The sequence below is a fragment of the Saccopteryx leptura genome, chromosome 2 (genome assembly GCF_036850995.1).
Source record: "Saccopteryx leptura isolate mSacLep1 chromosome 2, mSacLep1_pri_phased_curated, whole genome shotgun sequence".
Lineage (NCBI taxonomy): Eukaryota > Metazoa > Chordata > Mammalia > Chiroptera > Emballonuridae > Saccopteryx > Saccopteryx leptura.
Genome location: NC_089504.1, coordinates 283999856 through 284144034, shown reverse-complemented (window position 1 = coordinate 284144034; position 144179 = coordinate 283999856). Strand labels below are relative to the sequence as shown.

The 144179-nt window shown below is 41.1% G+C and overlaps 2 protein-coding genes across 6 annotated transcripts; both read left to right on the top strand.

Annotated features, from left to right (window-relative positions):
* The first annotated feature begins 29345 nt into the window (after positions 1-29345).
* LOC136390943 (uncharacterized) lies at positions 29346-111095 on the top strand. 5 transcript variants are annotated; one of them, XM_066362107.1, is made up of 4 exons: positions 99786-99988; positions 103487-103618; positions 106453-106541; positions 110859-111095. In XM_066362107.1, the coding sequence occupies exon 4, from the start codon at positions 110871-110873 to the stop codon at positions 111093-111095; it is 225 nt and encodes a 74-aa protein (XP_066218204.1). In that variant the 5' UTR covers positions 99786-99988; positions 103487-103618; positions 106453-106541; positions 110859-110870. The 5 variants fall into 5 exon arrangements, with proteins under 5 accessions (XP_066218203.1, XP_066218206.1, XP_066218204.1 ...); XM_066362106.1 differs by lacking the exons at positions 99786-99988; positions 103487-103618 and adding an exon at positions 29346-29616; XM_066362109.1 differs by lacking the exons at positions 99786-99988; positions 103487-103618 and adding an exon at positions 80278-80300.
* On the top strand, positions 111035-126364 carry BCL9 (BCL9 transcription coactivator). The gene is made up of 7 exons (XM_066362104.1): positions 111035-111171; positions 112129-112445; positions 113662-113851; positions 115109-115208; positions 119038-121279; positions 122502-122762; positions 124036-126364. Exons 1-7 carry the CDS (start codon positions 111119-111121, stop codon positions 125151-125153), a joined length of 4281 nt encoding a protein of 1426 aa, XP_066218201.1. The 5' UTR covers positions 111035-111118; the 3' UTR covers positions 125154-126364.
* The last annotated feature ends 17815 nt before the right edge of the window (positions 126365-144179 follow it).

Here is a 144179-nt window from a genome sequence, read left to right as displayed (position 1 = left end):
CTCTCATTCAGTGCTCACAAAGCTACTGACTTATCCGAGTTTCCTAGAATCAAAGGTTTCTAGCTCACCAGACTTATTCACCTCTGTTCCCCATCTCCTTCCTTCTCCCTGCATGAACTCTGCACAAACTCACTTCTCACTCAGCACTCCACCATCTTGGCTGCTTCTCCTGGCCTCCTCCATGTGGCCTTTCTCTGCTCTCTTCTCTAATGCTAATCTCAGGAACTGAGAGAGAGAGAGAGCAAGCTCCTGGTCTGCCCCACTTTGTAGTGTAGAAACCAAAACCTTTAATCCAATATACAAACAAGGAAGTCTCTGATACAAAGTCACTTATCTGAGGCATAATGGGATTCCTCATGAGAGTGCACCACCCCACATCAAAAAGGGTGGGAAAAGCTTAGTCCCAAAACCAAGCCCCAGGCTACAAGGATCCTGCCTGCCCACAGCTTGCCCCCAACACACATTAATATAATCACACCCATCCCAAGCAAGAAGGGCAACTAATATCATCACCTGCACGATGGGCTTCCACATGGGCAGTGCCATCTTTAACAAAGTGAGCATAATATATTTTATCTGCCCAACAGGAAATAAGGTAGTTAGGTAGAAATCAGATCATGAAGGCAGAGAGGATAGTCTGTGACTTTGAGCTTTATTCAAAAGACTGGGTAATTAATGCAAGGTTTCAGGGAAATGACATACCAAATTTGCATTTGGGAAAGATAATAATAGCAATGTCTTAGTTATTATGATTTAGGGCCAGCTGTGGTTTATAAAGCTCTAACTCACAATTACCTTTATTGCCCATGGTCATCCAAGTAGTAAGGAGTAAAATAAGAATCTTCTGTTTTGAAGGCCAAACCCTTAACCCCTACATTTTGCTATCTCTCTGAACTTGTGGGAAGTATGGGAAGGATAAAAAAAGATATGTCAAGGGAACAAGCAGAACTTTAGTCATAACTAAAGTGGTTAGGGATGTATAAGGAAACAGTTGTGTTAGGTTTTCTGGCTATAAGCACTTTACACGATTAGTACATGAGTATGTGGTGGAAAGCCACATGTGTGTCTTTATGAAAAACTATGGGTACTCGGCAGGCAGATAAGATATATTTTGCTCACCCTGTTAAAGATGGCCTCTGCCCACGTGGGGTGCCTGAATGCCCTTCTTGCTTGGAAGGGGTGTGGTTATGCTAATGTGTGTTGAGGGAGGTCTTTCATGCCAAAAGGTCTTAAAAGGAGGATCTGGGAGGCCATTTTAAGAGAGTGGCTAGTTCTTGTAGGGAGAAGGAGCCCAGGCTGGAGCAGGGTAGGGAAGCCACGTGGAGGAGGCAGCCAAAATGGTGGAATAGGGGAAAGAAAAGCCAGATCGTGGAAGAGAAGGAGATGGGGAACAGAGGTGAATAAGACTGGAGAGGTGGAAGCCTTTGATTCTAGGAAACTCGGATGAGTCAGTGGCTTTGGGAGCCCTGAATGCAAAGGGAATTGTTTCCCGCTGTGTGTATATTCTCTCCCACTGGGTGCGAGCTAGGATTAAAGGAAAATGGAACGCCAGTTTTCGGCTCAATTGTTTCTTTACGATCTATCCAAATCAAACCTGAACCTGCGTTCGCCAGGCGGCTTTGATGGCGGCCACGGTTACTGGCCGTACAGTGCTTTTCCTCAGCGGTGATTCTCCCAGATCACTCTCCTGCCACAGCAAGATGCAGTTTCCTGATCCCCTCAGCCACCACTGCCACCATGAGGGGTGGTGTAATGCTGGCGGTTGAGGCCAGGCAGGTTCAGGTTGAATTCAGACAGACAGTAGAGGAACCTTAGAGCCAAAACGCATCAGAACATACCCAATTATTGGGGGGCTTGCAGAGGCAGGCAGGCAAATAAATAAGGGGAAACCTGCTTTTCACAGCGGAGGGCAAGGGATCAGGAATAATGCCCCTCATGGTGGCTGATGCTATGGTCATTCATTTTGCCTTAATTAGTGTCTTGATACCTTAATTGAGTGTGTATATCCTGCCTCCCAGATAAAACTGTGAACAATTCAAAGGTAGTGATGTGGAAAGTACTTGACTATATCCTCCACAGTACCTCCTGGCATACTGAAAGCAGGTACTCAATCCCAATATAATTTATTAATTGATGTGAAGGGTTAAGATTGATTTTAGGTAAAATTATAAAATAGGCAGTTTGCTCACAGGAACTTCCTACTTTCCCTTTTCCCTTGACCAATATCTGTGCCACTTGCTCTTTCTCTTCCAGTCTAAACCAAGCCTCACAAAAACATATGCTTTCCCTAAAAACCCAGAGTTCTTTCCTCTGCCCCTTGGAATTGATAGGCAATTCTCAAAAAGAAGTTTGGTTGAAAAGGAGAGAAGTGAAACAAGGTAGTAGCTAGAGATGGGTAGGAAGTCCGAGAAGCTTTCTATTTTATTTTTTAAGATGAGCAAGACTTGAGTTTATTAAATACTGAAGGAAAGAAGCTAGCCAAGGAGGAGAAGTGATGGTATAAAGTGAAAAGATATAATATTTATATATACGGGGGCTGGGAGGTGTCTATTAGAAAGAGGATGGGTTGGATTCAGAGTGCAAGGAGAAGAATTAGCTTAGACAGGAATAGGGACACTTCTCCCACTGTAAATCAAAAAAGGAAAGAATTGGTTTAGATGCAGAAACAATAAGGTTTTAGATTCTAGGTGACTCCTAGCTCTAACATCTTATGATTCCATGAAATTAAATTGCCACAGTGTCAGTAATTTAATATGTCACCTCTCCTTGGCAAAGCTCTAACCCAAAGAAATAAATCTTTCATGAGAGACAGTCAGGCTATGGGAGGCCTGCCAGTGGGGTACTGGGGCCTTCCTAGTGACTTGGAACACCTACCATCTTGCTATACAAGGTAGAATTGGAAAAACAGGACAAATATATCCAACTGTGACAATATAAGGTCTGGAGCAAGGTCACAGAGCTAATAACTAAGTGCTAGAACCAGATTTAGAACCATTCTTCACCTCACACCAGTAGCCACCTAATCCGCCCATCTCATTCATTCTCCAACCACCTAAAATTGCAAGTAAGGGAAGTATTAAGAACAGCTTCTTCCTAGCCCTGGGAATGAAGACTTGGGATGCCATGTCCATCCCAGACCAATGCAGCCCTTTCCCATCTCTGGGGCTCTGGAAAACACATGATGGCAATAGAAATAATAACAGCAATAATAAGTTATCAAATGCCTCTTTGATTAAATTAACATGCAAAGTGTCTGGTACATTATACAAGAACCTGGGTCATAGGAGAAGGTCAATAAATATAAGTTGCCTGACCTGTGGTGGCGCAGTGAAAAAAGCATCAACCTGAAATGTTGAGGTTGCCAGTTCAAAACCCTGGGCTTGCCCAGCCAAGGCACATACAGGAAGCAACTACTAAGAGTTGATACTTCCCACATCTGTCCCGCCCCAAAATCAAAAAATAAAACCTAAAAAAATGAAAATAAAAAAATAAATGTAAGTTGTCATTAGCATCCCCAACTTCCTCCTCCTAGTATCATCATCACCATCATCACTATGTGCCCAGGCACCAATCTATGCATATTTATTTATTTTTAAAGTACTATACATGTTTTTCCTAATTTCAAAAGTAATAGATGGTTAGTATTTAAAAAAAAAATTCTAGCCCTGGCTGGTTGGCCCAGCAGTAGAGCATTGGCTTGGTATGTGGAAGTCCTGGGTTCAGAGGTAGATTTAACGGTGGGTGCACCAGCCATGCACCCTGGACCCCGACTTCTGAAGGGCCCTGCAAAACGTCAACTTTATACTTTTTTTCTAATGACCCCAAGTTTGGTTTCATATGTGCAATTTTAACATTAATAGTACATAATGTTTTTATTTATTTAAAAATATAATTGACATGTATTTTTATTTTCCCCATCTCTATCTTTTTTTTAAGGGGCCCAATATTTTATTCTGCATCTGGAGTCTCAACCAACCTTAATCCCAGTCAGGGCACACAGGAGAAGCTACTATCTGCTTCTCTACCCTTCCCCCTTTACACCCCACAGCCATGGCTCAAATGAACAAGTTGGCTCAGGTGCTGAGGAAAGCTCCATGGCCTCGTCTCAGGCGCTGAGCAGTGGAGCAGTGGTCCCCGATGGGCACTGAACATCAGCTTCAGACAGGGGTTGCCGGGGTGAATCCTAGGCAGGGTGCATGCAAGAGTCTGTCCCTCCACCTCCCTGCCTCTCACTTGATTAAAGAAAAAAAAAAAGTTCTAACAGGAAAAGCATAACAAATCCTGAACAGATGGCTCCATTGGTTGGAACAACATTCCGACACACAAAGATTGCCAGTTTGATCCCCTCTTGGGGCACATACAGAAACAGATTAATGTTTCTTCCCCTCTCTCTCTCTCCCATTCCTCTCTCTAAAATCAATAAATTTTTTTTTAAGTTTTTTTAAGCATAACAAGATTCCAAGATAGTAGAGTGACACTCACCTGTTTCTGGCACCAAACTGGATTTACAGCTAAATTATAGAGCAATCAACCTGAGTAACCAACAGAAGGCTAAATGAACTGAAATACTATAACTAAGATTTACAGAGGAAGACACATAATGACTGGTAAGAGGGGAGGAGACAAGAAAAGGGCTGGTCCCTGCACCCACGTACAGTGGGTGAGAAGCTAGAAAGCTATCTCAACTGCAAAACTCCCTCAGCCCAGGAACGAGAGATCTCAACCTCTTGCAAGAATCCCCAAACCAGAGCAACAACAAAGGGAAGAGGAACTGGCATAGCATCTGGTGGTGAAAATCAGTAGGAATTCAGTCCACCTGGAAGAAAAGGGAGTCTATTTGCAACCCAGACACCACCTTCCCAGGGCCAAGCATTCGTTCCAGCACCACTGTGGGAAGTGCACTGCTCAGTCTCTCAACTACTAGCAACACCACTCTGCTGTGTTCAGGTCCTGCATGCAGTAGAGAAGTTTGGGGTGCTTTTTCTTTTTTTGGAGAAGATTTTGGTGGAGATTCAGACAGTAATTGAACTGTGTAGCTTTGGAAATGGGACCGTTCTTTTCCACCTCTAGTACCCTGCTTGTGTGATACATTCTACCCACCAATAGAATCACTGGGCCTGCCCTGCCGCTCTCGCCCCAATCCTGCTGAGTTCAGTCACACAGGGGAGTCAGAGTGCCACACAAGCCTGAAACTTTTTGGAGTGGCTCCTGGGGAGGTTTTTGTCTGGGAATGAGACAAGAGGCACTGGGTTCTGTGACTACATCATGTAGCGTGGGAGGGTCCCACTCCTATCTCCCCAGCTAACTCAGCCCACACTAACTTAAGAAGGGAAAGAAGTGCCTGCACTTCTCCTACAGGCTTGCTGGCAACACTCCTAAAGGGTAATTTCTTGGATCAGGTTTCCCAAGTCCCAGTTGCCTCACTGAGCTGAGCTCAGTTCCACAGGTGGGACAGGTGTGCTGCTGGAAGCTGGGACATTCAAAGTGTGTCTCCCTCAAAGACTGTTGTCTGGGTCTGGGAAAAAGTGCTTGGCCACCTCTTGTGGGCTCAGCTGGCACCACACCCAATCTAGTCTCTTTAGATTTATCCTCCAGAGCCCTGGTAGTTCCACCTTATTGAGCTTGCTCCTATAGAAGGGGTGGCTGGCTGCACTCATCCTGAACCTGCAGCATCCTCTTCCTAGGGGAGCTATAATTGGAGAATCTGGCAAAGACTGAGGGGTCACTTTTCCCTCAATGAGTGCCTGATCATGTGGCCCCCAAGTAGGGGATCCACTTGCCTCATCCTCCCAACCCCTGTTATCCTGCCCTACTGAGCTTGTGACCTATATGAGAGACTGTACATGTACACCATGGCCAGCCTGGGCTCAGTCCACAGTCTTTCTTCAGAAGGTTCTGGAGGTAGACCAGGCAACCTCTGGGGGAGATGGAGTAGCTGACAAGTGGAGGAGGACCTCAAGAAGCCTCAAACCTTTTATAGATCTTCCGCCAGCTCTAAGCTGAAGGAAGCTGACCCTATACACAGATCATTCCCTCCCATGCACACCCAGGCCCAACAGACACCACCAAAAACAGTGAATAGTGTGATAGCTCCAGACAGGTAGCCCAAGGCCAGTTATACATAATGTCAGACATTGACTGGTACCTGAACCCCACCCAAGTGGACCCAGAACCAACAAAACCAGTGGTGAGCTTCAGACCACACCAGAACTCAACACAGCTAGTCACATAAGGGCGATTCCAGCAGACACCAGACTGCTGGGAACAACTCCTCCTCAGGGGTGTGGGGGACAGCCTCTGCACAGCAAATCATACACAGTGATTGAGGCTTATCCTTGTGGTTAGTAAGTCTGAAAGGTTAACTCCATCTAAAAAAAGGGCCAACAGCATTTAAAACACAACTACAATAGGAGGGTGCTTATATTCCAGGAGCACCAAGCTCAGGTGATCTGGAAGATAGTTCCACTGAGATCAACAAGACATCTACATCATAAATCCACCATATCAAGTTTGGGAGTCATAGCAGATCTACCTAATACACAGAGACAAAATGGGGACATAAAGAAATATGTCCCAAATGAAAGAAAAAGAGAAATCTACAGAAAAAAAAATTAAATTAAATGGAAACAACCAAGATACCAGACACAGAATTTAAAACAATGGTTATACTGATGCTCAAGGATTATAGGAAAAAAATGAGTAATCTAATTGAGAACTTAAACAAAGAGATATTAAACATTAAAAAAGGGCATAGACCATCAATAGATGACTGGATAAAGAAGATGTGGCACATATACACTATGGAATACTACTCAGCCATAAGAAATGATGACATCGGAACATTTACAGCAAAATGGTGGGATCTTGATAACATGATACGAAGCGAAATAAGTAAATCGGAAAAAACCAGGAACTGTATTATTCCATACGTAGGTGGGACATAATAGTGAAACTAAGAGACATTGATAAGAGTGTGGTGGTTACGGGGGGGAGGGGGAAATGGGAGAGGGAAAGGGGGTGGGGAGGGGCACAAAGAAAACAAGATAGAAGGTGACAGAGGACAATCTGACTTTGGGTGGTGGGAATGCAACATAATTGAACGACAAGATAACCTGGACTTGTTATCTTTGAATATATGTATCCTGATTTATTGATGTCACCCCATTAAAAAAATAAAATTAAAAAAAAAAAAAAAAAAAAGGGCATAGAAACCATAAAACAAAACCAGTCAGAAATAAAGAAACCAGTATCTCAAAATTAACATACAGAAGTCCATAGCCTTTCTCTATGCCAACAATGAAATATTAGAAAACGAACTCAAAAAAATAATACCCTTCACGATTGCAACAAAAAAAAATAAAATACCTAGGAATAAACATAACAAAGAATGTAAAGGACCTATATAATGAAAATTACAAAGCATTGTTAAGGGAAATCGAAAAAGATACAATGAGATGGAAAAATATTCCTTGTTCTTGGATAGGAAGAATAAATATAATCAAAATGGCCATATTACCCAAAGCAATATACAAATTTAATGCAATTCCCATCAAAATCCCTATGAGATTTTTTAAAGAAATGGAACAAAAAATCATCAGATTTATATGGAACTATAAAAAACCCCGAATAGCCAAAACAATCCTAAGGAAAAAAAATGAAGCTGGGGGCATTACAATACCTGACTTTAAACTATATTATAGGGCCACGATAATCAAAACAGCATGGTATTGGCAGAAAAATAGACACTCAGACCAATGGAACAGAATAGAAAGCCCAGAAATAAAACCACATATATATGGTCAAATAATCTTTGATAAAGGGGCCAACAACACACAATGGAGAAAAGAAAGCCTCTTCAACAAATGGTGTTGGGAAAACTGGAAAGCCACATGCAAAAGAATGAAACTCGACTACAGCCTGTCCCCGTGTACTAAAATTAATTCAAAATGGATCAAAGACCTAAATATAAGACCTGAAACAATAAAGTACATAGAAGAAGACATAGGTACTAAACTCATGGACCTGGGTTTTAAAGAACATTTTATGAACTTGACTCCAATGGCAAGAGAAGTGAAGGCAAAGATAAATGAATGGGACTACATCAGAATAAAAAGTTTTTGCTCAGCAAGAGAAACTGATATAAAAATAAACAGACAGCCAACTAAATGGGAAATGATATTTTCAAACAACAGCTCAGATAAGGGCCTAATTTCCAAAATTTACAAAGAACTCATAAAACTCAACAACAAACAAACAAACAATCCAATAAAAAAATGGGAAGAGGACATGAATAGACACTTCTCCCAGGAAGAGATACAAATGGCCAACAGATATATGAAAAGATGCTCAGCTTCATTAGTTATTAGGGAAATGCAAATCAAAACTACAATGAGATACCACCTCACCCCTGTTAGATTAGCTATTATCAACAAGACGGGTAATAGCAAATGTTGGAGAGGCTGTGGAGAAAAAGGAACCCTCATTCACTGTTGGTGGGACTGTAAAGTAGTACAACCATTATGGAAGAAAGTATGGTGGTTCCTCAAAAAACTGCAAATAGAACTACCTTATGACTCAGCAATCCCTCTACTGGGTATATACCCCAAAACCTCAGAAACATTGATACGTGAAGACACATGTAGCCCCATGTTCATTGCAGCACTGTTCACAGTGGCCAAGACATGGAAACAACCAAAAAGCCCTTCAATAGAAGACTGGATAAAGAAGATGTGGCACATATACACTATGGAATACTACTCAGCCATAAGAAATGATGACATCAGATCATTTACAGCAAAATAGTGGGATCTTGATAACATTATAAGGAGTGAAATAAGTAAATCAGAAAAAAACAAGAACTACATGATTCCATACATTGGTGGAACATAAAAATGAGACTAAGAGACATGGACAAGAGTGTGGTGGTTACCAGGGGTGGGGGGAGGGAGGACAGGGGGAGAGTTAGGGGGAGGGGGAGGGGCACAGAGAACTAGATAGAGGGTGGCGAAGGACAATCTGACTTTGGGCGAGGGGTATGCAACATAATTTAATGACAAAATAACCTAGACATGTTTTCTTTGAATATATGTACCCTGATTTATTAATGTCATCCCATTACCATTAATAAAAATTTATTTAAAAAAAAAAAAAAAAAAGAAACCAGTATCTGAATACAAAAAGACTTTGCATGAGGTACAGGGCGGGGAGCAGGATGTAGTGTGTAGATGGGTGTTGTATTGAATGGGACACTTGAAACCATGTCAACACAATACATTTGATTTTTTAAAATTTTTTAATTAAAAAATTTTTTAAATTAAAGATCAGTTAAATATTTCACACATAATACAATAGAAAGAATCAACAGCAGGTTAGATAAAGCAGAGGACTGAATCAGAGATTAAGAGAACAAGATAACAGTAAGCATCAAAAAGAAAAAAGAAATTTAAAAAATGAGGGAAGTCCAAGGGACCTCTGAGGCAACATCAAACATAACAACATCCTCATTATAGGAGTACCAGAAGAAAAAGGGAGTAAATAAAGGACAGAAAACCTATTTGAAAAAATAATGGCTGACTGACCTGAGGTGGCACAGTGGATAAAGCATCAACCTGGAATACTAAGGTTCTGGGCTTGCCCAGTCATGGCACACTTGACAACCAACTGATGAACAGCTAAAGTGAAGCAACTATAAGATGGTACTTATTGCTCCCCACTCCCTGTAAAATCAATAAATAAAATATTTTTTAAAAGTGAAAGATAAAGGAAGAAAGAAAGAGAGAGAGAGAAGGAAAGAAAGGAAGAAAGGAAGGAAGGAAGGAAGGAAGGAAGGAAGGAAGGAAGGAAGGAAGGAAGGAAGGAAGGAAGGAAGGAAGGAAGGAAGGAAGGAAGGGAGAAAGAGAGAGAGAGAGAGAGAGAGAGAGAGAGAGAAAGAAAGAAAGAAAGAAAGAAAGAAAGAAAGAAAGAAAGAAAGAAAGAAAGAAAGAAAGAAAGAAAGAAAAGCTGAAAACTTTCCTAACCTGGTGAAGGAAAAAGTTACACAAGTTTAAGGAGCACAGAGAGTCCCAATCAAGATGAACCCAAAGAGACCCACACCAAGACACATCATAATTAAAATGGCAGAGGTTAAAGACAAAGGGAGAATCTTAAAGGCAGCAAGAGAGAGACAGTTAATTACAGACAAGGGAGTTCCCACAAGACTGTCAGCTGATTTCTCAACATTAAGGTGGCCAATCGTCCTCCTTTAGGGAGGACAATCCTTCTTTTGTAAGTTCTGTCCTCCCTCGAAAAGTGTCCTCCTACATGTCCTCCTTTTTGATATTGGAAGACTAATCTGTAAATGTCCATATTCAATCGATGCAGAGTCGATCCATTGCATGTGATGTGACGTATTTGTATCTAAATGAGTACTTTTTCTTACAATTATTATTAAAAGCTAATAGGCATGTAAGCATAGTTACAATATAAAATATTACAGATGTTCTTATTATGTATTTGTTATATTATAGGGTATTATTGTTGCAATGAATAAAATGTTTTTTTATTTATTATATTGCTTTCTTCAATTTATTTTTGTCTTCCTTTTCCTTGTAAAAAAGTTGGTCACCTTACTCAATAGAAACACTTAAGGCCAAAAGAAATTAGTATGAAATATTCAGAGTGATGAAAAACAAGAAACTACAACCAAGACTACTTTATTTAGCAAGATTATCATTGAAAATTGAAGGCAAAGTAAAGATCTTCTTAGACAAAGAAAAAAAAAGCTAAGAGTTCATTACTACCAAACTAGTGTTGCAAGAATTCTTAAAGAGGCTGCCTTAGAAGAAGATGAAGAAGAAAGAAAGTGAGTGAGAGAGAGAGAGAATTATAGGTATAAAGAATAAAATGGGAGTAAATAAGTACCCTCTTGCAGCCAGTGGCTCAGTTGGTTTAATTTTTGGCCCCAGGTGCTGAGAATAGCCTGGTTAGCCGAAGTGCATCAGCCTCAGGTGCTAAGAATAGCTTAGTTGATTTATTGGCCCAAGATGGGGGTTGCTGGGTGGATCCTGGTCAGGCACATGTGGGAGTCTGTCTCACTATCTCCCCTCCACTCACTTAAAAAAAAAATCTGACCCTACACCTCAAAGAATAAGAAAAAGAACAACAGACAAAGTCAAAATTAAGTAGAAGGAAGAAAAGAATAAAGATTAGAGCAGAAATAAATACAAAACAATACAAAAGATCAATGAAACCAAGAGCTGGTTCATTGAAAAGGTAAACAAGATTGAAAAATCTTTAAGCAGACTAATTACGGGAAGAAAAAGCCCTAGCCAAATAACTTCGTTGGATGGAGCATCATCCTGATGTTACCCTGAGTCAAATTGCTGGCTTGAGCCTAAAGGTCACTTGGCTTGTGCCCAAGGTCACTGGCTTGAGCAAGAGGTTCACCACTAGCTCAGCTTGAGCTCCCCCCCATCCCCAGTCAAGGCACATATGAGAAGCAATCAATGAACAATTAAAGAAAAGCAAGTATAAGTTGATGCTTCTCATCTCTCTCTCTCTTCACTCTAGCCTCCTTCCTGTCTCTTTATCCCTCTTTCTCTCTCTCTTGCTCTTTCAGAGAGAGCGAGAGAGAGAGAAAGAGAGAGAGGACCCATTTAAATAAAATCAGAAATAAAAGAGAAGTAACAACTGACACCTCAAAAATACAAAGAATTGTATAAGAAAATGTTACAGACAGCTATAGGCCAATAAATTGGACAACCTGGGAGAAATAGATAAATCTCTAGAAACCTACTATCTTCCAAAACTGAATCAAGAAGAATCAGAAAATCTGAATAGACCAATTACAACTAATGATATCAAAGCAGTAAGCAAAAAAACTCCGAGCAAACAAAAGTCCTGTACCAGATGGCTTCACAGAAAATTTCATCAAACATATAAGGAAGAACTAATACCATCTTTTTTAAAAGTATTTCAAAAAATTCAAGAGGAGGGAAAACTTCCAAGCTCTTTTATATAAAGTCAACATTATTCTAATTTCAAAATCAGATAAAGATACTACAAAGAAAGAAAATTATAGATCAATATCCCTGATGAACATAAGTGCTAAAATCCTCAACAAAATATTAGCAAACCATATCCAGCAATACATTAAATAGATCATACACCATGATCAATGGAGATTTATTCTGGGGATGAAAGGTTGGTACAGTATTCACAAATCAATAAACACAATATGTCAAATAAAGGACAAAAATCACATGATTAAATCAATAGATGCAGACAAAACATTTGATAAAATCCAGCACCAATTTATGATAAAAACTCTCAGCAAAGTGAAAATAGAGGGAACATAGCTCAACATAATAAAGACCATCTATGAGCCTGACCAGGTGGTCTGGGACGCAGAGAACCCAGGTTCAAAACCCCGAGGTTGCCAGCTTGAGCATGGGCTCATTCGACTTGGGCACGGGCTCACTGGCTTGACCCAAAGATCACTAGCTTGAACCAGGGGTCACTTGCTCTGCTAGAGCCTCCCGGTCAAGGAACATATAGGAAAGCAATTGATGAACAACTAAGGTGTCACAATGAAGAATTGATGTTTCTCATCTCTCTCCTTTCCTGCCTGTCTCTCTCTCTGTCTCTCTCTGTCACTCTTGCTAAAAAACAAACAAACAAAGAAACAAAAAACAAAATAAAGGCTATATATGATAAAACCACAGCCAACATCATACTTAATGGGCAAAAACTACAAATGTTTCCCCTAAGATCAGGAACAAGACAGGGATATCTGCTTTCACTACTCTTATTCAACATAGTCCTGAAAGTCCTTGACATAACAATCAGATAAGATGAAGAAACAAAAGGCATCGAAATTGGAAAGAAGAAAGTAAAACTGTCATTGTTTTCAGATGACATGACACTGCATATAGAAGACCCTAAAGACTCCACCAAAAAACTCCTAGATGTAATAAATGAATTCAGCAAAGTAGCAAGATATAATATTAATATTCAGAAATTGGTGGCATTTTTATACACCAATAATGAACTATCAGAAAGAGAAATGAAGACAACAATCTCATTTGTTACTGCAACAACAACTACAACAACAAAAATACAGTACCTAGGAATAAATTTCACCAAGAATGTAAAAATCCTGTACTCAGAAAATTAAAAGCTTCTGAAGAAAAAAATTGAGGAAGATACAAACAAGTGGAAGTATATACTGTGTACATGGACAGGAAGAATTAACATCATTAAAATGTCTGTACTACCCAAAGCAATCTATAGATTCAATGCAGTTCTTATTAAAATACCAATAATGTATCCCATAGATCTAGAACAAATATTCCAAAAATGTTTATGGACCCACAAAAGACCCTGAATAGCCTTAGCAATCTTATAAAAAAAAAACACAAAGTTGGAGGTATCACACTACTTGATGTCAAACTATACTATAAGGCCATAGTAATCAAAACAGCATAATTTTAGTACAAGAACAGGCAGATACATCAATGGACTAGAATAGAAAGAACAGAAACAAATCTATGCCATTATGGTCAATTAATACAGTAGGTCCATAAAGTCATGGTGCACTTTTGACTGGTCACAGGAAAGCAACAAAAGACGATAGAAATGTGAAATCCGCACCAAATAAAAGGAAAACTCCCAGTTTCATACCTATTCAGTGCAGTTCGATATGGGCTCATGCACAGATTTTTTAGGGCTCCTTAGGTAGCTATCCCATATAGCCTCTACAGACTCATCACTGACTGATGGCCTACCAGAACGTGGTTTCTCCACCAAACTGCCGGTTTCCTTCAACTGCTTATCCCACTGAGTAATGTTATTCGTATGTGGTGGTGCTTCATTATAAATGCGCCAACATTCACGTTACACTTTGGTCACGGATTCAAATTTAGCAAGCCACAGAACACACTGAACTTTCCTCTGTACCGTCCACATCTCAACTGGCATGGCCGTGGGCTGCTCCGCTGTATACACAGTGTTATGTCATCATCTGCACATGCACACATGCTGCCACATCATCCTACAGAAACTGGGAGGGTTTTCTTCTTATTTTGTGCAGATTTCACATTTCTATCGTCTTTTATTGCTTTCCTGTGACCGGTCAAAAGTGCACCATGACTTTACGGACACACTGTATTTGACAAAGGAGGCAAGAACATGCAATAGGTTAAAGACAGTGTCTTCAATAAATGGTGTTGGGAGAACTAGACAGATACATGGGAAAAAAATGAAACTAGACCACCAACTTACACTGTACATAGAAAAAGACTCAAAATGGATTAAAGACTTAAATGTAAGTTGCAAAACCATATAAATCTTAGAGGAAATTAAAGGCATTAAAATTTCAGACATTTCTTGTAGCAGTATTTTTGTTGATATATCTCATTGGGCAAGGGAAATAAAGGAAAAAATTTTAAAATGGGACTATGTCAAACTAAAAAGCTTTTGTACAACAGAAGAAACCAGCAACAAAATGAAAAGAGAACCCACTGAATGAAAGAACATATTTGCTAATGATACATCTGATAAGGGGTTATACTACTCAACACCAAAAACACAAACAACCCAATCTAAAAGTGAGAAAGGACCTGAATAGACACTTCTCCAAAGAAGACATACAGATAACCAATAGAATATGAAAAATTGCTCAACATCAGCAATCATCAGAGAAATGCAAATTAAAACCACAATGAGATATTACCTTTCACCTGTCAGAATGCTATCATCAGTAAATCAACAAACAACGACTGGTGAGATTGTGGAGAAATGGGAACCTGTGCACTGTTGGTGGGAATGCAGACTGGTGTAGTCACTGTGGACTATAATATGGAGTTACCTCAAAAGATTAAATATGACACTGCTTTTTGACTTAGAGACCCCACTTCTGGGAATATATTTGAAGAAACTCAAAACACTGATTTGAAAGAATACATGCATCCTTCTGTTTATTGCAGCATTATTTGCAACAGCTAATATCTGGAAAAAGCCCAAGGGCCTATCAGTAGATGAGTGGATAAAAAAGTTGTGGTATACAGTATTTATACAATGGAATACTACTTGACCATAAAAGAAGGAAACCTTACTTTTTACGGTAGCATGTTTGGACCTGGAGATTATTATGCTAAGTGAAATAAGCCAGTCAGAGTAAGATAAATACCATATGATTTCACTTACATGTAAAATCTAATGAACAAAATAAACTGACAAACAAAATAGAGACAGAGGCATGGATACATGGAACAGACTGACAGTTGTCAGAGGGAAGGGGTGTTGAGTGGCTGGATGAAAGAAGATAAAGGGATTAGCTAAAAACATATGTATATAACACATAGACAACAGTGTAGAATAGCCAGAGGGAATGGAGGCTAGGATGGGTAATAGGCAGACGTGGGCAAAGGAGGGGAAACGAGAATGGAAAGAGACTTTGATTAGGGCAGTGGTTGTATGATGCAGTGTTCGGATGCTGTTTTGTTCATGTGTACACCTGAAACCTGTGTGATCTCGTGAACCAATGTAATCCCAATAAAGTCATTTTTTTTTTAAAAGTATAACATAAAAATTTTAAATGTGGTGTGCTGGCAAGACAGTAATCTCTGGATAAAGATTGCTTGTGTTTACATTATGTCTCTACTAGTACTAACTGTGATCTTGGACATGTAACTCTTCTGTTTTCTCTTTTATTAAGTAGTAATAATTCTTATATCACAGATTTCTTTGGAAATTTAATAAAATGATAAATAGCCTGATGAGCTGGTGGCGCAGTGAATAGAGCATTGGACTGGGACACAGAGGGCCCAGGTTCAAAACCTCAAAGTCCCCGGCTTGAGCCTGAGCTCATCTGTTGAGCGATGGCTCAACAGCTTGAGTGGGGGGTGCTGGCTTGAGCATGGGATCATAGGCATGACCCCATGGTCGCTGGCTTGAGCCCAAAAGGTCGCTGGCTTGAAGGCCAAAGTTGCTGACTTGAGCAAAGAGTCACTCACTCTGCTGTAGCCCCCAGGTCAAGACACATATGAGAAAACAATCAATGAACAACAAAGGTGCCACAACGAAGATTGATGTTTCTCATCTCTCTCCCTGCCTGCCTGTCTGTCTGTCTCTCTGTCACAAAAAATAAAATGATAAATAAATAAAGCATTGAGCACAGTGCTTGGCACATAGTAAGCAGTTGATATAAAGTGGTTATTATTGATACTGTTGCCATCTTATAAATAAAGTTCTCTATAATTCACATCTTAGGTATATTCAGTATTGATAGCTCTTTGCATATTTTTTCAGTTTTTTTCTATTTATATTTATATCTCTATATCTATATATAATACAGGATCCAAAGAATATATACTATTTCACAATTCTTTGTTTACTTCACAAATATTATGGATGATTCTCAAAACAACACTACAAAGTACATAATAATATACCATTTCATCTATAAATGGATATTAGATCTTCATATACCAAATGTTCAAAGGAAATCTCTGGAGGCTGAAGTATAGGGCATGGGTCAGCAACCTTTTTCTGCAAAAGGCCAGATGGAAATAGCCTAGGCCCTAGGCTGTGGAGCTCATATGGTTTCTTTTGTAACTATTTAACTCTGCAGTTGCAGTTTGAAAGCAACTACAGACAATATGTGAAGGAATGATGTGTTCCAATAAAAGTTTATTTATGGAGAACAAAATGTGAATTTTATATATATATAATTTTCACATATCATGAAATATGATTCTTCTTTTGATTTTTTTCAACCATTATTTAAAACTGTAAAAACCATTCTTAGATTGCAGGTTGTAGTATACAAAACAGCAACAGGCTAGATTTGGCCTGTGGGTCAAAGAGAACAACTAGATTGCCATTCTGAGCCTGGTTGAAAATTAGAGATATACCCTCACTGGTTGGTTCAGTGGATAGAGCGTCAGCCTGGTGTGTGGATGTCCTGGGTTCAGTCCCTGGTCAGGGCACACATGAGAAGTGACCATATGCTTCTCTTCCCCTCCCTCTTCCCCTTCTCTCTCTCTTCCCCCTTCTTAGCCAGTGACTCGATTAGTCTGAGCATTGGCCTCAGGCACTGAGGATAGCTCTGGTCTGAGTGACAGTCCCAGGTGAGGGTTGCCACGTGGATCTCAGTCTGGGTGCATGTGAGAGTCTGTCTCTCTGTCTCCCCTACTCTCACTTAAAAAAAGAAAGAAAGAAAGAAAATTAGAGATGCAGTGAAGTGTAGCAGTAATATCTTAATACAAATTTCCTGCCTTCCTAGTTGAAAGTACCTTCTTATTTGCATTATCTCACCAAATCTGTTTAAATCTTACTCAAGGTCTAGATCACATGCCACATCCTTTGGGAAGCCTTCCCAAAATTCTCCTGAAGAAATAAAAGCTGTTTCCTCCTCAAAGTCTCATGGCACTTCTTTTGTAGTACTATATACTGTACTGTTTTCACCTACCAAACTCACTACTGGGCTTCAATATCTAGAAATCAATTTATTTGATGTGCTTGGCAACTGAGGTTCCCTATCACTCTACTGGCTGCAAGAAAAAGAAGTCCACTAGAACTAGTCTAAGGGGAATATTAGGAATCAGGAAGATCTAAGGGACTTAATTCAGGAAGCCTCTACCTAGGCTAGAGTCATGGTTTGGAAAGATAACAACCAAGATCTACCTATCATCTATCTATCTATCTATCATCTATCTATCTATCTATCTATCTATCTATCTATCTATCTATCTATCTATCTATCTATCTATCATCTATCATCATCATCTATCTATCTACTATCTATTTATCTATCTTTCCTTTTCTCTCTCTCTCTCTCTCTCTCTCTCGCTCTCTGGGCACATGGACTTTCATCTTTACTTCTCTGAATTGCTTTTTTTTTCCCCTCTCAGCAGTCCGCTCAATTCAAAAATTAATAGAAATCAACTAGCTTCTGTGAATCTTAATTTTAAATTTCTGGAAGAGAGAATCTTAATGACCAGGAGAACTGGTTGTATGGTATAAAATGCATGCTGGAGCTTATTTGAGTGGGTAGTACGGGGATTATTCTCTAAGAATGGAGGGAATGCATTGAGCATATACCTCAAAATGCGTGTAATACTTGCTGGCCTCAATTATCTCATGATGGCTTGTACTGTGGTTACTTGTGGAAGCTCCCACTTTCCCACTGTCTAAACAATGTGCTTCTTTAGAACAGGGACAGAGTCTTACTCATTTCGGTGTCCCCAGTCCTATCAGTGTTTTTCACACAGAAGGTAATAGCAAATGCTTATTGAATTGTATTGAAAACACCACCTTCTATTCAGTCTCTAATGCATCTTTCATCTTTTAAAAAAGTATACATTCCATTACTAGACAAAGGCATGTGGCATGAAAGACAAATTTTTTTTTCCTGGCTTTAATTTCTTTTTTATTCAATTGTTCTTAACTCAGATAATTGCAATATTTCCATTCCAGGTTTTCAGAGGTCAAACAACCTCAGGTCCAGATGTACTATGAAGGCAACATTGATAGATTCAGATCAATTATCTCCTTCCAGCTTTGCAGGGCAGAAAAACTCAAGCTCTGGAGCCAGACTAGTAAGAAATCTTTTTATAAGTACATCTCTCAGTGTCATCCCAAAGTGAACTAAAGACCCATTTGAGCAGAGAATTCCTTAGCTGTGGCTAGTACCCTTGGTAGCTGCTGCGTATGTTGGCTTCTAAGCAGGCCTGGGAGCAGCTGAGTGCCCCAGTTCACACCTGAACCTCTGCCCATAAACCAAGGCTGGGGTAGCTCAACCACTGCAGCCACCAAGGTCAATCAAGAGAGACAGTCCTTTCCTGGCTGGCTCAGTAACTGCTGGAGAGTTTCTCTCCATTATTGATTACATCTACTCTGATCTGCTTTCTTAGAAGAGGAGTTGACTCATTGTTTACCAAAACCAATTGCTCCCACCAGTGGCACTGCCACCTCTTTCTGCTCTGATAAGCTGTAAAATTCACGGAAAAGCAGATTTCAGGGAAGGAGATACAGATACAGCCATGGCAAATGCACTGTGTTTTACTTTGTGTCTTTCTTGTCTTGGCTAACATTGATTCTAAGGTCTTTCTCAAGGTCTTCTAAACTCCCTTCCACATCCTGATTGGAAGAGAGGGGACACAACACAAAATGGCTTTTCTGTCCCACTAAAATACCAGTTGTGTGTGTGTATATATATATTGCTCATAATAGATAAATACCTTAAGACTTTCTTAGTTGGGATACTTAATAATGTAGATCAAGCTGATCTTTCTTCCAAGAGGGTTCCATGCATGAGTGTTCAATAAAGAGGTGCCATGCCTTCTCACAAAATGCATAGAATTCCAATGTATCATTAGTTAACCCATTTAAATAGCAATTATAAATATGAGTCAAATACATATGAACTCAAGCAAATCTCTGATTATCCTTTATCCAGCTGCTTTAAAAACATTCATAGGTCTTTCACAACAATTAGAGCTTTTTCAGAAAGTTACCTGGAAAAATAAAAATAAAATAAATATGGTTTAAAAATATGGTATGTTGTATATGGATGTCCTGGATTCGATTCCAGGTCAGGGCACACAGGAGAAGTTACCATCTGCTTCTCCACCCTTCCTTCTCCTCCTCCTCCTCCTCCTCCTCCTCCTCCTCCTCCTCCTCCTTCTTTTCTCTCCCTCTCTCTCTCTCTCTCTCTCTCTACTCCTCCTGCAGCCATGGGTCGCATCTGACTGGTCACTGAGGAAGGCTCCGTAGAGCTTCTACCTCAGGAGCTAAAAATAGCTTGGTTGGGAACATGGCCCCAGATGGGCAGAGCATCCACCCAGATGGGGGTCACCAGGTGGATCCCAGTGGGGGCACATGTGGGAATCTATTTATGTCCCCTCTTCTCACTTGGAAAAAGAAGAAAAAATGGTATGTTAATACCTTGAGCCATTCAATCTGTTGACTACTTCTAGAATAGTTAGTACTTCAGCCAACCCATATGAGCCCATTCTTCTGATTTATTAAGATGACCAACTTTTTTACAATGAAAAGGAAGACAAAAATAAATTGAAGAAAACAAATCGTAAATAAAAGAAACACTTTATTCATTGCAACAATAATACACTATAATATGATAAATGCATAATAAAAACATTTGTAATATTTTATATTGTAATTATGCTTACATGCCTATTAACTTTTAATAATAATTGTAAGAAAAAAGTACTCATTTAGATACAAATACGTCACATCACATACAATGGATGGACTCTGCATCGATCAAATATGGACATTTACAGATTAGTCTTCCAATATCAAAAAGGAGGACATGTAGGAGGATACTTTTCGAGGGAGGACAGAACTTACAAAAGAAGGACTATCCTCTCTAAAGAAGGATGATTGGTCACCTTAGATTTATAGTAGTTTAAGGAAAATGAAGAAGCTGTATTCATTTATCTTGAAGGAGGGGGATTTCTATTTCTCACTATAATAATGGTCTATTTTTACCTGTCACCTCTCACCAGAGTTCACTAATGTGAATCTCTTATCAATACATTTTTTAAAAAGTCAGGTATGGCCTTGGCCAGTCAGTTGAGTGGGTAGAGCATCAGCAGGCATATGGACATTCCAGGTTTGATTCCCAGTCAGGGCACACAAGAAAAGCAATCATCTGCTTCTCTCCCCCTCCATCTTCCCCTTCTGTCCCACTTCCCCACCCACAGCCAGTGGCTCAATTGGTTCGAGCTTTGGCCCAGGCACTGAGGATGGCTCTGTTGGTCCCAGCACATCAGCCTCAAGAGCTAAAATTATCTTGGTGGATTCAAACATCAGCCCCAGACAGGGTTGTGGGTTGAATCCTGGCAGGGGGCACTTGCATGAGTTTATCTCACTATTACCCCTCTACTCACTTAAAAAAAAATAAGTCAGGTATGTTTCCTTAAACTTTTTTGGAAGCAGGGGCTGTAAAACTGTAGTTCTCAATTTTCTACCCATCTCTTAAAGCTTTGGGGTAGAAGTATATTACAGTTTGTGGATTACTAGATGCCTCTGTCTTCTTTCTCTTTTACTGTAGCTTTTGGCCACTTTATTTACTGACCTGAAGCTTCTCTGGGAAGAGAAGAAGATGAAATTTAAATTAACAATTTTTAAGCTCTAAAACATGAGTTTATTATGTTCTGAGTAATTTGAACTCTACTCCGGATTATTTTGAGGGGATTCTTTCATGGAGTATTTTCAAATAACGACATCATTTCTCCTAAGATGTTCTGCATGGAAAATATTTTCCTTGAGTGGTTATGATTACAGTCTGACAACAGTTCAACTGAAACCTAATAAAGGTAAAACAAATGATAATGCAATTAGTACATCCTTTAATTATCTGTGGTTCAGAAAAATCAATGGCAAGATAGATAATATGAAAGCAATAAAGAGCAGGGGCTCTGCATCAAACAGAACCAGGTCTGAGACCCTTATATTTATGAGCTGTGTGGCCTTGGGCAAAGCATTTAATATCACCAAGTCTAAAACGAGAACAAATATGACATCTAACATTTGTTACTTTTTATGTGCTGGGCACTGTGCTAATTATGTTACATGCATCCATTATCTTATTTTTTCCTCACAATCATCCCATGAAAAGGGTACTATCAATATCCTCACTTTACTAATGAAGAAATTGAAACTCAGAAAGGTTGAGAAATTTGTCCAAAATCACAGAGCCACAGAACCTGAAACGCAACGCCATGTTTGCTTGGCTCTAGAAACCAAGTTATATTACCAGCTAAAGTTCTGTATAGCACTTTACTATTTATAAAGCTCATTGACATAGCAACTCAATACTTCATGATTTCATAGAAATATCAGAAAAGTATGGCTCAGAAAAGTTAAAAGACTTGGTTAAGGTCATTTAGCTTACAAGCACACCAGTATCAAAATTCAGATCTTTTAATTCCAGAATCCAGTAACTGCATCTTGCCTTTTAATCATTGAGGGGTGGCTGTATTTTCATATAATTTATTTATTATTAGAAGAGGGGGCTATTTTAAGATTAGGTAAATACTAATCTTGCCTGCCTCTAAATTGCTGCTTTATCTGGGTAAATCTTAAAACTGGTTTTTCGATTTTCTTCTTGATTCTCTCTTTTATGTCAGACTATTTACCTTCCAGAATTGCAGAGAAGCCTCTTTTGTCTGACTCCTACATTTTCTTCCACACTTAAATGTGTATGGGCAGAAAGATTTCAAATTATAAATGGGCTGGGTCTTTTCACTTTAACTTTTAAGTTGGATGTTTGGAAAGCTGAGCGGCTTTCCTTCATTAAAAAAAAAAAGTGAGCGTCGGCCTGGCGTGCAGAGGTCCCAGGTTCGATTCCCGACAGGGCACATAGGAGAAGCGCCCATCTGCTTCTCCACCTCTCCCCCTCTCCTTCCTTTCTATCTCTCTCTTCCCCTCCCACAGCGAGGCTCCATTGGAGCAAAGATGGCCCGGGCGCTGGGGATGGCTCCTTGGCCTCTGCCCCAGGCGCTAGAGTGGCGCTGGTCGCAGCAAAGCGACCCCCCAGAGGGGCAGAGCATCGCCCCCTGGTGGGTGTGCCAGGTGGATCCCGGTTGGGTGCATGCGGGAGTCTGTCTGACTGTCTCTCCCCGTTTCCAGCTTCAGAAAAATACAAAAAAACAAACAAACAAAACTGTTTTAAATGGAACTTGAGCTCCAAAGACCCTGTAGGAACCTATCAAGAGCATGTGCTAGATGCAAGGAACAGGGGACAGTGTGTGGAAGAAGAAGAAGCCAGAGACTTCTTCCTTTAATTCTAGGCTTACCCCAGATACAATTTTATTTTTAGGAATAAAGAGAAGCATCACTCATTGTTCCACTTAGTTGGGTAGTGATTGGTTGCTTCTCATATGTGCCCTGACCAGGGTTCATCCAGTGACCTCAGGATGGAGCCAGTGACCTTGGCACTTCATGAGGATGCTCTATCCACTATGCCACTGGCCAGAGCATCCCAGATAAAATTTAGAAGCAGACTATTTGCCTCTAGTAGCTCCTCAACCTCTCATAGCTTATGCTATCTCTCAGTGCCCTTTCTCTTTCTCTTATTCTTATCAATACCCAGGTCAGGCCTACCTTACACCAAAAAGTCTTCTAAGTTCTAAAATCATCTACCTGCTTCCCCTTGTCTTTCCACTTTATCTTCTACTCTAAATGACTGTTTGGTATGAACGAGGTGAGGAAGGTAGCCTAATGAAGTAATTCACACTAAAGTCTGGGAGACCAATTTTCTTTATCCTCTCCAGAGGTGTTTTCATTTAAAATGATTATTACTGATGCAAGTGAATTTGTTATTGGTGGGAATTCTAGCAGGAAAACAAAATAAAGTGAAAAATGGCTGTTATGTAGAATTCTTTGGAAGAGAAGTGCCATAATATGGGTATACCAGCTTAATGGGGGGTGGGATGGGTCTTTCTTGCTCTATCTCGTTATGCTACCACTGTCTCCAGAACACATATCATCTTCTACCTTAGCTTTTAATCTTTTCATCATCAACTGAACAATTATTAGAATGATAACATTTTGGTGCTGGAGAGGGTTCTAGAGCTAATGTAATTAGTTCATTTTATAATTAAGGAAACCAGACTCAGACAGCAGGGCCCAGTTCACACACTGGTAAGTGCGAGAACTGACTCTAGAATCAACAATTCCTGGCTGAGGGAAGTTAGCACATTACTGAGCCTCTATGCCTCAGCTTCTTCATCTAGAAAATGGGAGCAATAATAGTTTATACCTTATGGGGTTGTTTAATATATATATATATATATGCTTAATAAATGTTATCTGTTGTCAACATCATTATCATCAACACGTTGTGGGTGGATTTAGTTTGCTTTTTAAATATTTTAAGGAAGGAAAGTCTTCAAGGCCCTGGCCGGTTGGCTCAGCGGTAGAGCGTCGGCCTAGCATGCGGAGGACCCGGGTTTGATTCCCGGCCAGGGCACACAGGAGAAGCGCCCATTTGCTTCTCCACCCCTCCGCCACGCTTTCCTCTCTGTCTCTCTCTTCCCCTCCCGCAGCCAAGGCTCCATTGGAGCAAAGATGGCCCGGGCGCTGGGGATGGCTCTGTGGCCTCTGCCTCAGGCGCTAGAGTGGCTCTGGTCGCAACATGGCGACGCCCAGGATGGGCAGAGCATCGCCCCCTGGTGGGCAGAGCGTCGCCCCTGGTGGGCGTGCCGGGTGGATCCCGGTCGGGCGCATGCGGGAGTCTGTCTGACTGTCTCTCCCCATTTCCAGCTTCAGAAAAATGAAAGAAAAAAAAAAAAGAAAGTCTTCTAGGTCTTTGTAATCCATTGCCTGGAAATCTGTAAATTGTGCAGTCATTACAGGTTAAGTCGACCCTTTATGCATTCTTGCCTAGAAGATTTTATTGCAGGGGTTGGGAATCTTTTTGGCTGAGAGAGCCATGAACACCAAATATTTTAAAATGTAATCCCGTGAGAGCCATACAATATGTTTAACACTAAATACAAGTAAATGTGTGCATTTTATGTAATACCAACACTTTTTTTTTAATTTTTATTTATTTTTTACAGAGACAGAGAGTGAGTCAGAGAGAGGGATAGACAGGGACAGACAGACAGGAACAGAGAGAGGTGAGAAGCATCAATCATTAGTTTTTCATTGCGCGTTGCAACACCTTAGTTGTTCATTGATTGCTTTCTCATATGTGCCTTGACTGCGGGCCTTCAGCAGACCGAATAAACCCTTGCTGGAGCCAGCGACCTTGGGTTCAAGCTGGTGGGCTTTTCCTCAAACCAGATGAGCCCGCACTCAAGCTGGCAAGCTCAGGGTCTTGAACCTGTGTCCTCTGCATCCCAGTCCGACACTCTATCCACTGCGCCACCGCCTGGTCAGGCAAGACCAACACTTTTAAAGTACAATAAGTCTCTGAATTCTTTTTAATAACTTTGTTATGCTGTTGCTAACCAATGATGAATAAAGTACTTTTTACCATTAATGCGACTTCTGGTGCTGCATGGTTTTGCTGATGGCTTTGTAGTCTGGTGATACATGGTGAGGTTAAGCTTCATGCAGGCGTTGAGACTTCCATCCGTTAAAAGTGATCATAGGTTGGTCTGAACGTTCTTTAGATGTGAGAAAGACTGCTCACATGCATACTTAGAGCCAAACATTGTCAGTACAGCAATACTCACACGCTGCAGTGTGTGGTATGTGATGGGAAGCGCATTCCAAGTTTTGACAATTAGCTGGTCCGTGGGTTGAAGTTTTTTCATTTCTCCCCACTTGTGTTTGCTCGCCAACTCTGCTTGCTGTCATGCAAGTCTTTCCAAATCTTCATTCAGTGACTTGAACTTATTCACCCATATGTCTGAGGGCTTCAGGTCAGCAGCTTGTAGCTCAAAATCTCTGATGGAGACACTGGGGATGTAACTTAGGTTGGCGCTGTCCACTGCACACTTGTGTGGATGAGTGATGAACTTAAAAAGACGAGTGCGCTCACAAAATTCTCCAAAGCATGCTTTGAATGACTGCAGTAGATTAGATGTGAAGCCCGCTAGCTGCTGGAGATCAACATGTTGAGCAGGGTCACTTGCTGTGCATGCATCTTTAAACTCTCCCAGTTTTTCAAAGTGTAGTAAACGACCTGTTTCAATGTTGGCGATGAAGAGTTCCAGTTTGTTTTCAAATGCAAACGCTGCTTGTCGAAGGGTAAGACTGTATTTCCAACACCTTGTATTTTCACATTGAGCTGGTTCAGATGTTCAGTCATGTCCATGAGATAATAGAACTTCAGGAGCCACTCAGTGTTAGCTAACTCAGGATGCTCAGCATATTTCATTTCAAGAAAAGTCCGGATTTCGCTCAGACAAGCCGTGAAATGGCTGAGCACCTTCCCTTTTGACAACCAACACACACTGCTGTGCAGAAGCAGACCAGGATAATTATTCCCAACTTCATCCAGCAGTGTTTTAAACTGGCGATCATTGAAAGCTCGGGCAACAATAAAGTTGTCGCTGTCGAATGTCCAGCGACATCACCTCACTAAGCTGCTCATCACATATCTGAGCACAAAGCGCCTCCTGATGTAGGATGCAGTGAAAACTTAGGAAGGGTCTCTTTTCATGTTCAGGAAGAAGCGCTACGAATCCTCTGTTTTTCCCCACCATGCATGGAGCACCATCAGTACACACCGAAATAAGTTTATCCATCGGTAGATATTTTTCTTTAGTGAACTCAATGAAAGACTTGAATAAATCCTCCCCTCTTGTTGTCTCTTTCATAAGCAAAACAGCAAGACTTTCCTCACATAGTGTGTCACTGACAGCATACCTTGCAATCACGCTGAACTGGGATAAATGGGTTACGTCTGTTGACTCATCCAAAGCGAGAGAATAGGATGGTGCTGCATTTATGTCCTTCACTGTGTTGCCTCAATTTGATTTGCCATCATGATGATATGATCATGAACAGTTCTTGCCGACAGAGGCATGTCTTTTATTTGTTTGATTAAATTGTCTTTATCCTAAAAGTCGTCAAAAAGTTCATTGGCAACATCAAGCATGAATGTTTTGGCATACTCCTCATCTGTGAATGGCTTTCCGTTTCTCACAATTGCTAAAGCACCAGCAAAGCTAGCCGAATTCCAGTCACCTTGTTGAGTCCAAACGGAGTTGCTGCTGACTAGCTTGCACTCTGCACAGTAGCTCTTGACATGCTTTCTTCTTGCTGTCCCCACTGGATATTTCGATGCAAATGTAGTATGGCGTGTGTCGAAGTGCCGCTTTATATTTGACCGTTTCATCGATGCAATTTTATCATTGCATATTAGACACACTGCAAAACCTGCTCTTTCCACAAAGGCTAATTCCTCTGTCCATTCCTGCTGAAAAGTACAATAATCCTCATCTTTTTTTCTTTTAGCCATCTTCTTCGTCAAAAGGATTTCTGCAATTAGCTAGCTGACTACTTGATTAAAAGGAGGAAGTTTACTTCCTGACCTCAGAACGACCATGTACATTATGCATTATCCAATAAAAATTTGGTGTTGTCCTGGAGGACAGCTATGATTGGCTCCAGCCATCTGCAACCCTGAACATGAGCAGTAGGAAATGAATAGATTGTAATAATGAGAATTTTTATATTTTTAACGTTATTATTTTTTTATTAAAGATTTGTCTGCAAGCCAGATGCAGCCATCAAAAAAGCCACATCTGGCTCGCTAGCCATAGGTTCCCGACCCCTGCTTCATTATGTATAATGAATCACCACTCTTTAGAAGAGGACACTGAGTCTGTTGTCTGTTAAGGGGTTGTCAGAAGCTCCCCTCGCTCAGTGAGAGAATCCAAACCCAGCACTGGGGTGCAGAAAGAAAGAGTGTGCTTTTATGGCTAACTGTACTGGGGTGCCATGGAGAAGCTGGGTTACTCAAGACAAAAGGCATAAAGAGATGAGTAAATGCTGGGGCGTGTGAACTGCAAAAACTGAGTCTGATTTCAGCTTCACTTCTACCTTTCTGTGTGATCTCAGGCAACTTATTTAACCCTCTTGGTACCTCATGTTTTTTATCATTTCTGAATGGAGATGGTTTTAATAGAAATAACCTCCTGGTATAGCTGCTTGGGAAAATGCTGAGAATCAAGTAAATATTCAATCAAAAGTAGTTGTGATTACCATTATCACCACCACCATCATCATGAATGGGAATCATCAGGACACACAGTTCTAGGGATCAGCCATGATGAAGAAGCACACTAAGGAGAAAAAGAAGCAGGAACAAGGATGTTTCTTGGATGTGGTGAGTTTTAGGTAGTGACAAGCCATTTCATTAGTATTAAATGTAAAAAGTCACAATGTATTCCCTGTTGCAGCCCTGCCAAGGAATGAGTGATGTGTGTTCACATAATTTGCATTTTGAAGAGAAAGATTCCGAAGTATTTATTATAAGCCACCTTCATGCAAAAATACAAAACTGGTTTAGCTCCAATTAGTTGCTGAGCTTCCATTCAGATCCTGCCCCTAAAGGGGTAACCATCCTGGTCTGGGCAGGAGACCTTGTCAGTTCTGTGATTCGACAACATGCTAAAATTATGAATGTCACATAATCATGCTGTCGTTCATCTTGATCTTAACTGGCCCTCCTAATTTCATGCCATCTGCAAATGTGCACATCCTTTGTGTTGCTTTTTGCTCACATTTTATACCTTCCTCTGCCATCTCATTTACTACGCATGTTTCAATTTCTGGGCTTCCATTTTTCTTCTTCCTTTTTAATGCAGTGTTTTTTATTCCTCTCCACCACTCTTTAGACCCCCACCTTCCTCCTCCCTCTACACCAATCAAATTCCTGCTTGCTTCTTGTATTCATTATCCTACTTCATTCCCAACCCCCCCCCATTCCTAGAAAACAGTTCACAGAAACTCCCCCTCCCCCCTTCAACTCGCAATGCCCACCCTCCATAAATTCCAGCAGCCTGGCAATCAGTAACTTTAGCATTACACTTCACAGCTCTCAGAGTTTACACTACTTGTTACTACTCTCCTTGCTCTCTAGGATTTCTGCTTTTAAAAAAATTTAAAGATCCACTTTAAAAATAAGTTTACTCACACATTTACACATGAAATAGATTTATTTTAACTAGTAGTTCAGGTCTTTGCTCAGCTATGCAGTGAAGAAAGGCTAGATCCTTGGGGAACACATTTTTCCTTACTATAATGAAGAAAACCACCTAAACATTCAGCAGCAACCCCGGTACTGGGTCCGCCCACTCTCTTATCTCCCCACCCTCTCACCCCCCAATCTCAAGCTGATGGGACATTGCTTTTTCCTTTGTGGAGTCATTTTCTGCTCTTCGTGGAGCTTAGACTGCCTCCCAGTGTGTGTATGTGAGCACATATGTGTGGCCACCGCTGTTTCTCCAAAGGGCTCACCTCTCTTCTGCCATTTTACCAGGACCCAGGAGGTGGCTCTCCCGCTCTCCCTCTGCCTCTGCTTTCCTGCTCCCAACTCAGCTTGGGCTTTTCACTGTCTCATAACTCCACCAGTGCAGTCTGCAACTAGCTTAACTGCGTGTGTGTGTGTGTGTGTGTGTGTGTGTGTGTGTGTGTGTGTGTGAGGGGGGGCGGGGGGGCGGAGAGAGAAACGGCACATACAGCTAGGCCAAGCCTGTGAGCCTGCCGGTCACTGGAGAGTTTTACTTTGCATTCAGAAGAAAGGAGGAGGGGAGACAGGGGTGGGGGTGGGGGGGCGAGGAGGAGGAGGAAAAGGTGGAGAGGAGAGGAGTGGGGGGGGGGGGCTCAGAGAAAGGAGGGAGAATGTCTTGTTTGTGGCTTGTCAGCAATTGCTTGAGACAAGCTTCCATGTGTGAAAGCTACTTGGCATGAATGCCTGGGCCGTACCAAGTGTCACCGCAGCAAGAGGGGGAGTCAAAAGAAAAACAGATCAGACCAGAGCAGACAATAGGCCCCTAAAGTGTTCCCCCTAAGTTGCTTTGATGTTGTCCTAGTGTCTTGATACCAGAAGGCCAAGGATTGCAGGAAAAGGGTCTTTTTTGTCTTCATTCACTTTCCCCCCTCAGTTTCTGAAATGATTCTCCAGAATTTCTCCTCATAAAAAAGGTAAGAGCCCTAACAATTCCTTCTTCTGTGGCAGGGTTGTCTGCCCATGCCTGGAAGTGGGGGTCTCATTCCTGCGCTGCTCAGGAGCCCTGGGGTCCTGCGATGGGAGCTCCTGCCTTGCCCCTGGAAGTCTTGCAAGGCGCTCTGGGCTGGGGGTGGCCCCTCTTTCTAGGGAACCCCAGTAACACGATCTGTGCCTCTGGGTTGGAGAAGGAAAAGGGGTGGATGAAGAGGAGTGGGAGGATGGTAGGAGAGTGGAGGGTGTGAGGGGAAAAAAGAAGAGAAGCCTGAGAGGGAGGAAGAGGAGGGCAGAGCCCTCGTTCAGATCAGCCCCAACGAGAGCCCAAGGCCTTGCGAGCTGGAGTTGTGCGTCCTCAGGCTGAGCAAGGGCCACCCGGGGCTGTGCTGAGTGCCGGCGGAGGATGCATGGAGCTTTGTGTGTGCGAGTGTGCCCGTGGGTCTGTGCGTGTTTGCGTGTGTATGGACTTCCCACACACTGCTCCGGCGTGCCCCATTGTAAAGGGGAGGTACCCCAAATCTCATCCCGAGCCCAGATTCACCGAGGCAGAGCGGCAGAGCGGCATAGCAGGCAAGAAAAGAGAGCAAGAGAACTCTGCCACAAGACAATCCAGAAACTTTTCCAGTCTCGGGGATTTCTCTGGGGGTGGATACAGTAAAGGAGCTGAAGGGTGCCCCGTGCCTTAGTTTCTCCATCTGTAAAATCCAGAGAGCTTACTGGAGATGCTGGCTATCTCCCTGGGATTTGGCAAAAGAGGACAGATCATTCTGTCTAAAACGAGAAGAGAAATCTTCCAGCTAGAAGTGTTGGACATCATAAAGGCAGAGGGGTTATCATTATTCTTGATCATCACCATCATGATAATAAAACCATCATTAAAGACACCCTGAGACAAATAGATCAGGGACACAGATCAAGTGTTGGAGCATTTCTAAGAAAACAAAAAGCCTTTTTCCACCTGTTGGCTTCTGTCCTTTTCTCTTGTGTCTTTTTGTTAGATCTATTGGCCGATTTGTTCAGAGAATGGGGTGGGAGGGGTCGGGTTTTCCCCTTTCCTCCTCCCTTGTACATATTTTTTTAAAAAGAAGGTCAACTGAGATGCTTGGGAGAGAAAATGTGCCTCCTGTTCTAGTAGTTTATCCAAGACCTGTGTTTCCTGGCATTGGCAGGGCATGTAGACACATCTGTAAACTCTGCCTTGGAGGTTAACATTTTTTATTGTAGCTTTTACAGTTAAAATGAGATTTATTTACAATTGCTGTTTATCAGAGAGTATGTATCTTACTGTGTGTAAGAAGGTGAAAATGTGAAGGCTGTTTACTCTCTGGCGGTTTTGTGGATAAAAACCTTTCGCTTTTTAAAGTGACATCTTGAATGATGGGAGCAGAGGTCTAAAATCAGTGCGTGATACTCAATTTTAAAATTTTTTTGAAGAAAAAAAATGTATGCTTATTTTCTTAAATTGTGGCTTTTCTTTCTCCTGTTATCTCACAGTGGCTGCTTCCAGGCTCCCAGTTGTAGCTCTCTTTGAATTCTCTCAGGGAATTTTGTTTTCTTACCTAATTCTGGATTTTCTGTGACTCTACTAATTGTCCAGAAAAACCTGTAAAAGTCTGGAGATCATGTCTCCTTCCATTCTAACTACAAATCAGACTGATTCCCTGTGATAGCTAGAGATTGAAGCAAAGAGCCAGTTCCGGTCGAAAATATTTATATTTACATCCTTCCTGTAGAGGCCTGGACAACCTGACTTTTCTGGATTTGAGGAAGGATGAAGGCAAGATATTAATTGGTCTGGATCTGGCAAGAAGCCCTTCTCCCCCTCTGACCTCCATATAATGTTTTATTTGAAAGAACTGAACTTCATATTTTAAAACTTAATTGTTTTCTACTTTGTAAGCAGAAGATCATACCATGGTTTATCTCTGGCAAGATTTCAGGGTGCAGAAATCTTCCAAAAATGTTCAAATTTCAGAACTGCAAGGGAAAAGAAAGGTGATTCATGGAATTTTTAATGAGGACCAAGCCTGACCAGGGAGGTGGCAGAGTGAATAGAGCATCAGCCTGGGATGCTGAGGACCTGGGTTCGAAATCCTTAGGTTGCTGGCTTGAGCGTAGGCTCACCAGCTTGAGCACAAGGTTGTTGGCTTGAGTATGGGGTCATAGACATGACCCCATGGTTTCTGGCTTGAGCCCGAATGTTGCTAGCTTGAAGCCCAAGGTTACTGGCTTGAGCTCAAGGTTGTTGGCTTAAGCAAGGGGTAACTCACTCTGCTGTAGCTCCCCCTCATCAAGGCATATATGAGAAAGCAATCAATGAATAACCAAGGTGCTACAACTATGACTTGATGCTTCTCATCTCTTTGCCATCGGTCTGTACGTCTCTCTCTCTCTCAAGTAAATCAGTAAATAAGTGACTAAAGCCCAGGAAAGTTCAGCAATGATCTCAAGGGGCTCAGTAAAGCTGAACACCACAGGGTTCAGAGTATTCTGAGGGTCCTTATGCTAGCTACCCTTTCCCTGGCCTCTACACTTGATCTTGCACACCTAGCACTTGGTTCACCCAAAGATTGACAACCTTTTGGAGTTCTGCTTGCTATGCTAGATTATAGCAGCACACTCAGCCCTGCTCATGGCACAACACGCATACATGGCACATATGCATCACAGCATGAATTTTCATGGATTAATTCATATATTCATTTGTTTATTCAACTCCTTTCTTAGGGGCATTTACTATGCACTAAGCATTTTACTGGGCATGAGGACGTAGGAAAGATTAGATTAAAGCCAATGTGCCCTGTTCTTAGGGAGCTTGCTATCTTGGTATAATCAATATTAACTAGACAGTTAAACAAATTATAATAACACTGATAGCCTGACCAGGTAGTGGTGCAGTGGATGGAGTGTCAGACTGGGATACAGAGGATCCAGGTTCAAAACCCCAAGGTTGCCGGCTTAAGTGTGGGCTCACCAGCTTAAGCATGGGGTCGCTGGCTTGAGCATGGGATCATAGACATGACACCATGGTTGCTGGCTGGAGCCCAAAGGTTGCTGGCTTGAAGCCCAAGGTTGCTGACTTGAGCAAGGGGTCACTTGTTCTGCTGTAGCCCCCCCCCAAGTCAAGGCACATATGAGAAAGCAGTCAATGAAGAACTAAGGTGCCACAGTGAAGAGTTGATGTTTCTCATCTCTCTCCCTTCCTGTTTGTCTGTCCCTATATGTCCCACTGTCTGATTCTCTCTCTGTCTCTATCAAAAAAATAATTATAACACTGATAATATACATTAGATGGCATGCAGATACTATAACGCAGGGCATAAAGTTGTATAAATAAATGACCTAAAGTTTGTAACTAGATACAGCTAACTGTTCTTTTCCTTTTGTGGCTAGTTCTTCTTGCCCTTGCATTTTCAAAGACACTAGAAAATTTCCTCTCCTTTTCCCTGACCCTTATCTCTCTACACAATACAACAGAAACAGAAGTAATATCTGCTAACCCTTTACACTTGTATCATTAAAGAATTTCACACTCATGAGCTGACCTCATGAGATTCATAAAGTGAATCTGGTTGATTCACTTTAGTTATAGCCCTGTGTGCTGTGAAACCCTAACGAGCATTGGAGGAGACGTATAATCCCTGAGGCTCTCCTCATTTTACTTAGTCTATAGTTCTTTCAGTTCATGCTAAAGGTTTAGCTGCAGGAAATGCCACCATTATCACTGTCATCTTGGAATTCCAAAAACAATAGAGTAATGAAATGATTTTTCCCATGTCACCCAACAAATACATATATCTATAAAGGGAAAAGTTTTTAGAAATCTCTTTAATGGGTCTCCTTTTGGTAGAGTTATTAAAATCTTACTGGTTTCCTGAAGTAAAAAGGTAGGAACACCTTCCCTTCCCAAACTCCTCGCCCCCAGTTTGTGGTCTGGAGAGAATGTAAGGTTGCTGCCAGTCACTTCCTTGGAGGCAGATATGTGTTAATGTTTGTATCACAGGTTTCAACATTTTCCCTAGCACTTAGAGGTGTTGTCTTCATTGTTATCAACCTATTTTTTTAGGTTAATTTAGCAGTTTAAAAGGAAGAGAGCCATGTCCACCCACACATAAATCATAGGTTTGGTGCCTGTACCTTGGGAACCCATACAGGTTGTGTAATTAAATCTTTTGATGAACAAAATAAGAGTCACTTCTGTGCACCTAACATTATTAGGCAGTGAAGAAGTAGTTGGCCCACATTGTACATAACTTGCCACCATCTGCATTTGGAACCTGTGGCCATTGCCTTCTCCTATGAGCACTATGACTTCATTTGCAAGTCTTTGATCACTTCTGGACCCCTACCCTCCCTGCGGGGGAGGCTTCTGAATCTCCTCGGAAGTGTAATCCAAAGAGAGGAGTAATCTGAGTGGAGAGTTGCAAAGTGAATAATAAAACAAGAATCTAGTTGAGGGGAAGATTTAACAGAACCGGGGGAGCCAGACAGCAATGATCCAGGTCACCCTTAACTCTGGGGAATAAAAATGAAGACTGATGACATTTTTAAAAGGTGCAATATGTGGATACTGTGTATAAATAAAAGTGTTAAAGCCACTAGTACTACTGAAGGTAAAATCAACACAATGTGTAGGACATCCCCAAAATTCCTAGGTTACAAATACCACTTTTGCATGTAGCTTTATTGAAGGAATTTTTGTTTGTTTGTTTTTCCTTCCCAGAGATATAAAAATAAGGTGTAAAATGGAACTTTTCTCTATTTCTTTTAAGCCTGGACATGTTAATACACTCTAAAATAATATCTGCTTAGCCCTGACCAGGTGGTGGTGCAGTGGTTAGAGCATCGGACTGGGATGCAGAGGACCCAGGTTCAAAACCCTAAGGTCACTGGCTTGAGTGCAGACTCATGCAGCTTGAGTAGGGGCTCACTAGCTTAAGTGTAGGATCATAGACATGACCCCATGGTCTCTGGCTTGAGCCCAAAAGGTTGCTAGCTTGAAGCCCAAAGTTGCTGGCTTAAGCCAAAGATCACTGGCTTGAGCAAGGGTTCCCTCACTCCGCTGTACCCCCTCTCGTGAAGGCACAAACGAGAAAGCAATCAATGAATAACTAAGGTGCCGCAATGAAGAATTGATGCTTCTCATCTCTCCTGTCTGTCTCGCCTCCCTTCCTGTCTGTCCTTATCTGTCCCTCTCTTTGTCTCTCTGTCACAAAATAATAATAATAATAATAACAATAATAATATCTGCTTAGCCCTCTTTTATAATAGTCCTGTCAAATAAGTAATATTACTATTCTTATGTTATATTTGAGTAAGGTTATGTGACTCACTCAAGGACACATAAGAAAATAAGGGATTAATAATGAAACAATCATCATCATATTCAGGTTAAAGATATTGTGTTGACATGGCATTTAAATAATTGCCTTAGTTTATCTCCATTATTTAAAAACTAAGATTTAGAGTATTGATCAAAAAAAAGAGGGATTTTCCCAATTTTAATTTAATAATTACATGTTTTTTACAAAGTATATTGGAGAGTTTCTGGTTTGGGGTTGCTAGTTTGTAACCCAGGACTTTCCATTCTACTTCTCTGAATTCAGGATGGAGGGATTGAACCAAATCATCTCTAAGTTTTCTTCTGGCTCTGTTATTCAGTATTTTTCTGATTCTATGAATAGAATCTTTTATGCCTCTGGTCTTTTGGTCACCTTATACAGGGCCCAATTAAAGAACTGCAGTTTCCAAAGTGGAAATGTAAGTTTTGTGGATATATGGGACTCATTCCTATACATCCAAACTATGCTGACATTTTGAAATGAGAAGTACAATAGAAAAAAGTGAGATTTTAATTTATGGATTTTAATTTTTATTTATTTTTTAATTTTTTTATTGATTTGACAGAAGGAGAGAGAGAGACATCGATTTGTTGTTCCACTTATTTATGCATTCATTGGCTGATTCTTATATGTGCCCTGACCAGGTATCAAATCTGCAACCTTAGCATATCGGGATAACAGTCTAACCAATTAAGATACCTGTCCAGGGCTAATTTATAGATGGTTAAAAAATTTGGCAGTTAGCAGGCAGGCACATGTGCAAGGAGATTTAAGAACCATTTTCAAAAGAATAGGCTGATATGGATGCATGCCTTCCTGTATAATAATATGAGTTTAAAATGGATGGGCACTGAATACGTCTCTTAGCCCCACCATTCTTACTGATTTTTCACGGACATCTTACTATCCTTTTGGATTTTTTTTCCTATTATGCTTACTATTATATTGTTTTGAGGATGCAAGGGAACATTTTAAGCAACTGTACTGCTGATGCTCCATGCTGTGTGTTTTATACTATGCTTTTGGGGATGGCAGGACTCTTGACAATCTTTACAATATGCAGCTCCTGAAGAATATTGTTGAAGACTTGCTGATACGATGATATATCTATTACATGTACCTTCAGGATGTGAGTAATAAACTGCTTCTGAAATGTGGCCAAGAGTGGGACAGAGAGGGTAGAGAGTGAATGATGTTTTCATTAATCATGTTTCCTATGAGTAATTCTAAACACTATTCATTTGAAATTGGTTAGAGCTTTAAATGAATATATTTTAAAATTTCATGTGGTGGCTATTAGTGCAATTTTTAGATCCTCAGAATAAGTTCTTCTACCATGTTTTAGAAATATCTTGCTATGGCAAGGGAAACCAGTTCAAGGCTGCTTTAACAATTAGTAAATCAGTGACCCTTTGAGTTGGTTACCTCTATCTGAAATGAAAATAAAAGTATGTAAGTTATAATTACTTTCTAATTGGGAAAGGGAACTTAAGTCTTTTGATATCTTTAATTTTTAAACATTTTTCTGTTTGGTTAAACCTGATTGCAAACTTGAAAATAAATGTTAGGAAACTTTGCAGTACACATGCCTATATGCATTTCTTTTTCTGTAAGTATAGTAATAGAAGTTTCTTTTCCTGTTATTTATATTATTAAAGATAATGTAGGTCAAATATATATAAAATATAAAAATATAAAATAATTTTGACTAATTTTATTCCTTTATTCTTGGTTGCTTAAAATTCTTTTTTTTAATATTTTTAAGATTTTATATATTGATTTTAGAGAAGGAGGAAGGAGTAGAAAGCATCAACTCATAGTAGTTGCTTCTCATATATACCTTGACTGGACAAGCCCAGGGTTTTGAACCTCAGCATTCCAAGTCGATGCTTTATCCACTGTACCACCACAGGTCAGGCTTAAAATTCTTAACGTTGGATATCTTGCTTAACTTCATAACAATCCTGGAAAGTAGATACATAATATAAATGTATTATTAACTGTAAAGATTGGAAATAGATTTGTGAAATGGTATACCAACAAATTTTTTAGAATGTAAGAACATACTCTGTAGAAATATGTGACATGTTTGGTTATCAATGAATGCTAAGTTATGAAGGGAAAGAAAAGCAGGTTATATACATTATTACCAATTTAATTCTTAATGGTTTAAGTAATTATCAAAAGTATTTTTATGCTATTCACTTAAAGATTCAAAATGCCTCTAATATAAAGTGTTGGAGAGTTTTAGTAATTTCCGTAAAGACCATAATCACTCTTTTTCTTGAAAAATAAATACACAAACTGAAAATTAACAGTAATGACAGTAGAAAAAGACCAAACCATCATTTGCTCAGGAGAGAAACTGGTGAACCTTGAGGGTTTTTTTTTTTTTTTTGGTCTAATACTAGATATATTGGATTTTCTATCCTTGGGGCTTGTGTAGTTAGTATATGTTTGAGGGGAAAAAATTGCTAAGGGTCTGTGGACAAGAGGCTTTTTAAATGTGAGTCAAAGGCATACTTGCTCTAAGGATGCCTGAATTGGTGAATTATTGTGTAAAAATCTGTGACATACTAGGGTGTTTAAGGCAACAATCATCTAAAGAATGCAGGATTTTAGCTCCTATACCAGTGCTGAGGCAGCTATCTCTGCCTGAAACTTCCTTCTGCCTCATCTTTTCCAAGACAACTCCCAGAGCTGCTTCAAGACTTATCCTGAGCATTTCTTCTGAGATGCTTCTCAGACCCAATCCACCCTATCGCTGCTCCACTGCTCCTGGACTGGGCCTGCACGTATACAGCCCTATTATACTGTCCTGAACCCATCTGCTTCCTGCTCTGGGCTGTGGCTTCCTCAGGGTTTAGGACTGTCTTTAGTTTTTGTACCCTCAATGCTAACACAGGGCAAAACAGATTAGATTAATAAATGTTAAATGAATAAATAGTTCACACAGAAATATGTTATTAATAAATTTAACTGAATATAAAAAGAATAATAGCTAAAAATTTGAAATTTTACAACCTTATATACCATATCAGAAAAAAAAGGAATTTTTTTATATTGTGGTATTCACTCATCTCCCCCCTTGCAAAGTATAAATTGCACATTCATAACAAAGTACTGTGTATATCCCTGAATCCTTACTTTTCTTATGCCTAGCTTTTCTACTCTAAAGTTTGTCATGTTTTCCATTCTTGGGCCTTGTGGTTCTCTACTTAAGAGTTTATTTTTTATGTCAAAGAACCATAGATGATAAATGAGTTGGTGAAGTTTGTCTTAACATTTAGATAGTAGCTAAAAAGAAGTAGAAGTTTCTTCTATCTTAGAAACTGGAAAATAAAGAGATCTTTGAGGAAGTCTGGACAATAAGAGCATAGTCAGATAAATGACTGACTTCCAGGAATCTGCAATTGTGACTCATCTGAAACAGAGATGGGGCCATACAATTTAACTTTCATCTTCTAAAAAGGTTTTACATTCTGAACCTTCTAGAAAAAAATGCCTTCTGGTTGCAAAGAATTGGCTCACTAAAATTTCCTCCAGGAAAGGGGCATTGGTTATGAGGATGCTCTCAGAGGGAACCTGAAATCAGAACTGGAAATATTTCAGATTTTTTAAAATTTATTCATTTTAGAGAGAGGGAGAGAGAAAACGAAAAAGAGAAAAGTGGGGGGAGGAGTAGGAACCATCAACTCCCATATGTACCTTGACCAGGCAAGCCTAGGGTTTTGAACCGATGCCTTTAGCATTCCAGCTCTACGCTTTATCTACTGCACCACTGCAGGTCAGGCTGGAAATGTTTCAGATGCTGACACAGCTCTAGAGACAACCACCTCTCTCATCAACCTTGTTCTCTCACTATGTGTTTGCTTTACCTGGCCTCCATTTGCTTTCTGCTGTTTTTGGGTCTTCAAGATTTATTCTGAGTAACATCTCTCAATCTCATAGCTTTTGCTTAACCCAAGTGTTCCTTTTTTGTCTTGCCAAGACCCCCATATCTAGAACTGTACACTCTCCACCTTACTCCCTTCATGGCTTTTTTTCTTATATTTTTTCATTTGTATTTCCCCCTGATAATTGCTTTATTCTCTCAGAATTTCCTAATTCAGATTCCCAAGAAAAAATCAAATTAATTCACCTCATCTTTTCATTGCCTTGTCTTATAGGTTCCTAACCAGCTTATGGTTGGTATTGCTCAAGGGTCAGAAACACACCTCTTGTCAAATTTGCTATGGTGCCTGGCCAGGCAGCGGCACAGTGGGTAGAGCATTGGACTGGGACCCCAGAGGACCCAGGTTTGAAACCCTGAGGTTACCGGCTTGAGCGTGGACTCATCTGGTTTAAGCAAGGCTCACCAACTTGAGCCCAAGGTCGCTGGCTTGAGCAAGGAGTTACTCGGTCTGCAATAGCTCCCCAGTCAAGGCACATATGATGAGAAAGCAATCAATGAACAACTAAGGTGCCACAATGAAGAATCGATGCTTCTCATCTCTCTCCCTTCCTTTCTGTCTGTTCCTCTCTCTGTCTATCTGTCTCTGTCACCAAAAAAAAATTGCTATGGCAAAGGGAGGTGGGTCAGGGTAGGGTGATTGTCACTTGGTATAAAACTGGATTTCCTTTCAGTAGGAACTATAGAAGAGCTATCTTCCCTTCTATGTAGCTGGCAACAAATGTATTTGACATATCTAATATAAGTCTATTGGGGAAGTCTAAAAAATTAAGAATAACTAGATTATTAAGAATTAAAATGTTTCATGGATGCCAGGCCTGTGGTGGCACAGTGATTAGAATGTCAACATGGAACGCTGAGGTCACCAGTTCAAAGGCATATATGTAGTTGCCGGGTCAAGGCGCATACAACAAATAAGCAATGAACAACTAAAGTGAAGAAACTATGGGTTGATACTTCTAGCTCCCCACCTCCGCTCTCTGTAAAATCAATAAATAAAATCTTTTTCTTTCTTTCTTTTTTTTTTTTTTTTTTTTTTTACAGAGACAGAGAGAGAGTCAGAGAGAGGGATAGATAGGGACAGACGGGACGGACAGGAACAGAGAGAGATGAGAAGCATCAATCATCAGTTTTTTATTGCGACACCTTAGTTGTTCATTGATTGCTTTCTCATATGTGCCTTGACCGCAGGGGCTACAGCAGACCGAGTAACCCCTTGCTCAAGCCAGCGACCTTAGGTCCAAGCTGGTGAGCTTTTTGCTCAAACCAGATGATCCCATGCTCAAGCTGGCGACCTTGGGGTCTCTAACCTGGGTCCTCCACATCCCAGTCCAACATTCTATCCACTGCGCCACCGCCTGGTCAGGCAACAAATAAAATCTTTAAAAACAAAATGTTTCATGAATGATGATTAGTATAGCTGAGAGACCATGGGAACAAATATCAAATTTATAACCAGGAAAGAAATTGGAAGAGGGAAGTGTATTAGCGTTAGTTTTAGAAGAGTTACATCATTTCATGCATTTATTTAAAAAGCAAGAGTAGGTAAATAGTGAAAGTGAGAATATATTGACATGGATCACAGAGCTAGTTTAAAAAGCAAGCATAATCTGGAATCCTTAGTATTTCTATTAATTAAGTTAACCTAATTAATAGAAATACTAAGCTTCTTAGGGAGTTTCTGCCTATATTTTCTTCCTCTACTTTCGTATTTTCTCAATCCTTCTTACCTTTAATTTCTGGAATAATCTGTCACCAACTAGTGATGTGACCTTGGACTGATTATTTATTCTCTCTGAAATTCAATTTATTCATCTATATAATAGGAATAATGATTATTATTTCAATAGCTTTTTATAAGACTTCAATTTTATGGCATGCTATATTTAAAGTGACTGGCACTCTTTACCCAGTACAGGTGCTCAGTCAATTGTAGCAATTATTCTAGCACATAGGAATGAAGGAAACTTTAAACAATGTGCTGGGAAAATTTTGTTTGTTATATTGTTTACTCCTTATAACAACCTTTAAAGACAAAACTATTATTTCTATTTTATGAATAGAATGCAATAATAATATTTAATTTGTATTTTCTGTGTGCAAACCACTGAGCTAAACCCTATATGTGTTGCATTATTTATTTTTTATTTTATTTTTAATTTATTGATATTTAGAGAGAGGAGAAAGAAAGAGGAGGAAAAAGCGAGAAGCAGTAGTGGTTGCTTTCTGCATGTGCCTTGACCAGGCAAGCCCAGGATTTCTAACTGGTGACCTCAGTGTTCCAGGTCAACGCTTTATCCGCTGCGCCACCACAGGTCAGACTGTGTTGTATTATTTAACCCAAGATAGGTGCTATTAATGTTCTCATCACATAATTGAGGAAACTGAGGACTAGAGAGTTTAACTTGCCTGAAGTCATACAACTAGTAAGTGACCATTGGAGTTTGTGTATAAATTTACCTAAATTTTGGTCAGTCTGACTCCAGAGTTTTCCAAAGTTATATTTGATGAAAATTCATGTGATTGAGTCAAGACTCAGGTCTTGTTTAGTGCAGTACTTCTGCAATTCACTACCAGAAATAGGTGCTGATTCAATAAAGGTTGTGGTGCTTCTGAATCTGGGTGCCATGATTAGACAGACAAGGGCAAATTTGGGAAAGAGTACAAAGGAAAAATTGTTTTACATAACTAAAATATGTCAAAATAAGGTCTCTCAGACCCAATCAAACACTTTGACAAATGTGTTGAATGTCTATTGTGTGTCAGGCAATGAAAAATGAGCTTGGCATTGTATGAATGCAAGATGACTAAGGCACCTGTAAGGTGCTTTCATTCTGGTAGAGAGAGATATTCATACAACTAATTATCAAGTATATAGCAATGGATCAAGGAATGGTGGTAGGGCCTGACCTGTGATGGCACAGTGGATAAAGCATCAACCTGGAACACTGAGGTTGCCAGTTTGAAACCCCAGGCTTGCCAGGTCCAGGCTCATATGGGGGTTAAATGTTTCCTGCTCCTTTCCCCTTCTCTCCTTTTATTTATTCTCTAAAATGAATAAATAAAATCTCTGTAAAAAGGAAGGAAGGAAGGAAGGAAGGAAGGAAGGAAGGAAGGAAGGAAGGAAGGAAGGAAGGAAGGAAGGAAGGAAGAAAGAAAGGAAGGAAGGAAGGAAAAGAAAAAGAAAGAAAGAAACGGTAGTAGTTAAGAAAGAACAATTTAGTGTTGAAAGTAATGGTGGAGGAAGGGATAGGGGAAAGCTTCACCTAGAAGATGACATTTGCAATGGTCTTTGAGGGGATGAATCTAGAAGGACTAGAAGTCCTCCATAGTTTCCCTTTTCTTCACATAAATGGTTTTATAACAGGTATTATAAAGTAGCTAATTACTAAGGTAATATGTTAATAGTGTTTTCAAAGCTTAGGTTCTTTGACTGAAAATGAAATATCTACTCTTATTAATCATAAGAATATATTGGCATTAATTTATATTTCTATTCAAAAAATAAGAAAATAGAATTCTCTGTTCTGGGCATCATAGGTCTGGGATTTATAGTTGTCTGGCAATTCAACAAGAGCCTTCAAATCCCTCTGGTGGCCCAATGGTATACCATTACCAGTTTTTGTCTGTATTGTGTGGCAGTAGTACTAAGATGCTGGAAGGTAGTTCATTTATCCATCTACACTTTGGTTGAGATTGTACTCTGAAATTGTGAACTACCAGTTTCCTTACATGCAGTACCGGATTTCTTGATTTTTATTTTTGAGACAGTCTTAATTTAAAACATTCTGTCTTGTCTACATAAGCATATTCATGATTGGTAGTTCATTTATTTTAATTGTTATTTCAGGTTTCTAATTAGAGTTTCTACAGTTTAATCCTGTTTAAAGACATCTTCTGCATATAGACTTTATCCACCTGCACTAAGAATGTACATATCTTTATGCTGTAAGGTAAAAACCCAGCTGAGATCTTTTGTTTGGTTTGATTTGGTTCTTTGCTCAAATCCTCTTTTCTTAGTCTCTGTCAATGGACATTATGCTCACTCTTTCTTCAAGGCTCAAAAGTTACTTTCCTCACAAGTCTTTCTCAATTCCTAGATCCAGCCCCATAATTTAGCATGGACTATTTATATAATTATAAAACATTTTAATAATATACATTGATGTTATAACTTCACTTAAAAAATCAGAACTTGGCATTGGGTTCTTCCATTTCAAAGAAAACAAATGTTTTCTTGTACTTTTTTTGGAATGATCATAATAGCTATATGTGTTCACTATCAGAAATACCTTAATGGGTGATAAACAACACAAGGGCAGGGCTTCAGGTTCTCTGCACCTGTCTCTCAAATCACCCAGCAGGGTTTCTGCCTTACAAGTGACTGGTTCTCAGAGATGTTAATTGAACTAAATTGAATTCTTAGCTTTGTTGTATTGGCTTTGGGTATGGTAACATTGCTGTCTGAGCCACAATTCCCTTTTGGAAAAGAGACATTACTTAAAATAAAATCTTAACTGATTTTAGGATGAAATCACATAACATAAACAGTAGTTGTAATTATTATCAATAAACATCATTAATATAGCATGAACTGATAGAATTACTTCCTCTGCATGCTTTTGCTGGCAGAGTGGGCAGTCTTTATATCCCTGATATCTGTGATTCTTTGAAATTTTATGTAGACAAGTGCAAGCTAATGTACACTGGAAGGAACAATTGAAACAGCTCATACTCACTGATGGTCTCTGAATTACTCTACTTATACGTGCTCAGGAAAAAGATCTCGAATTCATTGTAGATTGCTCAATGGAGACAGACATCTGCTCGCTGTGCAGCGGCAGTCAAAAGAATGAATGAGGTATAATAGGCTGTATTAACTTTGAGAATGAGATAAAAAATAATGCATAAAATAATATGGTGCCCACCATTTGGCATTGACTGTTTCTATAATTACAATGAAACATTTTAATGATACACATTGATGTTATGACTTCACCTTAAAATCAGAATTCGGTGTTGGGCCCTTTCATCTCAAAGAAAACAAAGCAGAAATACAAAAAAATCCAGAGAAAAACAACAGAACTCTAAGACATACAAGGGATTTGCCTGTAATGAGAAACTGAAAAGACAAGGACATTTTAATTTGGGTAAAGAGGGGGAAATTACATTGTATGAATTTACTTAAAACTAATAAAAATTTCAGAAAATTGCTAGAGCTAGCTTCTGATTATCCTTGGTAATGGAGGTCAGAGATAGGCAGGATAATTGAAATCCCTGATAATCTCCAACCCTCATTTTAGCTATTATTTGCAGAATCCTGTTCTCTGAAAAGTTTTAACAGATGAACAAATGCAAGACACCATGGCCCAGGGTTTGTGTACTAAATGGCCCATGAGAAAGACAGCCTGGGGTATTGGGAAGCACACTGAATTTGGAATAAGCTGACCAGAGTTTTAGAACCTGTTCTCTATCATGTTCTCTATCTTATGTGTCCAGTCTTGAGTGATAAGTTTATCTTCTGTGAGACCTAGTTCCCTCATCTGCAAAATGGAGATGATAGTACTAGTTATTTTATGGGTTTGTTGGGAGAACTAAATGAGCTCATTGGAATTAGCTGGTGAGCTGTGATGTATAATGTTGAGAACTGGTTCTTAAGAGCCTGCTTCAAATTTGCCTTGCTCATCTCAAGAGTAGGCATGGCTCCCAGCACCTGGGTGCTTACACCAGGCCTTCCCTTCTTTTGCATCTTGTACTACTTATATTTACAGCAGGAGATTTTTAGAATATGTATGCAACATTTTCTTTATCTCCAGAATCATCCTCACTGTGCCTATTCCCTTGCTTCCAGGAAGGTTTAAGATAATTTTACATGTTTTTACTAATGCACGATTATTTAAAGATCATATCTCATGATTTTTACAATAGCCCTTTGAGATACATACTGCAATTATACTCATCTTCCAGATTCAGACATTGAAATACAGACAGTTTTCTTTAACGACACATAGTAACAACAGAATAAAGAGTTAAGCCTATGTTAACTTGATTTACAAAGTCTAGAAAACTGACTTATGTGACTGTACTGATCCCTCCCCTGGGGAGTGACTGGCCTTTCCTTATATTTCCCCAGGAACTCCTATTCTGTCTGGCATACGATTCACCGTGGTGCATGTCCTAAGCCCTCTCTTTCCCTGGAAGAAGTCGTTTGTCTGCCTTAGCACCCTGTATTGTAGCTCTTAACAAATTATTATGTTAACAATAGTAGAATTCCTCATACCCTATTCAATTAATGTTGGTGATTTAGCTGAATAATTTAATTAGAGCAAGAATCATACAATATGATGGAATCATTTCTTAAACCTTTATTTCAACTTACAACATCCCTTGAGTTTTTTTTTTAATTTAAAAAATTTATTGATTTATTTTAGAGAGAGATAGAGAAAGATTGACTTGTTGATCCACCCACCCATCCACACATTTATTGGTTGACTTTCTTTTTTTAAGTGAGAGGAAGGGAGATTGATTCTGTATGCTCCCTGACTGGGATCCACCCAGCAACCTCGACTGAGTGTCTGGGGGTGATGGTCGAATCAACTGAGCTATTTTTAGCACCTGAGGCTGATATGCTGCGACCAACTGAGCTATCCTCAGCTTTCCAGCCAATGCTCAAACCAATCGAGTCACTGGCTATGGGAAGGGAAGAGGGTGAGAAGGGGTAGGCAGAGGTGGGGAGAGAAGCAGATGGTTGCTTCTCCTGTGTTCCCTGACTGGGAATCCAACCTAGAATATCCATACGCTGGTATATTGTATCCACTGAGCAAATTGGCCAGGGCATTGGTTGATTCTTGTATGTGTCCTGACCAGAGATTGAATCTGCAACCTTGGTGCATTGGGACAACACCAAGCAACTGAGCTACCCGGCCAGGACTCAAGTTTTTGATATAGGGCCAAAGCCTCATTATTTGAGTATGGGGCTTCCAATAAAGCTTTGTGTCTTATTTATTGTATAAGCTGTATCTCTAAAGTTTTCATAGTGTTTTAGTTTTGGTTTCTTTAAAGTGGAGCAGGATCTTAAAGACATTTTGTGAAGCAATAAAATTTTTCCAGATTTAATGATGTTTTACAGTTGGCTCTCCCAATGCCTAAGTTAACAGCACTTTTTTTTACTAACTCACCTTTAATGTGTCTTTTCCAAACATTCAGCCTAGATCTTGTAGATACAGCTGATCCCTTTTGCACTCATATTTCATTACTGTAAGTAAGTTTAATTAAATTGTGTAATTATAGAACTAGCACAAATAGGTTTGGGAACAAACATACTGGCTTCTGATGAGCAGACAGCTCTACTGGTGAGAGTAGTGGAGGCTAGGCATCCTAGATTAGCCTACTACTAGCTGTGATCAGTCAGCATGTCATGGACATCATTTCTTCACATTTACTGAGGGAATGGAGACCACAAATTAATCAGTAAGTGTTGGTCACTTAAGAGATCTCCTGCTCAGTGTGGCTTCTGCTGTTTCATGTCTGGCTTAGAAGATAAATGCCTTAAGGTCTAGCTTTTATCTTTCTTGCTAGTCCCAGAACCTAGTACAGTGAAAGGTATATAATGGGCCCTCAATAAACATTGACTGACTAGCTAACTGACCATACCAACAAAAACAAAATTCAGGTTTGCCACTGCACATCTTCTGGTGGGGTTTCTTAGCAACAAATAAGCCACTGTCCAGAAGAGTTGGATTAGGGAGAGAGTCAAAGAGCTAGCAAATGAATTTCTAATATTGCTGTAAAATAAGATATAAATACTTAATGCAAGGCAGCCTTAAAGAAGTGTATTTGGTGCAATAGGTAATTAACCTGCGTAACTCACTAACATAAAATAACAATGAGACAACACTCTTGATACAATTTTATAAAGAATTAGAGATGTTCTTATATGAGAAAAAAACCCACACTTACAAATGCAATATCTGACTTCAAAAAGCCTCTGTCATGATTATGTTTAGGGTCAGTCAGGTCAAGAAAAAATTTTCCTAACTGATAATATCCTTGCAGCATTGAGTTTATCATATGCTTCTTGCAACGAAGTAAAACAGCTTGAATTGGCACCAGAAGAGGGAAGAAGTCAGATCTGAAGGTTATTAAACTTGACAAAGACATTCTGTGGTGGGTGATTGGTTTGGGAGACGGAGGTAAAGTGTTGGTGAAGGCAGGGATATCTTCTTTCCTAAGATAAAGCAAGCAAAAACATTTAGCCTTGTACTCAATAAATGTTTTGACTAAATATACTGAACAAGCAGAGATGGAAAATTGCAGAAAGTTTACATGACCACAGGAAATGGAATGAGAGAGCAAGAGAGAGAGAGAGAGAGGGAGCGCACAAGGTGTGTGTGTGTGTGTGTGTGTGTGTGTGTGTGTGAATAGGAATAATCCTCCATAGGTTCTGGTGTGAACCTTCTCATTAATTTTTCATATTGAGAATCTGTAGGCCAGTTACAATTAATAATTCTTGAGGACCTCCCTATTCCTTAAGAAGTTATGAAGCCATTGTCTGAAAGAGAAAGAATGAAATTAACATTGTGTTGAGAACCTGTGTGTACTTATGCTGTGTTTAATACATGTTAGTGTATTCATTTGAATATAAATTGCTGTTAATTTTTGTAAGATCCACATTAGTTTATATGCCACTGTGAAAGGAAAAGAACACTCCCAATTAAACTATGGCACAACATTAATGTTAAAATTCACCTTTATTTCAGAACTATTAAAATGTGAAAAATATGGATCTTGAAATCAATGAGACATGGGATGTCACTTAATCCTTCCAACAATCCTTAAACTAACTATTAATATTTCCAGATGAATAAAATGAGGCTCAGAGAAATCAAGTCATTTGTCTAAATTCAAATAGCAGGCAATTGTCAGAGCTGGAGTTTGATCCAAATTGGTCTGTCTCCAAATCCACTGCCCTTTCCTAAATATCATGCTGTTGATTGAAAGCAGTGCTTGACCAGGACTCAGATATTATTTAAAAATAAGTAATAAAAATGTTGTATTCTACTAAGAGTATTTACCTTTGGACTTCTCTCAGAGACATTGTCTTGGGTGGGATGTGGGGAGGCGTATAATTGACACCAGAGTCAACAATAACTATGAATTATTAAGGGCAGATGGAAAACTTGAGTTCCTGTGATCCAGTCTCTGATGCTTAAACCCCTGATGATAACTCTCCCCTATGGAGTCATGCAGCCTCTGAGTAGCACCAGCAGAACAGGGTTACTCAGGCAGCTCTGTGTGCCTCTTGTGAGCTTTGCTCACTCATTGGTCCTAGTTTTGTTTGTGGAGACATGTAGAGTTTGTCTCACTGTATCAACACCACATCATTCTTCCCATACTTGTAAACAACTATTAGAGTCCCTCTAAGACTTTTTTCCTTCCAAGTTGAGTTTTGAGTTCCTTATTGAACATGGTATAGAAATATCTCTCTCTGGCCTCTGTATGGAATACACTTCAGTTGCCTATATTATTTTAAAAGAGAGGCATTTAGAATTGATCGTTTTGCTCTATACAGAATAGACAGCTATCACCTCTCTTGCTTTAGGTGCCATACTTCTCTTGGTACAGCCTTTGAGTACATTTGATTTTCCAGCATCTTACACAGAAGTGTAATCTCCTTCTTCCCCTGTTCCTTCTCCTTTACTCTTCTGTTCCTTACTTTTCGTTCTTTCTTTTTTAAAAAAACACATGTTGCTATGTAGGCAACTTGGACTTAAAAAATTTTATTTTGTTAGAATTTACATGTTGAGGATTTTTTACTTTGGACCCCCCCCCCCCCATTTAACGGTCATCTCTTCTAATTTTGTAACAGACACAAATGAGATTTAAAATTTTTTTTCTATAGCTTTAATTAAATTATTGGTATACAAATTAAGCAGGACAGGACCAAAGAGCTCTTTGGGAAGTCAAAGGAAATCTTTTAGTTGTTTATGCAGTTACCAATCCATTACATTCTTCTGTCATGCCCCCTGTTTCTCTACCTTGTTTATAAGAATATCAGAGCTTTACATGCCATTCCATTTAACTTGGGCAAAACCTCCACATACCAGATATTATTATTCTCATTTTACAGTTAGGCAAACTGGGCCTCAGGCAGGTGAAGTAGCTTGTCCAGGAGTACCTGTTGGAAGCAGAACCAGGTTTGTACCCCAGTTTTCATGTTCCTTCTCCTCTACAATGGCCATACCCATTGGGATTTACTTTGCTGAAACCCAGAGATGGAATTTTTACCTCCTTTTTCTGAGCTACCGAAGAGCATTGCTGACCTCAAACAGCAGGAAAGTGAACACCACACTCCTTGCTAAGGATGGGACTCACACCCCTACCCTCCCATTCACCTATCTAGAAACAGACAAAAATAGTGTTCAAAAAAGAAGATTCTTTCCTGGACCTCTGAGCAGTTGAACATTAGTTGGTCCTGCAGTCCAAGCCCTAAGTCCAGAGAAAACAGATTTTAAGAAGCCAGTGAAAGCTAGTTACCTAACTCTTTGTACTAAAGTCCCTCTCTCACTCTCTCTCTCTCTTTTTCTCCCCCCCTCCATCCTGCTTTCTCTCTCTCTCTCTCTCTTTCCCACTCTCTCTCTCGAAACCAGAGTTAGAAAGCCTTGTTTTCACTTCTTTCCTTAAGACATGCTATGAAGACTTCCTATTTCATCATATATTACTATTATAAAGTGAAAAGAGAAAGAAAAAAAAACCCCATAAATGTTATGAGAACCACCCAGGCTACCCAGACCACAACCGGTATGCAGCTTGTTGGTAGGCAAGGAGGCATGGGTGGGATTCGTGAGGGGCTGTAGTACAGGGCCAGGTAAGCCACATACTAAGGAAGTGTTCATGGTCACATTTTCACATTTCTCTTTTGCTGTGGGGCTAATCTTTGGAGGATCCCTTACTGTTTCAGGAAGAGTCCTTTTAGCTATTAAGACATAGTACAAATGAGGCACTATTACTTGGGCATTTTATGATTCTCAGACATAACTAATAACAGATGGTTTGGAACTAAACAATACGAACAATATGGATAATTTAATAACAGGCTCATCTAGTTATCCTCTTTCATAAAGAGAGTCAAGGTCAGTTCATGAAGCAAAAGATAATGAGTGAGGCAAGTTTGCCTTGTTTCCCAGGTGAATGTTGTACCCATTTTTTACATAAATAGAAACCTTTGCTCCATGATGTTCATTAAGTACCTTTCTTCTAAAGCAAAGTCACTTAAGATAAATGAATTCACCAACACAATTGATTGAGGCAAACCCCAGCACACTAATACAGTCTTTTGGACTGCTAATACAGTACAGTGAAGAATTAGGGAATTAACTGGAACTTTTTTCTTTTTTCTGAAAAGAAACTGCTCAATTCAAAATTAATTGCTAAGGGAAATGGTTCTACATTATTCCCCATAACCTACCTTGGGAATTGCAGGATTGTGAGTAGTGGGGAGCCACAGACACGGAATCTATGTCCTAAGGCAATGTTAACACAGTATGTGATTTTCAGCGACTCCCAAATGATTTTTTCTGACATACATTCCATGTAAAACAATAGAAACCTATTTCCATGCTTATTTGTGTTTCCCAGGAGCCCTTAAATGCCATGGTGAAGATTAAAGGACTAGACCCTGCTTAGCCCCTCTTATGATTATTCATAATTATCTAAAATCATCTTATTGAGCAATGCAACCTAAAGATGAATTTTAGGTTTAATTATCTATGTGTTCATTTATTCATTCAACAAATACTTATTCAACACCTTCTACACACTGTGTTCTCTGCTAGGGACTAGCAAGCATAAAAAAATGAGTAAGATTTAGTCATTATCATCAAGGAGCTAATAATTTAGTAGAAAATAAGATAGGTACACAGATAACTGAATACAAAGAACAATATAATAGAATAAATGCCTCAAACAGATTCAGACAAAGTCCTGACCTGTGGTGGCGCAGTGGATAGAGCGTCTACCTGGAATGCTGAGGTCACTGGTTTAAAATTCTGGGCTTGCCTGGTCAAGGCACATATGGAAAGCAACTATGGGTTGATGCTTCCTGCTCCTCCCTCCCAGTCCACCCCTTTCTCTCTCTCTAAAATTAATAAATAAAAACTTTTAAAAAAGTTAAGACAAAATCCCATGGGAAGTTTACATGTAGTCAGAGGAGCAAAGAAAGCATGATGGAGGTGATTTTATTTAACTTTGGGGATTGAACAGTATAGGATCTCAGAAGATGTAATTGGAAGAAGGATCAGTTGAGGCCTAGCAAACAACAAAAATAAAAGTAGGGCATGTTCTGAGAAAAGCAAGGAGACCATTTAGCAAAAGCATAGGATGGATGTAGGTAAATATGAAGATAATAGCAGTTCAGTATACATGAAGGATCTTAAACACTGGTTAGAAAACTACAATTTAGTTTCTTGTGCAGTGAGAGGCATTGAAAGTTCTTGAGTAGGAAAGTGACATAAGCAGAACTTTACTTTTAGGAGATTTATGTGGCAGTGGCAGTGGTGAGATTCAGTCAATTCACACTGGTTAGGCAGAACCAATACCTAATTTTATGTTGAGTTCAGCAAACCCGTTGTTAAAATGGCACTTGTAATCAGGGTTCTCTCTAAGGTGGGGGCTTGGGAAGCCACCCAATGTGGAAATCACAAATTTACATTTCTTACTCTTTTTTAACCTTCATCTATGCAACAGCGTACTCTAAGCACCTGTAGTAATGTTCATTCCGTCCATAGGTGAAAAAAATTTGACAAAACTATGTTTGTGATATTTATTTATTCATTCCATAAAACTTATTATACCTTTGATGAAATACATTTTAATTCCCTCACGTTTGTTACTTCAGTAAACAAACATATAACGTAAAGAGAAAAGGTGCCAAACAATCAGAGGAGACAACTTGTATTGTTCTTTTGTCAGGTATTATTTAATATTTTATTATTACTAGTTTAAAACTCATTCTTATAACATAATCTAGTTTTGTGTACCTCTTTTATTCTTCTTATTTAGGTATCCGATGCATGAAATAATAAACTACTTTTTGGTATATCATTTTTTTATACTTAAAGTGGTCATTAGGGCCGAGGACCGGTTGTCACATTATTTGAATCCCACCACTGGGCAGTGGTACATGGAGGGTCAGACAAGTAAGAGAGCTTTGGGACGACTCCCGGTGAGAAGTGCTGAAGACTTGAATTAGGGTGATGGCAGTGTAAATACAAAGGAGGGGCTGCGCTTCAGAAACACTACATAGAGGCAGACTTGATAGGATTTGGCAACGAATCAAAGGGGGTTGAGCAGAGACTCACACGTGACAGATAACTGGCAAAATGATGATGCTCTTAAGAGAAACTGAGTGCATGCACTTGTGTACTCCCACTTATGTGTTTGGGCAAGGGGATACCAGGATTAGGAATAATCTTTTTAAAAGGCAAATCAGATTTCATTGCTCCCCTGCTTAATAATATCTAAATGCCAATCCACTGCATTTAGAATAAAATTCAAACTGTTTACCATGGCCTGATATAAGCCTTACTTGATCTGGCCCCTGATCCACTCTAACTACATCTCTGCACTCTCCAGTGCTTCAGCTTTAGCCATACTGGCCTTTCAGTCTCTCAAATGTACCAACTTCATTTCTACCTCAGCACATTTGCATTGCTATACTCTCTACCCAGAACACTCTGCCCTGAAATGACTGGCCCTTCTTGTCAGTCAGGTCTCAGTTTAAGTGTCATCCTCTCAGAGAGACCTTTCCTAATCAATCAGTTACCATACCCTTAGCATACAGCCACTCTTTAGCCATTGTCCCACGTTTTACTCTTTAGAGCATTTACATATAATCTGAAATTCTTATGTATTTGTTTACTTTGTGCCTGTTTCCCTCTATCAAAAGTAAGCTTTTAGAGTGTGTCTTGGCCCTGGCCAGTTGGCTCAGTGGTAGAATGTCAGCCCTGTGTGTGGAAGTCCCTGGTTTGATTCCCGGCCAAGGCACACAGAAGAAGCACCCATCTGCTTCTCCCCTTTCCCCCTCTCCTTTCTCTCTATCTCTCTCTTCCCCTCCCACAGCCTAGGCTCCATTGAAGCAAAGTTGGTCTGGGCACTGAGGATAGCTCCATGGCCTCTACCCCAGGCACTAAAATGGCTCCAACTGCAGCGGAGCAATGCCCCAGAAGGGCTGAGCATCATCCCATGGTGGGCGTGCCCAGTGGATCCCCATTGGGTGCATGCAGGAGTCTGTCTGCCTGCCTCCCCCTTGCTTCTCACTTTGGGGGGGAAAAAAGAGTGTGTCTTGTTCATCATAGTTTATTAGAACCAAACCTACTACATACCAGGTGTTTTATAAATAGTTGTTGAATGAATGAATGAATGGGTTATCTTTAGAGAATGTTGGCTTTTTATGTAGGTATCACATTCATATAGAGACAGGCAACACAGCAACAAGGACTTAGAGTTGAAGAGAGGGCCAGGAAGTTTCTTTCTTGCAAGAGATGAGAAGGCAGGGCAAGTATTTCAGCTCCTGGGCTTTTTTGAGCAAAGGCATCACTTCACTGCTTCTGCCTCAGTCACCAATCCTAAATAAATCCTCTCCAACTTCACCAGTATGTCCAAGTGAGTATCTTTTGTCCTCCAGAGATTGTGTACTTGGTAGACTTTCGCAAAAATTCTACCTTGTCTGAATAGTTTACAGATTCCTATTTTAGAATTGCCCACAGAATCTTCATTGCCTTAATAATAATGTGAAATATTAATAACTACTATTTGCGGCCCTGTACTAAGAATTTTCATAAAAACAGTATTTCATTTAATCTACCTCAAAACCTTGTAAAGCAGTCAAGGAAACTGAGACTCAGAAACATTAGATTCCTTGAACAAGGTTAGAACTGAAGTTCAAATTCAGTCTGACTTCAAAGCCTTCATTCTTTCTTTTTTAAGATATTATTTATTGATTTTAGAGAGAGAGGGAGCAAGAAGCATCAACTCATAGATGTTTCACTTTAGTTTTTTATTGATTGCTTCTCATATGTTCCTTGACTGGGTAAGTCTAGGGTTTTGAACTAGTGACTTCAGCACTCCAGGTCAATGCTCTATCTAGTGCACCACCACAGATCAAGCCAAAGCCTGCCTTCTTTTTTTCCCTTAGTATTAGAGAGAGCAAGAGATGGACAGACAGACAGACAGGGAGAGATGCAACTCGTAGTTGCAGCACATTGATCCTGCCTTGACCATGCCTTGATGGGGGTGGGGGGGTTCCAGCAGAGCCAGTGACCCCTTGCTCAAGGGGACAGGTGGTTGTGGGAGGGTGGGAAGTGGGTGGGAATCTTTCTCTTTCTTTAAACACAAATGTGATTTTGAAAACAGCCAGAAACTGTAGAACAGAATCTATCTTTGGTTGTACCTTGATAGGTATGTAATCTCAGAGTAGTAACTTTCTCAATAATAAAATGCTGCTGAGAATGCCGTCTCATAGAATTGGTCTGTCAAGTACAATCTGTAACACACCTGGCTCATAGTGGGACTTAATTTTTCACTCCTTTCTTTTTCTCAAAGAGTCACAATAAAGTTTTGATTCTTTCAGGGTTTATCTAATTGGTGGATTATTGAACCCCTTGCTTTTCCTCTTCTTTTATATTCTTATCATATTTAGGAATATTATATCATTTGTTACCATTTCCATGATAAAGTTAGGCAAGAGGAAGAATCAGAGTTTGTACTGTGTGTGAAAGGAACTAGAGAAATGAAGCCTGAAGTGATTGAGTTAAATTACTACTTCATTACTGCTTTAAGTCAGAAAGCTTGGGAAAGCATGCAGGTCTCAATTTCCTCACTTGTCTTCTATATCACATGGTTGTTGTGAAGATCAAATTGTAGCCATGGAGAGCATAAAGTCATATACAATTGTAAAGTAGTATTATCTCATTGTCATTACTACAAAATAAGAGTCTATCCTTTCTAGAAAGTATAAAACAGTAAATATACTCTGTTTGTAATTGATAAGATCAAAACCATGCCTCCCTTTATTCTTATATTGAAACAATTCTCAAACCACACCCTTATTCTTTTATCTTTATACTTAATTTCTGGCTTAAATGAAGTTGATATCTGCCCTACCCAATATGGTAGCAAATAACCACATGTGGTCATTTACATTTAAAATAATTATAACTAAATAAAATTAAAAGTTTCGTTCTTCAGTCACACTAGTCTCATTTCAAGTACTCGATAGCCACATGTAGCAAATGGCCAGAATATTATACCATGTACCAGATAGAGAATATTTTCATCTTTGCAGGAAGTTCTGTTGGACAGCATTACCACTGATTTTCTTGAGTTCCATATTTTCATGTTTCTCATAATCCTTCCGCCACAATAAGGCCACATTAGTTGTTCTTTAGACGAGGAAATTGAGACCCAGTGTATTGTACTTGCCAGTAACTATATGATAGGCTATCAAGAAATGAAAGAATGTTAGCCATTGTCTATTTCAACTTCCTAATTTCATAAGTGAGAGAATTTAAGGCCAAAGAAATGAAGTCATTTACTTGAGCCCATACAACTCTTCAATGGATTTCCACTGTTCTTTTCACAGTATAACTATGAGCATGTGAGTAATAGAGTAGGCTTATATTCCTCTGGCAGGGGTACTAACACCATCCATCTCAAAGCAAATGTGCCTGATACAACTCAACAACAAAAAAACAATCCAATTAAAAAATGGGCTAAGGACCTGAATAGACACTTCTCCAAAGAGAATATAAGCATAACCAATAGAAAAGATACTCAATGTCACTAATCATCGGAGCAATGCAAATTAAAACTACAATGAAATTACCTCACACCTGTCAGAATGGCTATTATGAATAAATTAAAAAATAACAAGTGTTAGGGAGGAGGAAAAAGGGAACCCTAGGGCACTATTCGTGGAAATGCAGATTCATGCAGCTACCATGGAAAACTATATAGAGTTTCTTCAAAAAATTAAAAATGGAAATGTCTTATGACCCATTGATTCCACTTCTGGGAATATATCCAAAGAAACTTGAAACACTGATTTGAAAGAATATATGCACCCCTATAGTCATTGCAATGTTATTTACAATAGCCAACATTATTTACAATAGACACTGGATACAGCCCAAGTTTCTATCAGTAAATGAGTGGATAAACAAGCTGTGGTACATTTACACAATGAACTACCACTTGGTCATATAAAAGGAAATCTTACCTTTTGCAACAGCATGGATGAACCTGGACAGTATTATGCTAAGTGAAATAAACCAATCAGTCAAATAAAGATAAGTGATTTCACTTATATGTGGAATCTAATGAACAAAATAAACAAAATAGAAACAGACTCATAGATACAGAGAACAGACTAACAGCTGTTAGAGGGGAGGAGGGTTGGAGGGCTGAGTGAAAAGCATGAAGGGATTAAGCACAACAGAAAACAAAACTCATAGACACAGACAACAGTATGGTGATGACCAGGGGAGCAGGGGGATGGGGCAGGTAGAAGAGGGTAAAGGGGGAGTAAATGGTGACAGAGAAGGAGATTTCACTTTGGGTGGTGAACACACAGTACAATATACAGGTGACATATTATAGAATTGTATACCTGAAACCTGAATAATTTTATGAACCAGTACTACCCCAGTATATTCAATAAAAGTTTATTTAAAAAAGAGAAAAAATATGCCTAAGACAGATTATAAAAGTTGCTTGCTGTTGTTACTTGGCATCCTTCTCCTGCCTAGCGGGTGCTGCTGGGGAGCCCTCACTGTATGTCAACAGTAAAAATATGTGGAAATCCAGATTGCGTGCCCTTTCAATGGCTGCTTCTATTAAGTTGTTTCTATTAAGTGCCTTAGAAGACTTGATAGATAGAGTATTCTGTGATTCACAATTTGAATACATTCCCCAGACCAGCTCAAATTCCATGAGTTTGGCTTCACTTCCTCTTTACACTAATTTAAATCATGAAATATTGGATTTTAAGCAAACTGCCAAGGGATTTAGAATGGGGATTGTTGTTCTGCATGTTTATATACAATATTAATGTAAAATACTAAACAGTTCTTGGTACACAGTAGTTGCCCAGTGGATGTTTAATTCCCATCCTTCCAGCTCAACCCACTTCCACACTAGCTGTCAGCCCTTTCCTAGATAGACAAGACAACACTTACATTTCCCAAGTTTAGCAATGTGGAATTGTCTCAAACTACTGTTTTTAATTAAAAATTCTTATTCCTTTGATTAATCCTCATTGAGAGCCTATAATCAAGGGCCAGTTTATTAACAGTGGTGAAGTTAAAGGAGGGACATATTTCAAAGTTTATCATCAAGACAAAGAATCTAGGTGGTATGAAAGCATTTCTGGAGACAATAGGATACATTTCAAGTAGGAAGTGTGCCAGAAAGTCTCCCCCTGTGTGGTTGCTCTATCCCACCACATATATGTGTGGACTGAGTAAGCGTGGGGGTCCGTTCTTCAGGTGAATTGCCTGTTGGGGTCTTACTGGGAAAAGCATTAGCTGGGTACTTGAGAACAAAATGTGTACAGTACAGGCAGAGAGATAGGCCCAGGTTTTGTGGAGCTCAAAGCTTACTCAATCTGTGGGAACTTCCTGAAGAAAATGATACTCAGAATTACAAAAGTACAGGACCCTGGAAGTGGCTGTGAAAGTGAGGGACCCAAAAGCTAAAGCTTCTTTGTCTTTTGTCTTTGGGGAGGGGTTTACACCTGTGTGTGTGTTTATGTTTAAGATGTCCCACATGGGAGGTGTAAGGGAGATGTGCTAGGTGGAAGCTAGTCGTTGAATGATTCTAGATACATGAGGTAATTGCATCAGGAGTCATATTAATTAATCTTGTATAGAAGTTGGGAGTGGGGGGTTGAATTAGACCCTGTAGAAAATAGAGTCTAAGAGTCGGGATAAGGATCTCTTCTAACGAGGGGGAGGGACTGCTGCTCCAATACTAATGTTATCTGTTCGCAGTTTTTTTTGACTCGATGTGATTTTTTTTTTTACTTGATGAAGTGTATTTTTGTTTAACTTAATGAAGTGTATATTTTCCCTTCTCTTGTTTTCTAAAGAAAACAATTCCTTCTCAACCCTCCCTTTTCACACACACACACACACACACACACACACACACACACACAGATTTTACAAATCCATTGGCTTTGATAATGATTTCTTGTAATGCCAGTGACTGAAGCCAGGCAGGTTTACATTGGATTTGGTTAGACAGTAGAAGAATTGCGGAGCTGGAAAGCTTTGGGCCAATTCCCTTTTAATAGAATTTCCCAACGTTGGATGAGCAAACAGGGGAAAACCTCTTCTCGTGGCAGCAGGTGAACGAACAGCAAAACGGCCCTTCACAGTGGTGGGCTAGTGATCCGCCATAACTACCTCGAGGACAAGCACCCCTAGCCTTACATAGACTATACACACATGGAGCTGCCCTGCTCTCATGCGCCAGTCAGGCAAAGTGCCAGTGAGCAAGCCCAACACACCTGTTTTCCCTACACTTGTAAAAGTGAATTTATGGACTATACAGAAGCTAAGAAATCAAGCTAAGTTTTTCAGAAAAATCTTAAGATTCTTTTAAATCTCCTTAACATGATGATATTACAATAGCAATATCATCAATAAGTTTAGAAAAAGAATTCTACTCTGGCTTGCTTTTCACAATCACAGATAACTTATTTCCAAAATATTCTAATTGAGTTGACATTTCTTACATATTTGGTATCTGCCTAAGGGAAATTTAGGGGGGAACCTCAAAATGGAACCCATTTATTTATTTTTGAGTCAAGTAGAAGTCAGGAGAAAATACTTCATTTAAAAAGAAAACAGATATGTTCAACTATTAATGTTACAAAAATCGATATATTTTTAAAGCATCAAACTTGGTATGTAACTGACCTTCATCAGGGAATAATGCCTAACTCTGATGAAAGAACACATGTGAAGATATAATGAGACCATAAGAAGCAAAAGCAAGTAGTGTTCCTGAATAATGAAGCCTAAATCTATTCTTGTCCTAGGCACCCCCACCAATCTCAGGAACCAATCTCTCTCTCCTTCAGAGATTCCCTTATCTACTTTGAAGGTGGCATTGCTAGTGACCCAGCAGGTCTACTGCCTTTCCACACAACTGCTGGCTATCTATTTCAAGTTTTATGTTCCTTTTCAGCTTTAATAATCGCACTTTCAAATGCAGCCAACCCGTTCTGCAATTTACTTTCATACACAAACTCAAGCAAGCCCCTTACACTCTCTTTGACAAAGCATGATGTCTCCTTTCTTTCTTTTTTTTTTTTTATAAACTGGTTTTTTTACATTATTTATTTATTTATTTATTTATTTATTTATTTATTTATTTTTAGAGAGAGGAGTGGAGAGAGGGGTGGGGTGGGGAGGAGTTGGAAGCATTAACTCGTAGTATAGTAGTTGCTTCTCGTATGTGCCTTGACCGGGCAAGCCCGGGGTTTCAAACCAGCAACCTCAGCATTCTAGGTCGGTGCTTTATCCACTGCGCTGCCACAGGTCAGGCTGTGTCTCCTTTCTTTTGGAGTCTCTTGCATAGAGAAGACTCAAGCTTCAGATGTGCTTGCTCACCTACCTCTGTAGCCAACATCTTATCTTTTTAGATGTTCAAGCTACCCAGTCATCCCAAGAAAGTTCTAATCATATTACTTCTTCCAATAAGGTTCTGTCATAAGATTGAAGTGCTTTAGGGAAGATCTGTGGTCAAATTATTTCATAAGAGATATGTTCTCCAGCCTTGAGGGGATTGAACACTTAATAGAGCAAATTCTTCCTAACAAATGCCTTGTTGACTAATGTACTAATTCTGGGCTTCATGGAATCACGAAAGTTCAGAGTTGTAAGAAATCACAATTTAGTCCACCTTCTAACTAAATGCTTAAGTCCCATCTTTCATTGAATTTCATACCTGGGCAATGCTGAACCAGAAAGGTTGTTGGGAAAAAAAGCAAAAAGGAAAGTAAATTAAATAAATAAATAAACAAACCCACTCTCCAGTTTCTTAGTCATTTCACTTGCATTTAATCTGAATAAAAATTTTATTTTTATTTTTTAAAATTTTATTTTTAATTCAGTGAGAGGAGAGGAGGCAGAGACAGACTCCTGCATGGGCCCAACCAGCATCCACCTGGCAAGCTCACTAGGGGGCAATGGTTTGCCCATCTGGGGCATTGCTTTGTTGCTCAGCAACTGAGCTCTTAGCGCCTAAGGTGGAGGCCATGGAGATTTCTCAGTGCCCTGGGCTGACTCACTCCAATCAAGCCATGGTTGCAGGAGAGAAAAGAGAGAGAGAGAGTAAGAGAGAGATAAGCAAGAGGGGGGGGGTGGAGAAGCAGATGGGTGACTTCTGTGTGTCCTGACCGGGGATTGAACTCAGGCCATCCACATGCCAGACCGATGCTCTACCGTTGAACCAACTGACCAGGGCCTGGGTAAAAATAAATAGCTTGTGATTTCTATACACCTACCCAGTGGGAAACCTTTCGCTTTTTTTAATATAGAAAGGGATCATGTGAAATAGGAAGACAAATTCAAAAAAGATTACTAGTAATCACATACCTGTTACCCTCTTTCCCACAGATCTTCCTAAAAGACATAGGAAATGAAATAATTAGATTTGAGGACACCTTTGAAGAAAAGCCACCTTTTGTCTAAGCCCTAGCAGAGGGCATTCCAAGAGAAGATGTATTTCTTTATATGCATTGTTGTTGTATATGTGCTTACATTTTTCCCATGGCTTTTTTTTTAATATGTCTGTCCTGCTTTCTCACCATTGTCATTCATGCATTTATTTATTCAGTTATTCCTGAGTACCTACCACTTTGCCAGGTGCTAGGAATCCCTAGATAAATGTCTTCCCTTCAGGGTAACAATGAATAAACAGTCCAATATAAAGTGGTAAAAATTATTAATAGAAATCTAGAGGAGGGAAGGTGACCACAGGACAGCTGAGGGAAGCAGGGAAGGAGAAAACTCTTAGAACTTTATAGGTCTAGAGGAGTCCTCTGGGTAACAAATGGGGAAGGGTGGCAAGTGGAGGAAAGGCACCCAGTAAGAAGGAACAGACTGTGTGAGGTCACGGAGCCATTTGAGAACAAACCTTCTTAGTAAATAATTATTTTCTTGAAGATTACTTTTGGGAAGAGTAGAAACAAACGAGCAAGAGTCCAGAAAAGGAAGAAACTGTCCTGTGATAAGGAATTTGAACTTTATCCTGTAAGATTCTGACTGTACTTTGGAATAGGGCATGACTGTATTCAAAGATAATTAGGAGAGATGGTAAGGGCCATTGGCAGTGAGAACAAAGAAGAAGGGGTATATTTAAAGCATTTTGGAGGGAGAATCTTTAAGATGATGTGGGAATGAGGGAGTGGAAAGAGTCTAGGGCAGTGGTTCTCAAATGTTGTGAAGTCGGGGCACATTTAAAATCCTACAAATAATTGTAGGCGCACTATATACAAATTTCTGAGAAATATGTTATAATAATTAAGTCAAATATTAAAGAAAAAATATATAATGTCCAAGCACACTTTTATGGTAATTAAATGAAATAAATACAACAAAATTAAATTTATTCTGACATTAAAAAACATTTTTATGTTATATTTTCTGAGTTATGCTTTTTAGAATTCATAAAAAAGAGAGGTTAAAAAATTTAAAAATGACAAAAAAGTTATCTTTTTATACAGGGGTCCCCAAACTACAGCCTGCAGGCAGCATGCAGCCCCCTGAGGCCATTTATTCAGCCCCGCTGCACTTCCGGAAGGGGCATCTCTTTCATTGGCGGTCAGTGAGAGGAGCACATTGACCATCTCATTAGCCAAAAGCAGGCCCATAGTTCCCATTGAAATACTGGTCAGTTTGTTGATTTAAATTTACTTGTTCTTTATTTTAAATATTGTATTTGTTCCCATTTTGGTTTTTTTACTTTAAAATAAGATATGTGCAGTGTGCATAGGGACTTGTTCATAGTTTTTTTATAGTCCAGCCCTCCAATGGTCTGAGGGACAGTGAACTGGCCCCCTGTGTAAAAAGTTTGGGGACTCCTGTTTTTATATATATATAGATACATTCTTAGTAAGATTTAATAAATTTGGCAGGTCTGGCACAAATGTGTTAAGTTTTTTCATTCTTGTGTTTATGAGAAACATGAGCCTGATGTGTCCTAGTAATTTCTTTAATGTTTGGGCATATATTTGAAAGGCAAATTCACATTTTCTCATCAATACATTGAAGAATTCTTCTCTTTTTACTCTTAATTATGTTGAATGCAGAAAACCACCACCATACAGATCATCTTAACTTGACACCAAACAACGGATAGAAGAAACTTGCGTTCAGTCTTTCCAGGGAACATGGGGGGTAGTGTAAACAATCCAGCACCACAGCTTAACAGCCTTTTGCAACTTAATTAGGCAAGTAAGGTGGGGGGTTGGGCAGACTGTCAGCTTATAGCCAATTCTCCACACCTCTGTCCCCCAAAAATCTAAACTCCAAAAACCCTGTTGATTTTTTAGTCCCCAACAGGCACATATTTCTCTGGAATACCATAGGGCAGGGGTTGGGAATCTTTTTGGTTGAGAGAGCCATGAACGTCACATATTTTAAAATGTAATTCCGTGAGAGCTATACAATGACCCATGTACATTACGCATTATTCAATAAATATTTGGTGTTGTCCCGGAGGACAGCTGTGATTGGCTCCAGCCACCCGCAACCATGAACATGAGCAAGTAGGAAATGAATGGATTATAATACATGAGAATGTTTTATATTTTTAACTTTTTTTTTATTAAAGATTTGTCTGCAAGCCAGATGCAGCCATCAAAAGAGCCGCATCTGGCTCACAAGCCATAGGTTCCAGACCCCTGCCATAGGGCACACCTGGAAATCTTCTAGGGTGTACCAGTGCACCCTGGTGCACACTTTGAGAAACACTGGTCTAGGGTGACTGGTTTCTGGAAAAGGTGCCATTTTCTGAATGAAATAAAAAGTAGGGGTGATAAAAGGCAGATCAGCTGCAGGAGAATATTTGCTCTGTTTATGTTGAGTTTAAAGACTGTGGGACATCCTGATGGTAATGTCTACTGGAGCTTGTGGTTGGAAAATCTTCCTAGAGCTCAGTATGGTTCAGCCAACAAACAGTTATTGTCTACTTTCTATATGCCAACTATTGTGTTCAATAGGATGTCTGGATTAGGGATATTGGTTGAAGAGCCATCTGTTTGTAAGTAGTAATTGAAACTATAGAAAATCATCCAGTGAGAGCATGTTGAATGAAAAGAGAAGGTTTGGAGTGGAGCTCTGGTGATCTCGATACTTAATGAAAAGGCAGAAGAAAGCTGAGAAAAAGTGAGAAGGAGTAGAAAGGTGTTATCACAGAAGCCTCATTGGAAAGAGATCTGCAAGAAGCATTGAGGAGTCAACTGTACAAATCCCACGAAGTCATTTGTGAACTGGTTGAAGACAGTTTCTACCAAGTGGGGCAGGTGGGAGCATTGCATTGTCATCTTCTTTAGAGGACTATGTTTCCCAGTTCTTATATATTTATACTCTCTACCTTTCACTTCTCTTCCTCATCCTATCCCTTTGCCTACCCTACAGCCACTCTCCCTGATACATTGTTGACTGATTTTTATCTCCTGAATTCCAGGCACATTTTTAACTACTCATAGACCCCTCAACCTTGATCTTTGTTGGCACCTTGAACAAAACAAAACACATTTACTTTGATGTTAAAAAAAAATTGAATCTCCTCCTGTCTTCCCTTTCTTAGTTTTAAGACCAAACTTTTATCTAGTCCCCTAAACTAGAAACCTGTACTCATTGAATTCTCTTTCTCTCTTACTTTCTACATCCAAATTGTCATGAGGATCTGTTGTTCATCTTAAAAATGTCTCCAAATTCATCATTTTCTTTCTCTATCTAGCATTGTGAACATACTTCTTTTAGGACTTACTTTATTTTGTCATAATTTTATATGTGTTCATATTTTCCCCTCTAAATCCTAAAGAGTAAGGTTATTCCCTTATTTAATCTTATAACCCTGTCCTTAGTATAGTGCCTCATACCTGGCAGATTGTCAACACATATTTGTTGAATGAATGAACCAGATCTTTTCATAATTGACATTTGCTTCACTGTCTAGAAGCTTATGAAACACTTTTCTTTTTGTGGTTCTGTCCTTTTTATTCTCTGATTTGCCTGTCAACTTACTGTCTCACTTTAGCTATGTTTGGATAACATGTGACCTTTGCCTAAAGAAAATCAGCTGCATTAAACCAACAAATTATGATTATTCCCTTCCACCCCTCCAATAGAGGAAAACATTTCTCAAATAAGAAGAGTGATAGATAATCTAATCGTCAGGGTTTAAAGATGTGGGTAATTATTGAAGAGTAATTACTTCTTCATTGCAGGGACACTATCTTCCCAAAGTTACCCTAATGTGTGGCTTAGAATAGGAACCTAGCAAGTGCCAGGTGAACAAATGAATAAATTAATGAACAAAAGCTTAAATGCAGAAAATAATGTGCATCAGACTTCTAGCTTCAAAGAAGAATCACTTTTATACCACCAGGGAAGATTAGGTTTAAGAACTTTTTAGATGGACCCATTTTAAGGTTGGGCCTTTAGGAGAGGTTCTTACCAGGGAGAGTCTAAGCCTTCAGTCCCCAAACTACGTGGTCATATTACTTTTAACTGATACTTGAGATAACAATTTTAGGAACAGGCATATTCTTTAAAGGGGACTGGATAGATATACACAGTCCTGAAGAAATCAGCCACATTTGGCTAAATGAGGGAAGAAGAATAGGCAGGACACGGACTCCTTGACACATCTGCCTCAGGCAACTTACTGGTACTATTGTCATTTGTAGATGTCAGTCTCAGATTGCTCAGAGTTCCATATTCATTGGGCCATTTCTCTGACACCTTTAAATGGGAGGTCTTAATTCTTTGGCAACTTCATTGACATTTTTCCCCCTAAAGCTACAAATCTAAAACATTTTTTTATTTTACTTTGCCTCAGATGAGGAAAGCAGTATGTTTTCTCAGGCAAATATCACAATATGGCTGTCTTCAGAGGGGCATAGTTTTATGGACTTAGGCACATCGTGTAACCTTTCTAGGCTACAATTTTCTCATCTGTCAAAAGAAGGGGGTGGTTGGCTTACCCAAATTCTCCCTTAGAGCTGCCATGCTGTGATTTGGAATTCAAAATATTTCCCTCACCACCTTAGTCATAGAGGCTCTCTCTCTCCCTTCTGTCTGGCATGCTCTAGTAGCACCAAAAATGATTAATTGAAACTCTATATTAACACAAAAGACAGAATGAGAATCAGGACAATGGCACGAGAATTTCTCTTATAAATGGTTCCTCATTTTGTCAAAACATTTATTTACTCATTTTTCATCTTCCCAACTTAATTACTAATTCATAATTAATTAAATGTATTAAATGATGTTTTATGGTTTGTTCTAAAAGGCAGGTTCCTGCTGTCTTTCAGGATTCTCTAGAAGTATACTTTTCTAATATGTCAAACAGGGTTCCCTGTGACCAATGGCCTTCCCGAGTCTCTCTCTCTTACTAGGATTGCCCATGCTCTTAGCAATAGTAAGGAACCAATCCTTGTGACCAGTAGAAAATGAGAAAGGAATCCTTAGCTCCCATAGATCTTCACCCATAAAAAATCTCTCCCAGCAAAGGAAGGGGTGGAGGCCAGGAATGCCATTTGTGTGTCATCCACTGTTGAGGGCTAAAGCTCTTGAGCCTTCCTGCTGGATGAGCAGCTGAAACCAATCTCTGCCAAAGACAGAATCTAACTTGGTCTCAGGTAACCTGCCTGGGCATCTTCCATCCACCAGGCTATACACCATGCCCCCCCCCCAAGTGACCCTGAGGACACAGTGGGTCACAAACATGACTAGGCATGTTCCATTACAATAAGAGACAATTAATTAGTGGGCAAGAGGTAATGCTCAGTATAATGTGACATTTGCAGTGTGCAATTGGTTGTGGCATTCATGATTGCCTTTGGTCTTTAAAACTCCAAGGTGGGGAAGAGTACTCTTAACTCCATTTCAAATAGGGAGAAAGTGAGGCCACCTGGTCTGAGACCTGAGTTTTCTGATTCCAAATCCATTGTTCCTTCCTTCTTATGCTTTCTGGCCAACCATCACTGATGCTCCCACCCTGCAGGTGTGGGACAAATTTGACACTGCCACTGGGCAGTGTATTTCAGACACAGGAAAGGGTGGCTCAATGTTTTAGTCTCTGTAGAGTTAGCTGCAGACAGAGATCCTCTTTTCCATCAAAGCCAAGCCCCCAGGTTGGGAGGAGATGAGTGACCTAGGCCTTTGCTCAGGGTTTACCAGTCCCTTCCCAGGGTGACACTGAGGTCCCTGGGTTCTTCTTCAACAGAGAAAAAGCATCCTCTTTTCTGCATCCTACTCCCATTTTCCTCAGCATGATGGGGATCTGCCTGTGCAAGGTGTAGCTGTAGGCAGTCCTCCAGACATAGGAGTCAAAGAACAGCCCCAGCTGCTGAGGGTTGGATGCCACACAAAGCATTTGCCCAAGGCCAGGGGAAGTGCACCTTCCCAGACCTCCATGATTCTGAAGAGGTATATAAACTTGCTTGGTTTTGCCCCAAACTCATGCACATTTGCTCCACATAACATTTATTGAACATCTACTATATGGCTGACCCTGTTCTGGGTACTGGAGACGAAACACTGTACAAAACAATTCTGTCCTCCTGGAACTTACTTCCTAGAGAAGTATAGACTAAACTAGGCTTTTGTTACAAAGTCCCCTAAGAGCCAGGTGACCAATGTTTTTTTTTATCCTAGCCTCTTTAGGAATCAATAGAAATCACTTCTGGGATAGGCTACAGCTCAGGTTGCTGAGGAAACCCTTGACCTGAATTGACCATAGGTGACCAGCCAGTATTGCAGTCTAATCCCCTTAACATTCCTCTAAAAACCCACAGGTTGAAGTTTTCAATTCTCTGTAACATTTAAGATCAGAAGCTTGGGCTTTGTTTGTTTTTTTGTTTTCCATTGATAAGATAATCTAGCAAAAAATGGTTGTTTGTGTGTACCACATATTTGTGGAGTCTCTTTTTAGACTATGAGAATTAAAGAAAATCAGAGAGTCCCTAGAACTTTTTGCACAAGAAAAAAAATAATAAGACCTAACTGCTAGAATCCAGAGAAAAGAGTATAAGTGAAGATTTTCCTTAAGATGGGAGTTATGAAAAGGAAAAGAGTAAAGTACATAATACTGATAGGGTCAAATATTTGTCACAATATAGGAATTCTAAGGTAGATAGTCTAATGAATATAAGTTCCTCAGGAAGTTTCTGTTGGGGTGTGGGGAAGCATCTTATTCTCTTTAGGATAGAGCATGTATATATTAGACACACAATAAAGACTTCCTAATTGATGAGTATTGCTGACTAAGAATAAGGTTAAGAGGCTCACCCCATAGACTAGAACCACAGATTTTCAGAACCAGAAAGGACCTTGGAGATGTCTTCTTCAGTTCCTTCAATTACAAACGGGAAAGGAGGGTTAAGGTAATTCAGTATAACAGTGATTATACCAATTACAACAGAGAGGGGGCTCTGAAGTGAGACCTGGGTTCAATTCCTGACTTTGTCATTTAATAACAGTAAGGCGATTTTGCTTTTGTTTTTTAAAAATTACTCATTTATTTAGGTCTCCATTTTCTCATCTCTAAAATGGGGAGTATTGCTGTGAAGGTTAAATCAGAAAATTCATGTAAAACAGTCACCATGAAAGGAAAAGTGACTTGCTTGAGTCATACAATGAGTTACGAGGTAAACCTAGGCCCTGGCCAGTTGGCTCAGTGGTAGAGCATCGGCCTGGCGTGCGGGAGTCCCGAGTTCAATTCCCGGGCAGGGCACACAGGAGAAGCGCCCATCTGCTTCTCCACCCCTCCCCCTCTCCTTCCTCTCTGTCTCTCTCTTCCCCTCCCACAGCCGAGGCTCCATTGGAGCAAAGTTGGCCCGGGCGCTGAGGATGGCTCTATGGCCTCTGCCTCAGGCGCTAGAATGGCTCTGATTATAACAGAGCGAAGCCCCAGATGGGCAGAGCATCACCCCCTGGTGGGCATGCCGGGTGGATCCCGGTCGGGCGCATGCAGGAGTCTGTCTGACTGCCTCCCCGTTTTCAACTTAAGAAAAATACAAAAAAAAAAAAAAAAAGAGATAAACCTAAAAATAACAGTTTCCTATCTCCCTGTCATGTACTTTTATCTACAACTGAACTATGCCCAAAAGAGTAAAAGACAGGTAAGATGTAAGTTTAGTTTAGAAGTGGGTATTCTTATTACTTATTGAAGGCTACTATGTGCCAAAAAGTACCCTGCCTTGCATACACGTTAACTTATCAATACTCACAGAAACCCTACATGGCATTATTATCGTCCCTAAGCTAGAGACAGAAAACTGAGGCTTAGGTAGAATAAATAACTTACCTAAAATCAGATCTGTCTGACCCCCAAGCCCATGCCTTATTCTATGCTGAGAAGACTGGTAAGACTTTTGAGGTAAGTAAAATATAAGTACAAGGGAAAGGTGACTTTGAACAAGGCTGTTGGTAGATCAGCCTTCACAGCTGTCACTGCTCTTAGTGGCTGCCCCCCCCCCCCTTCATGAGGCTCATTTGTAGAAGGACACAGTATGTGAGTGGAGTGTTTTTACACTATTATTTTCATTGCATAGGAGAATCTGTGTAGATAAATGAAGGTCCCACTGCCATCTGGGAGCAGAATTCCAGAAGAACAAACTCTCTGTTCGCCTTGATGGCAGGTGATGGTGTTTTATTTCCAGTGTGAAATGCCAAAAAGTTCACGAATGATAAAATCACCCTAGTTTTTCTTATGAACTCCTAGAAGTCATCTTTGTTGGTATAAATGAGATCATTTAGCCTAATTAGTTCCAAGCTTAATTAGCAGTAATTATCCCAACATGGGAGTAATATCTAAAGCAGGAAGTGCCGAGTCCTCGATTAGATAGATCTCTAATTGGTGTTACAATATTGTAATTAAAGCGTGTTTGTACGCCTCTGCTGCTACACGTGATTTGTTTCATGTCTGATTAAACAGGGAGACCCATCAGCCTTTGAGGGGGCCAGGATTTTACAGCTGACTCATATAACATGTTGAGCCTGTGACAAAAAACATTTGGGACTTGCCTTCGTGGTCATGGTGAATGTGCAGTCCTAAGTAAGCAGAGGGCACTCCTGCCGAGAAAATGAGTACTAGATCTACTCATCCCTCCACTCCCATGTAGCATGTGCTGGATAATTAAAACTTAAAAAATTTAAAAACATAAATATTTCGCCAAAGGGTAATTTTGTAAATTTTATACTTTTGAGAGCTACTTCATATATAACTCAGAGGAGACTATACAGAAAGAACAAATAATAATAGCTATCATTTATTGAGTATTTACTATGTGCCAGATGCTCTGCTAAGAGCTTTAAGTATCAAAACTCATCAAATCATCAGAGAAAATCTCTGAGGAAGCTATTATAATTCCTGTTTTACAGACAAGAACCTGAAGATGAGGCTAACTCCAAGGTAGTTGCTTTAAGCTACTTGTTCAAGAATGCCACCTCTGACCCCTCGACCAGGTTAGCTCCCCAGTATAGCTCCTTGTCATTTTCCTTCACACACTTTATTATAATTTTATTGTCCATCTTCCCCACCAAATGATTAACTCATTTGTGCCTCCCTCACTGCTCTGTACCCCAGTGCCCAGCACTTAGCAAAGTGCCAGCCATGTAGCAGTTGTTTAACAAATAAGAATTAAATGATTTATCAGAAGTCCCCCAACTTGAGTGATTCAAACTCAGCTTTGTGTGCTTCTGTAGTCTGTGTGTTTTCCATTGCATTATGCTTCTTCTTTTAGTGTTTAAATTTCCAAAGTTAACTTTCTAGGTAGAACAAATACAATGAATATGTATTTTGGGAAGATAGAAGGGAATAGATTATCTTTCCTATAATTTCAAAACGTTGCATTACAATTTTGCAATAGATCCCTTAACCATTCACCATATTTATCTATTAGAGATTACAACCTTGTGTTATTATTTAACAATATTTCAGTGGTTCCCAGCTATGGTTTTAGCACACCCCAAGAATGTCCAGTTATTTTGGACAGCGACATAAAATTCTCCGGAGTTTTTTTCATGTTAGCGTTGCTGGGTATGTAAAAGACAATGTGGCACATAATACATTGTGGAGGAATAAGAGGCAAGCTGGATTAGAATGAATCCAATGCCTATAAAATATTGGAAATCAACTGCTATTTAATCGTGGTCACTGCTGTAACATATTTAGGGATTAAGAAGCTCAACAAAGATACTTGTTTGCTCATTAAAACAAATTTTAAACTTAAAGTATAAAATTCATAAATGGGTATAAAGGAAAAAGTCCCCTACCCTCAGTCACTTCAGAGATAACTAATTTTTCATCTATCTTTCTGGAGATATTCTATGCATATACAAATATATACATTTTAAAAGATATTATTTCTTGATAAAACACCATAGTACACACTGAGTCATTAAGATAAATGAGCTCACTTCCTAGTTTAGGCAAAAACAGGAAGTGAGAATGAGAAATTCAGTACATAAAAACTAGCCTGGCCAGTGCTGGTGCAGTGAATAGAGCATCAACCTGGGATGCTGAGGTCCCAGGTTCGAAACCCTAAGGTCACCAGCATGAGTGCAGTATTTCTGGCTTGAGCGTGGGATCATAGATATGACCCTGTGGTCACTGGCTTGAGCAAGGGGTCACTGGTTTGAATGGAGCCCCTGGTCAAGGCACACGAGAAGCAACCAATGAACAACTAAAGTGCCGCAACTATGAATTGAGGCTTCTCATCTCTACCTTCCTATCTCTGTCTCTCTCTACCTCTCTCTTTCTAAAAATAAAATATATAGAAACTAAAAGTATAAAGCTCTGTAAGTCTATTTTCTTACAAAACTATTACTAAACATTGTGATAGATTGAAATTTGAAATATGGTACTAATGAATGAGACATACTGTTTGATTACAAGAATATTGACATCATCAAGTGTGAGTCTTGAGTTTCCCTGGGTTTTTCTGTTCTTACTCTTCACATGATGTGGCTCTTTATTTAATACCAGCATAAGACAGAGGTGATGGATTCCAATCATAGCAAGCAGTTTAATTTACTGCTGGCTTCTGTCACTAGAGGAGTTAGGCGAGAAAGTAAGGATGAATTCATGCAAATACTGTACCATTATAAGAGAAAAAAAATTTTTTTGACAGAGACAGAGAGAGAGTGAGAGAGAAGGTCAGACAGACAGGAAGGGAGAGAGATAAGAAGCATCAACTCTTCGTTTCAGCACCTTAGTTGTTCATTGACTGCTTTCTCATATGTGCCTTGACCAGGGAGGGTCTAGCAGAGTGAGTGACCCCTTGCTCAAGCCAGCAACCTTGGGCTTCAAGCCAGCGAACTTTGGGCTCAAGCCAGCAACCATGGGGTCATGTCTATGATCCCATGCTCAAGCCAGAGACCCCACACTCAAGCTGGTGAGCCTCCGCTCAAGCTGGATGAGTTCGCACTCAAGCCAGTGACCTCGAGGTTTCAAACCTGGGCCCTCCGCATCCCAATCCGACACACTATCCACTGTGCTACCACCTGGTCAGGCAAGAGAAAAGTCTTTATATAAAGGAATTCATCATTACATTATATTGTGTGAAGTTTTGATGTATATTTTGGATGACTATTTTGGTGCAAGAAAATCCACAAAGCTTCCTGCTGTTATTACACTAATATCTAGGATTTTTTTTCTTTTTTGGCTTTTGAATAACCAGAAATGACCTAACCATGATATTAAAAAAATTGGATTTGCTTTTATACAAGTAACAAATGCCTTGACCGGGGTGTGTGTGTGTGTGTTGGGGGGAGGTGCTCCAGTCAAGCCAGCAACTTGGGTTTCAAGTCAGCAACCTTTGGGCTCAAGCCAGTGACCATGGGATGATGTCAATGATCCTATGCTCAAGCTAGCGACCCTGCATTCAAGGATGAGTCCTCACTCAAGCCTGTGATCTTGGAGTTTCAAACCTGGGACCTCAGCATCCAGGTCGATGCTCTATCCACTGCATGACCACTGGTCAGGTTTCTAGATTTTACATATTGATTTTAGAAAGAGGAGAGAAAGAGCCTGACCTGTGGTGGCGCAGTGGATAAAGCATCGACCTGGAATGCTGAGGTTGACGGTTCAAAACCCTGGGCTTGCCCAGTCAAGGCACATATGGGAGTTGAAGCTTCCTGCTCCTCCCCCCCCTCTCTCTTTCTCTGTCCCCTCTAAAATGAATAAATAAATAAAAATAATTTAAAAAAAAAAAGAAAGAGGAGAGAAAGAGAAAAAGGCAGACAGGAGGGAGACGCAGGAAGCATCAACTCACAGTTGCTTCTCATATGTGCCTTGACCAGACAAGCCCAGGGTCTTGAACTGGTGACCTCAGCATTCCAGATTGATGCCTTATCCACTACATCATGACAGGTCAGGTCCAATTGTCTTTTTGTGTAGTGTGTGTGTGTGTGTTTTTAATGTCTTTATATTGGCCCTGGCCAGTTGGCTCAGTAATAGAGCATCGGCCTGGCATGCAGGAGTCCTGGGTTCGATTGCCGGCCAGGGCACACAGGAGAAGCACCCATCTGCTTCTCCACCCTTCCCCCCTCCTTCCTCTCTGTCTCTCTCTTCCCCTCCTGCAGCCAAGGCTCCATTGGAGCAAGGTTTGGCCGGGCACTGAGGATGGCACTGTGGCTTCTGCCTCAGGCACTAAAATGGCTCTGATTACGGCAGAGCGAAGCCCCAAACGGGCAGAGCATCACCCCCTGGTGGGCATGCCAGGTGGATCCTGGTCGGGCACATGCGGGAGTCTATCTGACTGCCTCCCCGTTTCCAACTTCAGAAAAATACAAAAAAAAATAATAATAATGTCTTTATTTTAATATCAAGCTCTGAATGAATCTGGTCACAATCCATATGATGAATCAAGACATTATGTTTATAAAGACAAACTCCAAATATTTTTGAAATGTAAGTTAATTGATTATTTTCCTTTTACCCAGCTTAAATTTAGAAAACCTTACCCCTCTGTAAAATCTTAATACAATTTGAGTTCTCTCTCAAGGTATAGTTCCTCGTGGCTTCTGGCCAGCTTTTCTTTGCTATTATGATATTTCCAAGAATCTGCCTTTCTCCTCCTGCTAGCTAATAACTGTCTCTGTGACTTACTTCAGTTGTTCTCCTTTTATCATTAATAAATTGAGTCAGTACTGTTGTCTTTTAGGGCCGGGACCAGGTGACATTAATCTTATTGGGTTTCCTCCTCTCTATGCCGAGAGCTTTGTACATACAGGGCATTCAGAAAATGGTGGTTGAATTTCTGACAATTCTTCTCTATCACATCCTTCATACCCTCCTCCAAAGAAACCTTTTAGTTCAGACTTTGCATTCCTCTCATTTGCAATCTGTAATGCTTCTGCACACACGGTTTGTATCATATTAATTTGTGTAGGTAGTTGTTCTAGTTACTCTTTTGAAGTATAAGTAAAGCATAAGAGAAAGGTACTCAGGCTTGGAGTTCGGCAACTATCTATAGAGTTAGAATTCTGTCTCTTTGATAATTTACTTGTTGAGTGACCAAGGACAGTTATTCAACCTCCATTGGTTCCAATGTTGTTGTTGTTGTTGTTTAATCAGAAAGGTAGAGGGAGGGAAAGAGTGAAGATGGATCAAATGATTCTAGCGTTAGAATTCTGATTTGGGGCATACTGGTTCCCTATCAAGATTATAAACTTCTCAAAGGCAAGAATTTCCTTTTTCTACAATATGGAATAGATATACTGCTTGACATAAATGGTGCTTAATAAATTCATTCTTAGAAAATGATTGCTATTCTACCCCTTCCAGTGAGAAAGTGAAACGTGAGAGTGTCCCCCTGATATCAGAGCCCATAAACACCTGAAGGGGCTCTCAGATCCACTCTGGGAAATGTTGTTCTGGACTTGGACATCAGCAACTAAGACCAGCACACTGTATCAGTCATGAAGTTGAGGAATACACCTAACACTTAACAGCTTTGCCTTTTCAAGTAAATGTGTTTATGGTTTGTGCTGCTTTCCTCAGTCAGATCATTTCCTTACAAGTAATGAGAGCTGTGTATGCTATGGTTGCAATCCTGTCCCTCGGCTGAGATGGGGAACTCACGTGATGCTGAGCGGGGCCCATTATCCCACTCACAGGAATGCTAAGTCTGGCAAATATTAACTCGGGAACCACAGCAGCAGTTAGGAGACAGCAGTCTGCCCACTTTCCGATTTTCATTTTCTTAACTTGAGCATTGTGCTTATTTTTCTTTTCATTCATTCTTCTTTCTCCTCTCAAACAAAAAGCAAAACAAGACATATTTCCTCTATTTATCTCCAACAGGAAACCCTGATATTCTCATTCATTTTAGGCTAGAAAGCTTTTCCTCTTTTGCCCAAGTGGTATACAATATATTTATTCATCTTTCCTGCCTCTAGTCACAGATCTGGGCATTGGAAGAACTCTGTAGTCTTTCAGACATCCTTGGGAACAGCCGCTCATGCAGACGGCTATGGGTAGAATAGATGGGTTGTGAGAGCAGCTCAAAACCACTCTTGAGTGCTGGAGAAGCTTTCCTTGGAAGAAGAGAAGCACATGATGTTTTTCCATATGGCAGGGAATGGAGTGACATATTAGGTGGAAGAAAGCTAACACACACCTGTATGTAAAGAAAAGATTTATAACTAACAGGGAGGAGTTGTGGTTTAGGTTAAAACCACAAAGGAAGTGAAGGAAGTTACCACGTTCCTCTTTGTGGGTGAAAGATTCTCTTTTGGCTCATCTCATGGGCTCTGAGACCGAGTCTCCTTATAGGAATATGTTTATTGCTCCTACCCTTCTAGAAACGCATCATATGAAGTGGTTTGTGGTCTTAAATAGTTTAGACTTGATTTTTAAAATATAAACATGCCATAAAGTATCCCCATTTCCAAATCTGTTTTCCTAAACATGCTTCCCTTATCTTATATAGAAAGCAAAGAGTTAAAGCTCTCTGGGAAATGAAGGAAAGGAAAGTCTTTTTACAAATTATCCAAGCAATTTCCCAACTGGACTTTAATTCTTCTTTGTTATCCTGGAAGAGAACTTCTGACTAAGTTTTGACTTAGCAAAGAAAAGTATTGACTAGCAGTTGTGTTCTCCTAACAGCAGACATTTATTTAGGACGTACTATGTATTGGGTATTTTCCTTATATTATCTCTAAACTTTCAAAAGTTATGAGAGATAGATTCTATTTTTATTTCATTTTTATAGATGAGAAAACTGAGGGTAATAAAAATCAACTCATACTATGATCTTAAAGCTTAAACTGAGGTGTGTTTGCTGGTAACATTTGTGCTCTCCCCTGCCTTTCCTTAAAATCTGATTTTAAAAGTATTTCAGCCACTGATGCCACAGACTTGTAAGATTTTGACCCTGGGCATATTATTTGATCCCTCTAGATTTGTTTGACAATTGCTTAGGTAATGTTGGGAAAAGTCCTCGTTAGTGGCCTTTTATTAAATGAAGCAACTGATATAAAAGTGTAGCATATAAACTGGCGTACAGTAAAGTCCCCATAATACAGTCATACACTAACTGTGTATTGGTTAGGTTCTAGATCAAACTGAAATTTGCTTGTGGAAACCTTTGATTTCTTTAAACTGCCCTGTCTAACTTATCTTACTCTCTAGCAAAAGACACATGTAGGTGTTAATGAGTATGTTATTACCTGGAAGAGAAAAGCCATACTTCTCTTAAAAATAAAAACAAAAGAAGGAAGCATTGTAGAATTCTGTCCTAAAGCTGGAGACAAGGCTTGTTTCTTGGTTTATTGTTGGTGGAATGGTGGGAGTGTTCAGACGGGACTAAAAAGAAGCCATCTTTCAAGAACCTAAGGCAGCCCTTTAATCTCATGCTGCTTTTTCTGGATATGTTCAGTGTAGGGTCAGACATAGATTCCAGGTCTCAGCTGCTTTTGATCAGATTTTTTTTCCTTTGGTGATTTTGCATGAATTTTAGATCCTAGCAACTTTCAGTTGCCCCAGGTCTGTTTCTCATTGCAGATTTTGTCAAGATTTTACATTTAGGTTGCATTTGAAGGATTTTTCTTTTCTTTTTTTTCTTTTTTGTCTTCCTCTGACTATTGTATGTGAACCTTCAGATTCTGGATATTTTTTTCAGTTTATTTTAATTTAAATATAATATTAGCATATTTTCCTAATTGCAAAAAGTAATAACTACTCAGTGTCAACAATTAGAACAAAAGATTAAAGAAAAAATTGAATCATGCATGAACTCAGCATTCACGGTTTAATGCATTTCCTTGGGTCTTTCCTCTATACATATATATGTGTTTTTCTATCTGTATAAATTGTATGTACATATATGTTTTGTTAAAATTAGGATGTACACATTTTGTATCCTACATTTTTCACATAACTATATCATGAATGTATTTTGCATGCAATGAAATATATTTTGCAAAATATATATTGTTGCATAACAGTTCACTGCATGGATGTACTAGGGTATATTTAACCATTCTTTGTATAAGTTTCTGTCTGAGTCTCTACCTTGGCTTTCATAAATAATTCCTAGAAAAGAAATTATTAGGCTTGACCTGTGGTGGCACAGTGGATAAAGCATCAACCTAGAATGCTGAGGTCGCCAGTATGAGACCCTGGGCTCCCTGGTCAAGGCACATGTGACAAGCAATCAATGAACAACAAAAGTGAAGCAATTATGAGTTGTTACTTCTCACTCTACCGCCTCTCCTCTCTCTGTAAAATCAATAAATAAAATCTTTAGAAAAGGAAGGAAAGAAAGGGAATTATTGGGATAATTAAGGAAAAGAGTATAGACAGTACTTTCAATTTTTTATTTAAAAAAGTATTTGTACCTTATTATTTTAATATTGATAGCCCACATATACTTTTTTAAAAGCCTCTTAACATATAATGCCAAACTGATTTCCAGAAATGTAGCTCTAGCACAGGGCAAACTATGACCCATGGGCCAAATTTGTTCCATGGAGTGTTTTTGTATAGCCCAGAAGCTAAGAATGGTCTTTACATGTTAAAATGGTTGGGGAAAACAATCAAGAGTAGAGTTTTTATGACATATTAAAATTATATGAAATGCACATTTTAGTTTCCATAAATCATTTATTTTTGGCACACAGTTATCCATTTACATATTGTCTATGGCTGCTCTCATCCTACAATGGCAGAGTTGTATAGTTGCAACAGAGACTGTATGGCTTGCAAACCCCCAAATATTTATTGTTCGCCCTTCACAGAAACAATTTGCTGACCCCTGCTTTAGTATGGAGTCCTACAAGTTGCATATGCACATCCATTTTACCACACTGCACACTGGGATTTTTTTATTCTTTGTTAATATGAACAAGTCAACAAATATTTACCAAGTGTTTACCATGTGCCAGGGCTTCATAAAAAAATACAATTTACTTATTATTCTTTGATTACTAGTTTGAATGAATGTTTTCAGAAGTTCAAGTGATTTCTTTTTAATTTTTTGTATGTGTGATACGTTAAATTTTAACTCAAGTATTTATGTTTGTCATAATTGCTTTGCATGAGCTCTGTATAGACTAAGAACATGAACTTTCAGTCATATATATTAAGGTCCTATTTGTTGGAAATATTTTGTTTACGTTACCTTGTTGGTGTTGTAGTTTTATAATTTATTTTTTACAGAATTGTACATTTTTATGTAGTCAAATCTCTTGTTTACTTTTATTCTTTGATTTTATTCTAAGAATATTTTTCCCTGTCCCCAAGGTCAGATAAACATTCATTTATTTTTCTTCTAGAGTTTGCTACAAAATGGATTCATTTTTGTATTTATCTTTAATTTACTATCTCTGAAATTTTTTATTATATGGAGATGAGGATCTTAAATTTTTTCCAAACACTAGAACAGTTATTTCAACATTATTTCTAATCCTTTCATGCCCTAACTTATGTGTGGCATCACCTTTACCAAATTCTTATGTATTCTGGGATGTCCTGGCCCACATTCCAGTTCTCTTTAATGGCACTTGTGTGCATAATTGTGTGTGTGTTTCACTGCTGATTCCTTGTGGATGTTCACTTTGTTGTTCCTGATTAGTCTGTACAGTATACAGATTCTGGATGGGTTTTTATACATTTTTGTTCCACCAGTGTATTACTCCTTTACAATTGTAAATTTCAGGGGCATCGCCCCTTCTTGTGGCCAATTTGTCAGGAATGCAGTATAAGCTTATCTCATTAAAGTACACAAATAGTAAGAAACCTTCCTACCAAACAAGAGATAGAGTTAGGGCCAGGCCTCATATACATGTGACCTGTGAACTGTGGTGCTCATTCATAATCACTCCAGGTGACAGAGGCTTTAGCATTTGTAGCCTAGGAGGTTGGAGGTTTTCTGGATGAAATAGTATCAACTGGCATAAAAAGAGCAAATCTGTGGAGGGGGTTCCCAGAAGAGCTATTGCATGATGAACAGCCCCTAACCTTCTGTTAACTGCTCACCCCAACTCGACCTTGGTTCACTGTGGAGTTTTTCATTTACCAGGTGTGAAAATTGGATTTCACCACAGAGGTGGGGAGTTATTATCTATCAGGTCTGCTCTTTAGGGAAGCAGAGACTGTGATGGGATTTGTTAAAAGATTTGCTATGCACGCAACATATAATTAGAGATGTGTTCCTTTAAAACAGATTTTCAATCTTTGTCATTTTAGGAGTGCTGGGTTTTTTGTTTTTGTCCTCTTTTTTCTTTCTGACAGCCTTCTTTTCCATGTAGGTTGCACACATCCTACCCAGGATCTGAATATTTTATATGGCACCATTCTGCCAAGAGAGGAAACTTGGGGTGAGGAAAAGAGTACAGTTTAGGGAGATGTTGGGGAATGCCTGTAGTTTGGATCTGAAGAATGGAGGGGAGATGATTAAATAATTTTCATGTTGATTAACTACTGTCTGGTCCAGGCCTCAGTTTGATGGAGGTGTTAGGGTCACTTTGAGACTCTAATGAGGGAATTCTTGAAAATCAAGAGTTTAGATTTAATTACTTGTTAGAGACTATATAGACAGCCTCAAAGTTAACCACATCTGCTTCTTTAAAAAGACACCTTGTTTACTATTGTGGAGAAGTAGGTGGCTGAATTGATTACCGGTTAGCATTTCTAGCACACTTTGTTCTCAGTGAGCGCCTTGAACTTATTTATGCATGTGTATTGGATGCTCTCCACAGCACTCCCATGAGATGAGTGGGTCATAAGTTTTATTATCACCTGCTTTTCCAACAAGGAAAGGGGTGCTCCTGAGAAGAGAAGGGACCTACCTGGGTTGTCAGCTCTGAGTTCCTACCACCTTGTTAGGAAATCCTCAACAAAATGATAAAGGCAAGCCCTCACAGCCTTCCTCTGCTCCCTCCTCCCAATCCTGATGTGCTTCCCATGCCTCATCCTGTGTCCCCAGACCACAGTGAGCGTTCCCTCAAAACAAAAATCATCACTGTTTCTTGACCTCTCTGTGTAGGCATTTTACATCATCTTTCTCACAAAGGCACCTTACTCCCCAGCTTTGCTTTTAAAGGCCCTATTTTCCTCAATACCCAGCTCAGATCCCTGAAGTCATCTGTGACCCAGCCCCTCTATCCAGTGAGCCATGTAGATCCTGTCCTCCAAATGTCTTCACATGTGCCCCTTCCCTGCACTTCCCCCTGCCACTACCATATTCAGGCCCACATAACGCTCTACCTGGACTACTATAATAGCCCTTACCTGGGTCCCCGCTCTTTCTGTCTTAAATTCTGCAGTCACATAAATCTTCCTTAAGCAGGGCTTTGATAAACACCACTCTCCCTCTGGGGTCTTTCAGGAGCTCCCTCTGCCTTTAGAAGTAAACGCTAATCCTTACCCTGCACACCTTTCTTTTCAGCCTTCTCTCCTAAGCCAATAACCACCTTTATTTCACATCAAGATCACCCGTGGAACTGTCTAACTGGCGCCTGAGCCTCAGAGGTTCTGACTCGGCGAGGTTCTGACTTGACGAGTCTGCTCCCGCCCTGGAACCTTAGCGGATACTACGCCGCCCTGCCTTCCCGCGCCCGTAAGTGCGCAGCGGCGCTGTTGTTACCAAGCTATACGCTTTTAACCCCTGTGCTTGACTAGGCTGTTCCGTGAGCCTCAAAATACTCGCCTCCCCGCCCCATCTCCACCTGTTGAAATTTTTGTCATGCTTTAAGGCCCAGCTCAACTATCTCCTTCATGAAGCCTTTCTGATTGTTCCAAAGAGATAGGACGCAAACTTTTGACCATTAAATACAAGGTCCTTTCACAAAGTACAGGCCCGCTTTACGATTCCAGCCTTATCTCCTGCCTGGTTCCCCCACTATCCCTAAACTCCCACTGAAATGCAGTCTCAGAATAGGCTCTTTACATACCGCTCTGCCTGGTATGCGGTGCCCCTCCCCCTCTCCCCTCCCTTCCCCCATCTTTCTCTCTCTTTTAAAAACTTTATCCTACTAGGATCAGCTCATGTGTCACTTCCTCCGCGCCACCATTCATCACAACCCACAGTCTTTCTAGACTCTTCCCCTCCCCCACAAGCACTAAGTCACTCTTCCGTGCTTCATCGGCCCTTTACACCTAATGGAGAACTCAAGGGCTATAGGTTACTTCTGGTTTACCTGTTAAACTTAACCCGAGGCAGTGAACTTGGCTAAGGTTGTATTCTGAGGACCTGGCACAAGTTCCATAGTCAGTTCTGAAATGAATGCATGAAGCAATCACGTTCCTCCCCAGTCATCCCGCCCCCGGAACGATCTTTGCTCTTTGCACTTCTCCCGTAGCATTTCTCTTCCCGTCTCTTCTGCACCTTTTTTTTATACCCCTTACTAAATCGCAAACACCCTTAAGGGGAGAAACATGGGAAGATTTCGCTCTCTGCCCACCTAGTCTTTTTCTTTACCCGTGGCAGGAGCAGCTCGATAAATGTTTGTTTAATTCAATTGTAGGTGTTGTGCTCAGCTAGCTGTTAAAACAATCCCATTTAAGGGGTTAACTAATAACACTCAACATTCTTCTGCTTTGGGAGTATTTACATTTAAATGGGAATCTTTAAAACACTAAGGAAAAGTGCTCTTAACGGTGGGATTGCTGGATTGTAGGGAGGGTCATTTTGGGTGGTGCTGGATGGGAACTGGAGAAAGTTGTTTTTCCAGTCCAGGAGCCCGTAGGCAGCGTTTCTGTGACACGGACCCCCATGGGCAGTCTGGTGAAGCCTAAGGACAGAATAATAATTTTTAACTCATAAAATAAAATAAATAGCATTACAAAAACAGTTACAATGAAAATGGATCAATACTAAAAGCATCTAGTTTGTGATGTAGTAAAATATGTACTTCTTTATTAGAGTATTAATGAAAAGGTCCACTGGCAGATCTAATAACAATTTTGCCGTAGTGATGAGTATAAGCGATATTTGGGACATCTGCCACAACTGTAAGGTGATATGAAAATACCTGTGATTCTGTTGGCGAAGTCATGGACTGCTTATACTGTAATTTATTGCCTTCATCAGTAACTGAAGGAAATGATAACTTTCAGTTAGAAGTTGGTGAAATAAAGGTATACAGTATTTTTAACTCTATCTAAATTCTAGCCTTAGACTCCATCATAGAACTGGGATTAAGAGACGCTCTTTAGCCGACATCCTTCTCCCTCACATGATGTGGGTGGTGGGTGGTCTGGAAGTCAGTGTTGTTCGCCTTGGGCTCTGTTTTCTATACTCCATGGCCTCTATCTTGAACCCCTAGTCTTATATTGCTTTACCCTTTATTTTCACAACTAAGGACTGTAGTCTAAATTTGCTTCGTTTACACCAGAAACGTGAAAGGAAAAACAAAAAGGATTGTCAGGCCTTGGAAGAGGGAGGGGACCTTTAGTTCCTGGGCCCCTCCCTCAAGGTTCTAAGCGTGGGGTAGGGGTTGGGGAGGGGAAGCTAGAGGAGGAGCACCCTCTGAGGAGGAACATCTCAGAATGAGGATTCTGAGGTGGAAAAATAACTACAGTTTTTCTGAGAGTCTCCACTGGCACTTTTTTTTTTATTTGCACCTCCCTCCCTCCTTGCCCCCCTCCCTGCCTCTTCCCTGAGCACGGTTGAGTTTTTTTGTTTTAGATTTTATTTATTCATTTTTTAGAGAAAAGAAAGAGAGAAAGAGAGAAGGGGGGAGGAGCAGGAAGCATCAACTCCCATATGCTCCTTGGCCGGGCAAACCTAGGGTTTCAAACCCACGACCTCATCATTCCAGGTGGATGCTTTATCCACTGTGCCACCACAGGTCAGGTTCTGCTGGCACTTTCTTAATTCAGAAGTCAATATTTGGCCCAAAGAGCCTGATTCCAGGGATGGTTCAGCATAATACCCATCTTTCTTGGTTGGTGTTGGGCAGATAAAATGTATTATGCTCACTTTGTTAAAGATAACATGAGGAGGCCGTCGCCCAGGTGATATTAATGTGTGTTGAGGTGGGCTAAAGGCAGGCAGAATCCTTGTAGCCTGGGGCTTGGTTTGGGGATTAAGCCTTTCCTACCCTTTTTGATGTAGGGCGGTACAATCCAATCATGCCTCAGAGAAGTGACTGTATTAGAGACTACCCTATTTTGTATATTGGATTAAAGGTTTGAAGCTACACTATAAAATGGGTCAAATAAGTTTGTAAATGTGATATATATGTTTGCTCGCTTGTGACTTATATTGGGTGTGGGGAACAGGCTATAGGCAGGCCGGGTCGTTGTAGCCTGGGGTTTGGTTTTGGGACTGAGCTTTTCCCCACACCCTTGAATGATTGTATTATCTGGGTGGTGCACTCTCATGAAGAATCCAATTATGCCTTGGATGGGTGACTTTGTATCGGGGACTTCCTTGTTTGTCAGAACGGGATTGTAGGCGGGGTTCCTGAGATTAGCATGAGAGAGCGGAGAGAGTAGAGCCAGCAGCTAAAGGAGGCCACGTGGAGGAGGCCAGAAGCAGCCAAGATGGCGGAGTGCTGAGTGAGATGCCAGTTTGTGTAGAGTTTGTATCTGGGATAAGGAAGGAAATGGGGAACTGAGGAGAATAAGGTTGGTGAGCTAGAAACCTTTGATTCTAGGAAACTCGGATAAGTCAGTGGCTTTGTGAGCACTGAGTGTGACTGGGTTTTGGAGCCCAGTGTGTATTTTTACTTGCCCGCCGGGTGCAAGGTAGGATTAAAGGTTATGGCCCACCAGTTTTTGGCTCCATGGTTTCTTTACCGACTGTCCGAATCCAATGCGAACCTGCATGGGCCAGGCTGCTCTGATGGTGGCCCCGGCCCTGCCTGCTGGCTTTACATTTGGCGTAGTCTGTGGCAGGATTCGATACAGATCGGCAAGGAGCCTTTGAGCAGTGGAGTAGAGGACTGGCTAGTTTTAGGGTTCCCCATGGCTGTCCTTTTGGGGATCGTAGGCTGGCTGACTTTTACAGCCATGCATGAGGAAACTGAGAGCTCTGTGAAAGAGGCTGCCCAGGACCTGCCTACCAAGCAGTGGAAGGAGATGGAGCAAACGCAGGAGAAACTGATGCTGACCCTGGAGCTGGAGGAAATGCTGGAGGAGGAGGCCAACCAGGTGTTCGAGATTCGCCTGGAAATGGAGCAAACGCTGGAGGAGGATTCAGAGGTTCGTGAGTTGCAGCTTGCCCTGGATGTTGCGGAGAGCCAGCAGCGGCAGGAGGCCGGGGCTGAGGCTGAGGCTGAGGCTGAGGCTGAAGCTGAAGCTGAGGCCGGGTCTGGAGCTGCAAGGTCTGTGGAGCAGAAGGCGGCGGCAGACGGAGGCTCGAGCCCGGCAGCCGGAGCTGGTGTTTTCAGTCCCTCTTTGGAGGATGAGGAGAATCGGACTGGAGTTGCAATCCGCAGTCTCCAGAAGGTGAAAGCGCAGCTGGAAGGAGCACCTACTTCGGCCCTGGTAGGTCTGCGATTTTGGGACATAGGCCTGGACATGCTTTTCGGAGCAGAGATGGAAATGCTGACTGCCATTGCCACGTGCTCCTCTTTGGGACAGTGTAAGACCTGCGAGTACGGCAGGGATGAGGGGGGTGGCTGACGCCCCATGTGCGTGGACTGATTTCCTGGACTACGACCGGATGGGCATTGGCTCCTTTGTTGGATGGACTTACGGATTACGGATTTTGGACAATGTGAAATACCCTGATGGGGGTGGGGGTGGCTTTGCTGGAAGCACTCCCCTGCCCCGGGAAGTTTTTCCCGTGGCTAGAAAGAAGACCGAGGACATTTTGCGCTTTGGGCTAAGTGCTCAGAGACTGGTGACATGTACCTTTGAAATTGTTGAAACTGTATGATTTTTGCTGTTGTAATTTGTGTAATGTTCTAATTTCCTTGCACAGGGATGCCGGTGGTATAGATTGTGGGTAGTAAAGTGAGCATAGGGGTGGATTGTTGGGCAGATAAAATGTATTATGCTCACTTTGTTAAAGATAACATGAGGAGGCCGTCGCCCAGGTGATATTAATGTGTGTTGAGGTGGGCTAAAGGCAGGCAGAATCCTTGTAGCCTGGGGCTTGGTTTGGGGATTAAGCCTTTCCTACCCTTTTTGATGTAGGGCGGTACAATCCAATCATGCCTCAGAGAAGTGACTGTATTAGAGACTACCCTATTTTGTATATTGGATTAAAGGTTTGAAGCTACACTATAAAATGGGGGCAGAACGGGATTGTAGGCGGGGTTCCTGAGATTAGCATGAGAGAGCGGAGAGAGTAGAGCCAGCAGCTAAAGGAGGCCACGTGGAGGAGGCCAGAAGCAGCCAAGATGGCGGAGTGCTGAGTGAGATGCCAGTTTGTGTAGAGTTTGTATCTGGGATAAGGAAGGAAATGGGGAACTGAGGAGAATAAGGTTGGTGAGCTAGAAACCTTTGATTCTAGGAAACTCGGATAAGTCAGTGGCTTTGTGAGCACTGAGTGTGACTGGGTTTTGGAGCCCAGTGTGTATTTTTACTTGCCCGCCGGGTGCAAGGTAGGATTAAAGGTTATGGCCCACCAGTTTTTGGCTCCATGGTTTCTTTACCGACTGTCCGAATCCAATGCGAACCTGCATGGGCCAGGCTGCTCTGATGGTGGCCCCGGCCCTGCCTGCTGGCTTTACAGTTGGTTAGTTACTAAGTGAAATATCACTGCTCTTGAAACACCGCACTCCCTACTGCTGATGTTAATTCTAATTTGGATAAAAGTGTTTGTGCAGTGTTTTTTTTTTTTTTTTTTTTTAGCTTCAAAATACAGGGAATAGATTCAGTCCATTCCCGGTTATCCTGAGTATTTAGTTACTTAGGGCAATTTTCCCCCAGATAGATTAACCCTACTGTTTACTGTGCTGTAGGGCACATACTTCTGCTCTGTTAATGTATACTTAATGAACACGCAAGTAAATTTGAATATTAACCAAACTTGAACTACCAGGGTAAATGCCACATTAATTAGCCTAGGCAAATCACTGGCTCTGCCCATAAAGATAGTGACACCAAAGGTTTCGCCCTTGACCTCTTCCTTTTCTCCCGCGTGCCTTTTCCTTTGGTGAGCTCATTCATTTTTATTGCTTCAGCCCTCACCTCTGCGCCTCCAACCTGCCCTTTCCCCTGTCAGGACATCTCCACTTCAGTGTCAGATTGTCATTCTAAAACTTAACTCTCTTTCTTCTTTGGCAAGCCAGCTCCACCTTTCTAAAATGCAGCTTTATTGGGATATAATTTATATACTTTAAACTCACCCATTTTAAATGTATAATTCAATGATTCAATAAGTTTACAGTGTTGTGCAACCATCCATTTTGTTGTGCAAAAACCCATTTGCTTCACCCCCAAAAGATCCCTCATATTCATTTGCAGTTTATTCCTAGTCCCACCCCCACTAATCTGCTTTCTGCGCTGGTGGGATTCAAATACAGGGGGTGTTAGAATACTATGTCAAGTTAGGACAGTTCTGTTCCACATAGTTCTATTCCTACCACAGTAACGTAACCTGAATTTGGTGTAAGTCGAAACCCACCCTAGGCTAAGTCACCTATCTATCCTAGCACAGTTGTAAAATCATAATCTAGAGCATAAAAAAAACACAACTAAGCCACAGAAAAAGAATACTGCATATTCTTCCAGCGCGTGCTACCAAATTAGTCCACCCATGTTGTCATAAGTACGACACTAAAGGCATAAGCTGAAACACTTACATCTCAATTTTTTAAAGTTTTTTATGGAGTGAGCATTGTAAACTTGAAACGTCCTATGTCAAGACTGCCATAACCCCAGGATTCCTCTAATTTAACAACTGGTTCTCTGCCCTAATGACTGTTTTAAGTATAAAAAAGATATACCAAAAGGTAGTTTATTATTGCATGCATTTAATGCTTTTTCTTTTTTCTTTTTTTCTTTTTACAGGGACAGAGAGAGAGTCAGAGAGAGGGATAGACAGGGACAGACAGACAGGAACGGAGAGAGATGAGAAGCATCAATCATCAGTTTTTCCTTGCGAGACCTTAGTTGTTCATTGATTGTTTTCTCATATGTGCCTTGACTGCGGGCCTTTAGCAGACCAAGTAACCCCTTGCTCAAGCCAGCGACCTTGGGTCCAAGCTGGTGAGCTTTTGCTCAAACCAGATGAGCCCACGCTCAAGCTAGCGACCTCTGGGTCTTGAACCTGGGTCCTCTGCATCCCAGTCCGATGCTCTATCCACTGCACTACCGCCTGGTCAGGCTGCATTTAATACTTAAATAAGAACAATAAAAGGGGTACACAAAACTAGATTATGTTATGAGTTTTAAATATTAATGAAAAATATTAAATAATACCTGACAAAAAACAATAAAACTGTTGCTTAAGATATTTCCATATTGCTTCTTGATTGGTGTCTTAACCTGCAATTTTTTTCACCTATGGATGGAATGAACATTACTATGAGCACTCAGAATATGCTGTTGTGCGGATGAACGTTAAAAAAGAGTAAGGAGCCCTGGCCGGTTGGCTCAGTGGTAGAGCGTCGGCCTGGCGTGCGGAAGTCCCGGGTTTGATTCCCGGCCAGGGCACACAGGAGAAGCGCCCATCTGCTTCTCCACCCCTCCCCCTCTCCTTCCTCTCTGTCTCCCGCAGCTGAGGCTCTATTGGATCGGAGATGGCCCGGGCGCTGGGGATGGCTCCTTGGCCTCTGCCCCAGGTGCTAGAGTGGCTCTGGTCGCCACAGAGCGCCGCCCCGGGATGGGCAGAGCATCACCCCCTGGTGGGCATGCCAGGTGGATCCCAGTCGGGCGCATGCGGGAGTCTGTCTGACTGCCTCCCCGTTTCCAGCTTCAGAAAAATACAAAAAAAAAAAAAAAAAGAGTAAGGAATGTAGGTTGATTTTCACACTGGGCGGCTGCCCAGGAATCCACCTTAAGGAGAACCCTGTGCCATTTTTAACAACCGGTTCACCAAACTCAACAAAAAGTTAGGTATCGGTTCTGCCAAACCAGTGTGAACCAGTTGAATCCCACCACTGGCTTTCTGTCTCTACAGATTTGCTTTTCCTGGAAATGTAGCTGGCTTCTTTCACTTAGCATAGTGATTTTAAGGTGCATCCATGTTATAGCATGTATCAGTACTTTATTCCTTTTTATTCTGAATATATTCCATTGTATGGACGTACCACATTTTATTTATGTATTCATCAGTTGAGGGATATTTGGATTGTTTCTACTTTTTGGCTATTAGGAATAATGCTGCTATTAATGTTCACATACAAGTGTGTGTGGACATGTTTTTATTTCTCTTAAAGGTAGAGTTGCTGGGTCATGGTAAACTTATGTTCAACTTTTTTTTTTTTAAGTGAGAGGAGGGGAGATACAAAGACAGACTCCCACATGCACCCCAACTGGGATCCACCTTAGGGCCGATGCTTGAATCCACTGAGCTATCCTCAGTGCCTGGGGCTGACTCTGGAATGAGGGAGGGGAAGAGAAGCAGATGGTGCTTCTCATGTGTACCCTGACGGGATCCAACCAGGGACGTCCCCATGCTGAGCTGACACTGTATCTTCTGAGCCAACCTGCCAGGGCCAGGTTCAACTTTTAAAGAAAGGACTAAGCTGTTTTTGAAGGTGGCTGCATTTCCATCAATAATGTATGAAAGTTAGTTTCTTTCCATTTTCACAACACTTGCTATTGTCTGTTTTTTAAAAAATTTTATATTTGTTTCAAGTATACAGTATAATGGTTAGACAATTATATAATTTACAGAGTGATTCCCCCGGATAATTTTAGTACCCAGCTGACACCACACATAGTTATTATAATATTATTGACCATGTACCCTATGATGTTCTTTACATCTTGTCTGTCTTTTTTATTATATCCATTCTTAGTTAGTGGTAGTGTTATCGCAGTGTGGACTAGTGTCATTTTTGAACTATCTCTATTTTGGACCACAATGCCCCACTTTCCACCAATTTTATGGCTAGAAACCAAACATAATCTATTCTTTCTTCCTCTTATATTTACACGCTGCCAAAGTGTGCTGGCTGTAGCCTTCCTCAGATAGCACCTGGATTTGCTACCTCTTTGATCCCCCTTACGCTCCCCACCTGGGTCTGCATTATCTCACACCTATAAGTCTGCTGTCTTCCAGCTGTTCTCCCTGCTGCGTGTAGTTCTTTCTCCAAATCTTCATCCTGTAGCTGCAGATTAATTGTCAGAAAAATAGCATGGAAAGGGTATGCACAGATGTGAAATCAGGGAATTTGTGCTCTAGTCCAGGAATCACACTCGTTATCACTTGACTTTGAATTAGTTCTATAATTTATGGAGCCCAGCCTCCTTCATTGAGTTATTTAAACCTCTCTGAACCAGTTTCTTCAAGTGCAAGGTAAGGATAATAATAGAGACTATCTTATATAGTTGTTATAGGCCGACCATACAGTCCATGTAAAGTCCTTAGCAGTGTCAGGCGTATGGGGAACACTCAATCAGTGCTGGCTAGTATTATTATTTTTATGATTATAATGATGATTATTGTTATTCATTATGATGGAGGTATCTTCCAAATATGTCATGTGGTTATCATAAGGATCAGATGTGGCTATGAATATAAAAATGCTTTGAAGACTACCAACCATGCAGATTGCAGTGGTGTTATTCTTGCAGTTTTTCCCTTGCTCAAGGAGAGAGACAGCAGGATAGCAGCGACACCACTAGCCTAGCATTCAAATCTGGACTGTGCTATGTAATAGTTGTGAGGCTTAGGCAAGTCATTTAACCTCTTCATTTTGGTTTTGTCATCTGCCTAATAGGATAATTATAAATCACATTCAGGATAATACTGTAAGGAAGGTGTCTGTTTCATATATAGTGTTCAGCAAACTGGCTTTTTTTCTTCAGTGTATCCTTCTTGTATGTTTATGTTCTGTGTAATGAATTCTCACCTTTTTTAACCAGCTGTATTCCCCTCTGTATGCCAACACTCACACTGATGAGAGGCTGGGCTCTAAGGCAGTGAGAGCTTTCTGCTCAGACTGCCATGGTCTTTAATCTAAACTCCCATTTAGCTACATGACTTTAAGACTGTTACTTAACTCACCCCTTGAAACATCTGGCCCCTCAACTGTAAAATGGGAATAACAGTTTACACTGCATGAATTATTATGTGTATTAAATGAGACAATATTACTACTTTTTTTTTTTTGCAGAGACAGAGAGAGACTCAGAGAGAGGGATAGATAGGGACAGACAGACAGGAACAGAGAGAAATGAGAAGCATAATCATCAGTTTTTCATTGTGACACCCTAGTTGTTCATTGATTGCTTTCTCATATGTGCCTTGACAGTGGGGCTACAGCAGAGCGAGTAACCCCTTGCTCGAGCCAGTGACCTTGGGTCCAAGCTGAAATGAAACAATATTAATGTCGTATTTAGAATAGTGCATGGCACATGCACATGATAAATCCTTAATAAATGACAGCTGTCATTATGATTATTTGTAACCATCTTTACTATTATCATTTTCTGTCCACATATATGTTGTTCTCCTTTTATTCTCTGGCTTGGTTCCTTGTCTCTTCTTCCTGAGTAATCTTACCCTCCTGGAATTGCCCCAATCCTATTCTTGAAGACCCAGTTCAACTTCTGATCCTTCAAATGATCACTTGCTTCTTCAGTCTCTACTAATTACTTTTTTCCTTTTGGAAATTCAGAATTTATGGATGTCTATCATGTCTATAATATAGTTTCGGAATTAATTGTTGCTAAGCTTTTTCCCCCCTCAACTAAACCGTAAGATTTGACAAGGACTATTTCTTCATCTTCTAATGAAATTCTCACTCTAATTCAGCACTAGATACATATTAGGTGCTTATTAATTTTTGATTGGTAAACAATAACTAGGAAAGTTAATGTCATTATAAAAATTTAAAACCAGGAGTTTCTTGATCACCTGTTAGTTTCCTTTATTAATATAATCCAGACTGATCCTGAGCAAAGTTATGTATTGTGAAACACAGCATGGAGTGGAAAAAGAGGTAGTAGATAGAGTCCCCAACTCAAGGTCAGCACTGTTTAACTTAGTAAAAGCTTGTCTTTACTGACACAGATGACCTTTTTTTCTTTTTCTTATCACTTCAGGGCATCTCTCTTTAAACTCACCCCTTTCTTCAATCCCGGAGGACCTATTGCCCACAGAAAGTCCTCTGAGTATTTCCTTCTAGCTTGACTTTCTGGGAAAGGTTCTCCAAGCTTCAGAATTAACCTTTTTCTTTCTTCCCCACAAGAGTCCCTCACTACCATTAGCAATTTAAGGAGAACAGAAGTCTGGCCAGATAAATTATTAAAATAAAACATAGCTAACCCTTTATTGTTTTATCCTTCCCAAGGACTTGGAGAGTTTACATCTTAAATCCAAAGGTATGAATTTGTAATAGCAGAACTTAAAGGAGCATGTTAGGAAAGTTGAAGAGGTACCAATGAGTAAGATGAGATTTGTTGTGAAAACAAGTGAAGTATTGAGAAGATGATCTTTTTAGTGCTCCTAAAATCTCCCCTAAAGCCAATTCCATTGTAGATAATTCAGAAATACTACATATAATAATAGTAACCAACTATGTGCCAGGCACTCTTCCTACATGCAGTCACTCATATATTCCTCACACTACCCTGTGAGGAAAATATTGTTTCTCCACTTTATGGAAGAAAAAGCAGAACCTTAGAGAAGTCAAGTAATTTTTCTAAGATCACACAGCCCTCTAATGGCAGAGCTGGGATTCAAAGCTAGACAGTCTAATTGAGAGCCTCTCAACCCAGAAAAAATTGTTGAATCATGAATCTTCCCTTGCAAAGGAAAAAAAAAACATCAACATCATCATCATCATCATCATCATCATCATCACAGCAGATGTGTGCATGCAGGGCACTGCAAAGAATACTAAAAAGACAAAGAGGCATCTGACCCCACTGCATGTCTTCTGAATCAACCTGATCCCTGACCCCTTCGGGTCGCTTCAAATACCACCACTTCCATGGAGCAGGTTCTGTTCACCTCACCCAACTCTTGAATAATAGATCTTCTATAATTGCCATTTTATTCTTTGCTTCTGTTCTGCCACTTATTTATTACTTTTTATCCTGTATTGTGGTTATTTATATACATTGTCACACAGGGGAACCTTTGCATATTGCTGAGTCCTTTGCTTGGCTGGCTCCTGTGCATTCTTTAAGATTCTACTCAGGTCTTCTTGCATTTCTCAACTCTCCTGTCTGGATCAGATACCTCTCCTCTGTGTGTCCAAACACCTGGTATTTACTCATATCTTAGCACTTATTAGAATTAATTATAAATGTCAACATTCCTAACTAGATAGATCCTACATCTCACCAGCAGGGAACATGTGTTATGCTTATTTGAATCTTCAGTACTTTTCATGATACCTGGCACATGTATGAGGCACTTACTAAACTCTTTTTTTCGAATGAATGAATGAATGAATGAATGAACGAATCTCCTACATCAGTCTGATTACACTATGAGGACAAAATTGAATATCTGATTCATATACTTGCCCAAATGCTCTGCACATAGGTGCTCAATAAATATAACAATGATGAAATGACTGCAGAACACAAAGAGGTGTAAGGTCCTGCTCTTGAAATAGAGGAGAAGACTAGGAGCTATGACTAAAGGTAGATGATATTAAAAGTTTGCATATGTTCTAAAATTAGTAGATATAAACATCTACTACTAAAATTAATGAGAAATAAAATAACATTTTTTTTCTTTTGTTTGTGGTTACTTGTTGAGTAAAATACAGTCCAGTATTCAAACCCAGGTCCAGGTGACTCTAAAGTCCATATTGTTCCTGTTATTACACATTGTTGAAATCTTAGAGTAGAGGCGCCCTAGTTGGGCCCAGAAGAGCTAGTAGGCCTTATGTAACTACAGAGGAATTGTCACTGCATGAACTATATTATATAAAAATGGGTCTTTAAGGAAGAGCTATCTGGAAAAAACATGGAGAATTAACTGATGTAGGGAGAGGCTGGAGTCAGGAATGTCTACTTTGAGACTATTATAAGAGTCTCAATTTGGGCCTGACTAGACGGTGGTGCAGTGGATAGAGCATCGGACTGAGATGCAGAGGACTCAGGTTCGAGACCCCAAGGTCACCAGCTTGAGCGTGGGCTCATCTGGTTTGAGCAAAAGCTCACCAGCATGGACCCAAGGTCGCTGACTCGAGCAAGGGGTTACTTGGTCAGCTGAAGGCCTGCGGTCAAGGCACATATGAGAAAGCAATCAATGAACAACTACGGTGTTGCAATAAAAAACTGACGATTGATGCTTCTCATCTCTCTCCATTCCTGTCTGTCTGTCCCAATCTATCCCTCTCTCTGACTCTCTCTCTGTCCCTGAAAAGAGTCTCAACTTGGGAGAAGAAAATAAAAAATTGATTTAAGGATGAATTTGTGGACACTGGTGACTGAGAAGATATATAGACATATGAAGATTTTGAGTAAGGATTACTCCAAAATTTTGAGTCTTAAGTGAAAGACAATCAATTTAGAAGAAAGACTTAATTTTGAAACATGCTTAGATTATTCTTTGACATCTGAAATTGACTTCTAGATGGACAAGCTGTGTAGATAGAAATTCAGGATTTAAACTCAAGAGAAGCCTGAACTAGAAATGTAGACGTGTTGGTCATCTGCAGAGAGGTGATGATTAAAATTAGTGAGAGAGATATCCTAGGGAGAATTGGAGAGAGAAAGCTAAAAGAACCAAGGACTCTGAGGAAATAAAATTTAGAAGACAAAAAGAAGAATTTAAATCAATAAAGAAGACACACCTATAGGTATCTATCTGCAGGAAATGATATCACTATCTTGAGGAGATATCTGTTCTTGCATGTTCATTGCAGCATTATGTACAATAGACGTGGAAAAAATCTAAGTGTCCATCACCAGATGAGTGGATAAAGAAAATGTGGGTGTATATGGTTGAATATTATTCAGCCACAAAAAAAAAAGAAAGAAATCCTGTCACTTACACTAACATGGATGGAACTTGAGGGTATTATACTAAGTGAAATAAGGCAGATAGAGAAAGACAAATACTATGTGATCTCATTTATATGTGAAATACAAACAAACAAACAAAAACTTCACAGAAACAGAGAATAGATTGGTGGGGAAATGCAAAAAAGTCTCCAAAAGGTACAAATTTCCAGTTAAAAGATACATAGGTCCAGGCAGCATGGTGACTATAGTCAATAATACTGTATTGTATATTTGAAAGTTGCTAAGAGAGTAGTTTTTAAAAGTTATCATCACATAAACACAAATTATATCTATGTGGGTGTTAATCACACAATGCTGTAATCATTTCATTGTATATACCAAATCATGTTAAAAATTGGTGGGAGGAAGAAGACAATCAGAATATTATTATACTTAGAATTCAAACTCTAAGAGTTCAGAAAGAAAAAGATATTCATTTGATGGATTTTGGTGATTAGGTTTGGTCATGCTGAAGAGAGAATTTTAGTAGGATGGTTGGGTTATTACAGAGTGGGAAAATGAATTGCAGTGGCAAAGAATGTAGGTTACCCTCTGAATACATTGGGAATAGAAAGGAAGGGGGGGAAAAGAACATTGGTATCAGAAAGATTTTATTGTAGATACTAAAACAAAGTATAAGTAAATGGAAGAGAGAGAGAGATAGCTAAGAAAAACCCTTCAGAGGTGGGATAAGATGACACGGCTGGTCTTCCAAAGTAGAAATAGTAGATGAAATTTGGAATAAATGCTATAGGAAATGATATATGAGGCAAAGAGAATACTTAAAAGGATTTCCAAGTAAAAAGTATTAAAGTTTAATTGAAGTTTTATCTCTTGAATTTTAGTTGGGGTCCATTTCTTAGTGATTTAATGTTTTTTTTCTAGTAATGTTTGGAAGCCCAGGAGCGAAAACAAAGAAATGTGGGATACATTTCAGCATTAAGACTTTGCATTGCTGGAATGATGAGTGGTCTAAAATTCCTAAAAGGCAATGTGGCTAGTGAGAGCAAACTGGATCCTAAGGTCAAAGCTGCAGTAGTTGAGGAGCAGTTTCATAGAAGCTGGTGAGGCTGATTGTGAGAAGTGGAATGAATCCAGCAGTAAAGGCAGAACCCAGGAAGAATAAAATAGGTGTATCTGAAGGGCAAAACTCCTAGAGAAATGTCTAGGAGAAGACAATGAATGAAGTATTAGAAATACACAGAATTATTGTTGAGAAAGACGTGAAAAATAAGAAAGGAAATAGTAGTGAATTAGTGGAAATTGAAGAGGAAAAGTGACGTGGGACTCTAAGTACAGATGTAAAGAACTGTGTGTGTAAAGGACTGGCAGGAAAATCAAGAGATTGGGGGAGAAATGGTTAGAGCACATGGGAACACCTAGGTTGTTTCTTGTTAAGCCATATGAACTATGGTTAAACTGGGGGAGGGATCAACATTTATATGTTAGTCGTTTAGGGCTCAGAAAATAGCAGATGTCCCATAACTTGAATTTTAAAAGGCAAACAATGAGGGGAAGGTTTAAGAGTGAAAATAGAGGGGAAACATTGGTGGTGCTTTCGTAAGGGATCTGTCACATCACAGATCTGTCAGAACTTTCAGATGTGGTACCTTTAATCCCCAAACTGTGGAAAGCAGATACCTGATGATACAGAAAAGGACCAGAGCTCAGGTCATAGTGCCAATGGCCCCAGGTGGAGCTGCAGGAAGGAAGGAGGTGGGAATATTGATTCCTACATTACAAAACAGACACTTAGCCCTAAATTTTCCCAGCTGGAATAAAGCTCTGGGACTCCCCATTCACTTAAATGGATTGGTGAAACTAGGCTAGGGAGATTTGTTTCTCTTTCATAGGCAATCTAAAAAATAAAAAAAAATCACTTCCTGGTTATATTATTACAGCATTGCACAATAGCACTGGGAGAGTCTAGGTGCTGTTTTATTTTATTTTTTTATTTTTTTAAGCGATATATATATATATATATATATATATATGAGAGAGACAAACAGGAAGGGAGATAGATGAGAAGCATCAACTCATAGTTGCAGCACCTTAATTGTTCATTGATTGCTTTCTCATATGTGCCTTGAGGAGGGGGGGGACTCTAGTCGAGCCAGTGACCCCTTGCTCAATCCAGCAATCTTGGGCTCAAGCCAGTGACCGTGGGGTCATGTCTATGATCCCCTGCTCAAGCCTGCAACCCTGTGCTCAAGTAGGCAACTTCAGGGTTTTGAACCTGGGTCCTCAGCACCCCAGGCTGATGCTCTATCAACTATTGCCTGGTTAGGCAGTGCTGTTCCATTTAATCCTTCATTTTCTGTCATAAATAAATGAGTCTCTTGGTAGTATTCCTTTGGGGTTGAAATTCACCAAATTTGGTTTGGACAGTGAGGTAGGGGAATTAGTAAGAAACAGTATAAGCAGCAGGAAATTGTGGCCAAACTGAGTGTTTTGACCAAGGGCCTCTTATAACACTAGTTATGAGTTTTAATTTCATCATTCTTAAGGTAGAACTTCATGTTCTCTCTTTCAACAATAAATATTGTTAAGAATGAACAATCTGTGGAAGTTAGAACAATACTGTAGGGTGTTGGATTTAAATTCTTCTCCCTAAAAATGGGTATAATCTTGGCAGGTCATTAAACATCTGTCTTAGAATTCTTTTCTGTAAATTGGAGGGAGTTCTTTCCAACCTTAAATTTTAGGTATAAGTTTATCAAGAGCTAAGGGAACAAAAGCATTTTGAAAGTGGACTTTACAGGTAAAAACAGACTGGAAGCAAACTTAAATAGCAGATGCTGTAATTAGTTGAAAAATTAAGAAGCTAGTCTTATATCATCCATATTTGCATCACAGTGGTTGCTGATCATCATTATGAGAAGTTTCAGAAAGCAAAAAAATAAAACCCAGGTCTCATTAGTGTCAAAAGCCTTCATTTTTTAAAATAGTTTTATCATTTGGATTAAAAAATGGTTTATGGCAGGGGTCGGGAAACTTTTTGGCTGAGAGAGCCATGAATGCCACATATTTTAAAATGTAATTCCGTGAGAGCTGTACAACGACCTGTGTACGTTATACATTATCCAATAAAAATTTGGTGTTGTCCTGGAGGACAGCTGTGATTGGCTCCAGCCACCTGCAACCATGAACATGAGTGGTAGGAAATGAATGGATTGTAATACATGAGAATGTTTTATATTTTTAACGTTTTTTTTTAATATTATTAAGGATTTGTCTGTGAGCCATCAAAAGAGCCACATCTGGCTTGCGAGCCATAGGTTCCCAACCCCTGGTTTATAGTCTATCTTAGAATTTCTAGAATAGCAGAAACAGTTTAAACCTTTATTTATAGGATTCTTTAAAAAATGATTTCCTCATTCTCCATTAGTATACACACACACACACACACACACAGTATGCTTGATCCCTATACAGCCAAATAAACAGGATTCTTTCTCAGGTGAGATGGAATAGAAATTCATGGAAGTTGGAACATTCAGAGGATACAAATTCTAGTAAAATAGATATTTGACTGAATAAATCATATTTTAAAACATTTCTATCCAGGTGCAATGTAGCTAAATTATCATTACTATGGACCACTTAATCATTAGGTTTCATGACTTCTAAGCATGCTTAAATTCTTAATATTAAATGCCCTTTTACCCTAGTGTTTCACATTTAATACTCATTTACATTCTTCTTCTGGCTCAGTAAATAATTTTGAACTTTGACACATATAGTGGAGTGAAGGTATAATGCCTAATTAAATGGTTAAGATGTTCTGCACATGTATTATTGTTATAATGAGCTTGCTTTTGAGTATCCTGAGTAAAGGTGATCTGGCCTGGAATACCCCACTCAGGAGTTTATTTTAGTAGTGCTTTTATTCTTATAGAGACAGTCTATGAATCCCTTCTTTTCACCTACATTAGCAATCCCAAATGTCTCTTGGGTTTAGTTGTTTTTTCATATGTCCATATCTGACTTTCCTCCTGCCTTCATTTACAGAGTTCTTATCTAGGTTACATCAAATGTTTTACTGCCCAAAAAACTAGCCCCCTAAAACATTTTATTTCAGTTATTTTCCATTAGAACCCTTTAATTGATCTTAGGTTCATATTGTTTATACCTACTATTGTCTTTTTTTCCCTATATTTATATCCTCAGTCATAATGGAAGACAGAGAAAACATCTTGCTATGAAAAAAAGTTTTTCATAGAATCTAAGCTGGGGAGACATGGTATAGGTAGTTATATGACCAGTCAAGAGTTTTAAATGGTTTCCGAGGCTTTATTATTATTATTATTATTATTTAGGGCTCTCCTGTATCATCTATAACCAGCACCATTAGTTCAAAGACTGCCCCAAGGAATGCTTCCTATTTTGTAGACAGGGAAGCAGACACAGAAATAAGTAGCCTGGTTAAAAACGTGGGCAATAGAAGCAAAAGCAGAAGAAAATTTATCTTCTTCTCTTAGCCATGTTGCTTCCATCTATCTTCTGGGAGAATAAAACGTAAGCAGTCTTCACTTAGGTGATTCAGAAAAGCTGTGAGGCCAGTGCACATAGTTGCAGAGACATCTCACATTAAGACTCTACAAACACAGAGATGTCACAACAGTGTGTTTCTGGGGAGGGCTGTGGAGCAGACAGGTCTGTAATAACCATTTGTCATGGCAACAACAAGGGCCACAAAGATAAAACAGGAGTAGCCAGACTCAGTTTTATTCAGCAACATGCGCTCACCATGATGCTGTCATTTTTTTCCTGCAGAGAAATAGTGCAACCTAATGGGTTACTTTCTCACTTCACAGGGGACAGCACCTAAATGCCCTGGCTTTGAGCTCTCCAAAGCAGAGGCCTCCCGGAAAATCTGGGGAGCGATACTGCAATTAAAAAGCGGTAGCGCAGCCATTCGAGGATTTGGGCAGAAGGTCCCCTATGGACATTAGGTAGCAATGCGTGAATGAGCCTGGGCTGGGCCGGATATGGAAGGAGAGAGCCCGCAACAGCCACCTTGCAGGACCCTTGCGAGAACCTGCTTTGAAGAGGGTGGAGGAGAGTGTAACCCCGAGGGTGCTGCTCCTGTGGGGTGGGGAGAAAGCCTGCAACGCAAAGTCAGTGAAGAGATTGAGGGGTGAAGACAAGGGACCTTCGAGAGAATGGGGAAGGATGGAATTGCATCCTGGAGGGGGTAGCCTTAAAGATTGAGGACTAGGCCAGGACCAGGGAAGCAGGCAAGTGTGAGGGAAAGACTCATTTCAGCAGCTCCCAATTCGTTTCTGTCAAAGATGGCCAAATTCCACGCGGCTCTAACCCCCTCCGCGCCTTTTCCAGTACCCTAGGGTTGCTCCCCAGTGCTGCGAAAGATGGTAGGGGAGGCCGGGTGAGTGTGTGAATGGGGAGGAGTGTGCGAGAAAGAAAATACCCTCCCTGGCTACCTCCCACCCTGCCGTCCTTTGGGGAGGTTCTTTTAAGTTGAGAAAGAGGGCTCTACCACTTTAAGGTAGGGAATAGGCGTCACCTCTGGCCGAAGGATTTACGGGGGAGGGAGCCCGATGGGCGTGTTCATGCAAAGCAGGAGGTGGTGTGGGAGGTGGGCGGTCCCATAGTAAAATATTGGCGGGAGGGGCGGGGTCGAGGAGGCGGAGCTACTTAGGTGGGCGGGGCGGGCGCGGTACCTCTCCGGGAAGGCCTGGGATGGGGAGGAGGAAGCGGCCGGGTTGGTACCATCGCGCGCGTTCCGGGAGGGGGAATAAGTGACATTCCCTTGGATGGGGGCGGGCCCTTCCCAGGCGGGCCCTTCCCAGCGGCTAGGCCCGTTGCTGAGACGGGGAGGGGCAGTCCCCTTCCCTCGCCGGGCGGGACGTCCGGGCCGGGGGGTGGGGGGACACTGCTCCGCTCGCGTCCGTGGCGTGGCCCGCGTTACTTTTCGTGGCGCGGCGCGGCCGGGGGAGGACTGAGGGGAGGGGGAAGGGGCGGTACCCGGAGGGGGGAGCCGGAAAGGGGGAGGTGCCGGTGGACAATGGATCCTATGTATGCCTGCGGGAGTGGGACGGCGCCGCTGCCGCCGCTGCCGCTGCCGGGGGGAGACGCTGCGCTGCAGCTAGCCCCGGCCCCGGCCCCCCGGGGCTGAGAGCGGCCAGGGACCGAAGCCCCCTCCCTTACTCCGCTCCTCCTCTCCCCTCCCCCACTCCTGCCTCGGGGGTAAGTGGCACCTCAGGGGGGAGGGGAAGGACGCGAGCCCGAGAGGTGCGGGCGGATTCGGGGAGACGAGTCCACGTCCGCGTGTTTTGAGCCGGTTTGGGGGCAGGGATAGCCAGGGGCACGGAAACCCGTGGGGCGGGGTAGGGAGGGGAGGAAGAAAAGGGGGCGGTCGAGGTTGCGGATTTAGTGAGTTGAGTCTGGAGGGACCTGTGCGGGAAGGTGGGAGTCGTCCTCTACCCTGAGCTCAGTGAGCAGTGGGGACAGTGGAGGTATCTCTCTATTTTTTAGAGGTGGTGTCCCAAGCAGTGCTTGGAGAGGCTGGAAGAGATGGAAAGGTCCTAGAGTTCTGGGATGAAGGGGCATTGGAGGAGCGAGATGAAGAATTAAAAAAGGGAATTCGGATTGAGTTTGATGGCGTCTGTAAGACCCTAAAGATGGATAGAGAGGTAAAGGGGACTTTGCAGGCCAGTGACTTGTTGAAGGGTCAGGGAAAGTGAAAGCTAAGAAAACTATATACGAGTGGTAAAGGGCCCCAGGTGAGGTAGTGATGTCTGGGTCACTGAGTCATTTTGGAAGTAAGTCGTGGATTTCCGAAATGAGCCTCAGTCACTGACCTTTGAAAGTTGTAAAGACTAGTAAGATGTCCCTCACTGGTTAGTGTTGGGTGAGCCTGATGAAATGGAGATATCCTGACGAAAACAACAGCAGGTTATAATGTTCAGAGGGAAGAGCCAGAGGTTTGTAATAGTGTTGTTGGGTGCCTTAAGTGAAGGCTCCTAAGCCTGAAGCAGAAGTCCTGAAATCTGTCCTCCAAGAGCCCTGGTATGTGATGGAGAGGAGTGACTTAGAGCCTAAATTGCAGTCCATTTGGGGACTAAGCAGTTATTAGAGTATAGAAGTGAGCATAACTACCCGTTGGTGGAGAGAGACTCTGAGGTGGGAATGTTAGACTTTGGTTAAGGCAAACATGGATAGATCCCTGCCAGTGACTTTAGTGGGAAAATGAGTGGCTGTGTGAAGAGTTACATTTTGATTTATGGGCTGTGGTAGAGTATTTGCTGACATTTGATATATTCAAGAATTAAGTGTTCATTCTTGGGTCAGAGATTTGGATTTTTGTGCATTGAGCACAAAATGATAATCAGATTTAGCAGGTGGGAAAGATAAGTAGTGAAATAACTGAGAGATGGATTGGGGTAAAGGATATTGATGGGTAAGATTCATGTGTGGGTTAAGAAGCTTTGATTTTTCAGGGACATAACGTAGATAATAATCCTGTTGATTTTTTTTGACTGGGTACTAATAATTTGGGAAGTTTTAACAAGAAATTAATGCTAGTGTGAATAATGTTATGGTCCTAAGTACGAATTTAAGAGAGACCTCCTTCCTAACTAGTGAAAAAGACCCAAGCTGTTAAAGACAGATGGATTAATAAAAGGAGCAGGTAGTTAGATGGATGCTTTGAGGAATAAGGATTCTATTAATTGGTGGTTTGGATAAGAAGAGAAATTTTAATGCAAAGTTGAATCAGAGGTGACATTGCATAGCTTTAGGACCTGGAATCTGTAGTACTGAACCATTAGTATATTACGTTGTAATAACAGTTTTGAATGTAAGATGATAATGGTTCCATGAGATATGGTAGATAGATAAGAAGGTAATTGACTAAAAGTTGAAGGAACAATTTCCATACTGTTCTCTTGATATAAGGCAAGTTGTATGTAATTTAGCGTTTCAGCTAAGGATTCCTGACCTGGATTCTTAGATGACTAGCATAAGTGAAAATGTACTTATGTACATTGGAATTTATTCTATGGGATATTTTCCTCCTAGCCTTCAAAAATGTCTGCTTCTCTAAATGAAAAGGAAATTCTCTCTAGCTTATGGGGGGGGGGGGAAAGTACAGCAGTTTCACAAGCATATCAACCAAGTATTTGATTGTGGTGACTTGGATGTAGTCATCAAGAAGCTGGCATTCCCATTGACTTTTGTGTGACTTTGAACAAACCTGATTTATTCTCCAGTTTTCCTGTATATGATGTGATACCACTGCCCAGACCTCTCATAATGCATTGCAGTGCTTAACAAGTTAATGCCTACCTGCAAAGTGCTTTGAACATTTCTGAAAATGAGATATTATTATATATCCCAACCTTTTTCTCACTGTCTCAGGAACACAGACCAAATTCAGCTTTTGTAGCAATTATTAGCACACTTGAAAAAGAAGAAGCTTATACATCTGTCTTGTTCTATTGTCTGGGTTTTGTTTTTGTAATAGTTTTGAAAGGTGATGCTTCTTCTTCATTTAGTGGCAAGACAAAAATAGTTATCACAATTGTAGAAATGTAAGCAGATGTCCCTGTGGGAGAGTGGGAATAGATATGCTGTGAGTGCTAACGTTAGGTTGAGACCAACCCAAAATTTGTGTGACCTTGGACATGTTACTTGACTTTCTGGTGGCTTAATTTTCTTCAACTATGAAATAGCATTGGTAGAATGACCTGGTGCCTATGATGTTAGGGTCTATAGAAACTTTATTTGCTCTAGGTGAAGGGTTCTTAACCATACATGTCCCATGTACCTTTTTGGCAATCTACTGAATCATTAGGAAACCTTCTGAGAATTGTGTTTTTTTAAATGCATAAGAGAGAATTACAGATGACATGGAAACAGTTATTAAAACATTAAAAATTGTGATATGGTCACTTATATCCTTCTTTATAACACATTAAATAGCAAAAAGTAGCTGCAGTCTAATGAAAATATAATTTTGAAGTAGGGATGAGTATAAATACTATGGGGCCATACCTGCAACAACTATAATATGATATGGAAGTGTCTTTGTGGTTTCTCTTGGTGTCACAGGATTGCCACTGCCTGTCGTTGACTGTGTTCACAGTTGAAGGCAGTGCTAACTTTGACTTAGAGGTTAGTAACTATGAAGATGGAAGTTTACCCAGAAAGTTCACAGCTGCCCCCTCACACCCCAAGTCTCTCCACAGACCACTTGGAAGGCAGTAGATCCCAAGTTAAGAATTCCTGCTCTAGACCAACTGATTTTCCAAAGTTAAATTACCTTATGGCCACTTTCATTTTAAGCTTTCGGTATTTTCCTCAGCATCTCCAACCAGGCTAAGAACAGGACATAGAGAAGATAGGAAATAAAAGGTCATTTTGCAACCATTGGTGACTATTCTTGGTTGTGGAGAAAGAAAGTCAGAAACAATGATTAGAACGAGGCTTTTGTGTCAGGTGGATTCTGCAATTTCTAAACTTCCCAAGTCTTCATCAGGATGGATTTGGGCTACAGTACTCCAGCTTGCATTTTGGGTTTTAGTGGTTTTTCCTTCCTTTCTCATTTTTGATCTAGACCTAATCATTTTCTTCCAAATATTATTTTGGCCTCAGCTCCTTAGGGAATGGGTGGGTTTTTTTTTTTGTTTTTTTTTACAACTAGTGTGAATTGGGGTGTGAACTTTTCCATTCCATTCCCTGTAGGACTGAATTTGGGACTAACTGTTGTTATTCCACTTTGACCTAAAACTTCCCATCTGAGTGGGAGGCAGAGATCATTCTTGGGAAGTTCCTGTGTCCCAGTGTAGAAGAGAGAGCAAATTGACATCTTGAAAGGTAAAGAGCCTGATGATGAGCCCATTACTTCTGTGATTTAATCTGAGCATATTGTATTTTTGTGTCTTTTTCTGTCGGGTATCTTGTAAATTAAAACTGCTTTGTTTATTATTATAGCAGTTCCTAAGGCAAATGTTACCAGGTGAAAAGCCAGTCAGAACTGTCAGTGCAGTTACCTTATACTTTTATGTGAGTAGGGACTTCTGCTATAATAATGCACCTCATAGGAAAGGCAGGTTGTGAACGGTTTACCAGATGTTTGTCATGTCATCATTGTTTGGTGTGACTTTGAGGCAAGGTGGCAATGCTCAAGCCCCACACTCATTATCCTACATGGGTCAACCAGCATTTATTCTCTGTGGTATGTCAGGTGCTAAGATGGTGAACCTTATTTCCAGGACTTCCCTGCCTGCATATCTAAGGATACAGTCTTACCTTTGTTATAACAATGTTGTGAATATAATATTGTGGGCCCATGAAGGACATTCCTGGGAGTAGTTGGGAATCAAAGGGAATTTCACAAAAAAAGGAACATTTGTGCTGAGATTTTTTTTACTTTAGATAGCTAGCTATTCAGGCATCCCCAAACTACAGCCTGCGGGCCGCATGTGGCACCCTGAGGCCATTAATCTGGCCCCCCTCTGCACTTCTGGAAAGGGCACCTCTTTCATTGGTGGTCAATGAGAGGAGCACTATATGTGGTGGCCCTCCAACAGTCTGAGGGACAGTGAACTGGCCCCCTGTGTAAAAAGTTTGGGGACCCCTGTGGTAGTTAAAATTTATATTTGAATGCTTAAATTTTGTCAGAACGCTTTAGATTGATACACATTTTTATTTGCTTGCTTCAAATTTGGTAGCTTGAAGGATGATGGATGTGTATTTTTACCCTGTATGAGAACATATATTAGTATTTTGTTTGTGCCAACGTTTTCTATATATGCCCATTGTGTGGTTTTCTTTTTGCCACACGTTGGGGGAGGCTTGGTTCTTCCTATTGTTTCCTTTTTCTGAGAGGAAGCCTTTTAGTAGTTGGCATGCCAAAAGTTAAGAATGAGCAAGGAGTGGAATCCTGAGGCCTTTTAATTCCACATTGAAAGTTTGAGACTATGCCTTTTTCTTTCTTTTTAAGAAAGAAAGAGAGGAGGACAGACAGACAAGAAGGGAGAGAGATGAGAAGCATCAACTCATAGTTGTAGCACCTTAGTTGTTCATTGATTGCTTTCTCATATGTGCCTTGACAAGGGGGCTCCAGCTGAGCCAGCGATCTTGGGCTTCAAGCCAGCGGCCTTTGGGCTCAAGCCAGCCACCATGGGGTCCTATGATCCCATGCTCTGGCAGTGACCCTGTGTTCAAGTCAGATGAGTTCACACTCTTGCCAGCAACCTTGGTGTTTCAAATCTGGGTCCTCAGCATCCCAGGCCGATGTTCTATCCACTGTGCCACCGCATGGTTGTACGATACTAGACCTTTTATGGAGCAGTGGTCATAGCCTATAAAAACTTGTTAAACGTGGCATAGTTGTAATAAACTTGACTTCTTGGAGCAGTAAAGTGGGAAAGGGTCATTGGAAGAGTTGAAATTGGAATCATAGAGGTGATTCTGGCCTTGGTCAGATTAATTTGTGAATTTATTTACAACTTCTTATAACCTTGTAGAGTCTTCTTTTAAAGTTTTCTAAATAATTTGGTTTTAAGACACTCTGGAACTTGGTTCTTCCTTGCAATTTTAAAACTATAAATTCTGGGCAAATGGGAAGGCCCAGTGTTATAATTCTAATTTACAAGGACACTTGGACATTGTTCTGCTTGACAAGAACCTGAGTTTTATCAACTTATCTAAAGTAGCTCAATTCACTATAGCATTTTGCACACAGTAGGCACTCAATCAAAGGAAATCATGTGGCCCAATTGTTCAGCCCCATCTTCCCCCGAAAGTGTGAGAATAAATTTTCTTGCTGAGCCCTGGCCGGTTGGCTCAGTGGTAGAGCGTCAGCCTGGCGTGCGGAAGTCCCAGGTTCAATTCCTGGCCAGGGCACACAGGAGAAGCGCCCATCTGCTTCTCCACCCCTCCCCCTCTCCTACCTCTCTGTCTCTCTCTTCCTCTCCCGCAGCCAGCCGAGGCTCCATTGGAGCAAACATGGCCCAGGCGCTGGGGATGGCTCCTTGGCCTCTGCCCCAGGCACTAGAGTGGCTCTGGTCGCGGCAGAGCGACCCCCCCCCCCCCCCCGGAGGGGCAGAGCGTCGCCCCCTGGTGGGCGTGCCGGGTGGATCCCGGTCGGGCGCATGCGGGAGTCTGTCTGACTGTCTCTCCCCGTTTCCAGCTTCAGAAAAATACAAAAAAAAAAAAATTTTTTTTCTTGCTGAATGCTTGCCATGTAGAGTTCTAGTTAAGAGTTGGGAGGAGCTGTGAATGGTATTCACTCTGTGAATTCAAAAGTATATCTGGAATTTTGTCTCTTTCAGCTTTACAATCGGCTTTTAATTCTCTATACTAATAAGGAATATGCAGAAGCAAAAATAGTCTTTTTTCTTACTAAATGCCCAGAAAATTAAAAAGTAGAAAAATCAGTTTTACTTGTCCTTAATATTTCTCCAGTCTCTGAAAATAAAATGTGCAGTTGGGAAGGAGGGAAAGTCACAGGGCCTTGAAATATCTACTGATTGTAAAATATACGCTTTATACTCATTCTGTTTACATGGGAGATGACAACTTCCTCTTAAACTCATATTCTAGAATAAATAAAAAAACCTGTTCTTCTTTTATACTATTCAGTAACAAAATGATATTGTTGATTTTTTAAATCCACTTAAGAATTTTTCTTTATCCTCTTCCAGGTGAGGGTCACCTTTAAGCCAGGGCTTCCTGGACTCCAACTTCTCACCTCCAGGATGAGCACTACAATATCGTGACCCTGGGGGTTTTGGTAAGTAGGCTGATGGATACTACTAGAAAGCATGCTTGGCTAAGAGAGATGATCTTGGGGAAGAACTTCCCTTTTTATTCAACAAATATTTTCTGAGCATCTGCCATGTACCAGACACTATGGTAAATGCTAGTAATACAGGGATGAACATATCAGTCTTGGTCCCTGCCTCATGGAGCCTAGTGAGAGAGATGAATGTTACACAGATGATCGTAAGATTATAAAAACATGGAAAATGTTGTTAAGGTAAAATAGGACGCTATGAAAAGAATGTAATAGAGAATTTCATCGACATTAGTGGCATTCAGGTATTCTTCCTCTCTGAAGAACAAACACCGAAGCTGAGATTTCAGCAAAATATTCAAACTTGGTATTTGGGTTAGAGTAGGGGAGAGATGTCAAGAAATACTCCCACATTCCTGGCATGAGTTGGGTGGACGAAGATTGCCGTTGACTAAAATGTGGAAGACTGAAGGAAAAGTACTTTTGGGAGAGAGACTACATAGAGTGGAGGAATTCATACTTGATCTTGTTAAGTTTGAGACACTGATGGTGAGGTCAGGTTGGCAGGTGGACATGTCTAGGTCTAGGTCTGCAGATGGACGTGTGTAATTGGGGGTTGTTGGCATAGAGAGAACTTACAGAGTGAAACGAGGAGAGAACCTAGGGTAGTCCTGAGGAACTCTACATGGTAGAGATTGTGTAGAAAAGGGTCCAGCAAAGGAAGCAAAGAGAGACTGGAGTGGTAGGAGAAAACCTAGGAAAGCGTGGTGCTTTGGAAACCAAGAGAGAGAGCCTCCACATCTGTGAAACAGGAATGACAGCAGCCTTCTGGGGTGCCTGTAAATGAGCTGATGTATGTGGACAGTGCTTAGAAGAGAGTTTCAAGAAAAAAGTGAACAACTGGCAAGCTCTGAGAGATGGAATAAGATGACGTTAGAAAAGTGGCCAGTGGTGACCTTAACAAAAATAGTGGTTTCCATAATCTGTGGGTAGAAGTTTGTTTAAAATGGTTAAAGGGTGACTGACAAGGAAGTGAAGACTGTGTCCCATCAACTCTGTGCAGAAACTTAGCTCTGAAGGAGATTAGAATGCTAGAGCTGGGTTGTGTTTTGCTTTATTATTATTATTATTATTATTATTATTGAATTTGGAAGATATTACAACATGTCTGAATGCTAATTGGAAATACCCAGGAGATGTAGGAGATAGAGGGGATGGCCAAAGAAAAGAGTAAGAGTTCTCAGTAAGCTGGGGATAGATCACATGTGATGGGAGTACCTTTGGGGAAAAGTAGGTTATTTTTTCTGTTTCAATAATAGAGTCGAAAGAGGGGATAGGTAGTGATGAAAATAGGTTTGCAGATTTGGTGGCGAGGACTTCCTGCCTGGTGACTTCTCTTCTCTCTATTTAAAGTCCGGGACAAGACCATGCAATAGAAGTGGGGAGGGAGGAAAGTGATAGTTGGGGATGGAGAAGGTATGAGATGACATTAGATAGGCAAGTGAGCCTTCTAGACAATAGTGGGAGTCATAGGAATAGCTAACCTGAATGCTGTGTTGTACTGCTAAGCACTGTATGTGTACCAGCTCACCTCATCCCACAAGTCCCTACTTTTTTTTTTTATAAGTCCCTACTTTTGACAGGTATTACAGTAATGGGTGGCTGAGTGTCAGTTGTATCTCTTACTAGGGTTTGACCCAACTTACTCAGACAAATCATTTAATATTTCAGAGCCTCGGTTTCTTATCTCAAATAGAGATAGCAGTGGTATCTGCCTTCTGGGGTGGTTGTAAATTGAGTGACAATGTTTATAAGACTGACTGACACGTAGTAAATATTTTAAGTATTATTTAAGAAAAAATGAGGGGGAAAATTAAAAACTAAGAGGGGAACATTGTATATTCAAATCTAAGGATTTAGGAGATTTAGTTATGTTGGAGTAAATAATTTCTCTCTGGCTATAATTAACCATTCATTCTGTTAAAGATCTTTTCCATTCCTTAAAAGTAAACAGTTGAGCACCAACTTGCAAATGTAGGAATTGAAGAGCCCAATTTTATTCTTTGGAACTGTATGATAAGATACTTGGCTGATTTTTGTTTTGCTCAGTTGATTTGAGTATGAGTTTGCTGAGTTGTTTTGAAGCTGAAGCTACGGCGACTTATTTCAGCTACTTCCATGAATTAGGGGTTGAAACAACTGGGTTTTTCCCATCACTAGGTGAACCCATGGGCTTGTTTCAGCCGTCTGTGCTGTCTCTCCACCCATGAAATAATGGTAAGGAGGTGACTTAGAACAAAGTGCCAGGTCAGTGAGCACTGGCTGGACACCTAGAAGCCATTCACATGCATGTACTCTGTCCATTTCTGTAAAATGCCTGTTGATGAGGTTGGACCAAATTGCGAGAATGAGAAACTGTATGAAGTACTTTGAAAATAATAGTGTTTTACGTTCACAGTATTATTATTATTAGAAATAATCTTTGTTACTAGCTCATTAGAAATGCCTGACATATTGAGGTGATTTGATATTTTAAATATGTTTTGAGTTCCTTTGGGAGAAGAGTACAGCTCAGATGCCAGGTGTTTCTGTTGTGAGAGAAACCGAATAAGTCACTGAGGGCCCAACCACCGTCTTAGTATGTTAGGCTGAGTAGTATATAAAAACCAAAGAACTTGAAAACAAGGTTCTTGTCTTCAGAGAACACAATGTTCATAGGGGGATACAATATACACGTAGACTATTCAATAGGACATATGATTGAGTGCTAGAATGTGTGATGCAGACAGAAGGTACTAGAAGAAGTTACAGGAAGATACTATGTAGGTGGGAACAACTATTCTTTCCCTGTGGTAAACGTTTTCTAATGGCTTTCTCCTGGCAAGATGCATTTGCTACTTCTATTTTACCAGTGATTTCTGATGTTTAGTGAGAGGTTACAAAATGGTTTTTGATTATGTCTGTCAAACTTGACAACTACAATCAATTTATTAGTCAACTGAAAGAAAGAAACAAACAAAAACTGAAAGTGTTGGGGAATAAAAATACAACCTTAAATGTAAGCAAGACCAAAATGTTTTGGGAGATTCTTTCTCCTAAGGTTGTCATAGAAATATTCTGTAGTATTTTATTCTAGTTCTTTTTTCTAACTTCACGTAGAAAGAAAAGAATGTAATTGTGTGCCTTAGAATGTCCATAAATTCCTTTTTGTGCCTTCGTTAAAGTAGCTGGGACTGTTGCATACTTCTTAATGAAGCAGACATTTCACACTTGACAGTGATCATACTTAGTGCCAAAACCTAGAATATAACTAATCCTCCCAATTTTAGTCCAGTTCTTGATTCTCCCAAAGTAGATGTAGGCTGTCACACCTGAGCTACTCCTGACTCTCTGATTCTCTAGCCACTATTCCTGCATCTGATATCCTCTTCCTTCCCTGTACCCCATCGGTGAAACACCAGAAAGTAAGGAGGTAGGTGAAGGAGCAGTGGTTACACAGAAACCATATTTTCCCTAAATGAATGGCTTTCTCATTTGTTCTCTGACTAGGTTTGGGAATATTTTATTGACCTTTATGGTTCAAATTAGCCTTGCAAACTGGCTTAAAAAATATCTTAGCCTTCAAAGATGTTCTTTTACATTCAGCATTATGGATCATTCTGATGCTTACCCATGCCTGCAGTCCTTGTCATTAAGCAGTGAGAACACAAGACACATACTTGGCATAATTTAATGGAAAGATCATGGAAATCAGAGGGAAGAACTGATTGTATTTGGCTCAATGGTTGATTTCAGAAATACCTCCATTAATGTCTCCCTGCCCCAAAGCCCTGAGAATATAAAATAGATTAAGTTGTTTCATGGTTTAAAGTCGGGATGGGTTTGTTTCATTTTGGTGCCATTGTTTGTCATCAGAGGTGAAACACCAGATAGTTGTTATGGATTTGGAGTACTCAATGGTTTTCAAAGCATTGTTTTGCAAAAAGAAATACAAGTTTCTGAGAGTATTGTATTTGGAAGTAGAGATATGTAAGGGAGAATATGTGACTCAAGATCAAAATGTTCTTGAATCTGCCTGGTACATGATGCTTGCTTGGGTAGGAGGCTCATATGCTTGGCAGAGAGTCTTAGTCACTCTTCAGCTGCTTTAGCACCAGAGCCTTCAGGCCAGAATATGAACATTACCCTTTCTGAGGAATGACTTAGCTTTCACATTGTTGAGTTGGCTAGTGCTTTAACCGTGATCCTGTTCTAAGGGTGTTTTGTCTCTTGTGTTTTTGTTCCCAACTTCTTTTGGGTGGCCTTTTCTCGCAGTGTACCCTGGAGATGCGAGATTTTCCTTTGGCAGCAGGAGGCACACACCCAGAGAATGCTGGAGCTGCAAGGGGAAAGGACCCACTTCCACAGCAGAGGAAAACAAAGAGGAAAAAGGCATACAGGTGGCCAGCGCTAAGGGTCCCACCCAGCAAGCAGTGGGCCACTGCCACTGCCCTCGGCAGTTGTTTCTGCTGTAGCCCGAGAGGAACTCGGGGAGCCTGTCCTGGTTTGTGACTGGAAGCTCAGGATTTCAATCAATGCATTCCAGTAACCCTAAAGTGAGGAACTCTCCATCAGGAAACACACAGAGGTAAGGGCAAGGGCTGCCCCATGGCCCCTTGGGCACGTTGTAGGTGGAATCATGTTTGGAACTAGAAGTAAATGAGACCCAAATAGGGAAAGGAAGAGAAAATAGATAAGTAAATAGTAATAGAATAGTAAACAGGCAACGTTTATATTAGAGTTTTTCTTTCTTATTCTTTTGTGCATTATCCCCTGACCACTTTTCTTATCATACCTTGACATTGGCCTAACAGGTCTCAGGAACCCTAGAGCCACATGGGGACCTTAAAGACCACCTAGTACAATGTCCTAAATTTGGCAAATGAGGGAACTGAGGCCTGGAATGGTGAGGAGGCCGAAGTTCCCTGAATTAAAACAACAGCACCGGGACTGTGAAGCTTTTTCTTCTGGTTCATAGTGTCTACATTGACATTTTACAAGAATTTTTCTTGATCTCCTAGGACAGTGGTTAGTGTATCTACTCTGGTGTGATGCTGTTTGTTGGGGGGTTTGGTGGAGGGTATGCTGCCAGTCACAATGGGAGTCCTTGCTTTCCTGGACCTGTTTGTATTTTCCAGCAGGGAAGCTGGGCTCCATTATAGCTGTCCCCTGTCATCCACTGCCGGGGTGGGGGGTGGGTAGTATTTTGATCTTCGTGATGCCTGTTTGTTTACTCTCTGCTAGTCTTAGTGTAAGAGTCACTTCTCTGTGTACATAGAAACCATTGTCCTTTATTGACAGAAGCCCTAGAGATGGGTCCCCATGTGGCTCTAGGGTTCCTGAGACCTGTTAGGCCAATGTCTTTGATCCTCCTCTCTGAGTGGGAGCAGGAGTGGAGGGAACAAGAAGGTAGCTGAGGTGAAACGTGGGGTGGTTACTGAGTCCTCAAGTTCTCCTTGACCCATGATAGAAGCTACTTTTCCCTGATTTATGCTGACCAAATGTATCCAGTGTTTGATCTCCCTTTGTTATTTGTCTCTTTTAGTAGCCCTAAGTCAAAGCAGGAGGTGATGGTTCGTCCCCCTACAGTGATGTCCCCATCTGGAAACCCCCAGCTGGATTCCAAATTCTCCAATCAGGGTAAACAGGGGGGCTCAGCCAGCCAGTCCCAGCCATCCCCCTGTGACTCCAAGAGTGGGGGCCATACCCCTAAAGTGCTCCCCGGCCCAGGTGGGAGCATGGGGCTGAAGAATGGGGCTGGAAATGGTGCCAAGGGCAAGGGGAAAAGGGAGCGAAGTATTTCCGCCGACTCCTTTGATCAGAGAGATCCTGGGACTCCAAACGATGACTCTGACATTAAAGGTATGTCTATAAGATCTTTGAGACTCAGAGGGAAGTAGGTATTCCTGAGGGCAGGCCTCTGATATTGGTGGATGTTGGAGAGGCTAATAGCCAAGTGGAGAGAGTAGGTGTCAGATTCAGGAGTTTGCGGTTTACGATGGAGTTATTTCTTCTCCTTCTCCTGTACTGAAAAGAGTAGTTTGGAACCACCTTGTTGAGGAATTCTTGCTCTTGAGGATGCTGGTGTTTTGGGGTACGGTCACATGTTTCACGGCCCGAAACATTTTCTGGTGGAAGTTTCTGGCTTCTGTACTATTTGTACTTGAGTATTGAGCCAGTAGTTCTAGTTTTTCTATGTGTGTGGCCTACACTAGAGTAGTTTTTCTTGCCTCTCCTCCTCTTCTCCATCAGATTAATCCTCTAAGTCTTGGGTTTTGTGCTGTCTGGTTGCCACTTTGCCAGAGTTATAGGCACAAGGGGAAGCCCTGGCACTAGTCGGGTTTGTCACAGCTGATTTCAGTGTGGTAGGAATGAGTGGCTACATGTGGTAGAGATTTGGTAAGCATGAATCTGGAGTGAGCCAGAAAGAGTATGGGACCAGGGGCTGTGGTTTTATGCCTTTTTCCTTTTGATAATAAACCAAAAATCTTAACTACAGACTAGAACATAAAATTAATATTTGAGAAGTGGAAATGTGATTCCCCAACCCAAATTAGAAATGAAAACCTGGGTGAATGTTCACCCATCTTGACTTCCTCCCTCAGGTGTTTGTGGGAAGCCTGTTATGAGTGCCAGCACTATGCTGGGTGTGGGCACTGCCATGGCCCAGAAGACAGATACAGTTACTGTCCTCACTGACATTAGACCATTAAGCAATTATGATAAAATTTGTAAAATGCTAAATGCTGAAATAAGAGAAGTTAGGGGAATGTGGGTTCAACCAGTAGGGGTATCCAGTTCAGTCCAAGAGGCTCCAAAAGGTTTCCAAGAAGGGACATATATGCTAATATTTGAAGGATGCATGATAGAGAAGGGGGTGGGGGAACACTGCTTTATAATTCTTTATAATTAGTCATTTATGGAGAAGCATATTTCAGTTTTTATGAGTAGAAGAGGTTACTTCTTAGCAAACTACTTCCTCCTTGAAATTTTCAAGGTGGGTTTGTGTTATGTATTGAATATGCTGGCAGAAGAGAGTTTTATTTTATTTATGACATGAGTCTTTTCATTCTTTTAGAATGTAATTCTGCTGACCACATAAAGTCCCAGGATTCACAGCACACACCACACTCGATGACCCCATCAAATACTACAGCCCCCAGGTCTTCCACCCCCTCCCATGGCCAGACTACTGCCCCAGAGCCCACACCTGCTCAGAAGACTCCAGCCAAAGTGGTGTATGTGTTTTCTACTGAGATGGCCAATAAGTAAGTTGATGGCTGTGTCTTGCTGTTGCCATGGCTTGTGTGTTTGGGCACCTACTGTATTTCCCCATGTATAAGATGCGCCTTAATTTTGGGGCCCAATATTTGAAAAAAAATGTATTACATAAAGTTACTGAACTCAAGTTTTATTCTTCATAAAATTCATACAACTCCTCATCACTGTCACAACTCCCATCCATTAGCTTGTCCTCATCTGTGTCTGATGATGAATCACTGTCTTCAACAATGAGTGCAAAAGCAAGCGCAAAAAAGTGGGAAATGCAGGTAAAATAAAATCTACCACCACTGTATAAGAAGCACCCAGTTTTTAGACCCCAAATTTTTTGGAAAAGGATGTGTCTTATACATAGGGAAATACAGTAAGTTCTTATTCTCATTGAAAATAGATCCTTTTTAAAAAAAATGTTTGCCCACTTTTATTATTACTTAAAGCTAACAGCATAGAAAAAGCTGAAATAAAATATAACCCTCCTACCCCTACACCCGTTCCCCAGAGACAGCCACAATGGTACTTCCTCGGCTTTCTTTCCAGAAATACATGTTTTGTGCTTATGCAAGTATACATACATACCTTTTTAAACGAAAGGGATTGATTGCACCATACGCTTTTCTACAACTTAGTATTCTTTTTTAAATGACATAAGTAATGCATGTCTATTTTGTAATAATTAGAAAAACTAAAAAGAATAAAACAATCTCTGGAATTCACCAAGATAACTACTCTGAACATTTTGGTACATGTGTTTCTGATGGATGGATGGTGAATGGATTTTTACTTATTTATTTATTTATTTAAAGAAAGTGAATATACCATACATAAGTGTTCTGAGTTTTTAAAGATTTTTAAATTAAGATACAGAGTGAATTTTGATGTAGTTTATCATTAAGTGTTGTGAGAATTCATGTTCTCCCTTCTTAGGTTGGGATTTTGAAGTAGGATTTTCTATAAAACACCCACCACAGTGTATTGGTTTGAGGGAAAAAATCTTGGGGTGTTTTAATGCCTCTTTTGAAATTTGCTAATGGCTATCTTTTAATTTCAGAATTTGACAGTAAATGGTAAACATATAATGAAAACATTTCTTCTCATTATGCTGATTTCTTCTCATTCATCATTTCTGGTGGTTTTTTTATACTTTTTCTTCTTCTTACAAGTTCAATCTGGAGTGAAAGTGCTTTGGATTTACAGTTACTGAACTAGAAACAAGTCCCACTGTTTGCATCTCTCTGTCTTTGCAGAGCTGCAGAAGCAGTACTGAAGGGCCAGGTTGAAACAATTGTCTCTTTCCACATCCAGAACATCTCAAACAGCAAGACAGAGAGAAGCACAGCCCCTCTGGTACGTTGTTTTAGAATTGGAATAGTGGTTTAAAGGTTCTGCGGTGATTAAAGGTGGGAGATGGTGAACGTCATCGATAGGGCAATAGTCCTGATGTTATAAGCTGCACTCTGGGCATTTAACCTAATTCTGGGATTGTGTTGTTTGAGGCCTATCACACTGCACTGGCCTTTCCTACCAGCATGCTGGTATACCGATGAATTACTAGAAAGGAAAAAGTGCAAAATAAGACAGGAGTTATATAGATATCTTAGGATTTCCTTCATTAACTCTCTGGGAAAATCTGAATTCAGATCCTGTGTATAGAGCAGGATTTTTTTTCTTTAAATAAACATTCTTGAGTTAGTTGAAGAACAGAAAAAAGCGACAACTAAAAACTACAATAGTAGAATACATGCCAGTAAATCATAAAGTCATAGAGTCATAAATAAAGTCATAAATAAATCAGGGAGTCTTGGTGACTTTCAAAATGATTTTTATTTATTTCAATGTGAGAGTACCATTGAATGCTTTTTTTAAAAAAATCTAGTGAGGGGCATGAAGGTGGAGAGACAGACTCCGCATGTGCCCTGACGGGGATCCACCTGGCAACCCCCATTTGGGGCTGATGTTCTGTCCATCCCGGGGCGATGCTCTGCTGCTTGGCAACCAAGCTATTTTTAGCACCTGAGGGGAAGCCATGGAGCCATCCTCAGTGCCTGGAGCTAACTTGCTCATTCAAGCCATAGCTGTGGGAGGAGAAGTGGGGGCTGGCATGGAGTAGCAGATGGTTGGTTACTTCTCCTGTGTGCCCTGACCAGGAATTGAACCTGGGACTTCCACATGCTGGGCTGACGCTCTACCGCTGAGCCAAATGGCCAGGACCCATTGAATGCTTTTAATTGCTTAATATTTCCAACATTAAAATGTTAGTCTGTACCCTGTCTGTAACTTAAGCCCCTAATATAAACTACATTAGAAAAAGCATACAGTGGTTGTTTTAATACAGGTAGTGCTTCACATTGAACCAAAAGGTATCTCTTGTGCCTAGCATTGTCATGGCATTCCACTGAATGCTGTGGGGACACTAAGAGGTTCAAGACACAGTTTCTGCTTTCAGGAAACATAATATTTAATATTGGGATCAGTCCTGAACATGAGAAAAGTTAAATGGCAATCAATGACTGAAGTGACAATTTAGGATAAAATAGATGATGTTTTATGTATGTTCTATATCAACAAAGTCCTTTTCTGTTGACATAACAGAGCTTGGAGTTTCCTAGACTTAGAGAAGAAATTTCATGTTCCTCATATATCTATACTACTTAAGCGCAGAAGATGGATATATTTAATATTTAAAATTGTGTGTGTGTATTTGTGATATTGTCCTAGAATGCACAGAATACAGTGCAACTCAAACTAGTGTTTTATTGACTTAATGACAGATTTAATACAGTTTTCACCTCCACCTTCTATGATACTAAAATGAAATCACAAAAGGAGTTAAGCAGGATATTGGGAATAGTCAAATCACCACTGCTCCAAATGTAAAGTAAAAAGCGTGGTACTTAAGTATTTCTTCTGTCATGGTCACCCTATGTGAAATCAGTGGCCACCCCAAACAAACAAACAAAATCTGATCAACAAAAGCAAACTTAAAATGACAGTGAAAGGAAATGAAGGTGACCTCCACACTGCAGTGAAGGAGTCAGGGAAGTGGGAGACATTTTGACCACACCAAGTCCTACAGGTTCAGGTACTCCTGACCCACACTAGTCACCCGTCTCTGCAGACATATGTCATATGTGCATGGATACCTGCAAGTGAAAGGTTTATACACATAGTCACAGAATGTTAACAGAGATATGTCTTTGTGTTTAATGCAACACAAACTGTCCCAAGGCAGAGATACACATAATGATTTATGTACAAATTTACATACAGGTAAACATTACAGAGAGAAAGTGAGGATATAAGTAAAAGCCTTAGGGTTTTATAAATACAAACTGGATTAAGTGAACAGGTAGGAGCAAATGGACATCAAAAAGGGATCATATTGCTCCCTGGAAGCTGGTGAAAGATCCCTGAGGCAGAGTTTGTAGGTTGGGCCCTTCTGTTCTTTAGAACCTTGAGCGGTGCCAAGGTTTAGTACACAGAACATGTAGGTCCTTCTTTCAAACACTGGCAGCATCCATGTCACCTGCTGCAGGTTAGTGTACTTTTATTTAGGACTCAGAATAGCATTGGTACTTAATAAATAAAAATGTGATCATCTAGCCTGTAAAAAGGACAATCTGCTGTTTCTTGGAAAGAACAGATCAAGAGACACTATGAGCTAGATAGCTTCAGATTTCTCCACAGACGCTTCCTGCCTACAAATTATCTTACTACAGTTAATGTACAAATTCTTATCAAATATGGACTCTGATCACAAGCTGAAAACAAACCAGAGATGTCAGGCTGCCTGGAAACTCAAGGAGAGGAACATGTTGGTCGTCGCCCTGCCAGAGGATACACTGAAGACGGCCTTGCCTGCTGCCTCTGGCTGGTAGAGGATGGAGCTGTGACAAGTACTTTCTCTTTTAGTTGAAAACATCAGGCTTTTTGATTGACAGTGAGATGTCTGCATACACAGTTATACTTTTGGGGAAAAGAAAAAGATGTTAGATACAGCCTCCCACGTACCAAGAAACTAATCTCGCCCTGAATCAAACACATAGTAGACCTGTGATATCAAACCTGTTTCTTGAAATAGATACTCATAAGTATTCGCTTTGGCAGAGTGGCTCTCCCTGGCATGCTTATAAAGTTATTGAAACCTAATTTTCAGTGAGGGGAAGAGGATGTCATTTGACAGTAAAGTAGAAGGAAAAAAGTCAGAATGTCTCCATGTCCAAATTGGGGTTGTATGTGAGCAATTTCTTCCTTTTCTTTTTGAGAGAGAAAGAGAGGGAGAAGCTTCAACCCATAGTTGCTTTACTTTAGTTGTTCATTGAGCTTTTCATATGTGCCTTGACTAGGGGGCTCAAGCAGAGTGAGTGACCCCTTGTTCAAGCCAGCGACCTTTGGGCTCAAGCCAGTGACCTTGGGATCATGTTAATGATAGTATGCTCAAGCTCAGGACCCCAGGGTTTCTAACTGGGGACCCAACCTTCCAGGTCGATGCTGCATCTACTGCACCATCACTGGTCAGACTACATGAGCAATTTCTATAGCATGTGTCAGTGTAAATTTGTGTGACTGGGATGAGTCCTACCATATCTCACTTTTTTTTTTTTTTACAGAGGCAGAGATAGACAGGGACAGACAGACAGGAACGGAGAGAGATGAGAAGCATCAATCATTAGTTTTTCATTGCGCCTTGCAACTTCTTAGTTGTTCATTGATTGCTTTCTCATATGTGCCTTGACCGTGGGCCTTCAGCAGACCGAGTAACCCCTTGCTGGAGCCAGCGACCTTGGGTCCACGCTGGTGAGCTTTTTGCTCAAGCCAGATGAGCCCGCGCTCAAGCTGGCAACCTCGGGGTCTCGAACCTGGGTCCTTCCGCATCCCAGTCCGACGCTCTATCCACTGCGCCACCACCTGGTCAGGCATCTCACTTTTTTTTTTTTTTTAATGATTGTTAAGAGACACAGGAAGGGAGACAGAGAAACATTGATCTGTTGTTTCACTTATTTATGCATTCATTTGTTGTTCCTATATGTGCCCTGACCAGGGATTGAACCCGCATCTTTGGCATATTGGGGTGATGCTCTAACCAACTGAGCTACCTGGCCAAGGCGCATATCTTGCTCTTTCAATTGCCCTTCTGTTCAATTTACCAATGACTTTTTAAATCTTGTTTATTCAGAACACACAGATATCTGCCCTTCGGAACGATCTGAAACCTCTCCCACAACAGCCCCCAGCTCCAGCCAACCAGGACCAGAATTCTTCCCAGACTATCAGACTGCAGCCAACTCCACCCATTCCGGCACCAGCACCTAAGCCTGCTGCACCCCCACATCCCCTGGACCGGGATAGTCCTGGGGTAGAAAACAAACTGATTCCTTCTGTAGGCAGTCCTGCCAGCTCCACTCCACTGCCCTCTGATGGTACCGGGCCCAACTTGACGCCCAACAACCGAGCAGTGACCCCTGTTTCCCAGGGGAGCAATAGCTCTTCAGCAGATCCCAAAGCTCCCCCGCCTCCACCAGTTGCCAGTGGAGAGGCCCCCACACTGGGAGAGAACCCCGATGGATTGTCTCAGGAGCAGCTGGAGCACCGGGAGCGCTCCTTACAGACGCTCAGAGATATCCAACGAATGCTTTTCCCTGATGAGAAAGAATTCACAGGAGGACAAAGTGGTGGACCTCAGCAGAATTCTGGGGTATTAGACGCACCTCAGAAAAAACCAGAAGGGCCGATACAGGCCATGATGGCTCAATCCCAAAGCCTAGGTAAGGGACCTGGGCCCCGGACAGACTTGGGAGCTCCATTTGGCCCTCAAGGACATAGAGATGTGCCCTTTTCTCCAGATGAAATGGTTCCACCTTCCATGAACTCTCAGTCTGGGCCCATGGGACCCGACCACCTGGATCATATGACCCCTGAGCAGATAGCTTGGCTGAAATTGCAGCAGGAGTTTTATGAAGAGAAGAGGAGAAAGCAGGAACAAGTGGTTGTGCAGCAGTGCTCCCTCCAGGACATGATGGTCCATCAGCATGGGCCTCGGGGAGTGGTCCGAGGGCCTCCCCCTCCATACCAGATGAACCCCGGTGAAGGCTGGGGACCTGGGGCCGGAGAGCCGTTTGCTGATGGGATCAACATGCCACATTCTCTGCCCCCGAGGGGCATGGCTCCCCATCCCAACATGCCAGGGACCCAGATGCGCCTCCCTGGCTTTTCGGGGATGATAAACTCTGAAATGGAGGGGCCAAATGTCCCCAACCCGGCATCTAGACCAGGTCTTTCTGGGGTCAGTTGGCCAGATGATGTGCCAAAAATCCCCGATGGTAGAAACTTCCCCCCCGGCCAGGGTGTCTTCAGTGGCCCTGGGCGAGGGGAACGCTTCCCAAACCCCCAGGGATTGTCTGAAGAGATGTTTCAACAGCAGCTGGCAGAGAAACAGCTCGGTCTTCCTCCAGGGATGAGCATGGAAAGCATCAGGCCCAGCATGGAGGTGAATAGAATGATCCCAGGCTCCCAGCGACACATGGAATCTGGGAATAATCCCATTTTCCCTCGAATACCAGTTGAGGGCCCTCTGAGTCCTTCCAGGGGTGACTTTGCAAAAGGAATACCCCCACAAATGGGCCCTGGTCGGGAACTTGAGTTTGGGATGGTTCCTAGTGGGATGAAGGGAGATGTCAGTCTAAATGTCAACATGGGATCCAACTCTCAGATGTTACCTCAGAAGATGAGAGAGTCTGGGGCAGGCCCTGAGGAGATGATGAAATTACGCCCCAGTGGCGCAGACATGCTGCCTGCTCAGCAGAAGATGGTGCCTCTGCCGTTTGGTGAGCACCCTCAGCAAGAGTATGGCATGGGCCCCAGGCCGTTCCTTCCCATGTCTCAGGGTCCAGGCAGCAACAGTGGCTTGCGGAACCTCAGAGAATCAATTGGGCCCGACCAAAGGACTAACAGCCGGCTCAGTCATATGCCACCACTACCTCTCAACCCTTCCAGTAACCCCACTAGCCTCAACACAGCTCCTCCAGTTCAGCGTGGCCTGGGGCGGAAGCCATTGGATATATCTGTGGTAGGCAGTCAGGTGCATTCCCCAGGCATTAACCCTTTGAAATCTCCCACAATGCGCCAAGTCCAGTCACCAATGCTGGGCTCACCCTCTGGGAACCTCAAGTCCCCCCAGACTCCATCGCAGCTGGCAGGCATGCTGGCGGGCCCAGCTGCTGCGGCTTCCATTAAATCCCCCCCTATCTTGGGGTCTGCTGCTGCTTCGCCTGTTCACCTCAAGTCTCCATCACTTCCTGCCCCGTCACCTGGATGGACCTCCTCTCCGAAACCTCCCCTTCAGAGTCCCGGGATCCCTCCAAACCATAAAGCACCCCTCACCATGGCCTCCCCAGCCATGCTGGGAAGTGTAGAGTCAGGTCAGTATGCTGCATCCGCACAATTGCACCGTGTAGCTAGAGGTTGTAAAAGCCTGTTTTATTTACTTTACTGGTGTCCTACCTCGATAGTGCAACCAGAGGAGGTGGCCTTTGCCAAGATAGACATATTTGTTGGCCAGGTGCATGACCAGTACTTCCATGGGATTATGCTGCACAAGTGTCTGATCCTGGCAAAGAAAACAGGCTCCTAGTGCTGAATATATTTGTCAGATAGAACTGTTAAAGGAGACTGGGAAATTTGTGTCATTTCACAGAATAATTTACATTTGCACAGTTAACACATGTTGGCAAAATAAAATGTCAACATTGGATAAATCTGGCTTCTTTAAATACTAGACCCACCCACTTCAGGGGGCCTCCATGTCAAGAGATTCTGAGTATAATCCCAAGGAGAGAGGGGAAGCTGCTGAGATGCTTCAGTGGTTCTCATAGATAAGTGTTGACCACAGAAAGTTACCAAGATCTTTTCCTTGGTAGACTGCTGTTCTCACAGATCAACTATCATTTATTGGTACTTTCCTCCTAGGAGAAGCTCTGATGATGGTGGTTTTGTGAATGGGACCAGAGGTAGTCAGTGGAAGATGAGCACTGAGGTGTAAATACTAGGTCCAAGCTATCTCCACTTGAGAAAGACTACAATCAGAATAAGACAGGAGATTTATCCTACAAGCCAAAGTGTTTTTCTCTGTTGGATAGCAATTCACAAAGCCATTCAGTAGAACAGGCCCCTTGGACCTTTTTAGTTCAGCATCTTGTGGAAATTAATCAAGAGCATGTGTAGGGTGATGGGTTAGTACCTGGGGTCAGAACATTAGTCTGGCCTCACAGCATACTAATTAATCCCTGAGTTGAATTCTGAATCGCAACTACAAGGGAACATTCCACTTACTTCACATTCTTACCAGTGAAATAGTTGTCTGTAAGCCATGTTTTTCCCAAGCTTGAACTAATATTTTTAACACACTCTTGGTATGTTTGTCTTCCCCTCTGCGATCTCTCACCTCCACATCATGCTGCCTTCTCCCTTTGCACACACACGGATCCTGACTAGAAGATTGATGATTTGTGTCCTGGGTCTAATAACACTGTCCTGTTCCTCTGGCTCATCCTGGCCTTGCTAGTTCATAATCATAGGACCACTAGCCTTCAAGGGGAATTTAATTCCCTGCCCACTTTTGTTTTCTTTTGCTTTTTCTCCTAGGTGGCCCCCCACCTCCTGCAGCCAGCCAGTCTGCCTCTGTGAATATCCCAGGAAGTTTACCTTCTAGCACACCTTACACCATGCCTCCAGAACCGACTCTGTCCCAGAACCCACTGTCCATTATGATGTCTCGAATGTCCAAGTTTGCAATGCCCAGTTCTACCCCATTATACCATGATGCCATCAAGACTGTGGCCAGCTCAGATGACGACTCCCCTCCAGCTCGTTCTCCCAATTTGCCATCAATGAATAATATGCCAGGTAAGAAATCATGAAGACGGGATGTGGAACAAGGGCTAGACGAGAGAAACTTCTTGCATGTTTTCTCGATGACTATGGACCTCAGTAGATGGAGGTTCAACAAGTTGAAAAATATACCACCTGAGTTTTAATAGAATTAAGTGCCTTGACTAGAGGAAGATTAACAATAACAATTTTTTATTAGCTGATTCAGTAGGTGTTTATAAGAAAGCAAGTCTCCTTGCAGTTCCTTATACAAGTTCTGATGTTTCTGTTACCTGGAATTTGAGGGGGCAGGGCGGTTCTCCTGCAGCAACACTGAAAGCAGATTCTTTTTAACATGCTGATTGTGATGTCTTCAGCTCTGAAGGATTTTCCTAAAAGGCAGCCTCAGACCACAAGCAGCCACAAGATTTCAGACAGTGGAAAGCCCCTGTTTCCTGGAGAAGCACTCTATTTAGGAATAGAGAGAGAAAATTTCTTCCACACTCTTCTACTCCTTCACTCCTCTCCACCTCCTGTCCCCAAATCTTACTAAACACTAGGTAAATAATCTGGAGTGATGAGGGTGATCAGCATAGAGACCATAACTTTTCAGCCATCTGGTTTTAGGAATGCTGTTCATCAACATCCTGATTAATCAGGTTAGGATATGGTGTGTGGACAGCACAGCATCATTCTTACACACTCGGGTAATTCTATAGAGGCCAATTTAAATGTCCCGGAGACTATAACAGAATCTGTACGTTTTCCTTTTTCATTAAAAATGACCATTTCTTTAACATTTCATATAACCTAGAGTGTGAAACCCTCTCTCTGTAAGGCAATATAAAATGATAATGCCAAAAGTCAATTGATGAAGGCCTGTTTGGTTTTCTTGTTATTTCTGATTCTTGGACCCATAGAACTACTTAATCCTCCTTCTCAAGAAAGGACCATACTTAAGTCATTCACAAATTGTTTGCTTTTATATTAGATATCTCCAATAAAGAAGACTATGTACTCATTTGCATATTAATTTGTAACTTTTCACATAGGAGATTTTCTTCCAGTCTTCCACATACTTTTATATCATATAATTTAAGACAATGCTATATTGTCTTACTATAGAGCTGTTGGTTTGTATGCCCCTAAGTATTAAATCTTATTGAGGGCAGGGATTGTGTATTGCATGTTTTCCTAGTATAGTACCATGCACATTTGATGCACAATAATTTTTTTGTTAACTTGATTTATTATAGTTCTCCTGAGTTGCTTTCAGTTGTTGATTCCTTTGATATTTTTATTTTTCTAGGAATGGGCATTAATTCACAGAATCCTCGAATTTCAGGTCCAAACCCCGTGGTCCCGATGCCAACTCTCAGCCCAATGGGAATGACCCAGCCACTTTCTCACTCCAATCAGATGCCCTCTCCGAATGCCATGGGACCCAGTATACCTCCTCATGGGGTCCCAATGGGGCCGGGCTTGATGTCACACAATCCTATCATGGGGCATGGGTCCCAGGAGCCTCCAATGGTACCTCAAGGACGAATGGGCTTTCCCCAGGGCTTCCCTCCAGTACAGTCTCCTCCACAACAGGTTCCTTTCCCTCACAATGGCCCCAGTGGGGGGCAGGGCAGCTTCCCAGGAGGTATGGGTTTCCCAGGAGAAGGTTCCCTTGGCCGCCCCAGCAACCTGCCCCCGAGTTCAGCAGATGCAGCACTTTGTAAGCCTGGAGGCCCAGGGGGTCCTGACTCCTTTGCTGTCCTGGGGAATAGCATGCCTTCAGTGTTTACAGACCCCGACCTGCAGGAGGTCATTCGACCTGGAGCCACCGGAATCCCTGAGTTTGATCTGTCTCGCATTATTCCATCTGAGAAGCCTAGCCAGACACTGCAATATTTCCCTCGAGGGGAAGTCCCAGGCCGTAAACAGCCCCAGGGTCCTGGGCCTGGGTTTTCGCACATACAGGGGATGATGGGCGAACAAGCCCCCAGAATGGGACTAGCATTACCTGGCATGGGAGGTCCAGGGCCTGTAGGAACTCCAGACATCCCTCTTGGGACAGCTCCAACCATGCCAGGCCACAATCCAATAAGACCACCAGCCTTTCTCCAGCAAGGCATGATGGGACCTCACCATCGGATGATGTCACCAGCACAATCCACAATGCCAGGCCAGCCTACCCTGATGAGCAATCCAGCTGCTGCTGTGGGCATGATTCCTGGCAAGGATCGGGGACCTGCTGGGCTCTATACCCACCCTGGGCCTGTGGGCTCTCCAGGCATGATGATGTCCATGCAGGGCATGATGGGACCCCAACAGAACATCATGATCCCCCCACAGATGAGGCCCCGGGGCATGGCCACTGATGTGGGCATGGGTGGATTTAGCCAAGGACCTGGCAATCCAGGAAACATGATGTTTTAAGCTGCTAAGATTGGATGTGCCGATCCTTGTCAAGATGAGATTTCAGGTCCTGAGAGCTGCTTTGGGGGAGTTCCAGGAGACTGTTGGTCACGCAATAGGAAAACAGAGCGCCTAGGGCTGCTTTGGGGGAGGGGGGGGATTTGAGAATGTATGGATTTACCTGAAAACAAATGATTCATTTAATCAACAGGTGTGTTTTTTTTAAGATTTATTTTTTAAAAATTATTTTTGTGGACTTGGGTATCCCATGATGGCACCTACTTTTGGGAATCTGTAGCTGTGCTTTGAGAATTGCCATCAGTCATGTGTTGCACCATTCTCTGTATGTTTACGTCCTTTGGACTGGCTTCTCCCAGGATTCTTTTCTGGTTTTGACTTTTGTTTTGGGCTTTATTGTTTGTGTACTGTACTATATTGTAAAAGGGATTGTAGCAGAGACTTTAGTCTTTGGGACGAGAGGAGAACAGGAATGCTGGGCTGTTTACTTTAGGTGGAGAATCCATCTTCAGATCTTTGGACTATTTTCTTTCAACTCCAGTGTATAGAAAAACCAAACTACGACCTCAGAGCAGAGTATTAATGAAAAGCACAAAAAAAGGAACTAAGTTCAGCGAGGGGTGGGGGGAGGGGAAAAACTTTTCTTTTGAAAAATAATGACGTTTAGGACATTTTGTTTTTCAGTTCAAGTGCTCTTCAGCACTGTCTCTCCCAGTCTGCAAACCCACTCACATTTTTCTCGTCCCCGCCACCCTCCCCAACCTTCTTGGTTAAGTGTGTTTTCTTCCCTGTGTTCCCATGGGTGACCCTTGCTTCCTTCTTCTCTTTTTCCCCTTGGCAGCTGCAATACACGGTGTTATTTTGGGGAAATAAATCTGACAAGTGCTCGCCTTCCATGCTGGGCATGGTCCTGGCTTTGGGAGGGGGCCTGTCTCTGGGTCTTCTTTTCCCCTGTCCTTTCTTCCCCAGTATACCCTTCCTTCCTTCCTACCTTGGTTTTTGTTTGCCTTTTATTAGGAATTCCCAAGTGAATTTTATTAATGTGGGAGTGGAACAGATGCTAAAAGCTACCAGGATTTTGTTTTTAATTTTGTGGTTCTTCCCCTCCCCCCTCCCATGCGTAAAATGTTCTGTGTAAACTCCATTAAATTTGGTACAAACCACTCACCAGAGCTGTGGTGTCAGAAAAATAAAATATATTGTTTCTTACAAAACTGAACTGCCTTTTTTATTTATTTTGATTCCTGTTGCCACATGACTGAGAAGCAGAGCATCTGTGTATTGGAGTTGATGGATAGGGTTTAGGTTAGGGGAAGTACTGTATATAAATAGTGCAGAGGAAGCATCTTCCTTGCTGTTGAATATCTTACAGATTTATCCCATACTGTTCTTAGCTCAGCCATGAAATCCCAGTTGAAGGCAGAGGAGCAACCTTGGTCCCTACTGTTGAATGTTACCTATAGAGCTATTAATGGTCTTCACTAGCATTTTTTTTTTAGAGCCAATTCAATGGTGTGAAGAAATTAAGGCCAAAGGTATAGTCATTAGAATAAATTATGAAAGATCCCTGGATCTTGTTAAGGAAAAATATACTTACTAAACCTGCAAATCACAGGTTTGCGTAGTCTGTGGGTTTCTGGTCCTTTCCATCTCCCTGCCTTGCTGCCTGCTTAATGTCCTCTGCCAGCCCTCAGTCTGCACAGTTCACTTCCCACCGCACATGCCTTCAGCACTCCAGGGTGTGTCCTGCGAGGGACGTGTCGAAGGGACTAGCTGTTTGTGTTTCTGTGCAGTTAGATTTGTTCTGCTGTGGCTGGCTATTCCTTTGAGTTGTAGGTGTTTTTAGCTGAGTGAGTGGGCATCTGTGTGCGTTTGTTCTTAGGTGAGAATGTCAGTGAGGAGGGGCAGGTGTAGAGTCATCTGCAAACTCGCACAGATTGGTCTCTGCAGGTGTTCCAGTCTGTTTTACCTGTGACTGTTTCTCTCCATGAAGTGGTTTTAAAGAGCTTGTTTTCCTCTTCCACCTTCAGCAGCCCTTTCTTCGTAACACAGGAGCCCCAGACAACAAAATTGATATGACCATTTGAACACCTATTCAAACAGTCACCTGCCATGTGTTCTTTTGCTCATTTTTGAGGGGCCCTGTGAAGTAGGTGGTAATCCTCTTGTTTGCAGATGAGAAAATTGAGCCATCAGTAGTTTAAGAATTCTGATACAATCGGATCTACTCAGTCGTAGGTGGTGAAAATTTTATGCTGTGGAATGAGGATTTTGTGTCATGAGTATAGCTCTTTTCCTAGGTTCTCTGGCTTTGAGTATGTAGAAAAGAATAGGATGAGAGAAGCTGGGGGAGCATGAGATAGAGCCCTAAGGAAATTCGGGACCTGGCATTCGCCCACTGGTCTGGCTTCCTGGGCAGTCCCACTCCCTGCTGTATATGAGAGTGTTCCGGGCACTAATGGGTGTGGCCTGGTTGCTGTTGTCTCCAGGAGAGAGCCAAGGGCCAGCAGCTGGTGAACCCCTCTGGGAAAGACGGGATGTGGCACTGCTGGTGCTGCCCCCGGCTGGAGAGCCTGCAGCAGTGCAAATCCGCTTTCCATTTCAAAGTTGTTGAGTTTGGAAACAAAAAAAACTCCATAAATCTTCATTTACTTTGTCAGCATATACCAACAAAATTTCATCACGATATCTGATCAACTTAAGTTTATTTGGGGTTTAAATATAACAATTTCTAATTTACTAAGATTGCTATGAGATAAAATCATATTTGAGAAATGGTGCTATTGCATGAAAAACATGCTAGATTTTAAAAAGTCAGTGAGAGGGTGATAACATAATCCTGTGAAAGCCCAGCCAGCTCCCCATCCCCCAAATTTTGGTGTTGCATGGAAGTGTAATAATGATGTATTCACTTCAGGGGTAGCTGGGGGTGTGTGGATCATAGCATTATTTCTTAAGGACTATTGAGGAATATGTGGTATTTTCCTTAAAACAATGTGAAATAAAATAATTTACAATACTTTTTTTTTACAGAATCTGCACTTACAAATAAAAAACAAACTATTGTAGGGGGCATTATGAAGGGAGAGCACGAGAAAGTAAGGTTTAAAACAATTTTACCTACAAGGGTGGGCAAAGGTAGGTTTACAGTTGTGAGTATGCAAAACAACTTATTCTTGTCTTGCTATGCATTAATTATAGCTGTAAACCTACTTTTGCCTACCCTTGTGTTTGAAACCTACTCTTAAAAAGCAATACAAAGCTTTTCCCAGGCTCCCTAATCTGTCATCAGGGCTGGCTTTGTCACTGTGTGACCTGTGCTGCTTGGACAGGGCCCTGGTTTAATTTAATGCTCTGGCTGTCATTTTTTTGAAATTCTTAATAATCCTTGAATAGGGAAGTCTACTTTTCCATTTGTACTGGGCCCCATATGTAGCCAGAGCTGGCTCTTGTGAACAAGCAAAATCGCAGCAGCTGCACAGAGGTGCTGGTCTCCTGGTCTCTACATTCTTACTTTCCCCTTCTCAGTGCCTCTACCTGAGGCAGCGTGATTGCTTGTGTCCCATTTAAACTGTCTACAGTTTAGTCATTTCCTTTACTTTTTCCGAGTACTTTCAAAGTGCTGAGGGCAGAGAAAAGCTGTATTTGAAAGGACTCATTTATTCAGCAACAGTTTAGAGCATGCCCCCCTGTGTGTCAAGAACTGTGCTAAGGCTCAAAGAAGGAAATACTCTGAGAAATTGATCATTACAATACAGTATGATCAGTACTCTATTGAAAGGGCAGACAGAGTGCAACAGGCCAGAGTAAGGTACAGTAGAGCCTCGGGAAAGGTGACTTTTGAATTTACTCTTCAAAAAGGGAATGTTTCAGTGGAGGACAGTGGTGGGCATTAAACAGGACGTGGGAGCAGCAAAGGCCTGGATGGGGTTTCTAAGGTGGAGGTAAGAAATGAGCTTAGGCTGAGAAGGTGGGTCACAGATTCCGGAGGGCCCACTAAGGGGTATGAACTTCAAAGTTTTAAGCAAGGGAATCAGATGATCAGATTGGCTCTTCAGAAAGCTTACTGCACTAGGGTGTGGAAGATAGGCTGGGACTGGGGTGACAACCACAGGAAGATCGCTTGCAAAAACTTGCTTATTCTACAAAATCCTTAGACTCACCTCTTTTGCTTTAAAAAAACGTCAAATTATATATCCCATGCTGTTTAAATAACTTGAGCCTCACTGCCACTTTTCTCTAACCCAGACCAGTAATTTTTTTCAAAGTCACAAACTCCTGTATTTAAGAAAAATTGTGGAATCTTAATTTGGTAGTAAAATGATAATGACAGGTTTAAAGCAACAGTTTATAAAGCATGAGAAAAAAGCCAGTTTGTAGCCAAACATTTCATATTGGAGAGTGTTAAATAATAAACTAGGTTAAAAAGTAGGTATGTGATCAGGATTATATATCAATAAATCAAAATTGTCTCTCTTTAACAGGGCTCCGTATCTGGGTTTGTGTAACAGACGTGATCTGTTTGCTGTGTGTAGGTAGGTGACCACACTTCAACTACTAACTTTCTGGATCAGTGCTTACTTCTGCTTGGCAACCAATATTGCTAGAGGAAGAAAGTTAGTGTATGATCGCAGAAAGAGAAGATAAAAAGAAGGTTCAGAAACAATTTCCTCACGCGTATTTAAAGCATGGGAAAATTCAGTTATTTCACCAAACAGAAATTCAGTCTTCCCTTGCAAAATACCCCCCCAAAGCAAATATGAGGAACCCTGGGCTTCCAAAGAACAGGTTTAAAAAAATCAGCCCTAGGAAAGGAGGGAGGGGGACGATGGGATTGGCTCTGGGAGGCTGGGTTCTCGTACCTTACAACCTGCCCACAGCTCTGTGCTACACAGTGTTTTCCTTTCTCTAGTGTCTGCAGCTAAGGTTGAGGGCAGGAAGAACTTACAAATCTCAATGGTATTTGGTGTCTAATTAATTAGTGTGGAGGTTGGATTTAAGTTTTCAAGATTTTTTAAATCATTATTATTTTTTGCCACAGCCTAAGTTCTTTCTGTTAAAAAGACTCCAGGGAGCTTGTGTTTATTTCTCCTTTTACCAAGCTTCCAGGAGCTTCCATTTTCCATTCCCTCTCTTCTCTCCCCTCCCCACTTGCAACGCAGAAACACCACAGCTGCTTGGGGAGCTGCCTTCCCCGGGGACTCCTGCCCATCCCGTGCATCAGGAGCATCTCAGCCCACAGCTTCAGCTGTGCTTTAAGAGCTTGGAGTGTTTGGCATCTCAGTTCTCCACATCAAATGCAGTCAGCCTGGGCCCAGCACCTTGCTAGGGACTGAGTCATCACCGTTGCATTCAGTCAAATGTATTTGGTTACAGGGGATCATGGATTACTGTGATTTACTTTTTTCTCTATACTGCAAAAGGTCTCCTAGGCTTTGGAGAAATTCTCTATTCTAGTTGTCAGTATAAAAATTATTATACGCATAGATTTATTTATACAAGTGTATATGTGCTTTTAAATATTAAGGTATGCAAATAATTAAATGCCAGTTCTGAAATGCCAACACACTGCCATGAAGATTAAGTTTTTTTCCTTGTCAATGAAGCTGGAGAATCTCCAGAATTTTCTTCATTCCTTTTGTAGTTAGTGCCTGCAAAATCTTTCAAATATACTCATAATTATTTTAAAAGTTAATATCAATAAAGAAAGACAAGGATCACATTCCATACAAAGTATGAGCCAGGCATCACTTGGCCCAGGAAAAAAAGATCTTGAGCACTGTGTAACAGAATTCATGGTTGTAGCAAGGACCTTTATAAGAAGGTCTTAGCATTACTTAAGCTCTGAGCATCTACTTTACATCCTGCACTGAAATGGCACAATGGAGTATAAGGAAAGTTTAATAGCTGCCTATAAGGAAACTGAAAGTACTTGAAGAGATAAGTACTAGCAGTGACTGCAGAATGTAAGTATATTCTATTCTCAGTATTAGCACATTCAATATAGAAATAATTACTAAGATAGCCAATAAAGATAAGACTAGGGGCCCTGGCCGATTGGCTCGGTGGTAGAGCATTGGCCCAGCATGTGGAAGTCCCGGGTTCAATTCCTGGCAAAGGCACACAGGAGAAGCACCCATCTGCTTCTCCACCCTTCCCCTTCTCCTTTCTATCTCTTTCTTCCCCTCCTACAGCCAAGGCTCCATTGGAGCAAAGTTGGCCTGGGCGCTGAGGATGGCTCCATGGCCTCCCCCTCAGTCACTAGACTGGCTTCAGTTGCAATGGAGCAATGCCCCAGATGGGCAGAGCATCGCCCCCTAGTGGGCTTGCCAGGTGGATCCCGATTGGGTGCATGTGGGAGTCTGTGTCTCTGCCTCCCTGCTTCTCACTTCAGCAAAATACAAAAAAAAAAAAAAAAAGAAAAAGAAAAAAAAAAAAGGAAAGAAAGACAAGACTAGGGTCATACAGAATGAAGTTACTGGTCTTGTGACCAGACCTCTAACCTATTTCCCACATTATCAATCTCTTTCCTTCCTTCAGATCATTCCCCTTAGCATACAGCATGCCCTAGGCTTGGTCTTAGGCCTCTTGCTGACTCTTCTAATTAATCCAGTCACAAATCACTAAATACCATCTGTATGCTGGTAACTCTAGATTTACTGTCTCTCAGCCTATTCATGTTCTAGATTCAGCTAGTCAACTGGCACCTTGACACTACCTTTTGAGTGACTTGAAGCCACCTCAAATTCAAATAACTTCTGAATTTTCGCCATGTACAATCTCTATACTCTACTTTCCATCATGGTAAATGTCTATCCACCTAGTTGTTATATAAGACACAAGGGGATCATTCTTAATTCTTCACTCTTCCATAAAACCATCAGCAAATCCTTTTCTATCTATTCCCAAAATTGATCTTCATTCCATCTACTTTTCTCTTTCACTCTATCCAAGTTACTATCTTTCAACTGACTTTTTACATTAGTTTCCTAACTTCTACTTCACTCTTCTTCTCCCTTAATTTATTCTCCATATAGTAGCCTTCTCCATATAGTAGCCTAGTTATTTTAGAAAGTATAGATCATATAAATCATAAAGCATTTCCTTCCTTAAAACACAAGTAACTGCTTCCCAATGTAATTTATATCAAATCCAAGCTCTTTAGCATGACCCCATGTCTCTCTCCAGTTCTACCTCATGCCCTTCTCTCACTTGCTATGTTACAGCCAAACCATTCTCATTCCAGTTTCTTGCCTCAGGACCCACGCACTCTGGTTCCTTGGACTGGCACTCTTGATGCCAGCCCTTCCTAGTGACTGACTATCTTCATATCTATCATGTCTTCGCTTATTTGATACCACATCAGAAAGGGCTTTTCCGATTAGCCCATCAAAATACCCACCCAGCCTCAACACACACACACACACACACACACACACACACACACACACAAAATCATTTTGAATCACAACATCCTGTTTGTGTTCCTTATAATAATTATTTACTCTATCTCACCCACCCCATGAAAAACTGAACTTTTCATGCTCATCACTTGTTCACCAGCATCTAGCATAGTGCCTGCATTCTAAGAGGGATCCATTGGTGGCCAAGACATGGAATCAACCAAAGTGTCCCTTGATAGAGGACTGGATAAAGAAGATATGGTACATATATACAATGGAATACTACTCAGTATAAGAAATGATGACATAGTGACATATACGACAACATGGATGGACCTTGTGAACATTATGCTAAATGAAATAAGTAAATCAGAAAAAGCTAAGAACTATATGATTTCACACATAGGTGGGTTATAAAACTGAGATGGGTATAGATAAAAGTGAAGTGGTTACCAGGGGGAGGAAAGTGGGGGAAGGGAAATAAAGAGGGACAAACATGGCAACAGAAAATGATTTGACTTTGGGTGATGGGCACACACGTAAACAACAGTTCAAATGCTATTGAGATGTTCACCTGAAACCTATGTACTCTTATTGATCAATGTCACCCTGTTAAATTTCTAAATAAGAAAATTTTTAAAAAAGGAGGAATCCATAAATATTTGTTAAATAAATGAAAGATCAGTGTTTGAGTGGCCAGGGAAGATTTCATGGTGGTTGTGGTACATGAGGTGGCCTGTACAATAAAGCTGGCAGGGTGGGGACACAAAGAGGAACAACAGAAAGGAGGGAATGGAAGTGGAAATGAACAGGTGAAGACAATCAGGACAGTTCACATCAAAGGGAAGAGCTTAGCCAATATAGTTGTTTGAGCAGTAGAAGGCAAAATTGAAAAGAGAGGGAAAGAATGGCCCCAAAAGCCAAGAAATTTGATGTGGGAAGCAGGGTGAAACCACTCTTTGGTCTTGATCAGGGGAATTATGTTATAAATATTCTATAAAACAGGCCTGGCACAGGTATGCAGAATGGACTGAAGCAAGGGGCAGCCCTAATGCTGGAATCTTGCCCGGCCACATGCAGAAGTCATGTGGTGAGGCTGCTGATGGAGACGATGATGGAGAGTAAAGGGTGAAGGCCAAGAGAAATGTGAATGAGGAACCCCTAAGACTTCATTAGATATTGGAAGAAAGAAAGGGGAGAAGTTAAACATGAGGCCAAGATTTTGAGACCGAGACACTAAAAGATAGAATCCTGATTTTGGAAAGGATCGACCTACTGCTCTACAGCAGTGTTTTTCAACCACCAGTGCTGGTCCACAAGAAATTTCATGCCAGTCCACGAAAGAGTTAACCACCCTGATGATGTATGAAAACTATAGACCCAATTATCTTAGTTGATTTGCTTATGCCACTTATCAGCCTGTATCATCAATGAAAATACTACTGAGGTTGTCTTAGATATCTTTTGAACTTCTAGGCTCGTTTGAACAACCTTTTGCACCATGCAGAGCATTTGCAAACAGGCAAAAAAACATTCAGGCAAATTTATGTAGTATCCAATGCATTGTACATGTGGAACTTTGAAATCAAGCACCAGCTTGTACCATGTTGCACTGTTATGCACACAAAACTTTATTGTGTGTTTCTGTTTAAGGCCAGCAAGGTTTTTCTTTTTGTTTTTCTTTTTTTTTTTTAACAGAGACAGAGAGAGAGTCAGAGAGAGGGATAGATAGGGACAGACAGACAGGAACGGAGAGAGATGAGAAGTATCAATCATCAGTTTTTCATTGCGACACCTTAGTTGTCCATTCATTGCTTTCTCATATGTGCCTTGACCGCGGGGCTACAGCAAACCGAGTAACCCCTTGCTCAAGCCAGCCACTTTGGATCCAGGCTGGTGAGCTTTTTGCTCAAACCAGATGAGCTCGCACTCAAGCTGGTGACCTCAGGGTCTTGAACCTGGGTCCTCCACATCCCAGTCCGACACCCTATCCACTGCGTCACTGCCTGGTCAGGCTAAGGCCAGCAAGGTTATGCACAGGCTCTAACTCCCACCCTCTCTCTCTCTGGAGTTTATTTTTTCCACACTTGCACAAATAGCATTTGAACAAACTTATGTAGTGTTCAATGCATCATACATGTGGTATCGGAAACCAAGCACCAGCTTGCACTGTAAAGCACTATCATGTGCAATATGATAAAACTTCAACTGTTGTGTGTTTCCATTTCCAGCCTCCTCCCTCTCTCAGTACATATTTTTTTTTCACACTTTCGCAAATAGTCGTGCATGTACTTGCCTATTCAGAACGCGTCCATGTTGTTTGCAAATAAATTATTGTGTATTTTAGTGTCATTGTGCTGTAAATTTTAAACCCTACAAAATGGAAAGAAATAAAACCATTTTAACCTTCTTCAAAAGTGAAAACAATAGCCAGAACAAAAAAGTAGTGATGACGTTGAAAGTAAACCAAGTACTAGTGCTTCAAGTTTAAAAGAAATGTATTGATAATTTGGAAGGTGCAATGGAAATTAAAACAAAAAAAGGAGACTTTGTTAGGCAGTACAATAAGGATTATTCAAAACTTGGTTTCACTGTAGTACCTGGTAGTGAATTATCACTAAAGCCCTTGTGTGTAGTATGTTTTGAAATTCTGTCAAATAATACAATTAAACCTTCCAAGCTTACTTATCATTTGCATTTGAAGTATAGAGATATTTTGAGAAGTCACTGGATTTTTTTTTGAAAGATTACACAATCAAATGAAAAGACAGAAAATTCAAATGAAGAAAATGATGACTAGTTGCTGGCTTGTGTGTGGACTTATCCGGCTTGAGTGCAGACTCACCAGCTTGAGCATGGGGTCGCCAGCTTGCATGTATGATCATCGGCATGATCCCACGATAAATGGCTTGAGCCCAAAGTTTGCTGGCTTGAAGCCCAAGTTCACTGAGCATGGGGTCACTGGCTTGACTGGAGGCCCCTGGTCAAGGCATGTGTGAGAAGCAATCAATGAACACCTAAAAGTGCTGCAACTATGAGTTGATACTTCTTATCGCTCTCCCTATCTCTGTCTCTCTTTAAAAAAAAAAAGTGCCTTTGAGCATTGTCCTAAAGTGCAGATGTTGCTGGTTCTATTCCGAATCAGGGAACATATAGGAACAGATCAGTGTTCCTGTCTCTCTTCCTCTTGCCCTTCCTTTCTAAAAATTGTTGATATAGCCAATGATATTGAAGAGCAAGTTGTAAAAGGAATGAAGAAATTGAATGTTTTGCCATTCAACTTGATGAATCAACTGATGTGAGTAACCATGCTATTCTACTTTGCTTCATGAGGTATAGTGACAATAAACTACTCTATTGTCTTGATCTATCTGGTCAGACCACTAGTTCAGAGCTATTTAATGCTCTTAATGAGTACTTTGAAGCAGAGAGCTTATACTGGGGAAAGTGCATCGGCATGTATACAGATGATGCTGTGAGCATGTTTGGACATCACTCGGGTAACTGCAAAAATAAAGGCTGTTGCACATTCAGAAATGTTGTCCATATACTGTTTGATTCACCGGCAGCATTTAGTTGCAAAGAAATTTTTTTCCTCTGAATTGACACAGTGACAAATGACACAGTGAAGATCATTAATGATATTTGCAGTTGAGGTTTGAAATCCAGACTGTTCCTGACACTATGGGAAAGCATGGATTCACAACACCAATATTTCCTCTATACAGACATGAGATGGCTCTCAAAAGGAAAGGTTCTTTCATGGCTTTTGGAGCTGAGAAAAGTAAAACAGTTTCTGCAAGAGTGAAACTCTGCATTAGTAGAGCTTTTGCTGGATGAAGAATGGCTAGCTAAGCTTGCATATAGAGTGGACATATTTAGGCTTCTCAACAAACTACATATTTCTCTTTAGGGGTTTAATACAACATTTTTACATTTAGAAATAAGATGGACACTTTATTCTAGGATGGAAGCAGAGCAGATGAATTGATGGGTCCACTCATCTTCTCCTAGGACCAAACAGGAGTTATAACTAAGTTTAAGAAGCATCATCCTGAAAAACCAACCTAGGACTAGAAGAAGAGGCGTCTAAAGCCAAGGATTCACAGAAGAAGCTACATTGAGACTGGTAGAAAGGGCAGAGATGCGAAAAGGGCTGTCCCTGCTCCCAACAGCAAGTTGCCATGGGAGGTTTTCCCTGAGAGGCATGGGTCCTAAGCCCCAGGCCAGGTACGCCAGCCAGCCTAGAACACCAGAGCCTAGGAGAGGTGCCCATATAGCATTTGGAAGTGAAAAGAGGCATGGTTTCTGTCTGCGAGAAAGAGACAGGAGATCTCAGAGAAGCCGGTACCTTCTTAAGGGGCCAACACAGAAAATCTTGTCACAGTCAGTTAACCTGGGTTCTAGTGGAGGAGGGCTGAGAGGACTAGAGTTGCATGAGGAGAATGTAAAATTGGTGAACTTGGGGGCAGATGAGGCGGCAGAAAGCCACCAAAACCCCTGCGCTGAATCATTCTCTAATACTGTAGTCATCATCTTTCTTGGGTGGACCAATCCCCTCCATGTAGCATTAGCATGGGGGGAAACAACTGCTCCACCCTTAGGAATCTCTCTTGCCCCACCTTATGAAGATTGGGCCTCGCTGAGAAGTAAGCAGCTTTGGCCAGGAAGCAGGGGGACTGAAAAGACTTGGGATGACAGTGACTCGGTTTCCTGGTGTTGAGCAGAGCTTTCCCTCCAACTTTCCTGAGAATATTGCTAGTGCTCTGGCCTCACAGGAGAGTTGGCAGAAATCGTTTGAATTGTGGGCAGACCAAATCTCTGGGATTCAGAGGCCCACACCCACCAGACTCCTAGTGGCCACACCCTATTGAGGTCTGTGAAAAACTTCAGTACAGACTGACATTGGAGCCATGGGTTGGGAGTCATATGCACCACCTTCCCTAATCCTTGAATTGCCACAACCTCAATACTCCACCAGAGTATTTTTTCAAGGCCAAGCTTCTCAGTGTTTTAAAATACTTCCAAACCTGTAAGAATTTTTTTATGAGTTTATTTGAGCCAAGCTGTCAATAACTGCTGGGAAGCAAAGTCTCAACAGATCGAGAAAATGCTCTGGAAAATGATGATTTCATCACCTATTTTATACATCAGAATCAAAGGGAAGATGTAAGGGAGTTACATAAAATTGGTGACAGATTAGGGAGGCAGGAGAAAACAAAGTGAGGAAATCGCTGGGATTGGATAAAAAGTAAAAATGTATATACTGAAACTTCTTTTACATAGGCAGGAATAATATAGTTAACATTTAACAATTGACATGATAACAATAACAATGAGGGGATTTGTGTTTTCTGCTCTGGTGAGGTGGCTGCACCCTGAGGGGCAGGAGAAAAATATTACTCTTACATTTCAAAGGCATGTTATCAGGTAGGTTATTATAGATGCAAAAGACATCAGACAGGCTCAATTAAGTTAAGCATTTACCTTTGTTAGTGAAAAGACCTTCCTAGGACATGACTACCCACCACAAACAGCTTTTAGTTTGAAAGTTTTAATTTCAGACCATCCTATGTGGTTACTTTAGGTCCCTGAGTTTGCAAGGCCACCATGCAGGCTTTTCCCGAGCTTGTCAGGTTCAGTGTGTGACTCTTTTTTGTCCACAAGCCCAACAAGCAGCCAGCAGACAGAAGCAGCAGAAAACATATCTCAGGGAACCTTAGGCCTTTTGCTGACTTGCCCCCAGACCTGGGGCTGGTAAAAGCATGCCTCATGCCTAGTAGTGCACCTGGGTCCTTCCATGTGCACTAAAGCTCAGCAGAGGCAGCCATAAACTCTGGATTGCTTATAGCTCCAAAAAGGTTGCTGAGCACCAGTCATGGGCAGTGTCTTACATTGGTCTATACTAGGTTTCCTCCTAAGAGGCCCAGAGCCAACATACCCAGTGGCCAGCTACAGAAGACATCAGAGCAGGACCAACTACCCTTATTAGCAGCATATCCAAAGGAGGAGTTAACTAGGTACCAAACCCAGCTAAGGCAAATTCCACTTTCTGTGGTCAACACTCACACAGAAGCTCACACACATTGAACAAGGTAGAGCTTCACAGTCAGCCAGCCCAAGTCCTGAATATCCCGTCCTGCTGGGCTAAGATCCACAGGGGGAAGTGAGAGAGGCTTAGAGCATAGGCATTTAAAGTGTGAGTTCCTTGGAGCCTATTGTTGGGACCAGCTGAGGGGCTTAGCCACCTTCTGGGGGGCCACAATCAGCCCAAATGAAAGACTCAATTTTCCTTCCTGATACCAGGGGCTCTCCAGCTGAAAGAACTTCTGCAGAATCAACAATTAGCCCCACCCAACCAAAATCTGCTGCTCACCTTGCTGGGAGAAATAGAATTGGAGTATTCAGCAGTGTCTGAGATATTAGGCTTTGGAGTAGGGGCCACTTTTTCTGTACTGAGCTCCTGACCAAGAGACTACTAAAATAGAAGGTCCCACTAATGTTGTCACCCAGCCTCAGCTGCCCTAATTCACCAAGCTTGCAAACTGTGAACAAGTTGGTGAGGGTGAAGCTAGTCTGAGCCCACTCTACAATATTTCTACAGAAGATTCTATGGGAAGACCAGGCAGCTGCAAGAGGAGGTGGAGCAGCTGAAAACTGAAGGTAAATCTTAAGAAACTTGGACCCTTGCCTGACCAGTCAGTGACACAGTGGATGGTACATCACCATGGGACACAGAAGACCTAGGTTTAAAACCCCAAGGTCACTGGCTTGAGCATAGGCTCATCCAGGTTGAGTGTGGGCTCATTCGGTTTGAATGCAGGCTCACCAGGTTGAACACAGGGTTGCTGGCTTAAGCCCAAGGTTGCTGGCTTGAGCAAGGGGTCACTGGCTCAGCTGGACACCCCCCCCAAGTCAAGGCACATATGAGAAAGCAATCAATGAACTAAGGTGCCACAACAAAAAAACTGATGCTTCTCATCTATCTGCCTTTCTGTCTGTCCTTCTCTATCTCATGAAAGAAAGAAAGAAAGAAAGAAAGAAAGAAAGAAAGAAAGAAAGAAAGAAAGAAAGAAAGAGAAAAAAGAAAGAAAGAAAAAAAGAAAGGAAGAAAGAGGAAAGAAAGAAACCTGAGCCCTTTTACAGAGCTGTTGTCAGCTCTAAGCAGGAGGAAGTTGATCCTTATACAGAGGTTGGGACCTCCCCCACACATCCAGACACGGAAAATGTAGACACAAACAATGAACAGAATGGTAGCTAAAGACAGATAGACCACAGTGGGTTACAAACAACATCTGACATCAACCCATACACAAACCCCACCCAAGTGTGCCCAGACCAACACAACCAGTAGTGGGTGGCAGACCCCGCTAACATTGTGTGGCTCAAATAGCCACACAAATGATACACCCAAAGCAAGAGTCCAGCAGGCATCATGCCCAGAGGACAGACACTGCACAGTGTCTAATACATGTGATTAAGGTTGACCGTTAGAAGGGTTAACTCTATCCATGGAAGTGCCAACAACATTCAAGACCCATACAATAGGAGGGTAAATATAAGAAACATTCCTAAGCAAAGAGCTCTGGTGCCTTGGAGGTTACTACCACTGAACGTACCTTCCACATAAAGACATCACAACAAATTTGGTAAGCTACCTAATTTTGGGAAAGCTGGTCTTCCCAGAATTGGTCAACAGCCTGCACAAGATGAAGTCAGTGTGGACAGGTCTGCTATATCAGATTCTATGCTGAATTAAGGGAAACAGGCAGGGACAGTATGTTGTTTCATGCCCATCTTATATGACCTCCACTTATGTAATCTCTCTATAATCATGGCTTGGTGCCACTTCTGTGTGATTTTACTATAAAATGACTGTGCACTGTGGCAGGCTGCTGCTGCTGCCTATTGCAGTTGCCACTGCCATACTGCTGTTGTTGCTGCTGCCACCCAATAAAGCATGTCTTATTTGCCTACAGCTCTGCCCATCTTCTTTCAGCTCCTAGCTGCTCAAAACCTTCTATCCGTTGCCTCTGAACTCAGACTCAACACTAATACACAGACAAAATGGGCAAAGAAATATAACCCAAATGAATCAAGAAGAGAAATCCCTAGAAAAAGAATGAAATAAAATGGAAGTAACCAAACTACCAGATGCATATTTTAAAATCATGGTTATTAGGATGCTCAAGTATCTTACAGTAAGAATGGATGATTACAATGAGAATTTAAACAAAGAGATAATAAGCATTAAAAGAAACCATTGAAACTATAAAAAGTACTAGTCAGAAATGGCAAATTACAGTATCTGAAATGTAGACTGCTCTTGAAGAAATACAGAGAAGTTTAGATAAAGCAAAGGATTGAATCAATGTTTTAGAGGAGAAGATAAACATAAGCACAGAAGCAGAGCAGCAAAAAGAAAAGAGGCTCAAAAATATTGAGGGAACTCTAACAGACCTCTGTGACAATATGAAGCAAAATACCACCTGGTTCATTGTGGTTCCTGAAGGAGAAGAGAACCAACAAGGGAGAGAGAACTTGTTTAAAGAAATCACAGCTAAAAACTCCACTAAACTGATGAAAAAAAAATAACACAAGTTCAAGAAGCACAAAGAGTTCCATAAAATATGAACTCAATGAGGCCCCAACAAAAAATGCCAAAAATAAGACACAAAGAAAGAATACTAAAAGCAGTAAGAGAAAAGCAATTAATTACCTACAAAGGAGCCTCTTTAAAGTTAATATCTGACTTCTCATCAGAAAGATTTCAGGTCAGAAAGGACTGGCAAGAAATATTCAAAGTGATGCAAAACAAGAACCTAGAACCAAGAATACTCTTGGTTCAGCAAAGCTATCATTTAAAATTGAAGGAGAAATAAAGACTTCCCAGGAGGAAAGAAAAAGACTCAATGCGTTCATTACCACCAAACCAGTACTGCAAAAAAAAAAGCTAAGGGACCAGCTATATGAAGAGGAAAGAAAAAACAATAAAGAGAAAGAGGATTACAGGTTTAAAGAATAAAATGGCAACAAAAAGTACATATCAATAACAACCTTAAATGTAAATGAATTAAATGGTCCAATAAAAAGACATAGGGTAGCTGAATGAATAAGAAAACAAGATCTATACATATGCTGTCTACAAGAGACCTACCTCAGAACAAAACAAACAGATAGACTGAAAGTGAAGGGAAGAAAAAAAGTATTTCATGCAAATGGAAATGAAAAAATAGCTGGGGTAGCAATACTTATGTCTGACACAATAGACTTTAAAATAAAGGCTATAATAAGGGATAAAGAAAGTCACTACGGTCCTGGCCGGTTGGCTCAGCGGTAGAGCATCAGCCTGGCGTATGGGGGACCTGGGTTCGATTCCCGGCCAGGGCACATAGGAGAAGCGCCCATTTGCTTCTCCACCCCCCCCTCCTTCCTCTCTGTCTCTCTCTTCCCCTCCTGCAGCCAAGGCTCCATTGGAGCAAAGATGGCCCGGGGCTGGGGATGGCTCCTTGGCCTCTGCCCCAGGCGCTAGAGTGGCTCTGGTCGCGACAGAGCGATGCCCCGGAGGGGCAGAGCATCGCCCCCTGGTGGGCAGAGCGTCGCCCCTGGTGGGCGTGCCGGGTGGATCCCGGTTGGGCGCATGCGGGAGTCTGTCTGACTGTCTCTCCCCGTTTCCAGCTTCAGAAAAATACAAAAAAAAAAAAAAAAAAAGAAAGTCACTACATAATGATAAAGGGGGCAATTCAACAAGAGGATAAAACCATGGTAAATATGTATGCACCCAATATAAGAGTACCTAAATATATAAAGCAGATTTTGATGGACATAAAGGGAGAGAGTAACAATAACACAATAATGGTAAAGGATTTTAACACCCTACTAAAATCAATAGATAGATCCATAAGACTGAAAATCAACAAAGAAACAGTGGCCTTTTGATACACTAATCAACTGAATTTAATTGATATCTTCAGATCATTTTACCCCAAAGCAGCAGAATATACATTCTTTTCAAGTGCTCATGGTACATTTTCTAGGATAGACCACTTGTTAGGACAAAATATGTTTCAATTAATTTAAGAAGATTGAAGTCATACCAAGCATTATCTCAGACCACAATGGCATGAAAATAGAAATCACTGAAATACTTAGAGGCTAAATAGTATGTAATTAAATAAAAAATGGTTTAACAATAAGTTCAAGAAAGACGAGAGATGACATCAGAGTAATGGCGTGGTAGGAAGAGATACCGATAAATCTCCCCCAAAACTCAACAAGATCTTCAACCAGAAACAGAAAAACCTATCCTTGGAGCCTCCAGATGTTTTGCAATACACCCGAAGGTATGGTCAAGCAAAAAATTGGCTAAATATATCATCAAACCCCGAAGGAAATAGGGAGTAAGAAATGCTCCACCTTCCTCGCTAACCTAAATAGGGCTGCTTTCACTGGGAACTGAGAGTATAGAAACTAAGGCGGGCAAAGGGGGTGAATAGATCCAGGCCGCGGCACAAACGGCCAAACCAGGCTGTGGCACGGAGATCCAAGCCGAGGAAAAACTGTGCCTGTGGCAACCCAGTCAATACAAGCTAACACTCTCACCAAACCCAGACAAAGAAAGACAAGTGGGGCAGCCATTTTCCCCGATCTCCTGGTCGGTGCACACAGATAGTGAGCAAGACATTCCTCTGAAAGCCCCGGCAGTGGGTGCCCGTGTTATCCCACAGAGAGGCAGAGTCAGAGGCAGAGTCGCTTTGTGTGGGCTGAAAGCGAATCTCCGGGCCACCCCAGCACCCTGGAAAAGCCGCACACAGGGAGGGAGGGAGAGCCAATTCCAACACAGGAACTTTTCTGTGCGGGTGGGGGTTTCACTCAGAGTGTGAGACTGCCAGCCTGATATCCTGGTCTGCGCACAGATAGTGAGTGAGAGTTTCCTCCAAGCACCCTGGGAGTGGGTGCCCGCCCATGTTACCAAACAGATTGGCAGAGCCAGAGGCCTTTGAGTGGGTGGAGGCCCCGCCTGATTATGCTAGCAGCTCTGACTAACTGAGCCTTACCCAGAGCCCTGTGCTGAGTGGGAATAGAGTGGGAAGTTGCCAGATCTTTGAGCCTCTTACTATCCAGGCAGAGGCAGCAGCAACCCCATAGTTGGATTATCAGGCTACTAATTGAGGAAGGAAAGACTAGGAGAGAGGCTCCAGGAACACGACTCTCTCACTGTCAGAGCCTATAAATGATAATGAGCCTCGACTGCCAACAAGACTGAAGCACAATACATGACATCACCATAGAGACTTATCAACTGCAAACCTCTACCTGAGCATGCCAAAGGGGCAGAACCCGGGGTACAGAGTCACCGACCAGGAAGAGGGAGAGAAAAGAAAAAGCAAGAAGATAACCTGTCAAAATCAGAATAATCTGCAGACTTTATAACCTATCCCATTTTATTATATTTATTCATTTGTTTCTCTTATCTTCATTCTTGATTTATTTTTTTACTCCTCCAATTTGGTTGTTTAACTCTCTGCCAATCTTACTCTCTCCTCTCCTTGAACTACACTACCCATAAGTGTTACATCTCCCATTATCTTTTCTTTCCTCTTCCTTTCTCTCTATGAGGATTGCA

Bases quoted from the DNA above. Each gene is read 5' to 3' on its own strand.
- BCL9 (XM_066362104.1), top strand. From the start codon at position 111,119: ATGCATTCCAGTAACCCTAAAGTGAGGAACTCTCCATCAGGAAACACA. The intron at 111,172-112,128 runs GTAAGGGCAAGG...TGTCTCTTTTAG, and splicing joins CCATCAGGAAACACACAGAG to TAGCCCTAAGTCAAAGCAGG. The intron at 115,209-119,037 runs GTACGTTGTTTT...TTGTTTATTCAG, and splicing joins AGAGAAGCACAGCCCCTCTG to AACACACAGATATCTGCCCT.
- LOC136390943 (XM_066362106.1), top strand. From the start codon at position 110,871: ATGCGAGATTTTCCTTTGGCAGCAGGAGGCACACACCCAGAGAATGCT.